Consider the following 144,179-nt stretch of genomic DNA (forward strand, 5'->3'; position numbering starts at 1 on the left):
AATTGAACAAAACAATACTTTCTCTCACCTTCACATCAGAACATGGTGGAGGATGAGCATCTAGCACATGCTCTGTTACAGTCTGTACATGCCAGAGGAAAGGAATACAATTAAAACCAGGAGCTCATATTCCTCATAGACTCCTACCCTTTTCAGTAGATCTAGCTGGTGGCATGGGATTTTCCAACAAAATGATCAATATGACAGCAGCCACATACTCATGGGGTGCGATTCTCCGAGCCGAAATCACGATCGGCGTGGGGGTGGACAATGGGCGTCAAACCCAAGATCGGGTCTGATACTGCTTCCGCGATTCTCCGGTCTCCAATGGCGGGGTTCTCTCATAGTTCCAGCTGTCGGAAACTCGCCGTGCCGGCTGCAGACTCAGTCCACGGCCACCCTGGTAAGGGGAGGGAGCATCATTCACCGGGGGAGCCTCCAGGACGGCCAGGCTACCAATCAGGGGCCACCGATCCGTGGGTGCGCGCGATCTAGGGGGGGCCTACATTTTCGGTGCCGGTCCGCGATGTGGGTCGGCCATGTCACGCGGGGCAGCCAATGCAGGCCACCGCCAGGCGCATGTGCGGACCCTCGACCGGAAGTGCAGGGCCCCATATCAGCAGCCGGAGCTGCGAGGACTACTCCGGGGCCCTGCTAGCCCCCTTCAAATCGGAGAATCAGCCTGGATGTTCTCCAGGTATGTCCAAAGTGATTCGCGCGTGTTTCCGCGGGCGTGGGGACATTGCCCCATTATTGGAGAATCCCGCCCATGGTCTATACACTTAATGGCATACAGGTGAACCAATTTATTCTGCAGTTATACTTCATTGCCGATAACATTATTGGAAACTTTTTCCCATGAATAACCTTCTTTTGTATTGGTCTGAAAATACTTTAGAGGTTCCAATATCAGTTATACTCATTATAAGCTGAGAAGCCAATAGTACCTCCTGTATCTGCCTTCTCAGCACACCCAAACGTCCTGTATCGATGCTATTATACCAGCATCCACATCAGTCTTACCTATGTCATCCACATACACCTGTACCCTCACTCCTGTACCTAATGTGTCTCTCACTTGTTCTTTGTGCTGCTCAAAACACCTGTACTTCCTTTATCTGCCAACCTCATACTTGTATATACTATGTCCCTCATACCTTCACCTCCTGCAGCTGTGCCCCTCAATACATCAGTATCTCCTGTGTGTCCCTCACACCTGTACCACAGTTTATTATTCAGTACTACATCCTCTCCTTTTGATAGTGTGCATGGTTATCCCAGTATCCAAAGAGTGCGTGAAAGAACTCTAAATTCCAGTGTAACTTGTTCCTATGGAACCTGTCTAAAGCTCCTGGTGACATGGCTAAAATTGGAAATTTATGTTTGGGTAATTCTGAGTGTAAAGCTCCATTCCAAAACCATAGATGCAGCATATTCTTCAGAATGAGACTGAAGCAAGGGCTTACGGTTGTGTTTCTAATGAAAAGAATTTTATAATGCCGATCGATCAAGAGTTTCTCCTCCAGGTCAAACCTGTGAAAGATACGCAAAGGTTGAAAATGTGCTCAGGCCCTTGATATTACCGAACGTGTACCTGTGCCCCATAATGTGAAATCCCATCAATTGTTTATCAAGTACAACTGGGGCGCAGGACATGATGTACTGTGTGCTAAGATTGGAATGTCAACACATCAACACCCAGCGAGAGTCTGCTGGCCAGCTCTGATGTACCAGCTATTTTTTTGGAACTTCAAAGAGAAGACTTGGAACTCATGCAGTTATTTGGTCATTGAAATCTAAAAAAAGAACCAACTTGCATCTGTCACGAGCTCAGGAGGTCCAAAAGTGCTCAACAACACTCTGAAGTACTTTTGAAGTGCAGTCACTGTAGGAAATATGGCAGCGTATTTGCACACAGCAAGGGCCCACAAACAGCAATGAAACAAATAACCAGGTAATCAGTTTTAGTGATGTTGATTGTGGACTAAGTATTGGCTGGGCAAGAGAGAAAACTCCCCTGATCTACTTCAGTATAGAATCCATAAAACCCCTAGGTGCAGGGGGCCAGTCGGCCCATTGAGTTTGCACCGGCCCTCTGAAAGAGCACCCTTCCTGGGCCCACTCCCCCAGCCTCCCCCCTAAACCAACCTAACCTGCACATCTTTGGATGCTAAGGGGCAACTTAACATGATCAATCCACCTAACCTGCACATCTTTGGACTGTGGGAGGAAACCGGAGCAAACCCACACAGACACAGGTAGAATGTGCAAACTCCACACAGACAGTAACCAAAGGCTGAAATTGAATCCAGATCGCTCATGCTGTGAGGCAGCAGTGCTAACCACTGTGCCACCATGCCTCCTAGTAGTCAGACTTGAACAATAAACATGTCTTCAAGTTGAGTGCTACCAATTAGTCATGGCTAACACTTTTGAGACAGATTTTAAAAGGGGCCCATATAAAAATGGATAGAATCTCTCTGCTTCAAAATTAAACATTTTGAGGCCAGTGTCTCCTTCAGTACTAGAGTTGTCAACTCTGGTCGGACATATTCCAGGAGGTTTCATCACAAGACCTCCTCCCTCCAAATGTTCAAGCCTATCATTGGCCAGGTAACATGTCCATCCTTGCAAGGCACCAGCTTTTCAAGCCAATTGAGGCAACCAAGAAGGTAGATGAGGGCAGTGCATTCATTTAGCAAGGCCTTTGACAAGGTACCGCATGGTAGGTTGTTGCATAAGGTTAAATCTCACGGGATCCTGGCGGCACCGTGGTGCAGTGGTTAGCACTGCTGCCTACGGCATTGAGAACCCGGGTTCGATCCCGGCCCTGGGTCAATCTGTGTGGAGATTGCACAGGTGGATTGGCCATGCTAAATTGCCCCTTAATTGGAAGAAAAATAATTGGGTACTCTAAATTTATATTAAAAAAACATCTTTTCCCAAAAGTAAGGGAGTCGAAAACTAGAGGTTTAAGGTGAGAGATATAAAAGGGTCCAGAGGGGCACTTTTTTCGCACAGAGGATGGAGTGTCTGGAACGTGCTGCCAGAGGCAGTAGTAGAGGCGGGTACAATTTTGTCTTTCAAAAAGCATTTATACAGTTATATGGATATAGAGGGATATGGGCCAAATGTGGACAATTGGGACTAGCTTAATGGTAAAAACTGGGTGGCATGGACAAGTTGGGCCGAAGGGCCTGTTACCATGCTGCATACCTCTATGACTCGAATTGGAAACAATCATCGAATGCAAAATGTGGAATTCAGCTCAAAATGGTGACGGTTCCTATCTACATATAAAAAAGGGTTCTTGGTTCCCTTCTTGGTCTACTGGTTAAATTTTACTTTTTTGCACAAATAAGATAGTCAGGGGACGGGGGGACGGGGGGGACGGGACAGCATGGGGGCTATGAAGGTCATGTCAGGAAGTTTTCCACAATGTGATCTCCTTCACGTTGAAGATACCAAGCACAGATTGGGTGATCGCTTTGTGAAACACGTCTCTTCAGTCCACCAGCATGACCCTGAGCTTCTGGTCACCTATCAATTTAATTCTCCGCCCCAATCTCACCTTGGCTTCCAATGAAGCTCAATGGAAGGTCGAGGAACTTTACAGCCTTCTGCTTAAGGCCCAGAGAATTCCCGGCTCCGTGAACCTAACCTTTAGAAATGGCTTCCCGGACATTGGATTTTTAGTCCAGGAGGTGGGCTAGAATAGGAGTTGGGGCAGGTGACTTGGGAAGATGTGAGGAGGTTGTCGGTATGGAGCCAGGCTGGGTGAAGGCCTGCCTTGGGGCTATGAGGCTGTGTCCAAAAATAAAACATCCATACAGCCCTCATCTTTATACACTCCCCATACCCATCCACGTCACATGTATCCACCCACCTGGCCTCTCATACCCTCCACGCTACCTCATGCCGCATAACAACCCTTTATGGCCCCAATGCCCCGTACCCACCCCATGGCCCCTCACCATCCAAACCTATGCCCAAGTATCCACTTCCTTGGTCCTTGATAGCTCCCATATCAACTTAATCCAAACTCATGGGAACACATGTTGCTCCACTCACCACCCTTTGCCCTTATACCTACCATGCCAACTCATCTAGTATTCACCATGGGCAAACCTCAAGCCCCATGAAGAGATGAGATGCTTCTGACAGTTTTGACAGGTCTATTGACAATCCCAATAGGCTTGACAGTAATAGATTTCAGTACTTTTTACACACATGCCGAGTTCAACTTTCCAAAAGGCACCTGACCTTCACCAAATGTATCTCCTGACCATATCCAAAGGGATATTCTGGCTATCCAAACAAATCCACCAAGTTCAGATCTGCTCTTACCTGTTCTAATCTGCACATTCCTGGCATACCAAAATCCCACTTTAGGGGAAACAGCTAATTATTTAAATGGCCAGCTACCTCCTTAAACCGCATATGCGTGAAACAATCCCATTCCTGCACCTCAGTGAAAACGGGAAGTGCTGTGCTCAAGGGTGGGACTTCTATGAAGAGCTTCTCCATTGTGGCAGTGCCGGTGGTTCTGGTGATGAAACCGGATTGGACTGTCCGCCTTTGTGGAAATTGCAAATCAACTGTCAATACTGCTTCCCGTTTAGACGGATACCCGCTACCTCGAATTGAAGGTCTCTACGCCACGCTGGCAGGTGATTCCACGTTTACCAAGTTAGATATGAGCAATGCTTATTTACAGCTTAAATTGGACAAGACCTCAAGAAAATATGTAACTATCAATACTCATAAAGAATTCTAAGAGTACACCTGGCTTCTATTGGGCATATTCTCGGCTTGTGCCGTGTTTCAATGCATCATGGAAGGCAAATTACGGGGTCTCCTGCACCGTTTCTCTTGATGGTGTGTTGATCACGGGGGCCACGGAGAGTGAGCACCTGCAAAACATTGAAGTGGTATTACAGAGATTTTCAGAATATGGCGTCCACCTGCGTATGGTGAAATGCATCTTCAATGCTAAGGAGGCGGTGTATCTAGGCTACCGGCTCGATCAAAATGTCCTGAGGCAAAGTACTGCCGATTAAGATGCCGCCGTTCCACGTGCCTCTACGGAGCTTCGCTCTTTCTTAGGGCTGATCAATTATTATGGCCATTTTATTCCAAACCTGGTGTCTGCCCAGGCATCCCCCCCCCCCACCCTTCACTTTCTTCTGCAGAAATGCCAGCCCTGGGTTTGGGGCAATGAATAGGTAGTGACTTTCTGGTTGGTGAAGTTGGTTTCGTCAAGAGTGCTGACCCATTTCGACGTAACTAGGCCCCTGTATGACCTGTGACGCATCGTCATACGACATTGGCACCGTCATCTCCCATTGGAAGGGTGATGGCCGTGACTGTCCGATAGCTTTAACCTCCAGAATGTTGGCAGCCATGGAGCATAAGTATGCGCACATAGAGAAGGAGAGTTTTGCGGTCGTATTCGGAGTCAAATGTTTTCATCAGCATGTTTACGGCCGCCATTTTCTCATAATTACTGAACGAAAGCCACTGCTTGGCCTGTTTCACAAGATAAGACAGTGCTGTCGATCGCATCAGCCCAGATCCAGAGGAGGGCTCTGCTCGTGGTTGTGTATCAATATTCTTTCGAGCATCGCCCGGGAACACTGATAGCGAATGCGGACACATTGAGTTGTCTTCCCTTGCTGGTGTTTTTGGCCAACGGAATTGTGACAGCTGCCTGTATCTGTGAGTGGACGCAGACCGACCCGGTGCTGGCTAAGATGTGACATTTGGTTTTGTACAGTGGACCACGATGACAGCTTCCAGTGGAGTTAAAGGCCTTTTCCACCAAGATGTTGGAGCTGACTGCCGAAAATGGTATCCTCTTGTGGGGCACGAGGGTCATCGTCTCTACAAAAGGGGAAGCTTTGGTTCTGAAAGACCTTCACGCAGCACGTGTCTTCAAGATGAAAATGCTGGCCAGGAGTTAGGTCTGGTGGCTGGGACCCATTGTGGACCTTGAGGCGATGGCCCAGGACTGCCCAGTTTGTCAAGAACATCCAAAACATTCAGCAGCAGCGTCCCTGCACCTGTGGGAGTGGCCAGGATGTCACTAGGCTCGCATTCCCCCCAATTTTGCTGGCCCGTTTTAGGATCCATGTTTCTCATCTTGGTGGATACATACTTGAAGCAGCTGGAGGTCCAAAACATGGTGCCCATCACCACCCACGCTACCATTGAATTGTTACGCAACTCCTTTTCGGCCACGGCATAACAGAGGTACAAGTTACTGACAACGAGGCCTCAGTTACCAGTGAGAAGTTCACTGCATTTACGAAAGCAAATGGCATTTGCCATGTTCATATCGCTCCTTATCACCTGGAGGTAAATGGACTGGCGGAGCACGCGGTGCAGACGGTAATTCTAGGCCTGAAGAAACAAACCACAGATTTGATGGATACCCGGTTGGCACATTTTCCGTTCTCATACAGAACTGCACCGCAAGCTGTGACTGGGGCGGCCCCAGCTGAAATGTTGATTGGCTCCCTACTCCGGACTCAGTTGGGCTTTTGCTCCCCGACATTGCTGAAAAAGTGCGCCATACACAAGATTCATAAGGGCGTTGCCCGACTAGCTGTTGCCTTCTGTGTCTTGTCACACCTGACAAAGCGGTCTATGCTTGTAATTTTGGCGAAGGTCTTCGCTGGTTCCCGGGGGTTGTTGTTCGTGAATCCAGTTATCTATCATACCAGGTCCATGTTCAAGGTCAGCTCATCAAGCGTCATCTATCACCTTGGTGCCTGGAGGTTTGCGGCTCGGGGGAACTCTCCCGCGGCCTGTGCATCTGGCTCCCTCATCTTCTTTTACTTATGATATAAGGTTTATAAGAGATAGGATGTATAATCAAAAGGAACAATTTGATTAGAGATAGTCAACACGGTTTTGTGAAGGGTAGGTCGTGCCTCACAAACCTTGAGTTCTTTGAGAAGGTGACCAAACAGGTGAATGAGGGTAAAGCAGTTGATGTGGTGTATATGGATTTTAGTAAAGCGTTTGATAAGGTTCCCCACGGTAGGCTACTGCAGAAAATACAGAGGCATGGGATTCAGAGTGATTTAGCAGTTTGGATCAGAAATTGGCTAGCTGGAAGAAGTCAAAGGGTGGTAGTTGATGGGAAATGTTCAGACTGGAGTCCAGTTACTAGTGGTGTACCACAAGGATCTGTTTTGGGGCCACTGCTGTTTGTCATTTTTATAAATGACCTGGAGGAGGGCTTAGAAGGATGGGTGAGTAAATTTGCAGATGACACTAAAGTCGGTGGAGTTGTGGACAGTGCGGAAGGATGTTACAAGTTACAGAGAGACATAGATAAGCTGCAGCGTTGGGCTGAGAGGTGGCAAATGGAGTTTAATGCAGAAAAGTGTGAGGTGATTCATTTTGGAAGGAATAACAGGAAGATAGACTACTGGGCTAATGGTAAGATTCTTGGTAGTGTGGATGAGCAGAGAGATCTCGGTGTCCATGTACATAGATCCCTGAAAGTTGCCACCCAGGTTGAGAGGGTTGTTAAGAAGGTGTACGGTGTGTTAGCTTTTATTGGTAGAGGGATTGAGTTTCGGAGCCATGAGGTCATGTTGCAGCTGTACAAAACTTTGGTGCGGCCGCATTTGGAGTATTGCGTGCAATTCTGGTCGCCGCATTATAGGAAGGATGTGGAAGCATTGGAAAGGGTGCAGAGGAGATTTACCAGAATGTTGCTTGGTATGGAGGGAAGATCTTATGAGGAAAGGCTGCGGGACTTGAGGCTGTTTTCGTTAGAGAGAAGGTTAAGAGGTGACTTAATTGAGGCATACAAGATGATCAGAGGATTGGATAGGGTGGACAGTGAGAGCCTTTTTCCTCGGATGGTGATGTCTAGCACGAGGGGACATAGCTTTAAATTGAGGGGAGATAGATACAGGACAGATGTCAGAGGTAGGTTCTTTACTCAGAGAGTAGTAAGGGCGTGGAATGCCCTGCCTGCAACAGTAGTGGACTCGCCAACACTAAGGGCATTCAAATGGTCATTGGATAGACATATGGACGATAAGGGAATAGTGTAGATGGGCTTTAGAGTGGTTTCACAGGTCGGCGCAACATCGAGGGCCGAAGGGCCTGTACTGCGCTGTAATGTTCTATGATATGGTGGTGCCTGATTCTGATCTGGAGACACAGACCTCTGGACTCTGACGTCATCGTTCGGCCTCCTCTGGATCGTTCTTCACCCAGACGGTCCAGCCACAAGCGTTGTTCTCTAGCAAGGTATACAGCAGCCGACCCAGTCCCACCGCCTGACAGTGATGTGCCAAAGTCAAAACATCTGCGTCATCTGCCGCCTGCAAGGTTGTGCCAGTTTCTTCTGTTCCTTCCTCATCGACGATGTTTCTGACTTCTTCTACTCCTCTGCTTCATTGTTCCCCTTGGGGGTCTTCGGACTTTGGAGCGGGAGGAGTATAACCTGTTTGGGACACACAGAGCAGGGTTGCTTATTTTCCCTGTTTGGATTGAAGAGTATGAGTTCCCCCGCTAACTGTGGATTTTATAACCATGATGTACTGGGGCTGTTTAGCACAGGGCTAAATCACTGGCTTTGAAAGCAGACCAACGCAGGCCAGCAGCACGGTTCAATTCCTGTACCAGCCTCCCCGAACAGGCGCTGGAATGTGGCGACTAGGGGCTTTTCACATTTGAAGCCTACTTGTGACAATAAGCGATTTTCATTCATTTCATTTCATAAAGGTTGGCCAGTCAGGAACCGACCGACAGACGACCCGGTGAGGTTTAACCGGTCCTCATGTAAATAGTTGTTCTGTTAAATAAACGTCTTCTTTTGTTTACTTGTCAGACTCCCCTCGCCTTTATTAAAGGCAGCTTCAAACTTCCAGTATGACGCAACAGTAGAAGGAATTTATGCTGAGGGCTGATGAAGAATACATAGTCCAAACATTAACTTGCCTGTACGCTGAATGCTCACTGCCCTTTCTGGGGCCTTCGTTTGACAGCTTACCTTCTCAAAAGTGTAACTGCGCCACCCAGTGACCAAAATAAAAGTGATCCCAACTCATCAAAAATATGGAGATATATTAACCCCACCTGGATGTGGGATTAGGGTAGCAGGTTTGGGATGGGGGAGCAGGGAGTGTTAGAATAAGCAGAAATGATTTCATGTTGCATTCTCGCCATTGTAACTGGTCTCAATTAATCTAATCTTTTTTGTCACAAGTAGGCTTACATTAACACTGGTATGACATTAGTGTGATAATCCCCTAGTCGCCACACTGCGGCGCCTATTCAGGTACAGAGGGAGAATTCAGAATGACCAATTCACCTAACAAACACGTCTTTCAGGGAGGAAACCGGAGCACCCGGAGGAAACCCACGCAGACACGGGGAGAAGGTGCAGATTCCGCACAGATAGTGACTCAAGCGGGAATTGAACATGGGACCCTGGTGTTGTGAAGCAACAGTGCTAACTACTATGCTACCATGCCGCCCAGAGGAAGGCAATCCATCTAAGAGACACAGGCCAAGAGGATGTCCTACGATGAGATTGAGCAGAATGAATCGACATTGTCCAGAATTCACAATCGTGAGAGATAATCTCATTGAAACATACAAGATTCTGAGAGGAGCTGACAGTGTAAACGTTAAGAGGTTTGTTATGTTTTGTATTGTGGTCGCGGTAAAGATGCACATGGAACATCTAGTTCTTTGGCCTGGAGAGATAACTAAAATACTATAATACAAACAGTAACGAATAAGTGAATTCTCTTGGTGCTACTTCTAATCTGACTGTCCTCTAGTATGGCTTACTACCAACTGTCCGATCTCTGGAGTCACATGGTGAATTTCTGTCTTCACCTGCTGGTCGGAGGTCGTATATCTAACTATATACATTACTATGCATATGCATATCACCACATGCCACTTCCTTTGGAAATGTGAATGTTTAATAAATATAACTGTGCCCTGTTAAACATGATATGCACAACTATTTCAAACATGTCACATATACAAATATAACTGCTCTACAAAACATGATATGCGTAACAATTTGAAACGTGTCCCTGTACACAGTACATTACACCGTTCAGTCTTTCAGGTTAACGACATCTTCTTGTTGGTCTCCTGAGCATTGACGGAATACATGATCTTGTTTCATTTTTCAAAAGACTGGTTTTCAGTCTGGTCTTTTGAGTCACCAACTCTTTCAGCTTTTTGAAATGCTGCTTCCTACTCCGTGTGTTTTCTTGTACATTGGCCTTATTGCCGATGCTCATTTCTTCACTGTCGCGGCTGCTACTCGGCCGAGACTGTGTCCTTGACTCTTCTCTTACCCTTCCTTTTTAAAAAAATAATCATCTTTCCTTTTCCTTAGCTTTAGTGGCATCATCCATGAAGTGGGTGCGGTCCACCTGTGCACATAGAGCATCATTCTTGCTACTGGTCAGCCAAGGGATTAGCTGTTTCTGGATCCCTTGCTGTAATAGCTGCTTCTGGATCTTCTGCTGTGAAAGCTGTTCTGGCTCTTCTGCCATAATGGCTGTTTCTGGAGCCTTTGCTGGATTGAGGTGTTTTGGTTGATCCATGGTGCTTGCGCTTGAATGCTGTACTGCATGCCCATCAACTGGTGAGGCATCTAATGTCGGCATACCTTTGGACGCTTTCAAAGTTGCAGGCAAATCTGTGACTTCAGGAATGATCTGCAAACCCTTGCATTCCAGTATCTTAACTAGATCAATGTCCTCAAAATTAGCCATTACTTCTTCACTTTGTGTTTTAGTCTCAATTAGTGGCTCATTCTCATCTATACCTATAGCATGTATCATACGATACAGGCTTTGTCTGTTGTTGGAGAACTGCACCAGATGTATCCATCTGTTCTTGCTGCAAGTTTTTTGATGGACTGGCCTTGAATACTTGGGAATCCACTGCAAGAACTGTTCCGTGGGCTTAGGATAAATCATTGTACTTCTCTGAAGCCAATTTCTCCAAAATGGGGATTATTTCTTCAATTACCAGCTGGCTGTTCGCAGTTGATTTGCTCTTAGCTAATTTGTCTGCTGTTGAAATCTCACTTTAAGTCTCCGCACATTCCACCTTCGAACTTTCACACTCATCGTTGTCCTGCACATGTTGGATGCCACTTGTTATCACCTCATCACTAATCCAAACAAAGTAAATCAATTTTCATAGTCTTCCTCTTCTGGCTCATCATCTGATTCTTCACTTTCTTCATCGTCAATATCATAATCTTAATCATCATCATCGTAACCATCATCATCGTCTGCAATTGCTTCTCCTGTGAAGTATAACACTGCTCGTGGAATTATGCGTTCATGCAAGCAATGACCAATTTCAAAGTCAGCAGCGAGTCTGGCTGCAGAACCTTCATCCTGCTGTCCATGCTCTGGAACTTCACGAGGACTAAAACAATTAAACAGTCATTTGGTACAGTTTTGTAACTGTTCTACCAGTGCCCTGACCCTTATTTTAATATTTGCTTCATTTTAATAGTTTTCCTTTCTTCTAGTCGATCTGGCACCCTGTGCATCCTGTGATTTCTGGTTCATTAAAGAAGAAAAAGGTCTGACTCAGCAGGTTGCGACTCCAGTTGGTATGATTTTGTCACTGCTTCATTTGTGAAATTCTCATTTGGCTGAAACTTAAACTCCAGAGTAAAAATCACTGGCTGTCACCTGTAAATGCTTTAAGATAGGCTCATCATGCTCCTGTATCATCTCACTGAGCAAATCCACATTTTTGAGGACTGTCAATGAGAATTCTGGAATTCCTTTTGGCTCCTCCATCTCTTCATCTGGTTTATCTTCCTCCACCTTGAATTTTGCTTTTATATCATTGGATAACTTCATCACTTCATCTCATTGCCATTTGTAATGTTCCTCTGAAACAGCGCTGTCTGGAATGTCCAGCCGCTCAATTAGGTTCAGTGCCTCACACGCCTCCGCTCCAATCATGGACTCCCGTTCCATGTCCAAAATGGAAAATGTTATGGTGTGACTTCTGTTGTGTACCTATGCTTCAAGCTCACATGCGCCTAACGTCGCAATCTCCGTCCCACTGTAGTCTCTCAGTAGCCTTGTTTGATTGACAACTGTCAGTTTGACTCAGCCTGTTCAAATCTGAAACTGATAAGGTTGGCCTTCGCTCCCGTGTCGAGCTTGCATTCATTGATGCCATTCAGCATTAATGGAATTGTCCATCTGTCTTCCATGGTATCAGCATCGGCATCACTATTGCTGCAACTGGTAAGACTTTTTTACTCTGCATATTCAGACTCATTGTGTTTTCAGTCGAAATCACATTAATGGAAAACAGGTCTTCAAAGCACATCTCATCAACCACATTGACTGATCCTGTTTGGTCCACTGTTGTGACGTGAGAAACATTGCCTTGCAAAGTGATTTGTTCTGCCACACTTGGAACACACCTTCCCAAATGCTGGACATTGTCGTGCCCTATGTTGATTGCCGCATCGCTGGCACAAAATGGCAGATCCGGTTGGCTGCTTAAAATGGCCACCCTCAGTGAGACCACATTTCTTCTTTGACTGCGTCACTATGCTTATGTCAGAGGCGTTTTCTGCCACATTGGCTAATCTGCTGTTCAGCTAGTTCGCAGGCATGACAAATATTGATAGCATTTTGTAGTTGAAGCTTTTCTTCCATCAATAGCCTCTCGCGTACCTTGTCATTTGATATCCCAAACACTATCTGATTGCGGATCATCGACGACTTTAAAGTACTAAAATTACACGACGGCGCCTTCAACCGCAGGTTGGTTAGAAAGCTATCAAAAGATTTGCTTGCCTTCTGAGTACGTGCGCGCAAGATATAATGCGCGAACATTTCATTTTGTTTCGGGAAGCAATGTCAATCAAAAGTATTTTATTACTTCATCAAAGATTTCGCTTTCTGCTTCACTGTCGAACGCAAAGGTATTATACATTCTAACGGTATTATACATTTCAATGGCTTGAGGACCTGCTACCGTGAGCAGCAGTGCAATACGCCTCTCGCAGGCTGTGCCTGCAGGCCAAGGGCTGCAACAGTTTGAATTGCTGCTTAAAAACACGCCAATTCTCATCTATTTTACTGGTGACTTGAAGCTGGTGGGGTGCCTTCAGACCTTCCATCTCTAACCACAGTCTTTCCGTGTGTTGAGTTCCAGTTCCAAGTAGTTTACCAGGTAGGTGGAAGAATTTTCTTTTCTCTTTCTTCGGTCTTTTTCGTCCCGTCTTCTCTGGTTATCTTCAATTGTTCTACACTCTCGGTACCATGTTATGTTCTGTGTGGTGGTCGTGGTAAAGATGCACACAGAACATCTGATTCTTTGACTAGTAAGATAGTGAATTCTCCTGGAGCTACTTCTAATGCCGACTGTCCTCTAATACAACTTACTACCAACTGCCCAATCTCTGGAGTCACATGGTGGATCTCTGTCCCCCACCTGCTGGTCGGAGGTCATAATTCTAATTATATACATTACTATGCATATCACCACAAGGTTGTTTTCTCTGTCTGGAGGGTCTAGAAGAGTCAGTCTCAGACACTGGAGTCAATCATTCAGAACTGAGATGAGGTTTGTGAATGTTTGGAATTTCTACTCGAGGGTTGCAGATGCAGAGATCGATAGATTTGTGACTCCCAGGGAATCAAACGATATGGCTATCAGACAGGGTGGAAAATGAACCCTGATTGTACTGTAATGCAGAGAAGGCTTGAGGGGATTATATGGCTTACTCCTACTTGTTATTAGCTTGTTTCATTGGTAAAGTTGTTCCACAAAGATGTTATTTGAATAACGGACCCAACCACGAGAATAAGTGACAGCCAGCATCCAGCCCACAGGATACAGGTAAGCAGGACCGTTTTTAATGTTTCTCCTGTATACCTTCTGTGCTGGTATTTATGATGAACAAAAGTCTCTTCTCACCATACTTCATCTCGTCCTATCACCATCTCCTTCTATTCTTTCTTCCTTGTACTTACCTACTTTCCTACAACAGCATTGATACTTCAAAAGTATAAAGTTGGAACAATTCTGTTCCTTTTTTCTCCTTTCTAATGCCACATCCTGGTTCCCGTCCCCTGCATTGGTTTAAACCCTCCCAAATCAAACTGTTCAGTGAGGCAGCAGGTCCCACCTCTCCCAAATTACCTCCCTGCGTTCTGCTCCCATGCCCAATGAGTGGAAGAGGCGGTGAGTAGGGAGGGTCAAGGGGCGGAAGTGGTGAGTGGCAGTTTGTTTTAAGATTCAGTAACTGTGCTAAAATGAAAATGGTGGTAGCGCTATTAGGTAATGTATTTAATTTAAATTGTGCTTAAAAAAAAGGCTTTAAGTGGGGAGACCTGTAAAAGCAACACACCATCAGACTATTTGGTATGAAGTTCCTACACCAGTTGACTGTATGGTATTACTGCCACACCAAACTGTATGGTATTACTGGGCGTGATTCAACCAAAAAATATCAAATTGTCATTCTGGGCGAGATGTTTCTTGCCGGCTTTTTGGGTGAGATCCATACTGCTATTTACCCACACGTAGTCATTTTTTGGGGCATTGGGAAATTTCTTCCCGGTCAAGCCAACACTTAGCAATGTTTTTGACACCGGGGAGCTGACGTTGCCGGTGAGGCCAGCTCCTCAGAGATCAGGTTGCCATTCTGAGAAGGTGCCCCAATCTCTAAGTGAGTTTGACGGTCCCCTAGATCCTCCACCCAGGGGCGATGTCACCCCCCACAGGCATTACCACCCCCCCCCCCCCCCCCAAGTAAAGACACCATGCTATGGGGTCGTTGAGGATCTCCCCTTTTGCAGGCCTTCCCATCCCCTCTTTCGGGCCCCCCTCACTTTCAGGGCTCTCACCCTTATTGAGGCCTCTTCATACCCCCCAGTCATCCCCTCTTTCATGAGCATGGGCCCCTTCAGCCCTGACCCGTGGCAATTCCACTCTGGCAGTGTCAAGGTGCCAGGCTGGCAGTGCCAAGGGGAGAGCCAGGGGGAACTGTCCACGACCACCCAACAGTCTCCAATGGCTTGGGAAGCCCCCGAGGTTACATTATGCCTGGTCCACCAAGTTCTGTGTGAACCAGTGCTAAACAGCGCCCGGTCCAGGCCTCGCTGGGGAGGCTGTTAGTTCAGTTCCCAGGTGCCCAGAGAATCTGCCGCATACATACTTAAATGAGCCATATGGCTCATTTAAATGTTCATCTGGATCTCACTCAGCAGGGGCGCGATCCAGATCGCGACATCTTGCGAGGTTTGAATGACTCTCGCGAGATGATTCAGGCCTCTTGCGGGATTCACTGGCCTCGTCGAGTCACCAAGTCTGGCGTGAAGAGGCTGGTAAATCGTGCCCCAGTCAGACACCAGCAAACCGTGTGGTATTACTGCCACACAGTGGAAATATTTTTGATCAGGCATCAGTTTTAAATGATTAAAAAAACTGCATATTACTCATTACACAACTGAAAGTGCGTGTCAGGAAAAGATGTAGTGTATATTTAGTGTGCACAGTATTTGTGCACCTCCACAACATTAATATAAATTCAGAAAGCAGTAAATTCAATTTGGTTACAATAAGAAAATATCCAACAATATTCAAAGTTTTACTCTGTAATCAAAAGAACAAACGGAATGCACTGACTGCCTTCAATTTCAACATTGTTTTAAACAGTGAGCAACTTCCAACATTATTCCAAGGCAAACAATTACCGTAAAAAGAAAAGCAACAAGAAACAATCTGCATTTCCTACATGTTTCTTTTTGAAAACAGGCTGCAAACTTGTCTTGTACAGCGCTGCACAAGGAATGTTTCAAAATGGCTTTTCATACTCCATTAAACCGCATGGTGAAGAAACACATGTGGAGTGTGAAACTGGCCCATTATATATCCCGACCACCTAAGACAAGTTTATACCTCTAGAAAGTTATTTCTATGATTGGGTAACTGCAGAATGTGCAAATTAATTTTGATAACTTGGAAATTTTGAGTCATTTTGCAGGGCAAGACCTTGAAGGTATTTGATTGATGCATTTTTTCAAAAACTGCACAGCACAATTCAGTAAAGGTCTTACACTTTCAAGCACGACTTCATCATGTCTCTTAGAAACACCCGAAAGTACTTCAATCAGAAAGGAACAAACATTTTGCACATAGAAAGATCCTATAGATTCTATGAATCTATAAGCAATAAACGAGCTGGATAATCAGTTAATTAGGTTTGGGGGGATGGGGATGTGGGGGAAGAAGCTGCCTGGTTTTGACTAATTTTTTTAAAGTGTCGCATTGCAGGAAAATCTCTGTTCCACTTTAACAAGTGCTATGAGAGTCCACTCGACAAGCAGATTTACATCTCGGTTTAACATCACAAATCAAGGGAAAATGTTCTAGAGATCTGACAGTCTCTCAGCAATGCACTGAAGTGTCAGCTTTAATTATTAAAGAATTATTATTCATCATTACGTATTTGTTGACAAAGTGAACCCTGTTAATCAGGTGATATTTCCACCAATATGAGTAATCATGTCACCGTCTGCTAGTTTCTGTTTGATCTCAGTTGAAGCTATAACGATAGACTTATTTTAGACAAAGCAATGCTCTGCAACTTGAAATTATCTCCTGGGTTGTGCTGCGAGGTCAAATGAGAAAATAGGGGCAGAAGAACCAGGCACAAATTATTTGTGAGCTGAAAATATTCTTGGGAAGGTACTGTCAAACATGAAGCAAACGGAAACAAGTTTCCATGATGGAATTTGTGGCCTATATGGCACTGGAGATTTGAAGGTTACTGCAAGGCCAAAGACTTGGCAGCGAAACACAGAAAGGAAGAGAGTTGAGAAATTAATCTAACATAAATTGTGAATGCTAAAGGAAATAGTGCTTATAATTTTAGATAAAAAAGGTGTACACTGTTGCCAACTTGGTTCTGCCAGGTTACACTACTCCATCACAACCTAACAGATGTCACTAATACTTTCCTCAGAACTAAATCTCAGCAAGCCCATTTTGAACATGTATTCCAAACATCTTGTACCATCATGGCCCAAGCAGCTTATCAGCTCCAAGAGATTACACTGGAAAACAAGCACTAGCCCAGGCAGGTGAACTGGCACAATTCACAGTGCAAAATTAAATGCTCTTATACCTTTCTCCAATCAGTTCTTCTGCTTTCATTGCTTAAAACTATTTCCCCTTATGCTGGTATAGTCCATGGCATTTGATGTCCACCGGGAATTTGCCGCCATGTCAAATCTACATGTATTAGACCGGGTACTATGGGGATTTGAATTTCTCCAGGTCATGCTCTAGCATGGACTTTTCAATGGAGTAATGTTCAGGGGGACTTATATGGAAATATATCTCCTAAACATTAGTGGACTTTCTTACTCAGACAGCACCACAACACAGTTCAGACAATCCACTCCTCAGCTCCCATCCATGCACCACCTAACAAGAGTCACTGAATAGGGCTTAGCACCAGCAACCTGGGTCGATTCCCGTTCCCTAACTGGAATACGGTGGTGTCCCAGTGGAACTAACTCAGCAAAACTCTAATGAAATCTGTTCATGAAACCTGACAACCATGCTCATTCTTTGCAAACTCTGCATTTCTCACAATAAACACCCGTTTACAAAATGTACATTTAGTAGGAATAGTTATGAAGTCTGGCTCCCCTTTCCTTACCGAATAGACAACAAACTTAACAAAGAGAACGCTGCTTGTACTCTGAAGAAAAAGCAACTTCTGTTGGATAATTGTCTCGCAACGGTCTATGCTTGACACGAAGCTCCAGAAATACAGTCAGAAGTGAGGAAATTAGAACACACAAGTTATTTACATTATTCAATGAAATTCAATGAAAACGACGCAGAAATATAAAAGGTAACACAATGCTAGCTTTCAAGTAGTGCTTTGCATTGTTTTACAAATTCTGACTTAATTTTCTTTGTACAGATGTTTTTCACTGTTAAGCAATTTTGTCCCTTATTTTGATGTGCTGAATTTGCTAACTTGAGAATCAATCATCCCATATCCATTTGTTTGATATAAAAAAATTGCAATAATGTTTTTGAAACTTTTTTCCTACTCTTGATGACCTTTCTTCATAGAATCACCAGCTTAACTGCTTGTAAAAAAACTGAATTAACACGTGGAAAGGACATGGCTCCTTACAGGGCCATGCCTTTCAGGATCATCTCAGGAGTAATCTCTTCTTTGGATTGACTGTTCACTAAAGCTAGCTCCTTGTTGCTCTCAACTCGTATGATCTGGATCGGGTGGTTGGAAATGCTCCCTGCAAATTCTTGTCGCTCCAATTTCAGGTCACCTATAGAGGCAGAAAGGATACATGAGGATTGTTAAAGAGATTGATCAAGACACAGACAAGAAGGATGAGTACATGAGAGAGGGAAAGGGAGTCAGAGAAAGATGCCACCTCAGAGGAGGGAAAAAGTCAGAAGAAGAGAAAACTTTAGACAAGGAGAAGCGCCCAGAGGGGAATTCAGAGAGAAAGTACCAGAAAAAGAACAGTGAAATAGTCATAAAGATGGAGATGCAGCTGCTGCTTTCTAGGCATCTTTCTGAGGCAGCAGGTCTCAGGCACAGGTGAGTGAAAAAGCAGTAATCGTTTCACTGTTTCTGCCTGTACTGCTCTTTAATTCTCAGGCAAGGGTGACTGATGGGTGGGGTAGGGCATTCTTTGCTGTGGGGGGGTTCTCTGATATGGGGGGTACCCTGTTAAATGCAGGGGTCTCTGGTGGGGGTGTCTGATGGGAGTCTCAGGTAGGGAGGTTGCTGGTAGGGGGTCTGTTGGGGGTCGGCAATGGGGGGGTCTTTGGTGGTGGGTCTGGTGGGGGGATTGAGGGGTGGGGTGGACAGAATTTGAAATGTGGGGCCCTCTGATGAACTTGGAGAGCACCTACTTTAAATACTTACCCACTTAGCCCATTGTGAGGTCCACTGCGTCAGGGCCATGCTGGGAAATACTTGTACCAATCTGTGCCCACATGAATCCCGGCTCAGAGGGCTGGAGAATCAACAAAGTGTTAACAGAATGCAAATGGGTCATTCTGACCTATTTGCATCCTCCGGCTGGCACAGGGCGTAAACCTTGATGCTGCCACCAGAGGGGACCAGAGTATCAGAAATGGATCGGCACCGAGTTTTTTCCCCCAACACTGGATTCTCCGTCACATCGGGATCTTTGCTACCGGCGGGAGGCAGAGAACCAAGCCCAAAGTCAAAGGGAAATATTCAGAGGGGAATGAGAAAGTTAGAAAGAGTGGAGAAAGGTCAGAGAAAAAGAGGGAAGTCAGCTTTCTGCTCCCTCAGCTTCACCAGGAGCAGCAGGCGGCCACTGCTGGGATTGCATCCATTCCCCAACAATAATCATTGCTGGAGTTGGGTGCAAAGTTAAGTGGGAGGGGTATCACCTGGACCAGGCCGAAGGAGGGTGGGGTTTGGGAGATTTTGGAGCAGCTCTTGTTGAGTCCAATAGGCGCTAAAGGAGGTAATTCCACCCCCCACCTCCCCATCTCCCTTGCTTGTCACCAGCCCAACTAGTGGAAACTTAGGCTTCACTTAGCACAGACGATGTCCATCACAGGAAAATTTGTAGCAGGGGTGAAAGAGGCCTTCAAGTGGCCATTAATTCAGGCCTCAATTAAGACATTAGAAGGTGAACAGTCCACGCCTCCCACACCACGAGTAAAATTTGGCAGGAACTGGCTGCTAGATGTCAGGAATGCGTTCATGGCATTACACCCAATTTTATCCTCCTCCTCTCTCTGCCAATCTGCCCCTGGGTGGTCTAAAAATTCAGCCCCAGAGACAGGCAAGGGGCAGGTCGGAGTTCAACAAAATATATAGGGCAGGATTCTCCGTTTCAGAGACTAAGGGCGGGATTCTACGATTGCCAACACCAAAATCACATTCGGTGATTGGCCGGAGAATCCCTTTTGACGCCGAAATCAGAGGCAGCGCCCGTTTTCAGATGCTCCGCTCCCTCCAAAACGGTACCATCGGTGGGTATGGCGCACGCCTTTGGGACGGCCTCAGGACGTCACCTGAAGGTTCTCCGCCGATGGTCCGACTTCCCGATGGCGTGCATCACTTGTGGTCTGAGGTTTCATCAACCCCGTGTGGCGGCTGAGAACTGTGCCCAATGCCGCCACAATCGGGGGGAGGGAGCAGTTCTGCTAGCCGGGGGGGGGGGGGGGGGGGGGTGTTCGGTGAGGACTGGTGGGGGGTGGTCAGGGGTGGTGAGGGGGTTAAAGGGGGCACTATCTGGCAGGCCGGGTCCGCGCGTAGCTGGCGCTATGCTGTACTGCACGACTGCTGCAGGTCGCCACCGTGCACACGCACGGCCACGGATCCGGCAATTCTTCATCCGTATCTGCAGGAAAAGCCGGGGGTTTTACATGGCGCCGCCGACTCTTTGGTCGTAATACTAGACAAATGCTCCGGACATAGCCTCAAAATTGGAGAATCGAGCCCAAAGTGCTTATGCCTGGACTGAATCGTGGATGTTCTATGGTCACAACGAGGGCGTCGGTGCCGGCGTAATTCAGGACACACTAATGGGCAACAGAAGCTGCCAAGTGAAACTAGTGCGATTCCAACGCACGCCGGCGCGATTGTCCGGGGGCGGGATTGACACTCGAGAGCCTGACAAGCCGCAGCCGCATATAATCACTCCATTCATCACATACTCTCATTCCAACCACAAAGATGGAACCCCTTGTTCCCTGGGGTGGGAAGGAGGGTGCCACTCGCTGACATCAACCAGGCCTACATTCAGGTGGGAGAGGCTGTGGGCAACACTGCCAGTAACGGGCAGCAGTGCAGGAAGAAGCTGCTCAGCTTCCTCAGAGCGGCCAGGGTGAGTCGCAACCTCCTTGCCCCGGTACCACGTCCTCCCCACACAACGCACAAACCATCAACCCCCCCCCCCCCACCACATCCGGTAGGCAGTGCTGGGTGAGGATGGGCAACCACCCCAGGCGAGCCAGAGTGAGTCACCATCACCATGCCCCTGGCACCAACCTCCGTCCCATACACCTGCAGCCACCCCCACGCTCACTCCCCCTCCCCAGAGGTCATAGAATTTACAATGCAGAAGACAATTCGGCCCATCGAGTCTGCACAGGCCCCTGGAAAGGTCGCTGAAACCCCATCTGCCTGCAGGCCACTTGCACCTCACCCCGCACTACATGCCTGTACCCATACCGCCTGCCATAGCTGGGTTCCCTGCACACTAGCCGCCACTAGCTGCGCACCTGTGCTGGTGCCTCACACTGTGCATTATATGTCCCCCGAGGAGAAAGAGGCCCACAACTGCAGGGAGCGGGTGAAGACTGGGGGGATCGGGACAGACCTGTGGCCCCCTCCCCGTTGCAGAGCAGAGGGCATTTGACCTGGTCGGTGGGGATGGAGAGCGGGCATTCGCCGAGGCGGATATCCAAGTGAGCCACCAGTGTATTGCGATGTCCCTTTGGCATGTGTGTCACCCCATCCCACAATGCCTACCCGCGATCTAACCATGCGTCTTGTCTTTTGTTTTGCAGGATCACCTGGCTGGAGTTGTTGGTGACCAACTCCCCCAGCCGCAACCCCGCAACACACCGAAACACCAGTCCGGGGATGACACTGACTTCTCGTCACTGCTGACACTGACACCCTCCACCATCCCAGAGACACTCACCTCGGCTGGGCACTATAGTGAAGAAGCTCCTGGGAAACTCTCTGGTGTGCATCACAAACATGCAGCAGTACATCAGGTGGAGGTATGAACCTCCGATGGGCAGATGGTAAGAGGGCGGCCCGATCCCAGGGATTAGCTGCCGTCCAGACGGGTCTCGGGTTTCTGGAAAGGACAGTCCCATCAATGTTGGAGATGCAGACGCTGAGCCGGTGACTACATTTGGGGTGTCAGCAACCAACCAGTGCCTGCAGGTGCAGTTGGAGGAGTCCAACAGCCTGCAGAAGCAGGAGGTTGTACCGAACATGCGTGTCACCCAGTTCAACACTGAACGGGAGGTGTCCCCGGTTGAGACTTTGGATGTGAAGGCATCGGCCATGAGTAAAGATGTCCAAACCCTGGGGCACTCTGCAGGTGGTGGCCGATCCACAGGTCAGGGCGGCCATGTCACAGGCAGGACCAGGGCCACATGGACATTGACAATTGAAGGGTGACCTGATAGAGGTCTACAAGATTATGAGGGGCATGGATAGAGTGGATGGGCAGGCGTTCTTTCCCAAGGCGGAGGAATCAGTCACCAGGGGGCATAGGTTTAAGGTCCATGGAGCAAAGTTTAGAGATGTTCGAGGCAGGTTTTTTACGCAGAGGCTGGTGAGTGCCTGGAACGCGTTGCTAGGGGAGGTTGTGGAAGCAGATACATTAACGGTGTTCAAAAGACGGGTGGGTTTAGAGGGATACCATGATGTGGAGATGCCGGCGTTGGGACTGGGGTGAGCACAGTAAGAAGTCTTACAACACCAGGTTTTAGTCCAACAGGTCTGTTTCGAATCATTAGCTTTCGGAGCACTGCTCCTTCCTCAGATTCACCTGAGGAGCAGTGCTCCGAAAGCTAATGATTCGAAACAAACCTGTTGGACTTTAACCTGGTGTTGTAAGACTTCTTACAATAGAGGGATACAGCACTAGGAAGTGCTGAGGAATTTGGCAAAAGTTGTTATCATGACTGGTACAGGCTTGGAGGGCCGAAGGGCCTGTTCTTATGCTGTATTTTTCTTTTATTGTGGTGCTCCAGAGCTTGGCTCAGTCACAATGGGTTATGACTACGGGAGTTGAGGGCATTGGCCTGGTGTTGGCTGGCCTGAGTCGGTCCGAGTGACGTGGCACGGACTGTGGCATTGAGACCATAGTCGAGATGAGAGCGGGCCTCCAGGTCTGGCAGCACCAGGTGGCGGGGGAAGCCCCCGGAGCTCGCTATCCCAAAGAGTAGCCCGGGGACCATTGGTTACCCCGAGGAAGGAGGAGGTCCGGATCCATGACTCCCGCAGGGCAGGTGATGGAACATCTCAGTGCCTCTGAATACACCCCACCTGTCCCTGGCGGATCTGATGGGCAGCGTCAGAACATGGTGACACCATGCCAACTTTGACACCCGGGAGACTGCTGGATCCATGCATTCAGGGATCACCCAGGCGGAAGGTACCAAGGGTAGGAGGCAGACTTTGTCAAATGATGCGGAGCACCAGAGCTCATTGCAGAGCAGTTCGTCAGCGTCCTCAATCCCGTCGACCAGACCCGCTGATACCGCCAACCCAGGGCCAGCACCCTGTATTGAAGCAGGTGAGATGCACGGAGTGGGGAGCAGGTGGTGGTGGGGGGGAGGGGCTGGTGGAGTGCAGGGAGGGGGACAGGGGAGAGGGAAGGGCAGTGTGTGAAGTGAGATGGAACATTCGGCCTGCCAGTGGTCAGGCCACATAATCGGCGAACCTGGAGGCGATCAGATTGTCCGTGCGTGGCGACCCTGGCGCACGTGTTGTGATGCCTGGGCTCCATGCCCTGCCCATCCTGGACCACCTCCTCATTGGACAAGACCTGCCGTTCATACTCCTCCTCCAGCATGTTGCCCCTCTACTGCGCAATGTTGTGGAGGACGCAACACGCCACCACAATGTGGGAGACCCTGCTCGGACTATATTGGAGGGCCCCACCAGAGCGGTTCAGGCAACTGAACCGCATCCTCAAAACCCCGGTGCACCACTCAATGATGCTCCTGGTCACTGCATGGGCGTTGTTTTAGTGGTTCTCTGCGTCGGTCTGAGGCCTCCAGATAGACGTCAGCAGTCACAACTGCAGTGGACAACTCCTGTCGCCCAGGAGCCGACCGCTCACCCGAGGGAGCACGTCAAGTGTGCCAGAGTGAAGGTGTGTGCACGGTGCCTGGAGAGTGGGTGCTGATGGGCATGATTTTCAGCCGGTGGCCGCAAACCAACTGCATGTTCAGTGAGTGGAAGACCTTCCTGCTTGTGAAGGGCACCCCTCCATGCGGCTGTGCACATCGGGGGTCATGACCCATTAATCACCCCTTGGATCTGGGCAACTCAGCGATGGCGGTGAATCCCGCTGCCCGGGCAACCTGGTGGGCCTGATTCATATTCAGTTTGATGCATTATGCCACCTGGGCATATAGGACCTCCATGATGACTAGAATGCACCTGTGCACGGAGGTCTGGAGATCCCAGACAGGTCCCCACTCGGTACCTGAAGGACCCTGTGGCATAAAAGATAAGGGCGACCGTCACCTTGATAGCCACCAGGAGTGGGTGCCCTCCTCCATACCTCCATGGTTCCAGGTGCATCATAATCCGGCAGATATGCCGTACGGTTTCTCTGAATAGCTGGTGTCTTCAGCGACATGCTCGGTCCGGCAGGCCCTCGAATCGACAGGCACTGCCGGTACACATGGGACCTGATGTGGCGCCTCCTTCCCACCTCCTCCTAGGCTAGGCACACGGCTCTCCATCCTTGCAGGCTGGCCCCTGCTGCTCTGAGACAGGCTCCAGTTCTGCAAGGCCCTCTCCTAGCTCCTGCCCGTGCAACCGCAGTGCGTCCGCAAGGGACGCCTTGGCTAGGTAGATGCCAACTATTCCTGGTTTGATACCGAATTCCATTATCTGCAGGGGATGAAGGGCAAACACATTAGAACGGTGAGTATTCCAGTGGCCAACCAGGTCCAACGGGCTGCACAGTGGCCCTGACTTGCACTGCAGCTTCTGCCCCCTCACGTCCGTCCCTCTCCACTCCCTGCCGTTCCCCCTGACATTGGGCCTTCCGCTCCGCACCCCTGGCCCTGTCAGAGTCAGGCAATGGGGGGCCTCTAACCCTGCCACCCGACCCTACCAGCAGGCTGGAGCTACCCATTCCTGCGGTACATTCTGCGGCCCCTGACCTGCGCCCTCCTGTAGAATCCACTGTGGGGGTCATTCGTGGATGGGCTATATGATACCTCACCACCAGGTGGTATCATGCCCCCCCCCCACCGACCCTGGTGCAACTGTCAGCCCACCATTGCGCTTTCAGCAGTTCTCTCCCTCAGCAGTCACGGCGCCTACTTTACGATTTTAAATGCCACAAATGAACTTTGCTGTCGTCATTTGCGCCTGGCAGGGGCAGAGCATTGCGGAAGGCCGTCAACTACTGGGTCAGTCCCATTAATGAGATGTTAATGAATGCTACTGTACATTTTGCATACCCATGCCAGCGTGTGGCGTGGACCATATTCACATGCTATCGAGGCGCTGGAGCATGGCGTTCCTTTGGGTGCCCGGCGCCGACCTCGATTTTTGGCTGATGTCGTATTCTCCGGCCAATCGAGATTAAGGTGTTGGCCAACAGAGAATACTGCCCATAAACTGACTGGAAGCAACTCAGGGAATGGGCCAGCTAAAGGTATCAAACATTTAATTCAGCAATCACCGGCTACCTGATCGCGCTGGGTTTTTCAGTCAATGTTACCTAAATTGTGGCATTTAGATATTTACCTGGAAAGGGAGGTTTGAACAGAGGAGGGAACAGGTTTAGTCTAGTTAGAAGAGCTAAAACTGGAAATGAGCTGTAATTTCTATGACTCGATACTCAGTTTTTATATATAATTTTAAGTTCTCTACCTGGTTTTCTTTTAACCACTTTTTTCCTTTTTGTCGCATTTGTTTTAGTTGGTGATGTGATGTCATTCTTAATGTGAAGACCCTTAGCTGTTTCTATGGATTGTTCAGTCTTTTGCTGAACTGGAAACTCTTCTGTAATAAACAGAAACCCCACATTAGTGCTTATACTGTTTTAAATAGAACAATCATCAAATCCACAGACAGCCCGAAGCCCAGAAAATTCTGTTAATTGTCCTGGACCTTCAACCACCTCAAGGTACATTCAAAATTCAGGTACAACACATAAAAATTTAAATGTTAAGGATTAATACTGGAACTTTCTTTTGTACACAGCTGTAAAATTGAACAGACATGTGGAAAGCTACTAAACCATATGGGGTAAAATGATAATTATAAGTGTCTGCAAAGAGAATGCATTGAAAGATGCAGGGGGCGATTTAATGGCCGCATCGTGCTGAAGCGAGAGCGCGACGAGGCTGTTAGATTGCAGGAGAAGTCAAAATCGAGAACCGTGCCGGCTGCTGATCGGTTTGTGATCTAACTTGCCCACTCCCACTGGCAAAATCAGGAACTCACCGTAGCATGGCGAGAAACCAATAATCACCACTTAAGGCCAATCTCCATCCAATAATGGGAGCAACCCCCTATCTAACAGCCTCCCCTGATCTAACCTCCTGCCCAGCAAGTGGTCATGCAGGCGGCGATTAGGACACATTTTAAAAACGTGAAGCCATCGGAAGGGCTGCTGTGGGGATCCGAGGAGGTGTGTAGCCACCTTTGCTCCCGGACAATGAGCCCGGGGGCACTGGGGTTGTTGCCCCGGTGCTAGGAGGCGAGGGGGGGCCATGGGGCCGGTATCAGTCGGGGTGTCCCGCCATTGGTGGTGGGGGTATGTGGAGCTGCGGTGGTGTGTCCGTCATAACCGGGGGAGGGGTGCAGAATAGGAAATGGGTGTCTGTGCCCGCAGGTCCGCCATGTCATCCCCTGGATCTCGTGTTCCCATTCCGGGGGAAACCCCAGCCCCTGCGTGTCTGCCCCACCGACCACCCATAACTCCCACTGATCGCGGAGACCTCTGGCCGCGCGGCTGAAGGCTATTGCTAATTGGGAATTGGTAATCGTAGTTAAGTGAGCACTTCACAGGTCCCAAGTGGATTCCCACCTCTTCATCTTCTGTGGCCTGCAGTGAGGTTCTGGAAGATGTGGGCTGACCTGCTGCCAGAGCTAGAGGTGGACTTGACTGAGCTCTTTGATGGAGGCATTGGAACGATACCTTCAAAGTTCTGCGAGAAACTGCGTAAGAGGAGAACGAAGCGGATTGATCCGACCGAGCAGTTTGCTGCAGGCATGTTTATTGTTGACTGTACAATTGATTTTCTTTCTATAACTACGTTGTTGGAGCTTTGTGTTTATACAGGTAGCGAATGCCAATTAATGGTTACCATGATACAACTGATTTTTTAAATCCTTTTTTATTCTTTTGTATGATGTTGGCTGTTTAATAAACAAAATATTTCCAAGTGTATTCCCGTGGGGAGGCGCGCCATATAGCATGTGGGAGTTATTGCCCAGAATCCTAATCAGACCGTGATGACTGGACACTGTACCTGAACACTGCAGGAAGCAACACCACAGACACAGCAGCCAACACTCGAACACTCAGGGTTGGGCCCCTGCACTTGGGACATTTTGGTGACCAGAGGGTGGGTGTGTGCACCGGGCAGGAGAATAGCACCCAGTCCAGGTAACATTATGTGTGGGTGTCTGGGGATACAGTATGTGGGGTTCGGTGCGGCTGGGGGTGTGTAGGCAGGGCGTTTCGGATGGCAGGAGGTGGTGGGTGGGGGGAGCAATGGGGGAACCCAGGGTGGACGATACCGCTCATTGTCGTTCTCACACCCTCTCCAATTCCTTACGGATGTTGCACAGGGTGGATGATATATTGAACCTTGTGGAAGCTGCTCTCCTGATGCTGCTGGCAGGCCAGGCGGCCAGAGAAGGCAGCGGTAGCAGCGTCAACAGAGGTGGCGGCCCATGTGCCCCACAACCTGAGGACCCGGTCACCCATCGGGCCAGGGAGGGACCCAGACGGGGAGGCCTGCGACAGCCCAAGGTGTACAGGTGTCGCTGGTCTTTCGAAAGATGACGGGCAGTGTGTGCCACAGGAGGCTCTGCCTCAACAAGGAGGTGTGGCACCTGTGCCATGTCCTCGCAGACACGAATGATGGGACAAGCACGAATAAAGGTTTCAGCAGCAGATGGACGGAGGTAGGGGCAGAGACAAAAAGACATAGCTACAGTAAAAGACTCTCTTACTAAAACATATAGAAGCCATACCTGTGCTGACAAAGGGGTGATTCCTGGGCAGTGCAGCCAGAGTGGGGTATGTATGGTGCAGGGGGTTTGAAAGCTACATGAGCAGTATTACAACAGGAAGAACATTCTGAATAGATCAATCATCAGAACATAGGGAGTACGGCGACGAGGACCCAGGTTCGATCCTGGCCCCGTGTCACTGGCTGTGTGGAGTTTGCACATTTTCCCCGTTTGCGCCGGTCTCACCCCTACAACCCAAACACGTGTAGGGTAGGTGGATTGGCCACGCTAAATTGCCCCTTAATTGGAATTTTTTTTTAAAAACAGGAAGTAGGCCATTTGGCCACTCAGACCTGCTCAGATCATGCCTGATCCGAACAACCTTAACTCCACTTTCCCACCCGATCCCCATATTCCTGGATTCTGCTGGAATACAAAAATTGATCTCAGGACTGAATATACAAAATTCCTATCTACTACAGCCCACTGGAGTACAGAATCCTGAAGAGTTGAAAGCCCTCAGAGTGAAGCAATTTCTTCTCACCTCACTCCAGAATGTCAACCCCTTATTCCGAGACTGTAACCCCTAGTTCTTCACTTCCCAGCAGTCGGGAGAAACAGCTTTGCAACATCTACTTTGTCAAGACCTCTCAGAATATGGGGCTGGATTCTCCGGTCGCCGATGCCGAAATCACGTTCGGCGAACAGCTGGAGAATCCAAATACACCCCCCCCCCCCCCCCCCCGATGCTCCGCCGACCGGCCAATTCCCGATGGCGCGGAACACGTGTGGGCAGCACAAGTGCATAGCACTGTGGCTTCACAGGCCAGGGTCCCAGGTTCGATTCCCACTGGGTCACTGTCTGTGCGGAGTCTGCACGTTCTCCCCGTGTCTGAGGGAGTTTCCTCCAGGTGCTCCGGTTTCCTCCCACAGTCCAAAGACATGCAGGTTAGGTGGATTGGCCATGCTAAATTTCCCTTAATGTCCAAAAAGATTAGGAGGGTGTTATAACCTGCCTACTGACGATTGGCTGGGGACTAATGATTATCCCACAATCCTATGGGAGTATGAACTTCCCCAATGAGGGGGGCGGAGAAACTCCTACTATAAATAAGCTGGCCAGTCCAGGAACCAGGAGGAAGGAGAAGGTAGCAAGGGAAGTTACTGCTATGTATATATTGTTATAGTAAATAAACTTTATTATTTTGTATCCTTAAAACTTGTGCTGGATTCTTTGGGGCCCTTACAAAAGAGGGGTTATTGGGTTACGGGGTTAGGGTGGAAGTGAGGGCTTAAGTGGGTCGGTGCAGACTCGCTGGGCCGAGTGGCCTCCTTCTGCACTGTATGTTCTATGAACTCGGAGTGGCGGCTGCGGACTCAGTCCAGCGCCATGCTTGACGCTGCCTTCCTGCTGGCTCCCAGGAAAACGAGGAATCGGTGGCTGTTTTGTGCCAGTTTTCCTGGCATAATACTCCACCGTTCCCACACCGGCGTGGGAACATAGCCACAGAATTGGAAAATCCAGCCCACGATGCTGAATTCAATCTCCCCTTATTCTGCTCAACTCCAGGAAACGTACCTCCTTTCGCTTCAACCTTCTTTTTAGGCTCCAGTTTCATCGTCTTGTCCTTCCTTTTCTTCATCATAATCTTAATATCTGTTATATTCTCACACTTCTCAGCGTGCTTTTTCATGACATTCTGTTAAAGGAACATCGATTTATTCAAATCACTTAGGTCACTGAATCTTCACTTTCACTGCCATCCACAATCAGGACATTAAATATGGAACAAAACTTTGTTCATACAATGGTGCAGTGAACGAATTGCACAAAAAACCCCGGTGATTCAAGCAACATTGCAAACAAGAAGTGGTGTTGCTTAAATTGCTTACCAGTTGTCTGAAATAAGATCAAGGGGCTAGGAATTCATCTTCAGGAACAGCAATTAACCAACAAGCTCCAAACATGAAACATCCAAGGATTAGATCCCTATTCATGTCACATCAGTGAACAGTAGAAAGAGATAATTTTAACTTAACTTATGGATTCCATTGCTCTTTATCTGCAGAATGCCGTTTTCCTGATTATCTATTGTTTGCCTGCAGCCAAGGATCAGCAAACAAAGATTTAGGCACTCAGAATCACGTTCTCTTCTCCATTTGGGATTTTTAAAATGGAGTCAGCATTCACCAATTACAGAGATTAGCCCAACTTCTCCAAGAGACTGTAATATTTTTTACTGACTTAATCATACTCATAATTGAAATTTGTGCTTGAGATTTGTGGTGCTATTCAACTCAAGGGGAACATCAATAGTTTAAGTGAAATACAGAATTCTGTATGCAGGATGTTAACAGTTGCAGGATGGATGGGTCTCCCGTTACAGTTTGTAGAGGCATTGATCTGTGACACCGAAAGCTGTGGAATGTTTAGCAAGAAACATAAAAAAGTTGTAAATGAATCAAAACCAAACAAAAAACATGTTTTAAAAGATATGTTTTGCTTCAATGTCTAGTCATAACTCTGGAGAAGTTTTATACACTCTCAAACCATCTGGGAACGTGAAGATAAGGGACTGATAAGTTTTTTAAATGCTAATTAAGTTGGTCTTAAGTATTTTGGAAGCTGCGAGGAAGAGACACAAACTGATGAGGTGGATTGCCCTAAGGAGGAAGGAGTGGCATCTGAACACTCCTGTGTCATCAAATTTGGCATCTCAGAGGTTGTCCGGACCTTTGGAATCCTATTTTCAAGTGACCTCTTCTACCTCCTTCTCTGTCATTGAAGAGGGAGCAGCTGGCATATTGGTGAACAGCCAAAGAAAGCTAGGGCCGCCAGACCTCGGCTCTCCAGAGGACAGCCACCAAAGCCATCAAAGGCAACAGGGAAAACTGGTCAGCAGGCTGCTTCCACCAAAGCTACAGATGTCGGGGGAGCTCCTAGAGGGAATAGGAGACCACGGAAAATAAATGCATTATTTTATTTATTTTGTATTAAGGGGCAATTTAGCGTGGCCAATCCATCTACCCTGCACATCTTTAGGTTGTGGGGGTGAGACCCATGCAGACATGGGAGAATGTGCAAACTCCACACAGACAGTGACCTGAGGTCAGGATCTAACCTGGGTCCTCGGCACCGTGAGGCAGCAGTGCTAACCACTGCTCCACCGTGCCACCCTGTAAGAATAAAGACATTTTGATCACAACTGGTTGCACGGGTGAACAAACGATTGCCACAATTCTAATGTCTATAACTATAACCTGTTTCACTGCGATACTTTCAACTGTCTTTTCTTGGGCCTGGTTCTTGTGAGATCCCTCTCCCACACTTTCCATCAGCAACTCACCTGCAAACATCCCAACCTTCTGAGTGAGTCTCCAGGGAGACGGGTATGTGCCAGGCCCATGCAGGCCATGTGCATAAACACACTCCCATAGACACTGAGCCTTCATCCATCAAAGTCTCATGTGTCCCAAGTCCCTAACATTGCCAATACCACCTGCTGGGGCTCTCTTTCAGTTGTCCTGTAGAGATGACTTGCATCTCTACCCACCCACTGACCCAATTCCGATGCAGCAACTCAGGACCTGCAACAGGAAGCTCTGCTTCGTTTCAACCAGGCCAGCATGGTGGCTGTGATAATCTTCCCACGCACTGGCACCATTTCCCCTCCCTCAATCACACCCTCCACCCCCCTTCTGCATTATTTTTAATCTCCTCACTGTTACCCTCCAACCTGAATTCTTTTATTTTCCTTTGATAATGTCCAGGTAATTGTACAGGTTCTCTTCCTCCATGCGAATACCATCCTACCATCCCAATACACAATTAACTACCCAACCTCCCCACTACCCCACCCCCCCCCCCCCCCCCCGACTTGAGTCCATATCTACCTCTGCATCCCAACCAATGTCCCTTGCTGACACTTCACGCAACACCATCACACCTTCATCATCCGAGCCTGCAGACTCCCAATGCCCACTGTAACCCTGACCATTCACTTTACTGCGTCAACCTTGAATTTGGTCCCCATAGTCAACAGTTGACTCCACCGACAATCCTCCCTGTGAGCCCCTTCACACACATGGATATAACCCGCGCCGCCACCCCTCACAGCTGGACATAATCCACTCCCTTCACTCAACTGGACACAGCCCACCCTTCACACATCTGGACATCCCCCCCCGCCTTTCGCTCATCTGGACATAACCCCACCTTCACCACATTACTTCCCAGCCCTTCACACCTGGATATAACCCCATCCTCCAGCCAGCCAATATGGCCTTTCCCTCCATTCCCTCTGTTGCTTTGCTACACCCCTGTAATATCCTTTCCAGCATGCATAACTACCAATGCCCCCTTCTAAGCCACACCACAACCATATTTTCAGTCCTCTCCTAGTCTTCTTTAACGGTCTCCCACCAATGATCCCTCACGGTGCAACAGTGCCTCATGCTGCCTTCCATCCATTCCAGCCTGAGGATCTGATCCCATGGTGACGTCCCTGGAAGACGGTCCAATCCCCTGGAAATTCCCTCGAAGGTCCAAACCCACTGCAAAGGCTGTATGGCAGGGTGCCCGTCAGAAGGTCTAAACCCATTGCAAAATCTACGGAAGAAAGTCCAAGCCCATAGCAAAGTCCCTGGAAGAAAGTCAAAGCTCACTGCGAAGTCCCTGGGAAAAGGTCCAAACCCATAGCAAAGTCCCTGGATTAAGGTCCAAACCCATTGCAAAGTCCCTGGAAGGAGGTCCAAACCGATTGCAAAGCCCTGGCAGAATGACCAAACCCTTTGTAAAGTCCCTGGAAGAAGGATTCATCACATTGAAAGTCCCAGGGAAAAGATCCAAACCCATAGCAAAGGCCCTGGAAGAAGGTCCCATCCCATTGCAAAGTCCTTGGAAGAAGGCCCGATCCCATTGCAAAGTCCCTAGAAGAAGGCCCGATCCCATTGCAAAGTCCCTGGAAGATGGAATAACAGGAAGACAGAGTACTGGGCAAATGGTAAGATTCTTGGTAGTGTGGATGAGCAGAGAGATCTTGGTGTCCATTACATAGATCCCTGAAAGTTGCCACCCAGGTTGAGGGGGTTGTTAAGAAGGCGTACAGTGTGTTAGCTTTTATTGGTAGAGGGATTGAGTTTCGGAGCCATGAGGTAATGTTGCAGCTGTACAAAACTCTGGTGTGGCCGCATTTGGAGTATTGCGTGCAGTTCTGGTCGCTGCATTATAGGAAGGATGTGGAAGCATTGGAAAGGGTGCAGAGGAGATTTACCAGGATGTTGCCAGGTCTGTAGGGAAGATCTTATGAGGGAAGGCTGAGGGACTTGAGGTTATTTTCTTTAGAAAGAAGAAGGTTAAGAGGTGACTTAATTGAGGCATACAAGATGATCAGAGGATTAGATAGGGTGGACAGTGAAAGCCTTTTTCCTTGGATGGTGATGGCTAGCACGAGGGGACGTAGCTTTAAATTGAGGAGTGATAGATATAGGACAGATGTCAGAGGTAAGTTCTTTACTCAGAGAGCAGTAAGGGCGTGGAATGCCCTGCCTGCAACAGTAGTGGACTCGCCAACACTAAGGGCATTCAAATGGTCATTGGATAAACATATGGATGATAATGGAATAGTGTAGATGGGCTTTAGAGTGGTTTCAAAGGTCGGCGCAACATCGAGGGCCGAAGGGCCTGTACTGTGCATTAATGTTCTATGTTCTATGGTCCAATCCCATTGCAAAGTTTCTGGAAGAAGGTCCAATCCCATTGCAAAGTCCCTGGAAGAAGGTCCGATCCCATTGCAAAGGCCCTGGAAGGAGGTAAAAATCGATTGCAACGACTTCCGGTTGCGGCTATGCCTAGGTAGGTCGCACGTTCGGCAGCTCCCGCCGGGAACGGACTTTTGGGCTCTCGAGAGGGGCCCCAACGGCAATTGTTCGACGGCTTCCAGTGTGGGAAGGTGACAGCAGGGTCCCCCCGACATTATATGGATTGGACCAGGAGTGGAGCGGTGAAAATAGTGATCTTGGAGGAGCGGAAAGTGAGAGGGAGAAAAAACAAGATGGCGGCGGGTGGAGACCAAGCAGCATGGGCGCAGTGGTCGCAAGAGCAGCAGGGGTTTCTTAGACGCTGCTTTGAGGAGCTGAAAACCGAAATGCTGGCGCCAATGAAAGTGGCGATTGAGAAGCTAGTGGAGACCCAGAAGGCCCAAGGGGCGGTGATCCGGGAGGTGCGGCAAAAAGCCTCGGAGAACGAGGACGAGATCTTGGGCCTGGCGGTGAAGGTGGAGGCTCACGAGGCGCTGCACAAGAGGTGGGCGGAAAGATTTGAGGACCTGGAGAATAGGTCGAGGAGGAAGAATCTTCAGATTCTGGGTCTCCCCGAAGGAGTGGAGGGGCCCGATGCTGGGGCATATGTGAGCACGATGCTCAATTCGCTGATGGGCGCAGGAGCCTTCCCGAGGCCTCTGGAGCTAGATGGGGCTCACCGGGTCCTAGCAAGGAGACCCAAGGCCAACGAGCCACCAAGGGCTGTAGTGGTGAGGTTTCACCGCTTTATGGACAGAGAATGTGTCCTGAGATGGGCCAAGAAAGAGAGGAGCAGCAGGTGGGAGAACATGGAGATCCGAATCTACCAGGACTGGAGTGAAGAGGTGGCTAAGAAGAGAGCTGGTTTTAATCGAGCTAAGGCGGTGCTCCATCGAAAGGGGGGTGAAGTTCGGTATGCTGCAGCCAGCGCGATTGTGGGTCACGTTCCAGGATCGGCACCACTATTTCGAAACGCCTGATGAGGCATGGAGTTTTATACGGACTGAAAAGTTGGACTCAAATTGAGGGTCTGTTGTGGGGGGATGTTTACTGTGTATATGGTGTTTATTACGTTTAGGGAATGTTGAAGCAACATTGTTGGCAGACCCCCATGAAGGAAGAGGGGGAGTGGAGGCCCGGGGATGGGCAATTGGGGTAAGACCGCAAAAGGAGCTGCGCCAGAGGGGGCGGGGCCGGCTCAGGAAAGCGCGGGCTTTTTCCCGCACTAGGGAAGGACGGGGGTGGGGGCTGGGCGGTGCTGGAGAGGAGCGCACACTGACTGCCATGGAGGGGGAGGGGGGATTCTCACACTGGAGGGGGTCGATGGAATGGCGGGAGAGGCCGGGGTCATCAGGAGTCAGCTGACTTACGGGAGTGTTATGGGGGAGCAAAAGAGCTAGATGGGGATCTAGCTGGGGGAGGGGGGGGGGGAGAGGGGGGTATAGGGTTGCTGCTGCATTGGCCAAAGGGGAGCTGGAAGTAGGAGAGGTGGTTGGGGCGGGGGTCCGCCGACTGGGGGACTGGGGGGTGCAGGAGGCGCGGGCACGTGGCTGGTCTAGAAAAGGAGATGGCTAGTCGGCGGGGGCGGGGGTGAGCAGCCCCCCAATCCGGCTGATAACTTGGAATGTGAGGGGTCTGAACGGGCCGGTCAAGAGGGCCCGGGTGTTCGCACACTTAAAGGGACTGAAGGCAGACATGGTTATGCTCCAGGAGACACATCTGAAGGTGGCAGATCAGGTTAGGCTGAGAAAGGGATGGGTAGGACAGGTATTCCATTCAGGGTTAGATGCAAAGAACAGAGGGGTTGCAATACTGGTGGGGAAGCGGGTGTCGTTTGAGGCAATGAATATTGTAGTAGATAATGGAGGTCGATATGTGATGGTGAGCGGTAGGTTGCAGGGGGTGTGGGTGGTACTGGTAAATGTATATGCCCCGAACTGGGATGATGCCGGATTTATGAAACGCATGCTGGGTCGGATTCCGGACCTGGAGGTAGGAAGCTTGATAATGGTCGGGGGGGGGGGGGCGGATTTCAACACGGTGCTGGACCCAGCACTGGATCGCTCTAGGTCCAGGACGGGTAAGAGGCCGGCTGCGGCCAAGGTGCTGAGGGGGTTTATGGACCAGATGGGGGGAGTGGATCCATGGGAGGCTTGTCAGGCCCCAGGCCAGGGAATTTTCATTCTTTTCCCACGTCCATAGAGCCGATACTCCCGGATAGATTTTTTTATTTTGAGTAGGGCGCTAATCCCGAAAGTGGAGGGAACGGAGTATTCGGCCATAGCCACCTCAGACCACGCCCCGCACTGGGTGGAGCTGGAGTTAGGAGAGGAGAGGGACCAGCGCCCGCTGTGGCATCCAGATGTGGGATTATTGACGGATGGGGAGGTGTGCGGGCGGGTGCGGGGGTAGATATTTGAAAGATATTTGGAGGCCAATGACAACGGGGAGGTGCAGGTGGGGGTAGTCTGGGAGGCGCTGGTCAGGGGAGAGTTAATCTCCATCAGGGCCCACAGGGAGAAGAGAGAGAGCAGGGAGAGGGAGAGGTTGGTGGGGGAGATCTTAAGGGTGGACAGGAGATATGTAGAGGCCCCCGAGGAGGGACTACTCAGGGAGGGGCGGAACCTCCAGACGGAGTTCGACCTGTTGACCACAAGGAAAGCAGAGGCACAGTGGAGGAAAGCGCAGGGGGCGATGTACGAGTATGGGGAGAAGGAGAGTTGGATGCTGGCACACCAGCTTCGTAAGAGGGAGGCAGCGAGAGATAGGTGGAGTTAGGGATAGCAGGGGGAATACGGTGCGGAGTGCGTTGAGAATAAATGAGGTATTTAGGGACTTGTATGGGGATCTGTACAGATCTGAGCCCCCAGCGGGGGAAGAGGGGATGCGACGATTTTTGTATCAGCTGAGGTTCCCGAGGGTGGAGGAGGAGGAGGTGGCTGGTTTAGGGCGCCAATTGGGCTGGAGGAGCTGGTTAAAGGATTGGGGAGCATGCAGGCGGGAAAGGCCCCGGGGCCAGATGGGTTCCCGGTCGAGTTTTACAGGAAATACGTGGACCTGCTAGGCCCGTTGTTAGTGAGGACTTTCAATAAGGCAAGAGAGGCCTTGCCCCCGACAATGTCCGGGGCGCTGATCTCTCTGATCCTGAAGCGGGACAAGGACCCACTGCAGTGTGGGTCGTATAGACCGATCTCGCTCCTCAATGTGGATGCTAAGTTGCTGGCAAAAGTGCTGGCTACGAGAATTGTGGACTGTGTCCCGGGGGTGATTCATGAGGACCAGACGGGACTTGTAAAGGGCAGGCAGCTAAACACTAATGCGCGGAGGCTCCTCAATGTGATTATGATGCCCTCGGTGGAGAGAGAAGCGGAGGTAGTGGCAGTTATGGACGCGGAGAAGGCCTTCGACCGGGTGGAGTGGGAGTATCTTTGGGAAGTGTTGCGGAGGTTTGGGTTCGGGGAGGGGTTCATCAGCTGGGTCAGATTGCTATATAGAGCCCCGGTGGCGAGTGTGGCTACGAATCGGCGGAGGTCGGAGTACTTTCGGCTGTACCGAGGGACGAGGCAGGGGTGCCCCCTGTCCCCCTTGCTGTTTGCATTGGCAATTGAGCCTCTGGCCATGGCACTAAGGGAGTCCAGGAAATGGAGGGGACTGGTCCGAGGGGGAGAGGAACATCGGGTATCGCTGTTTGCGGATGACCTGTTGCTGTATGTGGCAGATCCAGTGGAGGGGATGGCGGAGGTCATGCGGATCTTAAGGGAGTTTGGGGACTTCTCGGGGCATAAGCTTAATGTAGGGAAAAGTGAATTATTTGTGGTGCATCCAGGGGACCAGGGAAGGGGGATAGACGACCTGCCGTTGAAGAGGGCGGAAAGGAGCTTTCGGTACTTAGGGATCCAAGTGGCTGGGAGTTGGGGGGGCCCTGCACAAACTCAATTTGACGCAGTTGGTGGAGCAGATGGAGGAGGTTTCAAAAGGTGGGATGTGCTGCCACTCTCGCTAGCGGGCAGGGTGCAGTCGGTTAAAATGATGGTCCTCCCGAGGTTTCTCTTTGTGTTCCAGTGCCTTCCCATTATGATCCCAAGGCCTTTTTCAAATGGGTAGGTAGGAGTATCATGGGTTTCGTGTGGGCAAATAAGACCCCGAGGGTAAAGAGGGTGTTTCTGGAGCGTAGTAGGGACAGGGAGGGCTGGCTCTGCCAAATTTGTGCGACTATTATTGGGCAGTCAATGTGGCGATGATCTGTAAGTGGGTAATGGAGGGAGAGGAGGTGGCGTGGAAGAGTTTAGAGATGGTGTCCTGTGTGGGCATGAGCCTGAGGGCGCTGGCGAAAGCACCGCTGCCGCTCTCGCCGGCAAGGTACACCACGAGTCCGGTGGTGGCGGCGACGTTGAAGATCTGGGGGCAGTGGAGCCGACACAAGGGCGAGGTGGGAGCCTCGGTTTGGTCCCCGATTCGGGAGAACCATCGGTTCATCCCGGGAAGGATGGATGGGGGATTTCGGAGCTGGCATCGGGCAGGGATTAGGAGAACGGGGGAGCTGTTCATAGATGGGACGTTTGCGAGCCTGGGGGCGCTGGAGGAGAAGTTTGGGTTACCCCTGGGAAATGCTTTCAGGTATATGCAAGTGAGGGCGTTTGTGAGGCGGCAGGTGAGGGAATTCCCGCACAGGGGACTCAGGACGGTGATTTCGGGTGTATGGGTTGGAGAAGGCAGGGTTTCGGCAATTTACCAGGAGCTGAAAGAAGAGGAGGCGGCCTCGGTAGAGGAGTTAAAGGGCAAGTGGGAGGAGGAGCTTGGGGAGGAGATAGATTAGGGTATGTGGGCTGATGCCCTGAGTAGGGTTAATTCTTCCTCCTCTTGCGCCAGGCTCAGCCTAATACAATTCAAGGTTATTCACAGAGCGCATATGACAGGGGCGAGGTTGAGTAGGTTCTTTGGGGTGGAGGATAGATGTGGGAGGTGCTCGGGAAGCCCAACAAATCACGGCCACATGTTCTGGTCATGCCCGGCACTGGATGGGTTTTGGAGGGGTTTCGCGAGGACTATGTCCAAGGTGGTGAAAGTCCAGGTCAAGCCGAGTTGAGGGTTGGCACTATTTGGGGTAACGGACGAGCCGGGAGTGCAGGATGCGAAAGAGGCCGGTATCCTGGCCTTTGCGTCCCTAGTAGCCCGGAGGAGGATCTTGCTATTATGGAAGGACGCGAAGCCCCCCAGTGTGGAAGCCTGGATAAATGATATGGCAGGGTTCATTAAGCTGGAGAGGATAAAGTTTGCCTTACGAGGGTCTGTGCAGGGGTTCTTCAGGCGGTGGCAATCGTTCCTAGACTATCTAGCGGAGCGTTAGGAGGAGGTCAGCAGCAGCAGCAACCCAAGGGTGGGGGGGGGGAGGGAGGAGGGGGGGGGGGGGGTTCTTTCGGGGGGGGAATTCGGGTGGGTGGAGGGGGCTTCCCTACGGGTACCTTTGAATGTCATATGGGGGGGTTACTCTATATGGGGAAACCAATGTAAAAGTTTTGTATAATTTTTGACTGTTGTGTTTGCGTTTCTTTCTTTTTATTATGGGGGGAGGGGGTTTGTTAAAAATTTTGTTGGAAAATTTGAATAAACACATTTTTTTAAAAAAAGAAAAAAAATCGATTGCAACGCCCTGGCAGAATAACCAAGCCCATTGCAATATCCCTGGAAGAAGGCCCAAATCCATTGCAATGTCTCAGGAAGAAGGCCCAAACCGATTGTAAAGTCCCTGATAGAAGGCGCAAACCCATCGTAAAGTCCCTGGAAGAAGGTCCAAACCCATTGCAAAGTATTTGCAAGAAGGTCCAATCCCATGGTGATGTCCCTGAAAGAACAAAGAACAATACAGCACAGGAACAGACCCTTCGGACGTCCAAGCCTGTACCAGTCATGATACCAACCTTGGCCAAAACCCTCAACACTTCCTTGTGCCGTATCCCTCTATATTCCTCCTATCCATGTATTTGTCGGGCAGCACGGGTTAGCCCTGCTTCCTCACGGCGCCGAGGTCCCAGGTTCGATCCCTTCTCTGGGTCACTGTCCGTGTGGAGTTTGCACATTCTCCCCGTGTTTGCATGGGTTTCGCCCCACAACCCAAAGATGTGCAGGGTAGGTGGATTGGCCACACTAAATTGCCCCTTAATTGGAAAAAATGAATTGGGTACCCTAAATTTTTTTTTTAATTTTAAAAATCAAAAAAATCCATGTATTTGTCAAGGTGTCTTTTGAACGCCGTTAATGTATCTGCTTCCACAACCTTCCTTGGCAACGCGTTCCAGGCACTCATCACCCTGTGTAAAAAACGTCCCTCGCACATCTCCTCTAAACTTTGCCTCACGGACCTTGGACGTATGCCCCCTGGTGACTGACCCCTCCACCCGGGGAAAGGTGCCTACCCATCCACTCTATCCATCATGCCCCTCATAATCGTGTAGACCTCTCTCAGGTCACCCCTCAACCTCCAGCTAATGAAAACAGTCTGAGTCTACTCAGCTAACACCCTCCAGTCCTGGTAACATCCTGGTAAACCTCCTCTGCACCCTCTCCAAAGCCTCCATATCCTTCTGGTAGTGAGGCGACTAATATTGTGCGCAATATTCCAAGTGCAGCCGTACAAAGGTTCTATACAACTGCAGCGTGACTTGCCAGTTTTTATAATCGATGCATCATCCTATGAAGGTAAGCATTCCATATGGTCAGATTCCATGGTGATGTCCCTGGAGGAAGGTCCAATCCCATGGTGTTGTCCCTGGAGGAAGGTCCAATCCCATGGTGACGACCCTGGAGGAAGGCCCAATCCCATGGCGATGACCCTGGAGGAAGGTCCAATCCCATGGTGATGACCCTGAAGGGAGGTTCAATCCCATGGTGATGACCCTGGAAGACTGACCGATCATCTGGCAAAGTCCCTGGAAGGATGTCCGAATCTTTGAGCTGGGTTGCTCGGTGGAGAAATCCTATCCTCTGGAAGCTGTTTTGTGGAAGCGACACATGGATGAAGTTCCACCCATCCTGTGCTGCACCTGATGCCCCAGCAATTGGTGGCTTCTATCTTCTCATCGGATGTCCATAAGCTGACAAAAGCTCTGAAGGTAAGTCCCAACTTTTGCACATGTTAGCCCAGATGTGTTCTGAACCAGCATGTCTTCCCACTGACGTCACGGAGAATCAGGTGTAGGGGGGAGATTCTGGTCAGGCCCATATTGCAAATCACGCTGGCCTCTCGTGATCCTGCTGTCATTTCACTGATTTTTGGACCTCACATCGAATTCTGCACCGCACTGCCCACCATTGATCCCGCTGACACAGGCATGGAAGAATTCCGCCCATGAGGTCAAGGTTTGATCCTTTTAGAATGCAGAGTCTCGGAATTTTACAAACAATAGTTTGTAAGAAGTCAGAAAATTAAGTGGTTTGAATTGTCTTATTATCCTATAATTATAAAATGTGTGCGTGACCAGGCAAGAGGACTAATAAAGATTTTGAAAGTATAGACAACGGCCACGGGCTGGAAAATTATTGAAGGGGCTCAAACATATGCTCATTGTCAAAATAGTCTAATATCATGGTTCGAACAAAGAACTGGATGCCTCATTGGATAATTGTAGCTTAAGGTTGATTTCCATAGAACAATATTGACCTTGCCAATGAAGCATTCTGCCCACCTTTGGAAGGGCATAAAAGGTAATTGTAAAGGTAATTTGTTGCTTAGCTAAAATAGCCTGGTCAGCTGCTAGATGACATAACTGCCAAGAGGTTGACCTCTCTGGGTGATCGTTTGTATGACTTCTTATAATGTTCTTGTGACTAGCAGGTGTATTGTTAACGGATGTAGTGTAAAAGTTACTGTATTGTACCAAGCTAGTAAAAACATCAGTGCTTTATTCAAGCTTTGAGTTTTGTCTCATTATTTCTCATGTCCGAATAGTATGGCAACCTGTCAGGGGTATGAAGTTATATCTTACAAGACCCATGGATTCAGTGTTTCTTCTCTTTCAACTATTGTGGAGCATTACAGAATGCTGCACAATAGAATTGATAATGAAGAATCACATGTTCACATGTGGGTTTATGCACTAGGCGAACCCTGACTGCCACTGAGGGTGGTACTCCTTGTTCAGTCATACTCCCATTTGAGGGGTTCGAGTAACACAGATTATTCTTTAATTGTTACTCCCGAGACCTGCGTGCACTGCAAAACGCCTGGTATGACAGGCCCTGCACACTATAACAAAGGCAAAACACAAGCAGGTACCTTGCGAGTGAAGCTCTTACAACACCGGGAGCAAACGTATGCCTCTGGGATGAAACTGGGATTGTGGTGCTTCTTGAAATGAAAATCCAGCAGCTGCTTCTGTCTGAACCGCTTATCGCATTGGGGGCAGCTGAATGGCTTTTCCCCGGTGTGGATACGCTTATGCATTATCATGTGACGTTTCTGTGCATAAAACAGGAACAGTGATTGCTAGCAACAGACTGATACTAAATCAAATTGGTTGTTTTTAACTCTTTGCAGGCATTTCATCAGGCCCAGCGGTGGTTTCATTGAAATTAAGAAGAAACATTTTAGATGCAACTATTTCCATTGGAGTAAAAAGGCTAGGAAAGCGGTTTTTAAAAATTGCTGATTGGTTTTGACAGGGCGAATAGGTTCAGGAGTCAGTGACAATTCATCAATCGCAGAGAGGAGATAAGGGGCTGGATTCTCCAGTCACCCACATCGCATTCGGCGATGGGCCGGAGAATCCAAATTCCCGACAGAATTGGGGGCGGCGCCGCTTCCGCGATGCTCCGTCCCCTCCAAAGCACGCCACGTATCCACGGCCTCAGGCCGTTGCCTGAGGCCCACCCCCCAATGCTCCGCCCCCGACTGGCCGGGTTCCTGACGGCGTGGGTCTCTCATGGTCTCACCTGTCGGGAACTCGGCGTGGTGGCTGCGGACTCAGTCCAGCGCCGCTAGTTGGGGGAGGGCCAATCTGCAGGAAGAGGGGGACTTCATCAGGGGCTGGGGGCACTGTGGTTGAGGTCCGGGGCGCACGAGCCAGTCGAAGGGGGGGTGGAACTATTCCACAGGCCGTGTCCGACATGAAGCACAGCGTGGCCGCTGCAGGCCGCCGCCGTGCGCATGCTCGGCCATGGACCCGGCAATTCTCCAGGCCATATCGACAGCTAGAGCCGGGTGCTCTATACTGCCTCCCTGCTAGCCCCCAGCAAAACGGGAAATCGGCAGCCGTTTTGTGCCAGTTTTCGTGGGGCGATCTCACGCCGGCGTGGGGACATAGTCTCAAAATCGGAGAATCCAGCCCAAGAGCTTTCTTTATGCAAAAGTTGTTGGAGCTCCATAGGGGGTAGCTGAGGCTGAAACCACTACATCATTTAAGAAGACGATGAATCAATGGTGGTCCAATGAAGAGCCGGCATACACATGATGAACTGATACCTCCTGCTTTGTAAACGTTTAAGGTTCTTGAACTGGGAATATTTGACATGGCCTGCAGATGGGGCTCAATGATCATTTTTGGTAATTTAAAAAAATCAAATTAAGGCATAGGCTTAAATTGAGAAGAGGAAGTGTGAAAATAGAGTGTAAAACCACCAGTGTGAACAGAAACAGTAGCATAATCAAATAGGTGTGCACATTACAAATCTTGATCAAGGCTCCAGAAGCAGAAAACCCAGTCTGCGACTCTTGCTTAGTATTTCTGAATTCAAAGGTCAAAAGATCCAATGTAAATTACAAACTTCACCATGATTTTTACCATCCAGTGGACATCTGGCAGAGGTGGCTGTCAACTGAAAATCGAATTGGACTTGGTTGTGAAACCCCTGCAGTCTGACAACACACATGGTAGCCTTCCCCAAAAAAGGTTCCAGTTTATTTTCTGGCTAAACCTGCAGCATTCTGAATTGATAATACTGACCGTCACTCCATGGTATCAGCAGCCGAGTATTCAGAAATCGGTTTGAGATCGTGAAATTATTTTATTCTCTTAAACATTACATATAAATCTGGAGTAAACTGTACCTTCAAACTCTTCTGCAGTATACCTGTTTACATGCATAATCACACTGGTCACACTTGAAGCGTTTCTCATGCCTGTGGGTCTTTTGGTGCTGGATAAGTGCATAACGCTCATGGAATGTAGCCTCACAGTAGCGGCATTTCATGCTCGAGCTTGTGTAGGAATGCTGCTTTCGAAGATGGACGCCTAAAGGTTGCAGATACAAGTGACATTTTTTAAAAGAAGTTTAGAAACAGTCAGTTTTCAGTTGCATGTTTATCGTTCTTGGAAATATTAAAAAGATATTGGAATAGATTGTGAACATAGAAACATAAGAACTGGGAATATTAGTAGCCCACTTGGCCCCTCGAGGCTGCTCCGACATTTGTACTATCATGGTTAATCTGATTGCGATCAAAATCCACTCACCTGCCTGCCTCACATAGTTCTCAACCTGATAGATCAAACACCTGCTTAATTTATTCTTAAATATATTCAATGACGCAGCCACCACTGAACTCAGGAATAGAGAATTAAAAAGATTACAACCATTTGAGAGAGAAGACATTCTTCATCTCTATCCTAAATGGGAGACGTCTTGGGCTGGAGTCTCCTTCGGCAGGATCCTCCGTTTCTCCGGCAACGCACTCACACCCATGTATTTCCCGACGGCGTAGGGGTGCCCCCAATGGGAAACCCCATTAGCCGGCTGCCAGGACGGAGAATCCCACTGCCGGCGGGGACACAGCGCACCAGAAAATGGGTGTGGCGGGATTGAGAATCCCACCCCTTATTTTTAAACTGCTCCCCAATTCTAGATTCCCCCACGAGGGTTAACATCCTCTCAGGATCTACCCTTCAGAATCTTATGTGGTTCAAAAAATCACTCTCATTCTCTTAAACTCTAATGAGAGATGACCTTATTGAAACATGTACTTTTGCTGCGCTCCTGTGAAATGTGTGATAGCCAGTCAGCAGACCATTCTACACCTCTCACCATTTTTATATCCATTGACTTCAATCAGGAGAGATGTAAAGCAGCCTTCCAATTCACTATCACACCAAGTCACTCACAATTATCCTTTCTGTCTTTTCTATATTCTTTAATATCGGTAAAAAAATAATCATTTCATTTTATTTAAGTGAGTCCCGAGGCTCTGTGCCGAGGGCCCACGATAATCGAGAATCTTCAAAAGTCTACTCTGCACCAGCAACAATGCATTATAAGCTTTCATATCTGCATGTAGTTATCCCAGAATCAATTAAACCCATCTTTATTCCAACTCTTATGTGGTTGGAACGTACACAAAGAATTTGTTATCGCCTTCACAGGGCAATTGTAATGATGCTCTTTAAATATCATCATACATATGGTAGTGCAAACTGCAGGATCATTTTTGCTACGTGTTTATCTGCCAAAGTCATTCAAGTGTAGGAACTGGAATTACTCTCCTACCCTAACGCTATTTTCAGGGTAATTGCGCCATTATCAAGTGACAGCAGCAAGTTTAATAAATTGTGCTATACCAAGGTTCTGAACAGTCTGGTTTAACCTCAGACAATTGCCAGGTAGTGACGAAGTCAATGCCTGCAAACGCTGTTCGCCCAGCTCGTCGCCAGTTTTGACCTGGTGGATTCAAGATTGAGTTCTGCAGGCCTTGGAAGTTCAACCAAAATGTAGGGAATGTAATTCCGGTATTTTACGTTTTAATGAGCATTCATGGGCTATAAATTAATGAAAAGGTGATTCCCAACATAGATCAGTGGGGAACCTGACCCACCTTTAATCCGCCATCAGTCAAGAGAACAAAATTCCAAACTAATTTCCCGCTGGTGGGAACCACACCAAATGTAGTGCCTCCACCCATGATTCCTGCCGCTCTTGGGGACAGAAAATACCTCCCATTGTCTTTGATCCCCACCACAAAATATCTGGTCCCCACCTGAAAGGGGGACTCGTCAACCGCGTGCATCGTGGCCTTGGCGATGTCTGCCTTGATGCGGTTGAAGGCCTGGCGGGCCTCAGCCGTCAGGGGAAAAACTGTGGACTTGTCTGCATAATTAGGGACCCACTGGGCATAGTAGGAGAAAAACCCCAGGCATCGTTTCAGGGCCTTGGGGCAGTGGGAGTTCCATGAGGGGGCGCATGCGGTTGGGGTTGGTCCCTAGAACTCCATTTTCCACAACATAGCTGTGATGAATGGGTAGTGTGCCTTTAAGATCATGCATGTAATGTCCCTTTAAGACTGGGTTTGGAACCCTGGGGGACTCCGCCTCCGGATCCACCTCCCAGTGGCCGGATATAAGGTGACGTCCTGTGGGCGGCGCTCACTGAGTACTCATCTCTCAAGCTGGCGAAGATCTCTGTTTATTAAAGCCTTTGTTTTACGAGTACACTCTCTCGTGTCATGGTTGAGGGTATTTCAATTTAATAAATCTGGGGCAGCACGGTAGCCTTGTGGATAGCACAATTGCTTCACAGCTCCAGGGTCCCAGGTTCGATTCCGGCTTGGGTCACTGTCTGTGTGGAGTCTGCACATCCTCCCCGTGTGTGCGTGGGTTTCCTCCGGGTGCTCCGGTTTCCTCCCACAGTCCAAAGATGTGCAGGTTAGGTGGATTGGCCATGATAAATTGCCCTTAGTGTCCAGAATTGCCCTTAGTGTTGGGTGGGGTTACTGGGTTATGGGAATGGGGTGGCAGTGTTGACCTTGGGTAGGGTGCTCATTCTAAGAGCTGGTGCAGACTCGATGGGCCGAATGGCCTCCTTCTGCACTGTAAATTCTATGATAAAGAGATTACGATAGGATGGATAGCAGTCTCAAGCTCGGCCTGGACGCACGTATGCCGGAAGTCAAAGAAATTTTTGAACACTGGCTTTGGTGTTTTGAGGCGTACCTGGACTCCTCGGCAGTCCCCTTGCAAGCTGCGCCTACTCCACGCCCGGGTGAGCCACAGAATCTCCAACCTGATCGAGAAGGCGGCCGACTCCAGCCCGGCGATCGAGATTCTGAGGAAGCGTTTCGTAAAACCCATCAATGATGTACATGCACGGCATCTGCTCTCTACTGGCCGGCGGTGCTCAGGAGAATCGCTAGACGAATACTTGGAAAAGCTCACCATGCTCACTAGAAACTGTAACCATCAAGATGTGACAGCGGAGGTCCACATGAACCAACACATCCGTGACGCCTATGTGTCTGGAATCCGATCGAACAAAATACGCAGCGACTCCTAGAAAACGGGGCGAAAAATCTGCAGGAAACGGTAACGCTCACCACTTCTCTGGAGGTGGCCTACCAGAACCTCGGCACGTATCCTGCGGACCCTGCGAGCCCCTCTCGGCCTTCCCCAGACTCGGCCACGCCACGGGCCTGCGCTGCGCGGCGACCCGCCCAGACCCGGGGCACACCATGCTTTTTCTATGGGCAGGGCCAGCATCCACGACAGCCCTGCCCAGCCCATTCCGAAGTTCTGTTTATTAAAGCCTTCATTTTACGAGTACACTTGTGTCATGATTGAAAATGAAAATTGAATGAAATGAATGAAAATCGCTTATTGTCACAAGTAGGCTTCAATGAAGTTACTGTGAAAAGCCCCTAGTCGCCACAGTCCAGCGATTTAGCCCAGTGTGCTAAACCAGCCCCTCATTGAAGACGTTCATGTCCGCCGCACCACCGCCCGAGCTGAGAAGGTCGACAAGGACGATCAAGCCTCCAAAGAGAATGGGCATGTAATCCCACTTCACCCCCAACGGACACTGTGTTTTTCTTAATGTAATGTCCCTTTAAGACCGGGTTTGGAACCCTGGGGAACTCCGCCTCCGGATGAGGGTATATTAATAGCCAAGGATGGCTTAGCGGTTGGTGCGGAACACGCATTTCTCCTTATTGTAGGTGAGATTAAGGAGTTTGGCGGTCTGGAGGAATTTTTGGAGGTTTGCGTCGTGGTCCTGCTGATCATGGCCGCAGATGGTGACGTTATCTAGGTACAGGAAGGTGGCCCGCAGTCCGTACCGGTCAACCATTCGGTCCATCTCTCGCTGGAAGACTGAGACTCCATTAGTGACGCCAAAGGGAACCATAAGGAAGTGATAAAGGCGGCCATTTGCTTAGAACGCAGTGTATTGGCCGTCCTCCGGGCAGATGGGGAGCTGGTGGTAGACGGACTTCAGGTCCACTGTGGAAAAAACTCGACACTGCGCAATCTGATTGACCATGTCAGGTATGCGTGGAAGGGGGTATGCGTCGAGCTGCGTGTACCGATTGATGGTCTGACTGTAGTCAATGACCATCCTGTGCTTCTCCCCAGTCTTTACTACTACCACTTGAGCTTTCCAGAGGCTGTTGCTGGCCTCAATGACCCCTTCGCGCAGAAACCGTTGGACCACGAAAGGTCTGGTCCTGGGCATTGTACTGTCTGCTCCTGATGGCGACGGGTTTGCAATCCGGGGTGAGGTTCGCAATCAGGGAAAGTGGATCGACCTAAAGGGTCGTGAGGCCGCATACGGTGAGGGGGGGTAGGGGTCTGCCGAATTTTAAGGTTAAGCTTTGGAGGTGGCACTGGAAGTCCAGGCCGAGTAACAGGGCAGCGCAGAGGTGGGGGATGACGTAGAGCCGGAAGTTGCTAAACTCTACGCCTTGGACGGTGAGGGTCGCGATGCAGTACCCCCGGATTTCCACGGAATGGGATCCAGTGGCCAGGGAGATTTTCTGGGTGACTGGGTGTACCGGGAGGGAGCAGCACCTTACCGTAGTGGGGTGGATGAAGCTCTCTGTGCTCCCGGAGTCAAAAAGGCAGGTCGTCTCGTGCCCATCGATTTTCACCGTCGTCGTCGCGGTCACAAGGTTGCGGGGCCGGGACTGGTCTAGGATGATAGAGGCGAGTTGCGTAAGATGCTGGGAGGTCCCGGGCTGGTCAGCGGTGGCGGATGTAGCGGCAGGTGATGAACGGCCAGACGAGCAGGGGTCCTGAGGCACCGTCCAAAATGGCGCCGAAGATGGCGGCGCTCATGGCGGGCAGCATCAAAGATGGCGGCACCCACGGGCCGCACGTGGCTTGAGGAGAGGAAAATGGCGGGGCCCCTGGGTCTCACGTGGGGTGTAGGAACGCCGAGCCTGGAAACAGCGGCGACCGACCGTTCCTGGCAAACAGAAACAAAGTGTCCCTTCTTCCCACAGCCGCTGCAGGTCGCACCCCGCGCTGGGCAGCGCTGCCTGGGGTGTTTGTGCTGCCCGCAAAAATAGCACTTGAGCCCCCCCCCCAGAGTTGGCTGGCTGCCGCGCGGCGCAGGCTTGCGGTGAGCTTGAGTCGGCAGCTGGTGGGACCCACGATGCCCACGAGGGTGCCGCGCGGTCAGGGGCGGAGGGTTGAACGTTACAGGAGGCCACTTCTAACGAGTTAGCGAGCTGCCTAGTACCCGCAAGATCAAGCGTACCCCCTTCCAGTAGCCGCTGGCGGACGTACGCAGACTTCATGCCCATAACGAAAGCATCTCAAATTAAAAGTTCAGTGTGCTGGACTGCCGAAACTGCTTGGCAGTCACAGTTCCCCCCCAGGATGTGCAGGGAATGCCAGAAATCGTCCAGAGACTCACTGGGGAGTTGCTGTCTCGTGGCCAGGAGGTGCCTGGCGTATACCTGACTGACTGGTCGAACGTAATGTCCCTTCAGGAGCTCCATAGCTTCGGAGAGGTGAGCGCATCCCGGATGAGAGGAAAAATGTCAGGGGTCACCCGTGAATAGAGGACTTGGAGCTTCTAGGAGTCCGCGGGTTCCTCTGTGGATGTTTGGAGGTAGCTATCGAAGCAGGCTAGCCAGTGGTCAAAGACGGACGTAGCGTTGGCTGCTTGAGGGCTCAGCTGCAGTCGATCAGGCTTGATGCGGAGATCCATCGTTTTAAAAACTTTGCTCAATAAATTGATGCACTATCAATTACCACAAAGACGAGAGTAGTGGAATAATCAAGGCTTTATTGAGTAAAGATGTGGTCCCTCCTGTAGCTGGAACCAGAATGGCTGCAGCACCGGCGAGCACACACATTCATACGCCACCTACTGGGCGGAGACAGAAGGCAGGGATTTACCCATGTACCTCTACTCTATGGGCCATACCGTAATACATGTAATACTACTAGTGGTGACTACCACACTTGGAAAGACTGGTTGAATACTGAGAATAGATTAGTCTGTGGTTTAAGGAGCAAAGCCACTCAAAAGCCGTTGTTAACCTGACCCTAAAGAAAGCTTTGGATGTTGCTGTATCCATAGAATTAGCAGCTAAAGAAGCAACAACAGTTGAGTTCGAGGACAAAAATTCACAAAATGTCAGCTGAAACTCGAATGCAAACATAGCCTCGCACTTGCCAGAAGTGTGAAAAAAACGGGCACTCAGCAGCAGATAGCTGGTGCAAAGACATCATGTGCAGAAATTGTGGCAGAAAGGGCCACATTGCACACGCTTGTTGGAAAAAGAAACAAGCTTCAGGCAAAAGTTGCAGAAAACAAGAGCTGAATAAATAAAATGGTAAAGTGAATCAAGAAAAAGGTATCCATGTGGTACAAAATGGACGTGAGAAGGAACTTGGTACCTTTATTCAAGAAGGGAGGAAGGGATAAACCAGGAAACAGGCCAGTCAGTCTAACCTGAGTGGTGAGGGAACTATTGGAAGCAATTCTGAGAGTCAGAATTAATCTGCATTTGGAGAGGCAGGGATAATCAAGGACAGTCAGCATGGTTTTGTTAAGGGGAGGTCAGGCTGACCAACTTGATTGAATTTTTTGAAGAGGTGACCAGGTGTGTAGATGAGGGAAATGCATTTGACGTATCCACTTGGACTTCAGCAAGGCTTTTGGTAAGGTCCCACATGGGAGACTAATAGCGAAGGTAAGAGCTCATGGGATCCAAGGAAATTTGGCAAATTGCATCCAGAATTGGCTGAGTGGCAGGAAGCAGAGAGTGATGGTCCAGGGGTGTTTTTCTGACTGGAAGCTTGTCACTGGTGTAGTCCCGTAGGGATCAGTGTTGGGACCCTTGCTGTTTGTGGTTGATATAAATAATTTAGACTTGAATGTGGGAAGGTTAATCAGTCAGTTCACAGATGATACAAAAATTGGTGGGGTGGCAAATAGTGAGGAGGATAGCCTTCAATTACAGGAGGATATACACGGGCTGGTCAGATGAACTGATCAGTGGGCAATGAAATCAATCTGTTAAATGTGAGGTAATGCACTTGGGCAGGACTGTAATGCTATGGAAGCAATGCTTTGGTATATCTGCTGAGTGCTCAGCATGACCTATGAGAGGAAGAAGCTGTCATTGACAGCGTGTGCCGAAACTGACTGGGCCGTGTGTCTCCCGAATGCCAAGGCAATGCAGGACGTAGACTTGGCAGGCTTCCTTCAAATGCAGGGGCAGGAGTGTTTGTAAATAATCGAATGATGGGCCTGCTGAGCCTATCTCTGTGAGGACAGTGTGAACATGTCGAGCTGATTGTAATATCCCTTACGGGACTTACAGGGTGGGAATAATTATCTCACCCGTGGTTCTCGCTGAGTACAAACTCACTCGCTGAGGGGTGGGGGTACCCCATTTAGAATTGTATAAAAGGTCGGCCAGTAAGACACCTGCCAGAAAGAAACCTGGTCGGGGTCACCGGGAAGTGTATGTAACGTATTGTAAATAAATCAAAGTTCTTTATTTTACTCGGTGAGGACTCCCCGTGTTCTTATTAAAATGCTGGAAAAAAACTCAAGACTTACGTCCGGACATGTTGAACTTTTAAATCAGTTATGTGTTTTTAAAAATCGACACACATGCCAAAGATGACTGAGGATGTAAATCCTGAGAATATAATTCAGTCACTGACTGAATTGCTCAGTGTGGGTGGTGCAGAAACTTGAGCTCTGGCAAAAGTTATTGTGGCGCATCCGCGAAGTTGAAAACTACGTGGATATCATGTTAAGAGAGGGGGTCACATCACAACTTAACGGCCTGGAGACAGAAATGTGACCCCCCCCCGCAGGCCAGTCCAAGAGGTCTAGGCAGATAATGCAGGAGTGCCCCGAGGTCCAACTCGCCAAATGATTTTGTGTTTTGGTATCAGGGATTGAAGGTCTGCAAACATTGTACAATTATCTAAAAACGTTGTGAGTGATAGGCGATAAAATTCTAAGCCGGTTTGTCAGACTTCGGTGGTGGGCAAATTATTGGATTTAATTCTGAGAAACAGGATTAAATGTCATTCAGAAAGGCATGGGTTGATTAGGCATCGTCAGCATGGTTTTGTTTGGAAAGGGTTATGTCTTACTAATTTAATCAAAATCTTTGAGGAAATAACTAGGATTGATTTGGGTAGTGCAGTGGATGTTGTCTACATGGATTTTAGAAAGGCATTTGACAAGGTTTCATGTGGCAGACTGGTCAAAAGACAGATCCCATGGGATTCAGGGGAAAATGGCAAGTTGGATCCAAAATTGGCTCAGTGATGGATGCTCAGTGATGGGTGCTTTTGCGAGTGGAAAGCGGTTTCCAGTGATGTTCCACAGGGCTCAGTGTTAGGGCCCTTGTAGTTTATTGTATCTATTAAATGATTGGGACTTAAACGTGGGAGGCATGATTAGGACATGTGCAGATTTCACAAAAATTGGCCGTGCAGTTGATAGTGAAGAGGATAGCTGTCGACTCCAGAATAATATCAATGATTTGGGTGGAAAAGTCGTGAATGGTATTCAAACCGGAAAAGTATGAGGTAATGCTTTTGGAGAGGGCAAACAAAGCACGCAAACAGTACATCCAACAGAATACTCAATAAACAGGAAGATGCTGAGAGGGGTAGAGGAAGTGAGATCTGGAATGCATATCCACAGGTGGCAGGACACGTGGATGAAATGGTAACAAAAGCATATCGAATGCTTTCATTGGATGAGGTACTGAATACAAATGCAGGGTTGTAATGATGGAACTGTGTAAAGTGCTGGTTGGGCCACAGCTGGGATTTTATGCATTGTTCAAGTCACCACATTACAGGAAATACATAAATGCTCTGAAGAGAGTACAGAGAGATTTACAAGAATATCATCATTTCTGGCCTCAGGAGAATGCCTCATCAAGGTTACTGATTATCCTGATTTTACACACTTTTGTTGAAAATTGCAGCTATGAGGAAAGATTGGATGGGCTAGTAATGCTTTCCTTAAAGAAAAATCAGCTGGGTGTCGTCTTTATACATGTGAAAACTGGCACTTTGGGTTGGCATTTTATGGGTGTCAGGGATGAGCTTGCCTCAGTTAGGCTGGCTCTCTTGCAGCCATTTTACACGTTTCTCCATTAATTGGCTAGAGGGCCTTTTCTATCTGAGGAGGAAGTCCCACCTTCGGAGATTGGCTGTCCAATCAAAAGGCCAGCAGTTCTCTAATTCCAGTGACAAGATCACAGTTTGTATATCATTGTGAAGCAAGTGGAGGATAGTGACAAACCTTTGGGGGCAGATGAAATAAGAGGAGGATGATTCATGATCCTATACGATTGTCAAAGTCCTTTGTGAGATCAAAGAAGTCCATGCACAAGGGTTGATGTTATTCCCTGCATTTCTCCTGTAATTGCCACGCAATGAAGTTTATGTCTGTTATGCCCCTTCGTGATGAAATCCACATTGGGACTCTGGGAGGAGCTCTTTAGCCACAGGGAAAAGGGGATTAAGGAGGATTCTGGCGATGACATTCCCTGTGGTCAACAGCAGGGAAATCCCTCTGTGGTTAGTGCAGTCGGACTTGTCACCTTTCTTGAAGATGGTCACGATTATGGCATCTGAGATCTCCTAGCATGTTCTCCTCCTTCCAGATAAGGGAAATGAGGTAATGGGCAAGATTCTCCCTCTCGCCAGACCCGTTCTTTGACGCAGCAGGCCCCTGCCAGCAGCGGGATACTCCGTCCCAGCAGCCGGCCAATGGGGATTCCCATTGTGGCCACCCACACACCATCAGGAAATCTACGGGGGTGAGTGTGCTGCCGGCGAAGCAGAGGATCCCGCCGACAGAGAATCCCACCCAATGTATTCACACCAATCGTGCTTCTCCGCTATGTTTTAGTGCTTTGGCTGGAATTCCGCATGTTCCAGATATCTTGTTGTTCTTTAGCTGTTGAATTGACCTTTTTACCTTGTGGCAGGTTGGGCTTGTGCTGAGATCGTGCGGGTAGCTACAGGATGGAGCTGAGGACATTTGCGTTCAAGACAGAGTCTCTGTTAAGAAGGTCTTAAAAGTGCTCCTTCCAGCAGGTGCTGACTGACTCTCTGTTCTCCAAGAGTACCTCTTCGCTCTGGGCCAGTAGTGGGGTGGACCCTGGGTGCTTTGGCCTTAGGTGGTCTTGACTATGCCGAAGAAACCTGACTGCTGGACTTTCCGGTACGCCCACAATCTCATCAAGGCCAGGGGGGCAGGGGAGTGGGGAAACCTAAGGGGTGTGGGAGGGAGGCCTCTATGAGCACAGTGTAACTGCAAAGTAAGTGCAACCCCTCCCCCTGACCGCCACCATTGGACCAGTGAAACCTGCCAAATAGCTAACTTGGCAAGTGCAAAGCCAAGCAGTGGCAGCAGGTTGCCCTTAAGTGATGAATAATTGGTTACTTAATAGCCTCATTGGCCCAAGGACAGGCTCCTGACCCCTGCCCTGTTATCTCTAAAACTGCAGCAGAGATGAGAGTGGATAGGACAAGTAGCCCCTAGCCAGGCCATACCCCATCCATCAACCCACCCCCAGGGGGTCATAAAATCTAACTCTAGGTTATCAGGTGATGTTGTCGATGAACAGTATGTAGATGAGAAATAGGAGGGGTCAATGATATGTCCCTGGAGGACATCAGAGAAAAAGATGTGGGAGCGAGAAGAGAACCCATTGCAGGTGTGACTCTGGCTAAGGGTAAGATGGGTAAGAATTTAAAAAGATGGCCTTCACACCTAACTGCACAACAGCTGAGAGATTTTGGAGGAGGCTGGTATGGTCAATCATGATAAAGATCGCGTATTAGTCTAAAAAGACGAGGAAGCAAAGTTTCCTACAGTCTTGACACATGGATGCATTTATGGTTTTGATAAGGGCTGCTTATCAGCGCTGTGGCAGGGACAAAGGCCTGACTGGAATGATTCAAACCAAAGGCAGATTTACAATGAAAAACACCATGCCTAGGCACAGGGCACAAATCAATGCCCCCCCCCACGAGTTGGGCCGGTGCACTGGGTAGGCAATTGGAGGTTGATTACTCTGCATTTGTTGATAATAAGAATCTTTATTGTCACAAGTAGGCTTACATTAACACTGCAATGAAGTTACTGTGAAACGCCCCTAGTCGCCACATTCTGGCACCTGTTCGGGTACACAGAGGGAGAATTCAGAATGTCCAAATGGCCTAATAGCATGTCTTTCGGGAAGAAACCGGAGCACCCAGAGGAAACCCATGCAGACACGGGGAGAATGTGCAGACTCCACACAGTGACCCAAGCCGAGAATTGAACCTGGGACCTTGGTGCTGTGAAGCAACAGTGCTAACCACTGTGATACCGTGCCGCCCAAAGGCTCATTTGTATTTGTTGAGCCTGTCAGCAGCAAATGCAGAGCAAAATCATACTCTGATTGGTGAGTCTGAAAGAGCGGGAAAACTGGTAACTAATGAGGCGTGCGCATGCACACCAACTACGACGAGAGGCAAGGGAAAGGTTGTTAAAGTTTGAGAATCAAGCCATGAGGAGCGAAACAAGTTTGTGCCGATGCGCCGGGACTAGTGGATCCAAGACAGCAACAGGTGCACAAGGTGTGATGCCCGGAATAAAGTTATGAGGAGCCAACGAGCAGACTAAGTCCAGCAACAGGGGGTCAACGACTCCCCGAGGCAAGGCGGCCACGACGAATGGGGAAGGCTGCCTGGAAAACCCCAGGCAAGCGAGATGAGTGAGATTGAGAGAATGAGAGTGTAAGGTGTGGGGAGAGGATGGGGGAAGAGTGAGAGGGGAGGAGAGTGTGTGAGGGGTTTGGGTTGCAGACATGCAGGTAGGAAGAATGTGTGAGGGCTGCGTTGCATTATGGAAGGGGGGAAGGTTTGTGATGAGGATGGTGTCTGCGAGGAGGGAGAGTTTGTGAGGGGAATGGGAAGGAGAGTAGAATATTCTTTGAAATCCATGATCAGAATCACAGCTTCATAGTTATGAGTCCAATTTTTTCAGAGCTTTACCTGAGAAAAACGTGGGTTTGACTGCAAAAGAAGCCTGCTCCATCAGACACTTTATTAACTGCCTAAAATCAAGATGTTTCTTCAGCAATATGAAGCGACATTATCAATCTGGCAGTCAAAAACACAGAAAATTGAAGGCGAAGCAAGAGGATGAAGCTAAGCAAAAAGACGGTTCGTCATTTTACTTTAAAAAATTTGAAGTGTTGAACAGTCACAAACTGCACATTCATCCTCACCAAAAGTATGGGTGAATTATCTTAAGACTTAGACGTGCCGATTTCCAAAGAAACCATATCGCCTGAAAACGTTTAACAAGTGGACTCTGAAATGACAATGGAACTAATGATATTGCTGATTCTTTTGTTGAAGTGAGGGAAGAAGCCTACCCTGAAGACATTGCCTCATGGCCAAAAATCTGTTTCACTGCGTATGATAGAGTAATTTGTACTGAATAAGCCAGAGAACATGGGTAATATGGAAGATTTGAGAAAAGGGTTTGAGGTTGGAGGCTGAAAGCTGGTTAGAAATCTTCATAAGTCCCATTTCCTGAGGGTTTATTTTTTTGGAAACCTCTAAAGCAGTCTTCTGTAGTGTTTGCAAATTATCCCATTGAAGGGAAACAATCGTTCGGCGATGGCTACGCTAACTAGAGAAAGGTTGGAAGAGATATTGCTGATCATGAGAACATGCAGACCTCTGCACAGACAGTGACCCAAGCTGGGAATCAAACTCAGATTTTACCTACGATGATGTAATTGATGATTCTGTATAGAAAAAGTGTTGAGAAAAAGTTATCTAAATTGCCAGGCCAACCAGGGATGAAGCAAGAAAATCTTAAAAATCTGCCTGTCTTCCATATTCTCTTGTTTAAATTCTGTTTTTCCAAATGGAACATTGCTGGTCTGGTATATTGACTGCAGCTGGTCACATGCTGATAGTTCTAACCACCATCGCTGTCAAGACTGGCCAGACAAAGTCACCTGACACTGGACTTGGACTCACTGGGCACACAACTCACATGAATTTAAGGCAATAATTTTGTTGATTCTATGAGAGGAAGTAAACTTTTATTTTTGAAACTGAATGAGGCTGTGAAATATACTGAATGGCATTGTATGCATCGTGTTGATTGGAGTATTTGCTCCTTCACTGGACTGACTCATTCTGTCCTGCACTGGCCTGTGCTGCAGTGATGCCATCAACTGATTTTTTTTTCCCCCATCTCGTTGCTCATCAGCAAGTTCTATATTTGCTCACCTCAAGACTCACATCACAATATTGACCATATTTACCGTTATTCTAACAAGAGCTAAGTTTGGATTTCAAGTTAAAACGCAGTGATCAGTTTGTGCATTTTTGTGGCTTCCAACTTTGCGTTCTGTAGGGTTAGGTGGAATTGCGGTGGGTGGGGGGGGGGGGGGGGGTGGGGGGTTGTGGTCAGGGGGGGGGCACAAATGAAGATGAGTGCGGGACCCCACGAACTGTAAAACTGCCTCTGATTCAAACACAGATTTCCAGGAATATCAGGCACAGATTTGGAAGGCAACAGCATGTTCACGGACTTTATATGGAGAAGTAGCTTGCAGGAACAAAGGGACCAAAGTTGGCTTTCTGGAAAGGGGATAACAGCATGGTAGCACAGTGGATAGCACTGTTACTTCACAGTGCCAGGGACCCGGGTATGATTCCCAGCTTGGGTCATTGTCTGTGTGGAGTCTGCATGTTCTCCCCGCGTCCGTTTGAGTTTCCTACGGGTGCTCCGGTTTCCTCCCACAAGTCCCGAAAGACGTGCTTGTTAGGTGAATTGAACATTCTGAATTCTCTCTCAGTGCCAACAGGTGCCGGAGTGTGGCGCCTAGGGGATCTTCACAGTAACTTCATTACAGTGTTAATGTAAGCCTATTAGTGACACTAATAAAGATTACTATTATTATAGCTGATGACAGTGAGCTAAAGAGGAGGGACACAGAATCTGAGGAAAGAGAACCATTAATACCAGTTAACATAGGGGACAGGAAGGGACGCTGGATGATCATCAGTATAATGGGAATTGATCGAGGGATCAGAAAACAGGCCTCATGGACACCGTGAGAGAGTGCACGAGGGGAGATGGAGAAAGACGCGAGGTCAGGACTGGGGTAGGGGGCCACTTCAGGAGATATTTGGCTCAGTGGGCTAGGAGAAAGAAAGTGCAGAGGCAACTGATCGGATAGCCTCCATTTTATTGATAAGTCCATAAACTCCTTGTATTTTTTGGAGGTGAGGTTGGAGGGAAAACAGTTCAAGAAGACAGTAGTGTGAAGTCAGTGGTATCTTTGTATTCCAGGATGATACTGAAATCATGAGCAGTTTTGGCAGGCCAGCAGGATTTGATAATAGGAACAGCAGACCTTGAGCTTGTCCCAACATTCAATGAGAACATGGTTGATCTGTGGCCTAACTCCATATACCTGCCTTTGGCCCATATCCGTTAGTATCTTTGCTTAGCAAAAACCTCAGATTTAAAATTAACAACTGTTCTAGCTTCAACTGCTGTTTGTAGGAGAGAGTTCCAAACCTCTATACTACCCTTTGTGTGTGGAAGTGCTTTCCAACATCTCTCCTGAGTTTATCTTTATCTACTCTGTCTTTTCCTGTTAATATCTTGAAGACTTTGATCAGATCACCCCTTAACCTTCTAAATTCTTGAGAAAACAGGCTTAATTTGTGTAATCTCTCCTTGTAACTTAATCCCTGTAGTCCAGGTATCATTTTTGTAAACCTGTGTTGCACTCCCTCTAAGGCCAAAATACCTTCCCTAAGGTGTGGTGCCCAGAACTGTTCACAGTGACTCCAAGTGGGGCCTAACCAGGGTATTGTATAGCTGCAGCATAACGCCTGTGTCTTTATAATCCAATTCTCTAGATATAACATTTGCCTTTTTGATTATTTTCTGCACTTGCTCATGGCATTTTAAGGATCAATGCACCTGAACCCCCAAATCTCTTTAGACATCTACTGTACTTAACCTCTTTCCATATAAAGTATTCTGCTCAATCCTTTTTTGGTCCAAAATGGATGACCTCATACTTGCTTACATTGAATTCCACCTGCCACAATTTTGCCCATTCACCTATGCTGTCAATATCTCCTTGCAATATTATTCTATCATCTAGACTGTACAATGCCACCTAACTTTGTATCATCAGCAAATTTGGATACATGGCTTTTTATGCCTTAATCGAAGTCATTAATGAGAATAATTGAGGTCCCAACACAAATCCCTGTGGTACACCGCTAGTCAAATCCTACCAATTACGAATGAACAAAACGAAAATAGCTTATTGTTACAAGTAGGTTTCAAATGAAGTTACTGTGCAAAGCCCCTAGTCGCCACATTCCGGCGCCTGTTCGGGAGGCTGGTACGGGAATTGAACCGTGCTGCTGGCCTGCCTTGGTCTGCTTTAAAAGCCAGCAATTTAGCCAAGTGTGCTAAACCAGTGCTTACCCAATATCCCCACTCTCTGTCACCCGCCACTCAACCAATTTCCTAACCATGTCAATAATTTGCCCTCAACTCTGTGGGTTTCCACCTTAGTTAACAGTCTCCTATGTGGGACTTTATCAAATGCCTTCTGGAAGTCCATATAAATAACATCCATAGACATTCCCCTGTCCAATACCTTAGACCTCTTTAAAAAATTAAATAAAATTAGACAAGCATGACCTTCCCTTGACAAACCCATGCTGGCTCTCCCTGATCGGCCAAACCTTTTCGAGGTGTTCAGTTACCCCACCCACTCCTGGTTATATGCTCCAGCAATTTCCCTAACATATATGTGAGGCCAACCGGTCTGTATTTTCCTGGTTTCCCCCTTCTTAAAAAGTGAAGTCACAAGTGCAATTTTTCAATTCCGAGGGACTACTCCTGACTCTCGGGAACTCTGAAAAATTAGTTGGGGCATCTACAATGTGCTCCCTTACTTCCATTAACACGCATTGTGATCCGGACAGATCTGAAAATGAATGGCTAAATCAGTTGTCCGCCATGGACATTTAAGTTTGCATCATTTGGACTAAGGGAGTGGGCAGGAGGACTTTACCTGGAGAAAGGATCAGGGTGAGATGGAGTAATAGTTTTACTGAGGTCAAGGGTATTAAAGGTGAGGGTGTGATTGAACAGATTGGCAGCTTCTGGTGGCAAGGTGAATGGCAGACCACAGGCTAGAGTTGAGAACTTGATTGGTTTATATTTGGGGGAGCGGGCTTGAACATAACAATTTGGGGTTGCCATTTAAAATAAAGTAAGTGCTTGTATGTATTTGTAATATAGTATGTATGGTATGCATGTAAAGTTGTCTTTCCTCCTTTTTAATGAAGTTATCTTTCTTTCCATTGGATCATTAATAGTTGTTTAATAAAGATTGCTGTTTTCACATAGTTTGGTATTGAGTCACTCATTTCTGTTCATCCACAAACGCAAGTGAGACACCCCTACCCTTATCCCTCTCCCCCAGGGCACCTTGCAGAATCCAGCTATCCCTTGGAGGAGTTTCCCCTCTTTAAGCAGTGATTTTAATTTTTTTAAATTAACTCCAGCCTACCTTCTGCAGGCTGCAGGGCTCCTCCTTACCTTGGCCACCATTCCTGACTGGGCCATCAGCTCTCCGGGGCAGTCAGCGATCTTGAACAGGCCAGCCAGCGCAACCGTGGATTATTTATGAGCTGACGCCTGTAAAAATAATGGCCAAGTCTGCCAGCTGGCTGTGAGTTTCGTCAACAGGAATTTCCAGCCGTTGGCGGGACCTTGCCGATTTTGGCAAAATCCAGCCCATTGTGTGGGAAGGTATCAGCATATTCCAAAGTTACTGACGATTGATTATTTTACAATGGCTTACAAAAAAAGATGCTGCCAAATGGCTAGAAATATTGGAAATACATTGTTGGATCTTCTATTTCCATTGTCACTGAGCTTCCAAAACTACTTTTGTCTAGTTGACCTTACCCAAATCACTCTTTCTTGCAATGATGGCACCACAGTGAGGACAGTGGTACTTGGGCACATTGTCTGTGTGCTTCTGCCGGATGTGCATTTTCATCGTCCCACTCTGTGTGAAATTAGCCTGGCATACATGGCATTTGTAAGGCTTCTCACCTACAAAAGATCAGAAATTACAGGCCTTGCTATATAACCCATTAATTATAAACTATGGGAATGAAATGAAATGAAAATCCCTTATTGTCACAAGTAGGCTTCAAACGAAGTTACTGTGAAAAAGCCCTAGTCGCCACATTCCGGCGCCTGTTCGGGGAGGCTGCTACGGGAATTGAACCCGCGCTGCTGGCCTTGTTCTGCTATACAAGCCAGTTATTTAGCCAACTGTGCTAAACCAGCCCCAATAGAAACAAAGAACAAAGAAATGTACAGCACAGGAACAGGCCCTTCGGCCCTCCAAGCCCGTGCCGACCATGCTGCCCGACTAAACTACAATCTTCTACACTTCCTGGGTCCGTATCCCTCTATTCCCATCCTATTCATGTATTTGTCAGGATGCCCTTAAATGTCACTATCGTCCCTGCTTCCACCACCTCCTCCGGTAGCGAGTTCCAGGCACCCACTACCCTCTGCGTAAAAAACTTGCCTCGTACATCTACTCTAAACCTTGCCCCTCTCACCTTAAACCTATGCCCCCTAGTAATTGACCCCTCTACCCTGGGGAAAAGCCTCTGACTATCCACTCTGTCTATGCCCCTCATAATTTTGCATACCTCTATCAGGTCTCCCCTCAACCTCCTTCGTTCCAGTGAGAACAAACCGAGTTTATTCAACCGCTCCTCATAGCTAATGCCCTCCATACCAGGCAACATTCTGGTAAATCTCTTCTGCACCCTCGCTAAAGCCTCCACATCCTTCTGGTAGTGTGGCGACCAGAATTGAACACTATACTCCAAGTGTGGCCTAACTAAGATTCTATACAGCTGCAACATGACTTGCCAATTCTTATACTCAATGCCCCGGCCAATGAAGGCAAGCATGCCGTATGCTTTCTTGACTACCTTCTCCACCTGTGTTGCCCCTTTCAATGACCTGTGGATCTGTACTCCTAGATCTCTTTGACTTTCAATACTCTTGAGGGTTCTACCATTCACTGTATATTCCCTACCTGCATTAGACCTTCCAAAATGCATTAAATCACATTTGTCCGGATTAAACTCCATCTGCCATCTCTCCGCCCAAGTCTCCAAACAATCTAAATCCTGCTGTATCCTCTGACAGTCCTCATCGCTATCTGCAATTCCACCAACCTTTGTGTCGTCTGCAAACTTACTAATCAGACCAGTTACATTTTCCTCCAAATCATTTATATATACTACAAAGAGCAAAGGTCCCAGCACTGATCCCTGTGGAACACCACTGGTCACAGCCCTCCAATTAGAAAAGCATCCTTCCATTGCTACTCTCTGCCTTCTATGACCTAGCCAGTTCTGTATCCACCTTGCCAGCTCACCCCTGATCCCGTGTGACTTCACCTTTTGTACTAGTCTATCATGAGGGACCTTGTCAAAGGCCTTACTGCAGTCCATATAGACAACATCCACTGCCCTACCTGCATCAATCATCTTAGTGACCTCCTCGAAAAACTCTATCAAGTTAGTGAGACACGACCTTCCCTTCACAAAACCGTGCTGCCTCTCACTAATACGTCCATTTGCTTCCAAATGGGAGTAGATCCTGTATCGAAGAATTCTCTCCAGTAATTTCCCTACCACTGAAGTAAGGCTCACCGGCCTGTAGTTCCCGGGATTATCCTTGCTACCCTTCTTAAACAGAGGAACAACATTGGCTATTCTCCAGTCCTCCGGGACATCCCCTGAAGACAGTGAGGATCTAAAGATTTCTGTCAAGGCCTCAGCAATTTCCTCTCCAGCCTCCTTCAGTATTCTGGGGTAGATCCCATCAGGCCCTGGGGACTCATCTACCTTAATATTTTTTAAGACACCCAACACCTCGTCTTTTTGGATCTCAATGTGACCCAGGCTATCGACACACCCTTCTCCAGACTCAACATCTACCAATTTCTTCTCTTTGGTGAATACTGATGCAAAGTATTCATTTAGTACCTCACCCATTTCCTCTGGCTCCACACATAGATTTCCTTGCCTATCCTTCAGTGGGCCAACCCTTTCCCTGGCTACCCTCTTGCTTTTTATGTACGTGTAAAAAGCCTTGGGATTTTCCTTAACCCTATTTGCCAATGACTTTTCGTGACCCCTTCTAGCCCTCCTGACTCCTTGCTTAAGTTCCTTCCTACTTTCCTTATATTCCACGCAGGCTTCGTCTGTTCCCAGCCTTTTAGCCCTGACAAATGCCTCCTTTTACTTTTTGACGAGGCCTACAATATCTCTTATTACATTGGTACCAACGACATAGGTAGGAAAAGGGGTGTGGAGGTAATAAACAAGTTTAGGGAGTTAGGCTGGAAGTTGAAAGCCAGGACAGACAGAGTTGTCATCTCTGGTTTGTTGCCGGTGCCACGTGATAGCGAGGCTAGGAATAGGGAGAGAGTGCAGTTGAACACGTGGCTGCAGGAATGGTGTAGGAGGGAGGGCTTCAGGTATTTGGATAATTGGAGCGCATTCTGGGGAAGGTGGGACCTGTACAAGCAGGACGGGTTGCATCTGAACCAGAGGGGCACCAATATCCTGGGAGGGAGGTTTGCTAGTACTCTTCGGGAGGGTTTAAACTAATTTGGCAGGGGAATGGGAACCGGATTTGTAGTCCAGCAACTAAGGTAGCCGATATTCAGGACGCCAAAGCATGTAATGAGGCAGTGGGGAAGGGAACACTCACAAAGGAGAGTATTTGCAGGCACGGAGATGGGTTGAAGTGTGTATACTTCAACGCAAGAAGCATCAGGAATAAGGTGGGTGAACTTAAGGCATGGATCGGTACTTGGGACTACGATGTGGTGGCCATCACGGAAACTTGGATAGAAGAGGGGCAGAAATGGTTGTTGGAGGTCCCTGGTTATAGATGTTTCAATAAGATTAGGGAGGGTGGTAAAAGAGGTGGGGGGGTGGCATTATTAATTAGAGATAGTATAACAGCTGCAGAAAGGCAGTTCGAGGAGTATCAGCCTATTGAGGTAGTATGGGTTGAAGTCAGAAATAGGAAAGGAGCAGTCACCTTGTTAGGAGTTTTCTATAGGCCCCCCAATAGTAGCAGAGATGTGGAGGAACAGATTGGGAAACAGATTTTGGAAAGGTGCAGAAGTCATAGGGTAGTAGTCATGGGCGACTTTAACTTCCCAAATATTGAGTGGAAACTCTTTAGATCAAATAGTTTGGATGGGGTGGTGTTTGTGCAGTGTGTCCAGGAAGCTTTTCTAACACAGTATGTAGATTGTCCAACCAGAGGAGGGGCAATATTGGATTTAGTACTGGGTAATGAACCAGGGCAAGTGATAGATTTGTTAGTGGGGGAGCATTTTGGAGATAGTGACCACAATTCTGTGACTTTCACTTTAGTAATGGAGAGGGATAGGTACGTGCAACAGGGCAAGGTTTACAATTGGGGGAAGGGTAAATACGATGTTGTCAGACAAGAATTGAAGTGCATAAGTTGGGAACATAGGCTGGCAGGGAAGGACACAAGTGAAATGTGGAACTTGTTCAAGGAACAGGTGCTACGTGTCCTTGATATGTATGTCCCTGTCAGGCAGGGAAGAGATGGTCGAGTGAGGGAACCATGGTTGACAAGAGAGGTTGAATGTCTTGTTAAGAGGAAAAAGGTGACTTATGTAAGGCTGAGGAAACAAGGTTCAGATAGGGCATTGGAGGGATACAAGATAGCCAGGAGGGAACTGAAGAAAGGGATTAGGAGAGCTAAGAGAGGGCATGAACAATCTTTGGCGGGTAGGATCAAGGAAAACCCCAAGGCCTTTTACACATATGTGAGAAATATGAGAATGACTAGAGCGAGGGTAGGTCCGATCAAGGACAGTAGCGGGAGATTGTGTATTGAGTCTGAAGAGATAGGCGAGGTCTTGAATGAGTACTTTTCTTCTGTATTTACAAATGAGAGGGGCGATATTGTTGGAGAGGACAGTGTGAAACAGATTGGTAAGCTCGAGGAAATACTTGTTAGGAAGGAAGATGTGTTGGGCATTTTGAAAAACTTGAGGATAGACAAGTCCCCCGGGCCTGACGGGATATATCCAAGGATTCTATGGGAAGCAAGAGATGAAATTGCAGAGCCGTTGGCAATTATCTTTTCGTCCTCACTGTCAACAGGGGTGGTACCAGGGGATTGGAGAGTGGCGAATGTCGTGCCCCTGTTCAAAAAAGGAACTAGGGATAACCCTGGGAATTACAGGCCAGTTAGTCTTACTTCGGTGGTAGGCAAAGTAATGGAAAGGGTACTGAAGGATAGGATTTCTGAGCATCTGGAAAGACACTGCTTGATTAGGGATAGTCAGCACGGATTTGTGAGGGGTAGGTCTTGCCTTACAAATCTTATTGAATTCTTTGAGGAGGTGACCAAGCATGTGGATGAAGGTAAAGCAGTGGATGTAGTGTACATGGATTTTAGTAAGGCATTTGATAAAGTTCCCCATGGTAGGCTTCTGCACAAAGTAAGGAGGCATGGGATAGTGGGAAATTTGGCCAGTTGGATAACAAACTGGCTAACCGATAGAAGTCAGAGAGTGGTGGTGGATGGCAAATATTCAGCCTGGATCCCAGTTACCAGTGGTGTACCGCAGGGATCAGTTCTGGGTCCTCTGCTGTTTGTGATTTTCATTAATGACTTGGATGAGGGAGTTGAAGGGTGGGTCAGTAAATTTGCAGACGATACGAAGATTGGTGGAGTTGTGGATAGTAAGGAGGGCTGTTGTCGGCTGCAAAGAGACATAGATAGGATGCAGAGCTGGGCTGAGAAGTGGCAGATGGAGTTTAACCCTGAAAAGTGTGAGATTGTCCATTTTGGAAGGACAAATATGAATGCGGAATACAGGGTTAACGGTAGAGTTCTTGGCATTGTGGAGGAGCAGAGAGACCTTGGGGTCTATGTTCATACATCTTTGAAAGTTGCCACTCAAGTGGATAGAGCTGTGAAGAAGGCCTATGGTGTGCTCGCGTTCATTAACAGAGGGATTGAATTTAAGAGCCGTGAGGTGATGATGCAGCTGTACAAAACTTTGGTAAGGCCACATTTGGAGTACTGTGTACAGTTCTGGTCGCCTCATTTTAGGAAGGATGTGGAAGCTCTGGAAAAGGTGCAAAGAAGATTTACCAGGATGTTGCCTGGAATGGAGAGTAGGTCTTACGAGGAAAGGTTGAGGGTGCTAGGCCTTTTCTCATTAGAGCGGAGAAGGATGAGGGGAGACTTGATAGAGGTTTATAAGATGATCAGGGGAATAGATAGAGTAGACAGTCAGAGACTTTTTCCCCAGGTGGAACACACCATTACAAGGGGACATAAATTTAAGGTGAAAGGTGGAAGATATAGGAGGGATATCAGAGGTAGGTTCTTTACCCAGAGAGTAGTGGGGGCATGGAATGCACTGCCTGTGGAAGTAGTTGAGTCGGAAACATTAGTGACCTTCAAGCAGCTGTTGGATAGGTACACGGATTACGGGAAAATGATATAGTGTAGATTTATTTGTTCTTAAGGGCAGCACGGTAGCATTGTGGATAGCACAATTGCTTCACAGATCCATGGTCCCAGGTTCGATTTCGGCCTGGGTCATTGTCTGTGCGGAGTCTGCACGTCCTCCCCGTGTCTGCGTGGGTTTCCTCCGGGTGCTCCGGTTTCCTCCCACAGTCCAAAGATGTGCGGGTTAGGTGAATTGGCCAATGATAAATTGCCCTTAATGTCCAAATTGCCCTTGGTGTTGTGGTGGAGGTGTTGAGTTTGGGTGGGGTGCTCTTTCCGGGGGCTGGTGCAGACTCGGGGGGCCGAATGGCCTCCTTCTGCACTGTAGATTCAATGATAATCTATGATTAATCTAGGACAAAGGTTCGGCACAACATCGTGGGCCGAAGGGCCTGTTCTGTGCTGTATTTTCTATGTTCTATGTTCTCTCGTTATCCAAGGTTCCCGAAAATTGCCGTATTTATCCTTCTTCCTCACAGGAACATGCCGGTCCTGAATTCCTTTCAACTGCCACTTGAAAGCCTCCCACATGTCAGATGTTGATTTGCCCTCAAATATCCGCCCCCAATCTCTGTTCTTCAGTTCCCGCCTAATATTGTTATAATTAGCCTTCCCCCAATTTAGCACATTCATCCTAGGGCCACTCTTATCCTTGTCCACCAGTACTTTAAAACTTACTGAATTGTGGTCACTGTTACCGAAATGCTCCCCTACTGAAACATCTACCACCTGGCCGGGCTCATTCCCCAATATCAGGTCCAGTACCGCCCCTTCCCTAGTTGGACTGTCTACATATTGTTTTAAGAAGCCCTCCTGGATACTCCTTACAAACTCCGCCCCGTCTAAGCCCCTGGCATTAAGTGAGTCCCAGTCAATATTGGGGAAGTTGAAGTCTCCCATCACCACAACCCTGTTGTTTTTACTCTTTTCCAAAATCTGTCTACCTATCTGCTCCTCTATCTCCCGCTGGCTGTTGGGAGGCCTGTAGTAAACCCCCAACATTGTGACTGCACCCTTCTTATTCCTGATCTCTACCCATATAGCCTCACTGCCCTCTGAGGTGTCCTCCCGCAGTAAAGCTGTGATATTCTCCCGAACCAGTAGCGCAACTCCGCCTCCCCTTTTACATCCCCCTCTATCCCGCCTGAAACATCTAAATTCTGGAACGTTTAGCTGCCAATCCTGCCCTTCCCTCAACCAGGTCTCTGTAATGGCAACAACATCATAGTTCCAAGTACTAATCCAAGCTCTAAGTTCATCTGCCTTACCCGTAATACTTCTTGCATTAAAACATATGCACTTCAGGCCACCAGACCCGCTGTGTTCAGCAACTTCTCCCCGTCTGCTCTGCCTCAGAGCCCCGCTGTCCCTATTCCCTAGTTCTCCCTCAATGCTCTCACTTTCTGACCTATTGCTCCCGTGCCCACCCCCCTGCCATACTAGTTTAAACCCTCCCGTGTGACACTAGCAAACCTCGCGGCCAGGATATTTATGCCTCTCCGGTTTAGATGCAACCCGTCCTTCTGATACAGGTCACACCTGCCCCGGAAGAGCTCTCAGTGGTCCAGATAACGGAAACCCTCCCTCCTACACCAGCTGTTTAGCCACGTGTTTAGCTGCTCTATCTTCCTATTTCTAGCCTCACTGGCACGTGGCACAGGGAGTAAACGGCCATGCTGTGCCCGAAAAGCAGCTCGCCGCAGCGCAACGTGGCCAAGAGAAGCCGGGGGACCCTCCCACGCCCAGGATCTACCCAGCTCACAACGTGTGGTGAGATTTAACGCAATCTTGCGATGTAATAACCACCTGTTGTGGGCGTGATCACTTTTTGGCAAATCTGCATATTAGAGCGAGACAGCTAGTCTCACTTTAATATGCCTTTTCCCAAGGCACCCAAGGCATTGGGATCTAATCCGTTCTCCTTGGAGACCTCGGGCAAGTGCCTTCAGTACTAGTCTCTCTGCTCTGGAGGCGGTGATCCACCCTGACCAGACCTGTGCTGTACCAGGCAGGAAGATCTCTTGATAGCCTTGCGCTACTCAGGGATACGATCGCCTATGTGCAGGACAGGAAGGTGGACACCTGCCTCATCAACCTTGACCAGAAGGCCTTTGACAGAATATCGCACACCTACATGATGGATGCGCTCTCCTTTGACCACAAGGCAATGACGCAGTGGTCAGCACGTAATGTCCTCGAGGCCCTCAGGGAAAAGCAGACTGTGCAGGACATTGGATGGTTCCCTGAGCAGACTGTCAGAGTCATCTGGCAGAACGTCTCGTCACCAGAACTTACAAACAAGCACCAAGACCTAGCTTGGCTGGTGGTGAGAAGGGCCCTCCCCGTCAGATTCTTCATGTACACCTGAAGGCTCTGCGCCGTTGCACGCTGCCCTCGGAGTGGCTGTGGGGGAAATGAGACGGTCACCCACCTCCTTGTGGAATGTGCTTTTGCAAAGAAGGTCTGGAGAGAGATGCAATGGTATTTGTCACGGTTCATCCCGAGCACCTCTGTGACAGAGGACTCTGTGCTCTACGGACTGTTTCCAGGGACACACACCGAGAAACATCAACTGCTGCTGGAAGGTCATCAACTCGGTGAAAGACGCTTTTTGGTCTGCCCGAATCTTGCTGATCTTCCAGTGCAAAGAGCTGTCCTCGACCGAGTGTTGCAGACTGGCACATTCCAAGATCCAGGACTACGTGCTGAGGGACGCACTCAAGCTTGGGGCAGCTGCCACCAAGGCGCAATGGGGAAAGACCACTGTGTAAGGTCTTACCAGTAAATGTACACCGAGGGGCGGGTAACAGTGTTAACCCCCCCTCGGTCTGGGTCATTAACACTCCAATGTATAAAAGAAACATGACAATGTAAATGTTTAAGACGGAATTGTAACGTAAAGAGCGATACGTGTGTAATGTTATCAAAATTGAATGGAAGAAAGTCAAGGGAATGTGTAACTCTGATGAAAATGTACAGTCAAGACAATTCAAAATATCGTGTAATGTTTAGTATAGATTTTATGAATAAAGTATATTTTTTTGAAATAAAAACTAGTCTCCTCAGACGGGGACCAGACGGAATGGCACTCATGGGGATCTCCCAGGAGATCGAAAGCCCCCAGGTGCATTCCCTTTGGGCAGGGTGGTACCATGGCACTGCTGGTACCATCCTGGCAGTTCCAGCCTGGCACTGCTGAGGTGGTGCTGCCAGCTGGCAGGGGTACTGCCAGGGTACCAGGTTGCACTGCCAAGGTAGCAAGCTGGCATTTTTCAAAGAGTGGTGATTGGGCTAAGGATTCCCTACACAGGAGTTGGGGGGGGGAGTGCAGGGTCTGGGGACCCCCTCATAGTGAGTTGAGGTTTGGGCAGGTTCAGGGGTCAGATCGGGGGCTCCAGAGATCTGAGGAGTTCCGGTGAGCGGAGCTCCTCAGTGCTGGAAACGGGGCTAATAATATTATTATTGTGCAGCCTCAGACAAGTGTTCCCGGCTGAGGCCCCCTATCTAACCCGAGTGCTATCCGATAGAGTTGTGTTCCTCTGCGTTGCAAGCACATGGAAAAACGTAGCTGAACGCAATCGCGATGGGACTTTGTTCCCATTTAGTTAAATCATGCCCTATAACTAGAATTAAAATACATTTTTTTCCACAATACACAAGTGAGAATGCGCGTAACAGTAGCAGCTTTGCACAGACATTTCGGAGCTCAGCGCGACTGCCCCGTAAAATAAAAATCTATGAGCGGGATTCTCTCAGCCCTGCGCTGGTTCGCAGAATCTCCGTTCCCGACGGTATTTCATGCGACGCCGGTCCGACGCCGTTTCACGATTCTGCGAACAATCGAAAATGGCGAGGTCGTGATCGGCCCCGAGAAACACCTGAGGGGGTCCGTTTAGCGATTCTCATAGGGCCCCGGCGATTCTGCGGCCCGAAGTCCCGACTGCATGACCCCAGGTCACGCCGACGCCGTTCTAACCTGCTTTTAAAAATCGTGAGCCTCTTCCCCTGGTGGCCCCCGGGCCTCTCTATGGGACGGGTGTGCGAGTGGAGACAAGCCCCGAGGCACCACCGACACCTGGTGCTGCCAGTCCTGGAGGCCCGCTGCGGTATTAACCAGGGTCCGAATGGCAGCAGCGATGAAGCTCAGGGGGTGGGCCATCCGACGCCATCCAGCACGTGGGCAATGCCGCCGATGCTCTCAGCGATGGCCTGCTGAGACTGAGCCATCATCTGGGCAATGCCGCCAATGCTCTCAGCGATGGCCTGCTGAGACTGGGCCAGATTGCGGAGGGCGACTGAGATGTCCAGCTGGCTCTGGCACATGGCTGCCTATGAGAGGGCAGCCCTGTCCTGGGCCACGGAAGACGCATGCACATGAAGCCCCATGCCTTGCATGACCTGACCCATGGCCGACACCGTTGTCCCCATTACCTCCACCGCGGACGCCACCCGTGCGGTGTCGGCCTGGGTGGCAGCCATGACTGGCACCACTCCCTGCTTCTGCAGCTGCTGGAAGTCGGCCGTCATCCTGTTGTCTAGTCCCTGGGTGTCTAACTGCACCGGGTCCATGGGTGGGTCTGGTAAGTCCAGGAACACGGGAGCCGTCTGGGCGGCAGCTGGTTGATGGGGCTGGGCTGTCCTCTGACCGTCCGGCCCCTCGGCTGCTCCTACCTCCACCTGCTGTACCGGTACGGCTGTGTGGTGCACACCAGTGAGTGTCCCAGAAGCCTCATCACTAAAGTGCCCAACCGAGGTGAGAGTCTCTGCGGTGGTGGAGGGTGTAGGAGACAGCAGTGCCGAGAAGTCACGGTTGTCGTCGGAGCTAAAGTCCAGGGTCTCCTGCGTCGGCCCTTGGCCCGATGGTCCCTGTGTCACCCCGTCTGCGTGTCACTGTCCATCTGTCGGTCCTCTGTGTGTCAGGGGGTGGAGTCAGGAGGGGGAGTCTCACTTGCTGGTGCGCCTCCGACCTGGCAACCGGCAACCTCCCGGTCCTCGGCTCCGCCTGCGAGGTCCAGTGCCCTCTGCTCATGGACGGTGAGGGGCTGCAGAACTGGTGGACCCCCTCCGGCTCTTTCACGCTCCCTGTGGTTGTGGGCAGACTTATCCTGGGGGACGACGACAAACATCAGTGTTAGGCGGTCCAATGCATACAGCGCAGATGTTGGGTAAATGATGGCATGGCAACACGGGGCACCACGTAGCTGGGTAGTGGTGGAGGGAGACAGTGTAGGATCGGGGGTGGTAGTGATGGTCGCTGGGGAACCTGCAGGTGCCAAATCCCGGAGGGAGACTGTGTCCTGTCACCCGTCCTGGTGTGCCACGTAGGCATATTGTGGATTGACATGGAGGAGCAGGACCTTCTCGACGAGGGGGTCTGATTTATGCTCCTCGCATGCTTCCGGAGGAGGACAGGCCCTGGGACTGCCAGCCAGGACGGGAGCAATACCCCGGAGGTGGACTTCCTGGGGAAGGCAAACATACGCTCGTGAGGAGTCTCGTTGGTGGTAGTACACAGGAGCGACCAGATGGAGTGGAGCGCATTGGAGAGGACCTCCTGCCAGCGGGAGACTGGGAGACTTCTAGACCGTAGGGCCAGGAGGATGGCCTTCCAGACCGGCGCATTCTCCCCCTCCACCTGTCCGTTGACCCGGGGGTTGTAGCTGGTCGTCCTGTTGGATTGGATTGGATTGGATTTGTTTATTGTCACGTGTACCGAGGTACAGTGAAAAGAAGTGCCGGAGGTTTTCGTCATGGTCCTGCTGGTCATGGTCGCAGATGGTGACATTATCTAAGTACGGGAACGTGGCCCGCAACCCGTACTGGTCAACCATTCGGTCCATTTCTCGTTGGAAGACGGCGGTGACGCCGAAGGGAACCCTGAGGAAGTGGTAGAGGCGGCCATCTGCCTCGAAGACAGTGTATCGGCGGTCCTCTGGGCGGATAGGGAGCTGGTGGTACGCGGACTTCAAGTCAACTGTGGAGAAGACTCGATACTGCGCGATCTGATTGATCATGTCAGATATGCGGGGGAGGGGGTACACATTGAGCTGTGTGTACTGGTTGATCGTCTGACTGTAGTCGATGACAATCCGGTGCTTCTCCCCACTCTTGACGACCACCACTTGGGCACTCCAGGGGCTGGTACTAGCCTCAATGATCCCCTCTCGTAGGAGTCGCTGGACCTCCGACCTGATAAAGGCACTGTCCCGGGCACTGTATCGTCTGCTCCTAGTAGCAACGGGCTTACAGTCGGGGGTGAGGTTAGCGAAGAGCGAGGGTGGGGCAACCTTAAGGGTCACGAGGCTACAGACGGTGAGGAGGGGGCAGGGGTCCACCAAACTTTAAAGTAAGGCTTTGGAGGTGGCATTGGAAGTTGAGCCCCAATAGTAGGGCAGCGCAGAGATGGGGAAAGACGTAGAGTTTAAAATTAGTGTACTCTACACCTTGTATGGTAAGGGTCGCGACACAGTACCCCCGGATTGCTACTGAATATAATCCGGAAGCCAGGGAGATTTTCTGGGTCGCGGGTAAAATTGGGAGGGAGCAGCGCCTTACCATATCTGGGTGAATGAAATGAAATGAAGATCACTTATTGACACGATAAGGCTTCAATGAAGTTACTGTGAAAAGCCCCTAGTCGCCACATTCGGGCGCCTGTTCGGGGAGGCTGGTATGGGAATTGAACCGTGCTGCTGGCCTGCCTTGGTCTGCTTTAAAAGCCAGCGATTTAGCCCAGTGAGCTAAACCAGCCCCTAAATGAAACTGTCTGCGCTCCCGGAGTCGAAAAGGCAGGCCGTCTCGTGCCCGAAGATCCGGACGGTCATCGTAGATTTTGTGAGGTGATGAGGCCGGGACTGGTCAAGCGTGATGGAGGCGAGCTTCAGAAGGTGATGGGTAGGCCGGTTGGAGGTAGCGGCGGCCAGCGTACGATCGGGTGAGCAGGGCTCCCGGAAGGCTGCGGAGTCCCAAGATTACAGCTCCCAAGGGTCGCACGTGGCGGGTGGCACCTGAGATGGCGTCAATGATGGCGGCCCCCATGGGTCACGCGTGGCGGGTGGAGTACAAGATAGCGTTAAAGATGGCGGCCCCCATGGGTCGCACGTGGCGGCCGAAATCGAAGATGGGGGTGAAAATGGCGGCGCCCACGGTCCGCACATGGCGGGTGGCGCGGCAGCTGGGGGCGGCCCCGACAGGCAGCATGCAGCACCATTGGGGCAGCGTGATGCCGGACCGATTCGTGCCGTTTTTGGCGCCGGTCGGCGGACATCGCGCCGATTGCGGAGAATCCCGCCCCAGAACTCTGGCTCCAAGGTCTGGAACATTAATTAACAGGAGACTTGTGTCCAGTGGGTGTGTGTGCCCTCTTCTCATTGTATAGGCTGTGGAAGTCCATAAATTCCTCCACTGTGTATGACCAACCACACCATTGTTTATATAAAGATAGTCATGGCCATGGAAGGAGTGTCCATGTTACAGTATGTCAAGTTAAGGAGCCTGTGAATCCTTTCAATACTTCAAACTATTCTTCAAGGAAAGAGTTTAAAGTTGCAAAAACATTCTGGCCTGAATTTTCAGGATGGCAAGCGCTTGGCGCCCATCATCCTGCGAGTCGGCAGAGAATGCATCCCCACCAACTCCATTTTATGCTCAATTGAGTACTGATTGACAGCAAGCAGGCCTTCATCCATACTTGGATGGAAGTCCTACCTTGGAGAGTTGTCGACGAACCTGATTGGCCGACAGCTCTCCAGCTCCCACCAGGCACAGTGCTGCAATGGCCCGAAGAGGTATTGCAGCACCATGCCTGAGACTAAGGTTGAAAACCGCACTTCAGTTAAGTACCAGGGGTCCTGGGGAAGGGAGAGTAGTGGATGTTCTGAGGGGGGTCACAAGAGAGGCATCTTGGTGTCCGGGAGTAGGCAAGGGGGAGGAAAGGAAGGCCTGAGCTCTCTGGTCCCTGAGGGGAGGGTGCCCCCAATTCGAAGAGGACTTCCAATTGTGAGACCCTCCACCCTGCCCAAGATCGAGAGTGAGAACCTTTTTTATGTTTCCTATCCTCAGTCATTGGGGGTCCGCCAGCCTATTAATTGATGATGGGTACGAAATTATCCTTAAGTGGCCATTAAGGGCCTTAATATGGGCAAGGGCTAGATCCCCGTCCGAAGCCATGTCTACCCCACCGTTAAATCGTGTCTGGGTGGGTAAGATCTTAGAGAGAATACCGTTCATGCCATTTTATGCTCCCCTCCACCTCAGTATCCACTTGTGTGTTTTTATGTGTGTGTGTATGGCGGGATTGGTGGGGGGGGGGGGGGGGGGGTTAAGGGGAGAGAGCTAAAGTTCCGGTCTCTTATTGTAATAGTAAATTGAAACTATTACAACTCCAGTTGTGAGACTAACATGTAGGAACTTTTGGTCAATGCACTATGTAAAATCATAATCACTGGAAACAATCGTCAAAATGTCCTTAACATACCTGAGTGAGTTCTCATGTGGCGCTTCAGCTTGTACGTATCTCTGCTAGCATAGCTGCAAAATGTACATGGGAAAGGACGCTCCCCTGTGTGAGAACGGATATGTCGCTTCAGTTTACTCACCTAAAAAGAATAAAACATAAGAAGTACAGTGACGTATGATACCTGTGGTTTACAAAAAAGCTAATAATTAAGGTGTGGAACAGAAACTGTAATATATAACAAAGTTGAACCATTGAATATTTGATGGTCTTAATTGCCTTTTTATAAATTGCATCTGAAATGTTTTAAACCAATGGGAGTCACGAGGAACGCATGGTGCTACTATTTTCAGGCCTTACTAGATTACCAGCACAAATACTGATGGTTGCAAATACATCTGTTCAGTCTGTAGGAAAATCTGAATACATGGCCAAGTCTGGCAATGGACTGGAATGATTTACATTACACATGGATTTTAACACTTTGATTAGCTTGCCATTATCAGTAGATCTCAAAACTTTAGACAAGATTCCTCCCAAATTACTAACTTTCAGATGAGACATTACATTGAAGCCTCGCCTTTCCTCTCGGGTGGATGTAAAGGATTTCATGGCTCAAGCAAAGAGGAGTGTGGTAGTCACCACTGATGTATATATTGTATATATAGGATGTTGATATAGGTGCTTTACAGTAAGGCCCCTGTACCACAGGTACAGGGTAGATCCCTGCCTGCTGTTTCCGCCCAGTAGGCGGAGTATAAATATGTGTGCCTCCAGTACAGCAGCCATTTCGCCAGCTGCTGTAGGAGGCCACACATCTCAGTGTAATAAAGCCTCAATTACATCCTACTCTCGTCTTTCTGTAATTGATCGTGCATCAGGAGTTCTCCTGGTGTCCTATGTCATATTTATCTCACAATCGAAACAGACGACCTGGTCATTTATATCACTGCTGTTGATGGGAGCTTCCAGTGTGCAAACTGTCTGTTCTATCACCTTCCAAACAACAATGAGTACACTTCAAAAGGAGTCCACAGGTTGTAAAGCATTTGGAACATTCAAATGTCACAAAACATAATGTATAATATAGTTCGCAGATTGTAAATTGACCTTGGAGCCTTCAAAAAAATCCTCCCATAAACGGGGTTGACTTATAGAGCATAAAATGTGAACTTGCTAGTGTTGGTGTAGTTGACCATTTTTGAAATGCGAAAAAACACTGGTAATTCAAATCAAATCAATGTGTAATGTTTTATTTAATTAAATGATTCTGCAAGGCTAGTTTGAACCACAAACATAATTTTAAAATCTACTCCAGCCCCAATGTTCCTATTCAAACATCCAACTCAAACAGTTAATCAAATTCATCCGGGGTCACTTTGTCTATGGCATCACCATAAGGATCTCTCTCTGGATCCAATGTGGTGCTTTCGGTTTCAGAATTATCCCTCCACAACAAACCATCTTCCTTGCATCCATGGAATAATCTGCATTTTTTAACAATCTGATGACACTTTGTACCTTAATAGCATTCCAAAATCTGATGACGAAACCACATTACAACATCAAGTGCCCATAAGCATGCCCACTGTTAAAGTTTTTTATCCATCAATCATCCTCCTATTGCATTCAGTGTAAACATGACCTATGCTTGGTCGGTGGAGCCACACATCCAAAGGTTGATCTACGGACATTAGACTCATTGGCATAACTGCAATATGTGTGTCATTTCTTCACAAATGCCTCTTGATCTCATCAGTTATATTGGATCTGAACGTGTCCCACACTAACAAGCTGTGTTCTTTGTGTTGGTTACCGGGATGCCTGTTCCACACTATCAATCTACAATTTCACTCCATGCTCATCCATCTAACCGTTTGTCATGGACATGCGCAAAACCTCCTGTAGGGAACTTGATTTTCAACGTGGCTTGACGTTTCAAAACTACCACCATAAATCTTTCACTGGAACTGTTTTCAAATTTTTCCACTCCACAGTTCGGGTTGCTGGGCACATTGAAATTCATAGGCATTTCAAACATGTTGCCGCTGTGATATAATGGCCACTCTTGCTTTTGACTCTCTGATGATGAATCATTGGAAACTGGTAATTTTGGCAGAGGTTTTCTGCAACACTGGAGACTTTTAGGAACATTGGAGCTGGAGTAGGGCATTCAGCCCACTGAACCTGCTCTGCCATTCAATACAATCAGGACTAATGATATTTGTTTCATAAAGCAGCTAACCAACTAGCTGTTGCTGTGAATTTTTTGTTGGGCTCAGGGTTTGTTTTGGCCTACTTAAGTGCATATGTGCGCATTTTATTTCTGATGACGATGTTACCATTCTGACAATTTTCGAGGACTCATTACATTACATGCTTCTCAAGGTTGGGCCAGTGGCTGGTCTTTGTTCTCAAGGTGCATTTGGTATTGAGCATCTTCTTTTTTCTTTCTTTCTTTTTAAAATAAATTTAGAGTACCCAATTCACTTTTTCCAAAGGGCAATTTAGCGTGGCCAATCCACCTACCCTGCACATCTTTTGGATTGTGGGACGAAACTCCCCGCAAACATGGGGAGAATGTGCAAACTCCACACGGACAGTGACCCAGAGCCAGGACAGAACCTGGGACCGCGGCACCATGAGGCAGCAATGCTAACCACTGCGCCACCGTGCAGCCCCCACAATCCAAAAGATGTGCAGGGTAGGTGGATTGACCACGCTAAATTGCCCCTGGTATTGAGCATCTTCTTGAGGGCAGATTCCTTCTTGTTCCATTCTCACATCAGGTTTTCAATAACACCGATTTCCCTCGCTGCAGCAGTTACTTGATGAATTAGCGCTGAACTTGAAAGCAGCTTTGTACTTCATTCATGGAAGGCCCATTTCCATTCGTCACTCGCCATGCCATGCATGGTCTGCTCCATTGGGGAGTATCTTAAACTCCCGCATATCCTCTTGGCAATACTGCCACCAATGGCTGCTTGATCCCATGCACTAACTTAATATGGCAGTCATAAACCTAAACATGGGGCGCAATTCTCCTAAAAGGGATCAAAAGTCCCCTAGCAAGCGCATTCAGCCGCGTGTTTCCTGGCGCTCACAGAGCCGAGAAACACATGGCTATTCAACGCGTCTCATATTGTATAATGGGCCTGAATGTGGCACGTGTGGCCGAGGCCACACATTTTAAAATGATGGAAATTTTCTTCCAAAAATTAGGTTGAAAATGCATTGCTGATATCTTAGAGATGGAATGTATCTGATTTCTGACTCCAATATTAAGCAGGTGTTGCTCTTTTACCTGAAACACAAGGCGCGAGTACGTTTCTTGTATTGGACAAATGACCACACAACCAGTATGTTAGTTCAATTATAATTTATTATTAAACACAGGCTTGGTGCCACGCGTAATAATCTACACGCGACTACTTATTAAACTACACCTAACAACTAAAATGACCTTTACTTAACTTCCAAGTGACCGGCACTGTGCAGGTTAGACAAGGCCTTTCTTTATCTGGATCCTCACGTGTGTCGGCTGGAAGTCTTCAGGTTCGTCTCAGCTGCGGCCTTCAGGTAGAGATCTCTGGTCCTTGAAATTGGATGGTCGATATGCTGCAGTTGGTTGGAGCAGAGGCCGGTCCCAAAAGAGGCCGAATACTGGTTGCGCAGTTCTTCTTATCCCCCGATCTTTCGTGCCCTTTTGGGCGGTCCCAACTCGGAATCCAATGGATCAATATGGTTTTGATCACCCAAATCGATTCTGGCCATTAGGGGCGAGTACCTCGCTGGCTTGGGTGGGTCCTAGCTGCTATTGTCCAAGGCACGTATGCACTTCCAAATAGGGTAAATAGATGCCCCTGAGTCTGCTACTGTTGCTACATTTCGATCTGTGTCCATTGTCCTGGGGAAATCGGTGATTAACCTTTAGCAGGTGTGAGTTTCTGTTAGGTCTGGTTTCCCTTTGCACAATACACAGGGGCTGTGTACCGTCTGTGTCCCAACCTGACCATAATTCCCATTATCCTTTGCGGGCGGCCATTTTAGATGGCCACACAGGGAAAGGTTCAAACGTTTTGCAATTTGGAGAATTTAGATGGTTTTAAATGCAATTTAGATACATTTTAAGGAGACCTGGATCTTCTTCAGGCACTGCCATGAGGGCTTTGGTCTTTATACTACATGAAATGACAGATCTTGATCTCTGGTTAGTTTCAAGGCAGACCAAGACATACGAACAGCATGATCACAACTTACACTCGGGTATGGCTGAAAGTTTCCCGCCAGCTTAAGGCAAATTAAAGTTTGAAGTCATAACAATTAATATTAAAGCATAGAAGTTTAGTACAGTTTTCAGGATATAATTTTTTGGCAGCAACATGAAAGGGGCGTCCACATGGCTTTCCTGCTCCAAAGTCAATTCTCCCAAATTCCACCACTTTGTAACCTCCCACAGAAAACCCAATCAATACAAAAGATCCTGCTCAGATTTACTAGATTTTATCGTGACGCATTCAAACTTTAAAATTTGTCCCTCCTTCACCTCTTTGGGGAAAACACAACACAATGAAAAATAACCCACCATCCTGTTCAAGAATTATGCCTGCAAGAAATTGCAGTTTTTGATGAAGCATCAAGCTGCAACACTCATCCTGCATACAAATGACTCTTATTAACCTTAGTAGGAAAGTACCACTGACAGATAGAAATGATAAAACTGACAAACTGATTTTGTAAAGGAAGCAAGTAATGGAGACTGTGAACTCACATTTGGTGTTCCTAATTTTTCTTACTGTCTTCAGCCTGTGTTCAGCCAGATGGATGCGCTTGAACTGTGCTACACGTGGATTTCTGGGTTTAGGTCATTAGCATTGCCTCAGTGTAACCTGAAGCAATGGTACCGGTTAGTTGTCCCTTAACTGCACTCACACAAATACAGCATTGCACTCACCTCCACACTAGCATAATCACAGATTGAGCATTTGAAGGGTTTCTCATGGGTATGCTTGTAACGCCTGTGTCGTACTACCTCACCACTCGTAACAAAGGCCATAGCACAGTCAGGACACTTGTGTGGTCTGGTGCCTGTAAAAAAGGTTGTAATCAGATCAGTGTCTTGTTTTAGGCTAAAAGAGGTTAAAGTGCAGACTTTGATCTGCATTAACCAACTATAACATCAAAGTGCATTTTTATGAGATTACTTTGTTTCAAGTCAGCATCTTTAAATTAGGGCATGGTGGAGGAATCAATGGAGACATATAACCTGCTGAATGCGGACTACAAGGCGTAGTTATTAAAGGTTAAAGGGAGGCCCAGGTTCTTTTAGTGGGAAGAAGGTGCAAGATATTCATCACTCTAGTAAACAATGATCAGGGCAGCTGCTCTGACAATTGATAAGACTTACAGATCTGAATTTTACCTCTCACGTTGGACACAGAATTGGGTTAATTCCTGGCTCCGCGCACCCAATATCCGTAAAAGTGGCCCAGCATTTCTGATTTTCAGTGCCAGGTGAGGGGCAATAATAGGAACCTTGGGTGGGTGACCCAGGGAGTTGTGTGGGATCAGAGGCAGCCCTGCATGGGTTCGTCAACACGTGTGGATGTAAAAAGTGGCCGTTTAGAAAGACTAAAATAAATCTAAAAGTAAATTACTACGGATGCTGGAATCTGAAACAAAAACAGAAATTGGGGGGGGGTGATCAATAATAATCATAATAATCTTTATTAGTGTCACAAGTAAGCTAAGATTAACACTGCAATGAAGTTACTGTGAAATTCCCCTAGTCGCCACACTCCGGCACCTGTTCGGGTACACAGAGGGAGAATTCAGAATGTCCAAATTACCTAACAGCACGTCTTTCGGGACTTGTGGGAGGAAACCAGAGCATCCGGAGGAAACCCACACAGACACGGGGAGAAAGTGCAGACTCCGCACAGACAGTGACCAAGCCGGGAATCAAACCCGGTTCCCTGGCGCTGTGAAGCAACAGTGCTAATCACTGTGCTACTGTCCCGCCCTAAAGCTAGGAAGGGTGCTGATAAGTGGCACATAAAGAGATTAGAATGTGTGAATGGCACAACAAAGGTGAACAGTGTGTAAAGGGTGACTACGAACATTTGGCCCAAGTGGAGTGGGAGGGGAACAGATCAATGGAAGAAATTAAAATAAAATAAAATGACAGAAATAAAGATGGGGGAAAGGTGGTGGAGAGAGTTCACAGTCTGAAGTTGTTGAACTCAATGTTTAGTCCGGGAGGCTGTAAAATGCCTAATCGGAAGATGAGATGCTGTTCCTCCAGTTCGCGCTGGGCTTCACTGGAACATTGCAGCAGGCCAGGGATGGACATGTGGACGTGAGAGCAGGATGGGGAGTTGAAATGGCAAGCGAGAGGAAGGTCTGGGTCCTGTTTGTGGATGGACCAAAGGTGTTCTGCAAGGCAGTCATCCAGTCTGCGTTTAGTCTCTCCAATGTAGAGTAGACCATATTCGGTGCACAATAGACCAGATTGAAGGAGGTGCACGTGAAGTGCTGCCTCACTTGAAATGAGTGTTTAGGGCCTGACATGGTGAGCATGAGGTAAAGGGGCTAGTGTTACACCTTCTGAGATTGCTTGGGAAGGTGCCGTGGAAATGGGGTGAGGTGTTGGGGGTGATGGGAGGAGTGGACCAGGGTATCCCGGAGGGAACGGTCCAGCAAAATGCTGACAGGGGGAGTGAGGTGAAGATGTGATTGGTGGTGGCATCATGCTGGAGTTGGTGGAACTAGCAGAATATGATTCTTTTAATGCGGAGGCTGGTGGGGTGAAAAGTGAGGACAAGGGGGACTCTATCCTAGTTCTGGGCGGGAGGAAAGGGGGTGGGGACAGAGGTGTGGGAGATGGGTCAGACACAGTTGAGAGCCCTGTCGGCAAGAATGGGTGGGAAGCCATGATTGAGGAAGAATGACGACACGTCAGCAGCACAGTTTTGTAAAGTGGCATCATCATAACAGTTGTGACGGAGGCGAAGGAACTGGGAGAATGGGATGGAGTCCTTACAGGGTGTGGGGTGTGAAGAACTGTAGTTGAGGTAGCTATGGTAATCAGTGGGTTTGTAATGGATATTAGTGAATAGTCTATCCCCAGCAATTGAAATAGAAAGATCAAGGAAGGGAAGGGAAGTGTCGGAGATGGACCATGTGAAAGTGATAGAGGGGTGGAAATTCGAAGCAAAATTAATAAAAATTTCCAGGTCATGACGGGAACATGGGGCGAAATTCTCCGGTATCGGTGCGATGTCCTCCGACTGCCGCCCAAAAGGGTGCAAATCAGTCGGGCATCGCGTCGCCCCAAAGGTGCGGAATGCTCCGCATCTTTGGGGGCCGAGCCCCAACCTTAAGGGGCTAGGCCGGCGCCGGCCGAATTTCCGCCCCGCCAGCTCGCGGAAAAGGCCTTTGGTGCCCCGCCAGCTGGCGCGGAAATGACATCTCCGGGCAGCGCATGCGCGGGAGCGTTAGCGGCAGCTGACGGCATTCCCGCGCATGTGCAGTGGAGGGAGTCTCTTCCGCCTCCGCCATGGTGGAGACCGTGGCAAAGGCGGAAGGAAAAGAGTGCCCCCACGGCACAGACCCGCCTGCAGATCGGTGGGCCCCGATCGCGGGCCAGGCCATCCCCCCGGGGCCAGATCGCCCCGCGCCCCCCCCAGGACCCCGGAGCCCGCCCGCGCCGCCTTGTCCAGCCGGTAAGGTAGGTGGTTTAATCTACGCCGGCGGGACAGGCATTCTAGCAGCGGGACTTCGGCCTATCCGGGCTGGAGAATCGCGGGGGGGGCGCCTGCCAACCGGCGCGGTGCGATTCCCGCCCCCGCCGAATTTCCGGTGCCGGAGAATTTGGCAACCGGCAGGGGCGGGACTCACGCCAGCTCCCAGCGATTCTCCGACCCGGCGGGGGGTCGGAGAATCTCGCCCATGAAGTAGCACTGAAACAGTCGTCAATGTACCGATAATAGAATTAGTTCTGGGATGGTGCCGGAGTAGGACTGGAACAAGGAATGTTCCACATACCCCATGAAGATTCAGGCAAAACTAGGACCCATGAGGGTACCCATACCCACACCTTTGGTAAAAAATGCCAGAAAGTTGCCTCCCAGAAAGACTCATTTGTGGAGTAGGAAGTCCATTTACAGTCCCCGCGCTTCAGAGGAGATATCATCATCTTGGCACCATTGCCTGGTAATAATATTCTGCAGTAACGTAGTTAGCTGCTATGTAACAGTGAATGTATGATGAATAGTGCCACAGTACTTAGCTTATCCGCTTCCTCACTTGCCACTCATCCATCAGGAATGCCCCACACAGTTGACCCTTGACCGGGCCCCTTACATCTGCATTGTCATGGCATAACAGTGCCATCAAGAAGGGATAAGCCAGTCGGGCTGTTAGTGGTCGGGAGCACTGCATGCTATATGGGAGTGATAGCCACAATGTCCCAGGCACCATTTCCTCCACCACACCTCAACAGTCCTCATTGATGAAATGTTGAAAATTGTTAGTGCATGCACGCAGTCAAATGTGAATGAGAGCATTGTAAGATGCATGGTCCACAACACTTTTCAGTTTACATTTGTATTAATAGAATTTCATAGAGAGAATACACTGGGGAAGGAGTGGGCCCAGCTGCTACCAGGAGTAAGGATGTTTCAGATTTGAGAGGAAGTGGAAAGATTCTTCCTTCTCTGGTCTATCATATAAGGCTGCAGTGACCAAAGAGTGAAGGACTGAGATGCTCCTTGCATCAATCATTGGCCATCCATGATCAACTTGAAAGGAGGCCCAATGATCAGACAACAGATTAAGATCAGAAGTTGCAACGCAAACATGAGTGTGGGTGTAAGGTAGTCAGACGCACGTGAGAATTATTCATCGGACTAGGTGTAGACAACGTCGGTCAACATGTCATGTATGCTTCACAGACAATTGCTTGTCTGCTGTCATAGCATAGAAAATAGGAGCAGGAGTGGACCATTCGGCTTTTCGAACCTGCTCCACCAGTCAATATGACCATGGCTGACCCTCGATCTCAACACCATACTCCTGTACACTCCCCAGATCCCTTGACACCTTAGAGATTAGAGATCTGGGGCGAAATTCTCCGGTATCGGCGCGACGTCCGCCGACTGGCACCCAAAATGGCGCAAATCAGTCAGGCATCGCGCCGCCCCAAAGGTGCGGAATGCCACAACCGGACGAATTTCCGCCCCGCCAGCTGGCGGAAAAGGCCTTTGGTGCCCCGCCAGCTGGCGCGGAAATGACATCTCCGGGCGGCGCATGCGCAGGAGCGTTAGTGGCCGCTGACGGCATTCCCGCGCATGCGCAGTGGAGGGAGTCTCTTCCGCCTCCGCCATGGTGGAGACCGCGGCGAAGGCGGAAGGGAAAGAGTGCCCCCACGGCACAGGCTCGCCCGCGGATCGGTGGGCCCCGATCGCGGGCCAGGCCACCGTGGGGGCACCCCCCGGGGCCAGATCGCCCCGCGCCCCCCCCCCAGGACCCCGGAGCCCACCCGCGCCGCCTTGTCCCGCCGGTAAGGTAGGTGGTTTCATCTACGCCGGCGGGACAGGCATTTTAGCGGCGGGACTTCGGCCCATTCGGGCCGGAGAATCGCGGGGGGGGGTCCCGCCAACCGGCGCGGCGCGATTCCCGCCCCCGCCGAATATCCGGTGGTAGAGAATTCGGCAACCGGCGGGGGCGGGACTCACGTCAGCCCCCGGCGATTCTCCGACCCGGCGGGGGATCGGAGAATCTCGCCCGTTTTCTTATTAACTATATTCAGAGACTTGGCCTCCACGACTTTCAATGGTAAAGACCATCACAGGTTCACCACCGTAATCCCTAATATCTTAATAGTGGGAGATGCAGTGATGGTAATGACATTGAATGTTCAGTGAAGGTGGTTAGATTCTCTTCTTGGAGATGGCGATTGCCTGGTCTGAATGTTACTTGCCTGGGAACCCCACCACCTGGAAGTTCCCCTCTAAATCACTCACCACTGATTTGGAAATATATCGCCGTTCCTTCACTATCGCTTGGGCAACATCCTGGAATTCTCTCCCGAACAGCATTGTGGGTGTACCTACATCTCAAGGACTGCAGCGGTTCAAGAAGGCAACTCACCACCACCTTCTGAAGGGCAACTAGGGCTGGGCAATAAATGCCGGATTAACCAGCGACGCCCAAATGAATAAAAGAAAACATAGCTGCCTAAATCATAATGTTGTCCGGGTGTTGCTTCATTGGGTATGAACTGCTTCAGTATCTGAGAAATCACAAATGGTGCTGAACATGGGGCAAACATCAGCCAACATCCCCCCTTCTGACTGTATGATGGAGGGAAGGCTATTGGTGAAGGAGCTGAATATGGTTGGGACTAGGAAACTACCCTGAGGGATTCCTGTAGCGAACTCCCGGGACTGAGATGATTAGGGCTAGATGAGGGGTAGAGGTTAAACTGGACATGAAACAGAGAGGACGCGATTTAGCGGCCACGATGCACTTGAGCGAGAGCGACAGCGCAACGTGGCTATTAGATCCACGGGAGAGGCCAAAATTGGGAATCGTGCCAGGCGCCAATCAGTTTGTGATCTAACTGGCCCGTACCCGTTGGCGAGAACCGAATCCCGCCGCGGCATGGCAAGAAATGAATAATCACCAATTTAAATCAATATCCATATAATTAACAGGAACGACCCCCTATCTAACAGTCTCCCATGATCTAATCGCCTCACCAGCAAGTGGTCACACTGGTGCCGATTAGCACACATTTTTAAAACCAGCGCCCACGGTTCCTCCATGTCGCCCCTGGATGGTGTGTACCCATAACGGAGGAATCTCAAAGCGTCTACCTGTCTGTCACACCGACCAGCCTTATCTCCCATTGACTGTGGCGGCCTCTGGCTGCACAGCTGAAGGCTATTACTTGTAGGGAATTGGCAATTGTAGTAATGTGAGCATTTCACAGCTTCCAAGTGGATTCTCGTGGGTAGACGTGCCATATCGCAGGCGAGAGTTATTGCCTAGTATCATAATTAGAGCATGAAGCCTGGACACTTTTCCTGAACACTGGAGGCCACAGCACCACAGTCCCAGCAGCCAACATCAAAACACCCAGGGACTCGGCCTCAGCACTGGGAACATTCCCTCAACCAGAGAGTGGTTGTGTGAACCGGTGAGGGAACCAGCCTCCGGTCCAGATAGCATTATGAGTTGGTGTCTGAGGTGCAAAGTCTGGGGTCCGGTTTCCAGGGGTTCCCGCTGTGTGGGTTTTGCTCTGTGGGATTGGTTTAAGTCCTGCTCTCCCTTGTTAGAGGGGATGCTGGTGGGCGCGGTCCCGGCGAATCAGCTGCCAGGACAATCATTGGCGGCGTGAAGCCTGTGGGCCTCGTTAAGTGGCCCAATTAACATTTGATACCAGTGACGACCTCGCTGGGTCGACCATCGGGAAGCTCGTGGCAGTTTCCGCTCGCTATCACACTTAGAAACGTTTCTGTTAAATTGCACCCAGAATCTTTTCACTCAGAAGCGACCTACTGAATTACAATAACTTGTGTGGAACAGTCCAAAATAAAAGGGTAAATTCTATGTTCCCACATTTGCAGTGAAAGCCCAGCTCACAGGAACCACAGGGTAGAGATAAGGTTGCAGCACTAATTCTTTAGCTCAGATACCCTTTGATAAAAATATTTTTTTGCCATAAACAGAGGCGGCATTACCACAACTAGTTTATGAATCAGTCAATAAAGTACAGCTGTAACACAAGTAGGCATAGAAGGTAACCGGCACATTTACCCGTATGAGTGTTGATGTGGTTTTGTAGGAGGGTGATGGTTCGGAAAGCCTTTTCACAAAGATGGCATTTGTGTGGACGCTCATCTGTATGGCTTCTCATGTGACGGTCTAGATTAGACCGTTGTGGAAAGGTGTACGAACACAGTTTGCACTGAAACGTCTTCCTTATGTCTGTCAAAAAAAAGCATTACAAAGAACTTGTATTTATATCACGCCTTTCAAAACAACATCAAAACGCCCCCAGATGTTTTTATCTCCAATGGGTTTTGCACTATTTTACCAGTATTCATGGGTAAACATTGAGCTGAAGAGGATTAATTCTCAGTGAGAAATCGGAGCTGCACAAAAACAATTCCTTAATTATCTAATATGAAGTTATACGGAATAATTATTTCATTTTACTCCAAACACCCAGCGACAGATTTTTTAATGCTTAGACATAAAGCGAAGCATGGATGGAGAATTATCTACGGCTGTCAAAAGGGAGGTTGCATTCTCACGGAGCAACCTGCCTAATTCTCAGGGATTCATTTAAATGAGCCCAATGGAGAATTGTACCCATCGGTAATGGCTTTAAACATGGTAGAATTAGAATGGCCACAAGAATGGGTAGGGTTAGTGTGAGAATGGATGGTACTTTTAACACTATATTTGGAGAATCCTGGGCAGGATTCTCTGACCCCGAGCCAGGTCGGAGAATCGGCGAGGAAGGGGGGCGCGATTCACGCGAAGCCGCTCCGTTGCTGGTCCGCCGATTCTCCGGTCACCAGAGAATCAGCACAGTCGGCGCGGCGCCGGTCGGGGGCCGCGGCGTCGGTCGGGGGCTGCGACAATTCTCCGCACGCGATGGGCCGAGTGGCCACCCAGATAGGCCGAGTCCCGCCGGCGCCGTTCACTTGTGGTCCTACCCGGCTGGATCCCGGCATTTATCCTGCTGGGGGGGGCCTGGTGGGGGGGGGAGGGGCAATCCGACCCCGGGGGCCTACCGATCAGGGCCTACCGATCGGTGGGCGGGCTTATCCTGGTGGGGGCCTATGTTCCACCGCGCCGGGCCCCTGTAGCTCTCCGCCACGTTGCGTCACGGCGCGGAGAAGGCACCCCATGCACATGTGCAAATTCGCACCGGCCGTAGCGCACATGCGCGAACTTGTGCCGGCCGTAGCGCGCATGCGCAGACATGCAGCACCCGTTCTGACGCCGGTATCAGAAGCTGGAACTGCGTGAGTCGCTCGAGTGCCGTGCTGGCCCCCTGTTCTGCGCAGGAACGCTGCTCCTAGGGGCCTGTTGATGCTGTCGTAAAACATGACAGCGTTTACGACGGCGTCAGCACTTAGCCTCAGGATCAGATAATCCAGCCTATTGTGTTGGTTTGTAAAAAAGGCTGTGCGTCTGTGTAAATGATTTAATTAACCTGGGGAATGGTTAATGGGGACCATTTGTCTGGAAGAGTTAAGGGACGAAAGGAGTGAAGACGCTAAATGCATTCATTTGTAATCAAGCTAGAGGCAAATGGTTTTATATTAGAAATTTACATTAGGAAGGGCTAATTTTTTTCAGCTGTCAATTTCAAAGAGGAGAAAAAGGCTTTTATAACTTCCAATGGTTTCATAAATAAACAGGTTAGTAATTATTATTTGATCCCAAAAGTGGGGGAAAAAGGAAAAACTCACGGACCCGAGGACCCAGGTTCGATCCGGGCCCCAGGTCACTATCCATGTGGAGTTGGCACATTCTCCCCATGTTTGCGCGGGTCTCACCCCCACAACCCAAAGATGTGCAGGGTAGGTGGATTGGCCACAATAAATGGCCCCTTAATTGGAAAAAAAAAAGAATTGGGTGCTCTAAATTTATAAAAGAATAGAAAAAGGAAAGACATGAAAGATTGTGGAAAGGTTAAGTTCAAAGAAGTGCTGAGAACAATGGAACCGACGATGAAAATGAAAAATGATACATAAGAGATGTTGAGCTGATTTGGTGTTGGTGGTCTGGGGACGATCTCCTGGAAACAGTTTTGTGCTCAGAGAAGATGTTAATTTTGAATCAGACATCTAGTCAAGCCAGAAAAGTCTTGGGCTGAAAAGAGTAGTCTTGCTTATGAAGGTTTCTTGGATTTCCACAGCAGAGTGAAAGCGAGCTTGAGAGGGTGTGTCATCTACATTTATTAAAGTGACAGCAGTTTTACCTTGGATAATACTACTAGATTTGTTTACAGTTGAAGATTTAGAAATTTATAAAGATTTACAGGGGAGCGTTTCTGGAAGGTTTTTACATGTGGGTTTGACGAAGTAGTCTTTTAAGGTAAATGTTTGGTCACATTATTTTTAACTGTGTAACTGTAATTTGTGTGCTTAAGTTTTATTTTCTTGTGTTAATAAATCTTTTACTTTTAATTTTTTTAATTACTGGACTTCTGCCCAAGATTAGTACATTTTTATCTTGTTTTCAGAATTTAAAAAAAGGGTATGGGCCGGAAGCCAAGTTTCCCTCTGGATTTGGTTTGCTCAGCAATTAATATCTGCTGTGGTCATAATATTAATCAGGTTGGGTATTTAGCTTCCATTTTAAAAATTAATTCATGTGATGTAGGAGTTGCTGGCTCAGCCAACATTATCCATCCCCTAATTGCCTTTGAGAAGATGGTGGTGAGCTGCCTTTTTGAATCGGTGCAACCTATGAGGTGTAGGTAGACCCAGTGTTGTTAAGGAACGAGTTCCAGGATTCTGACCCAGTGACCATGAAGGAACGGCGATATATTTCCAAGTTAGGATAGTGTTTGGCTTGGAAGGAAAACCTCCAGCTGGTGGTGCTCCCTTCCATTTGCTGCCCTTGTCCTTCTAGGTGGCAGTGGTCGTGTGTTTGGAAGGTGCTGTCAAAGGAACTTGGTGAGTTCCTATAGTGCATCTTGTAGATGGTGCACACGGCTAACACTGTCTGTCGGTAGTGGAAGGAGTGGACGTTTGTGGATCCCATAGAATCCCAACAGTGCAGAAGGAGGCTATTCGGTCTAGCAAGTTTCACCGACCCTCGAAAGAGCCCCCCAACGAGGTCTGCACCCTCACCCGATCCCTGTAACTCCATACTATTTTTGGACACTAAGGGGAAATTCTAGTATGGCCAATTCAACTAACCCGCATATCTTTGGACTGTGGGAAGAACCCGGAGCACCCGGAAGAAACCCACGCAGATACGGGGAGAACATGCAAACTGCAGAGTCAACCAACGGAATCGGTGCCAGGCACAAATTGCAATTTTTGAATGACTCGCTATTCTCTGCCCGATCGTAATTCTAGCTGCTGCCATCGATGGCGGAGAATTCAAAGAACAAAGAACAAAGAAATGTACAGCACAGGAACAGGCCCTTCGGCCCTCCAAGCCCGTGCCGACCATGCTGCCCGACTAAACTACAATCTTCTACACTTCCTGGGTCCGTATCCTTCTATTCCCATCCTATTCATATATTTGTCAAGATGCCCCTTAAATGTCCCTATCGTCCCTGCTTCCACTACCTCCTCCGGTAGCGAGTTCCAGGCACCCACTACCCTCTGCGTAAAAAACTTGCCTCGTACATCTACTCTAAACCTTGCCCCTCTCACCTTAAACCTATGCCCCTAGTAATTGACCCCTCTACCCTGGGGAAAAGCTTCTGACTATCCACTCTGTCTATGCCCCTCATAATTTTGTATACCTCTATCAGGTCTCCCCTCAACCTCCTTCGTTCCAGTGAGAACAAACCGAGTTTATTCAATCGCTCCTCATAGCTAATGCCCTCCATACCAGGCAACATTCTGGTAAATCTCTTCTGCACCCTCTCCAAAGCCTCCACATCCTTCTGGTAGTGTGGCGACCAGAATTGAACACTATACTCCAAGTGTGGCCTAACTAAGGTTCTATACAGCTGCAACATGACTTGCCAATTCTTATACTCAATGCCCCGGCCAATGAAGGCAAGCATGCCGTATGCCTTCTTGACTACCTTCTCCACCTGTGTTGCCCCTTTCAATGACCTGTGGACCTGGACTCCTAGATCTCTTTGACTTTCAATACTCTTGAGGGTTCTACCATTCACTGTATATTCCCTACCTGCATTAGACCTTCCAAAATGCATTAAATCACATTTGTCCGGATTAAATTCCATCTGCCATCTCTCCGCCCAAGTCTCCAGACAATCTAAATCCTGCTGTATCCTCCGACAGTCCTCATCGTTATCCGCAATTCCACCAACCTTTGTGTTGTCTGCAAACTTACTAATCAGACCAGTTACATTTTCCTCCAAATCATTTATATATACTACAAAGAGCAAAGGTCCCAGCACTGATCCCTGTGGAACACCACTGGTCACAGCCCTCCAATTAGAAAAGCATCCCTCCATTGCTACTCTCAGCCTTCTATGGCCTAGCCAGTTCTGTATCCACCTTGCCAGCTCACCCCTGATCCCGTGTGACTTCACCTTTTGTACTAGTCTACCATGAGGGACCTTGTCAAAGGCCTTACTGAAGTCCATATAGACAACATCTACTGCCCTACCTGCATCAATCATCTTAGTGACCTCCTCGAAAAACTCTATCAAGTTAGTGAGACACGACCTCCCCTTCACAAAACCGTGCTGCCTCTCACTAATACGTCCATTTGCTTCCAAATGGGAGTAGATCCTGTCTCGAAGAATTCTCTCCAGTAATTTCCCTACCACTGAAGTAAGGCTCACCGGCCTGTAGTTCCCGGGATTATCCTTGCTACCCTTCTTAAACAGAGGAACAACATTGGCTATTCTCCAGTCCTCCGGGACATCCCCTGAAGACAGCGAGGATCCAAAGATTTCTGTCAAGGCCTCAGCAATTTCCTCTCCAGCCTCCTTCAGTATTCTGGGGTAGATTCCATCAGGCCCTGGGGACTTATCTACCTTAATATTTTTTAAGACACCCAAAACCTCGTCTTTTTGGATCACAATGTGACCCAGGCTATCTACACCCCCTTCTCCAGACTCAACATCTACCAATTTCTTCTCTTTGGTGAATACTGATGCAAAGTATTCATTTAGTGCCTCGCCCATTTCCTCTGGCTCCACACATAGATTCCCTTGCCTATCCTTCAGTGGGCCAACCCTTTCCCTGGCTAACCTCTTGCTTTTTATGTACGTGTAAAAAGCCTTGGGATTTTCCTTAACCCTATTTGCCAATGACTTTTTGTGACCCCCTTCTAGCCCTCCTGACTCCTTGCTTAAGTTCCTTCCTACTTTCCTTATATTCCACGCAGGCTTCGTCTGTTCCCAGCCTTTTAGCCCTGACAAATGCCTCCTTTTTCTTTTTGACGAGGCCTACAATATCACTCGTCATCCAAGGTTCCCGAAAATTGCCGTATTTATCTTTCTTCCTCACAGGAACATGCCGGTCCTGTATTCCTTTCAACTGCCACTTGAAAGCCTCCCACATGTCAGATGTTGATTTGCCCTCAAACATCCGCCCCCAATCTATGTTCTTCAGTTCCCGCCTAATATTGTTATAATTAGCCTTCCCCCAATTTAGCACATTCATCCTCGGACCACTCTTATCCTTGTCCACCAGTACTTTAAAACTTACTGAATTGTGGTCACTGTTACCAAAATGCTCCCCTACTGAAACATCTACCACCTGGCCGGGCTCATTCCCCAATACCAGGTCCAGTACCGCCCCTTCCCGAGTTGGACTGTCTACATATTGTTTTAAGAAGCCCTCCTGCATGCTCCTTACAAACTCCGCCCCGTCTAAGCCCCTGGCACTAAGTGAGTCCCAGTCAATATTGGGGAAGTTGAAGTCTCCCATCACCACAACCCTGTTGTTTTTACTCTTTTCCAAAATCTGTCTACCTATCTGCTCCTCTATCTCCCGCTGACTGTTGGGAGGCCTGTAGTATACCCCCATCATTGTGACTGCACCCTTCTTATTCCTGATCTCTACCCATATAGCCTCACTGCCCTCTGAGGTGTCCTCTCGCAGTACAGCTGTGATATTCTCCCGAACAAGTAGCGCAACTCCACCTCCCCTTTTACATCCCCCTCTATCCCGCCTGAAACATCTAAATCCTGGAACGTTTAGCTGCCAATCCTGCCCTTCCCACAACCAGGTCTCTGTAATGGCAACAACATCATAGTTCCAAGTACTAATCCAAGCTCTAAGTTCATCTGCCTTACCCGTAATGCTCCTTGCATTAAAATATATGCACTTCAGGCCACCAGACCCGCTGTGTTCAGCAACTTCTCCCCGTCTGCTCTGCCTCAGAGCCACACTGTCCCTATTCCCTAGTTCTCCCTCAATGCTCTCACTTTCTGACCTATTGCTCCCGTGCCCACCCTCCTGCCATACTAGTTTAAACCCTCCCGTGTGACACTAGCAAACCTCGTGGCCAGGATATTTATGCCTCTCCGGTTTAGATGCAACCCGTCCTTCTTATACAGGTCACACCTGCCCCGGAAGAGCTCCCAGTGGTCCAGATAATGGAAACCCTCCCTCCTACACCAGCTGTTTAGCCACGTATTTATCTGCTCTATCTTCCTATTTCTAGCCTCACTGGCACGTGGCACAGGGAGTAATCCCGAGATTACAACCCTCGAGGTCCTGTCTTTTAACTTTCTGCCTACCTCCTGTTGCAGGACCTCATGCCCCTTCCTGCCTATGTCGTTAGTACCAATATGTACAACGACCTCTGCCTGTTTGCCCTCCCCCTTCAGGATGCCCTCTACCCGTTCGGAGACATCCTGGACCCTGGCACCAGGGAGGCAACATACCATCCTGGAGTCTCTTTCACGTCCACAGAAGCGCCTATCTGTGCCCCTGACTATAGAGTCCTCTATTACTATTACTCTTCTGCGCTTTGACCCTCCCTTCTGAACATCAGAGCCAGCCGTGGTGCCACTGCTCTGGCTGCTGCTGTTTTCCCCTGATAGGCTATCCCCCCCGACAGTATCCAAAGGGGTATATCTGTTCGAGAGGGGGGACAACCACAGGGGATTCCTGCACTGACTGCCTGCCCTTTCTGGTGGTCACCCATTTCTCTGCCTGCACCTTGGGTGTGACCACATTTACATAACTGCGATCTATGACGCCTCTTATCTTTTGCATTAATGTTGACGCTTTGGGGATATTTCCATTCACAACTGGATGTGGCAGGACTGCAGGGCTTAGATCTGATCCATTGGTTTTAGGAGTATTTAGCTCTGTCTGTTGCATGCCTTTTACACTGTTTGGCATTCAAGTAGTCCTGAGTTGTAACTTCACCAGGTTGCATCTCATTTTTAGGCATGCCTGCTGCTGCTCCTGGCATGCCTTCTTGGTCTCTTCATTGAACTAGGTTGATGCCCTGACTGGTGGTAATATTCCTTGGAAATATGCCAGGCCATGAGGTTACAGATTGTGGTTGAGTACAATTCTGCCGCTGCTGATGACTCACAGTGTCTCATGGTTGCTCTATCTTGAATTGCTAGATCTGTTCTAAGTTTATTTCATTTAGCACAATGGTCGTGCCACACAACACAGAGGGTATCCTCACTGTGAAGAGGGGACTTTGTCTCCAGAAGCACAGAGGGTGGTGGGTGCCTGGAGCGGCTGCTGGGGGTGGTTGCGGAAGCAGATACATTAATGGCATTCAAGGGGCGTCTCAACAAGTGCATGGATGGGATGGGTATAGAGGGATAGGGCATTAGGAAGTGCTGAGGGTTTTTGCCAAGGGTGGTATCGTGACCGGTGCAGGCTTGGAGGGCCGGAGCGTCTGTTCCTGTGCTGTATTGTTCTTCGTTCAATGTTAGCATTCATATCCAGAGGGCTAGAATACAAGACCAGGCATGTAGATCTGAGGCTGTATAAGGCTCTGGTCAGACCCTATTTGGAGTATTGTGAGCAGTTTTGGGCCCTGTATCTAAGGAAGGATGTGCTGGCCTTGGAAAGGGTCCAGAGGAGATTCACAAGAATGATCCCTGGAATGAAGAACTTGACGTATGAGGAACAGTTGAAGACTCTGGGTCTGTACTCGTTGGGAGTTTAGAAGGATGAGGGGGAATCTTATTGAAACTTACAAGATACTGCGAGGCCTGGATAGAGTGGGCGTGGAGGGGATGTTTCCACTTGTAGGAAAAACTAGAACCAGAGGACACCACTTCAGACTAAAGGGACGATCCTTTAAAACAGAGATGAGGAGGAATTTCTTCAGCCAGAGGGTGGTGAATCTGCGGAACTCTTTGCCGCAGAAGGCTGTGGCAGCCAAATCACTGGGTGTCTTTAAGACAAAGATAGATAGATTCTTGATGAATAAGGGGATCAGGGGTTATGGGGAAAAGGCAGGAGAATGGGGATGAGAAAATATCAGCCACGATTGAATGGCGGAGCAGACACGGTGGGCCGCGTGGCCTAATTCTGCTCCGATGTCTTGTGGTCTTATGGAATGTGTAGTGGTTGCTCCTACTGATACTGCAGCAGGCAGGTTGCTGAGAGTGAGGTCAAGTATGTTTTTCCCTCTTGTTGGCTCCTTCACATACGAATTAGGAGCAGGAGTGGACCACTCAGCCCCTTGAGTCTGCTCTGCCATTCAATAAGATCATGGCTGATCTGACTAACTTCAACTCCACATTCCTGCCTACCGCTGATAACCTTTCACCCTCTTGTTAAATCAAGAATCTATCCAGCTCTGCCTTAAAATGTTTCTAAGACTCTCCTTCCACTACCTTTTGAGAGTTCCAGTCACTCACAAAGCTGAGAGAAAAAAAAAATTCCTCATCGGTCTTAAATGAGTGACCCCTTATTTTTAACAGTGAACCCTATATCTAGATTCTCTGACAAGAAACATCCTCTCCAGATCCACACTTCAATACCCCTCAGGATTTTCAAGGTTTTGATCAACTCGCCTCTCACTCTTCTAAACTCCAATGGATACAAACCAAACCTCTCCAGCCTTTCCTCAGACATCCGCCCATTCCCGGTATTAGACTAGTAAACCTTCTCTGAACTGTTTCAAATGCCTAAAATAAGGAAACCAATACTGTACACAGTACTCTAGATGTTGCAGCACCAATGCCCTGTACAACGGAAGCATAACCTCCCTATATTTATAATCAATTCTCCTCAAAATAAACAATAAAATTAAGAACTTTCCTAATTACTTGCTGCACCTGTATACTAGCCTTTTGTGATTCATGCACTCGGATGCCCAGATCCCTTTGCACCTCAGAGGTCTGAAATCTCTCACCACCTGCCATAGCAGTTCAGGAGTCCTTTAGGACTCAGCCAGTTCAGTCAGTAGTCCTGCTACCAAGCCACTCTTGGTGATGGACATTGAAGTCCTTAATCCAGATTACATTCTCCGCCCTTGCCACCCACACTGCTTCCTCCAAGTGGTGCTCAACATGGAGGAGCACTGATTCATTAGCTGAGGGAGGAGGGCTGCTATATGGTAATCAGCAGGAGGTGTCATTGCCCATATTTACCTGATGCCACAAGACTTCATGGGGTCCAGAGTCAATGTTGAGGACACCCAGGGCAATTCCCTCCAGACTGTATACCACTGAGCTGCCACCTCTGAGATGGTGATGACAGTACCTGGGACATTATCTGTAAGTACATTATCTGAGTTTGACTATGTCTTGACTAGTCTGTGAGACAGCTCTCCCAATTTTGACCCTTGATGTTATTGAGGAGAACTTTGCAGGGTTGACAGGACGGCGTTTGCCATTGTCGTCCTTCCGGGTCGTTCTTACAGTTTCATTCCTTTTTACTGACTTTGTGGCAGTTTGTTACAATGGAATTACATTTAAGAATCAACCACATTGCTGTGGGCCTGGAGTGACATGTAGGCAAGACCACGTAAGGACAGCAGATTTCCTTCCCTAAAGGATATTAATGAATCTGGGTGGATTTTAATGACCATAAACAATGATTTCATAGACTTTTAATTCCACATTTTTATTGATAATTTATTGGAAGATGGTGGAATTTGAACCTGAGTCTCCAGATCATTACTGTTATAACCTGCCTGCTTACCATCGGCTGGGGACTAATGACAATCCCACAATCCTGTGGGAGTATGAGCTTCCCCAATGAGGGGGGCGGAGAAACCATTAGTAAACTCCAAGTATAAATAAAGCTGGCCAGTTTAGGAACCAGCAGGAAGGAGTGTGTAGCAAGGGAAGTTGCTGCTGCTGTTATATATATGTTATTGTAAATAAATGTTATTACTTTGTATCCTTAAAACTCGTGCTGGATTCTTCGTGGCCCTCACAAAACTGGCGACGAGGGTTGAAGTGAATAGCTGTCTACACTGCTGAAGCCACCTCCCTGGATTTTTGTTGGATACAGGTTGGAAGTTGTTTTCTATTATACCACGCCTCTGTACGGACGTTTGGATGTTTTTGATGCTGCGCTGGAAAGCTGGAACCAGTACACACAACGGATGCGTTACTATTTCCGGGCAAACAATATCACCGAAAACGAGCGCCAGGTGGTCATATTGCTCACCGCCTGCGGCCCGCACACGTTTGGGGTGATTAGGAGCCTTACGTACCCAGCTGCGCCGGACACCAAAACGTTTGATGAACTTGTGAATATAGTGGGGCAACATTTTAACCCAACCCCGTCCACGATAGTCCAGCGTTACCGGTTTAATACCGCTGAGAGGACCCCTGGAGAATCCCTTGCCGATTTTCTATCCAGGCTGTGCAGGATTGCGGAGTACTGTGACTATGGTGAGACCTTGTCAGAAATGTTACGCGACCGTTTGGTTTGCGGTATTAACAATGCAGCCACCCAGAGAAAGTTGTTAGCTGAGCCAACATTGACTTTTCAACTGGCAATTCAAATAGTATTGTCCCGAGAGAGCGCAGAACGAGGAGTGCAGGAGCTACAGGGAATGGAAGTGCATGCCTTGGGGCGCAACCCCTTCCGTCCGAAAACGTCCCCTCGCACTCCTGCGGTACCTTGGGCGAGGCGACGTCCGGACCGACGCCAGTGGCCGTCGGACATTCATCCCCGAAGGGAGCCTTCTCCAGAACCAATGGATGAGGAGCCATGTCCGTGTCAAACATGTAGGCGCCGACCCCGTCGCGGACGCCGGTCCTGGGAGTGCCAGAGGCATCGTCGTTCCGACCGAAACTGGGACCAGCCCAGGGGCAGTAACTGGAACCAGCCCAGGGGCCGTACCTTCCATGTGGATGAACCTGCGGCGACTACTCCTGAGGACGTGGAGACGGAGGACGACTGCCTGCAGCTGCATTGTGTGGCAGCTCCCTGTGTGGCCCCCATTTAGGTGACAGTACGGGTCAATGGTCATCCGCTTGAGATGGAGTTAGACATTGGCGCAGCGGTCTCCGTGATCGCCCAGAGGACATTCGACCGCATCAAGCAGGGTATACAGACCCTTACATTAACCGACTCACAGGCCAGGTTGGCCACCTACACGGGGGAACCACTGGACATTGCAGGAACTACAATGACCCCTGTTGTTTATGGACGCCAGGAGGGGCGCTTCCCACTTAACGTGGTGCGCGGCCATGGGCCCAGCCTGTTGGGTCGGGACTGGTTGTGCCATTTGCGGTTGCAATGGCAGCACATCCTCCAAACAGTTTCTGAAGGGTTGACTGAGGTGATAGGACGATACCCAGATGTATTCCAGCCTGGTTTGGGGAAAATAAAAGGGGCCGTAGCCCATATCCAAGTCGAACCAGGAGCCACGCCGTGCTATTTCCGGGCGCGCCCGGTGCCTTACGCCTTGCTCGAGAAGGTAGAAGGGGAGCTCACTCGTTTGGGTATTATCAGGCCCGTCCGTTTTGCTGGCTGGGCAGAACCAATTGTACCTGTAATGAAGCCAGATGCCACAGTTCGCTTGTGTGGCGACTATAAACTTACAGTGAATACGGCTTCCCGACTCGATCGATAACCAATGCCTCGCATAGAGGATCTCTACGCGAAGCTTGGAGGCGGACTCTCCTTCACAAAATTAGATATGAGTCACACCTACCTACAGTTGGAGCTGGACCTTGCCTCCCGACCATATGTAACGATTAATACACACACCGGGGCCTGTAGGAATATACACGGTTGCCCTTTGGAGTATCCTCTGCCTGCACTATTTTTCAACGTGTTATGGAGGGCATTTTGAGAGGTTTACCACGTGTTGCTGTCTACTTAGATGACGTTTTGATTACAGGGACGTCGGAGCAGGAACATTTGGAAAATCTGGAGGCTGTCCTTAGACGCTTTTAGGAGGCTGGAGTCCGTTTACATCGCACAAAGTGCGTATTTCAGGCAAAGGAAGTAGTCTACCTAGGTTATCGGGTGGACCGCGAAGGTTTGCACCCCGTCGCAGAGGTGCGTGCGATTCAACAGACCCCCGCCCCGACTGACACTTCGCATCTTCGTTCTTTTCTCGGTCTCATAAACTATTACGGGAAGTTCCTCCCCAATCTGGCAACTATGCTGGCCCCGTTGCACCTTCTGCGAAAGAAAAATCACACCTGGGTTTGGGGTCAGCCGCAAGAAACCGCTTTCCGTCGGGTAAAGCAACGACTGTCGTCGTCTGGGTTATTAACCCACTATGATCCTGGAAAGCCTTTGCTCGTCACATGTGATGCATCCCCGTATGTTATTGGGGCCGTCCTGTCCCACAAGATGGAGAACGGGGCCGAGCGACCGATAACTTTCGCCTCCCGCACATTGACTGCAGCGGAGAAAAAGTACGCGCAGATCGAGAAGGAGGGCCTGGCAGTGGTTTATAAGTATCTGCTGGGACTTTTCAGAGAGGATAAGCCATTGCTTCCGCACGGATCCAGCGCTGGGCTTTGTTGCTTGCTGCATACGAGTATTCTCTGGAGCACAAACCAGGAACACAGATAGCAAATGCCGACGCACTGAGCCGATTGCCTTTATCGACCGGCCCCATGTCGACCCCCACGACCGGTGAGGTGGTTGCAACCCTAAATTTTATGGACACCTTGCCTGTCACGGCATCACAGATCCGTGAGTGGACCCAGACGGAGCCAGTCCTGTCAAAGGTTCGGCACATAGTCCTGTATGGTGGGCAGCATAGACAGCTCCCAGGTGAGTTGCGGGCATTTTCCTCCAAGCTGTCAGAATTCAGCGTGGAAGACGGCATCCTCTTGTGGGGGATGCGTGTGATTGTCCTGGAAAAAGGCCAGGAGCGGATACTAAGAGACTTGCACAATGGGCATCCAGGTGTGACCAAAATGAAAATGTTGGCCCGGAGTTATGTCTGGTGGCCAGGCCTCGACACCGACATTGAGAAGGTGGCCCAAAACTGCTCCATTTGCCAGGAGCATCAGAAGCTTCCGCCGGCCGCTCCCCTACATCACTGGGAATGGCCAGGGCGGCCTTGGGCACGCTTGCAAGCAGACCCTTTTCAAGGATCCATGTTCCTTCAATTAATCGACGCCCAGTCTAAATGGCTAGAGGTGCATAAGATGCAGGGGACAACGTCCTGCGCAACAATTGAAAAGATGCGTTTGTCCTTTAGCACGCATGGCCTCCCCGAGGTGCTGGTCACGGATAACGGCACTTCAGTCACAAGTGAGGAGTTTGCGAGGTTCATGAAGATGAACGGCATACGCCATATCCGCACTGCCCCTTACCACCCGGCTTCAAAGAGGACTAAAGAAGCAGACTTCCGGATCAATGGACACGAGACTGGCTCGCTTTTTGTTTACGTATAGGACCACCCCACATGCAGTGACTGGGGTAGCTCTCGCAGGACTCCTAATGGGCCGGAGACTTCGCACTCGCCTTAGTATGGTTTTCCCGGACATTGGCGCAAAAGTACGCCGCACACAAGAACGGCAGGGACAGGGATTTTCTCGGCATCGGCCGATTCGGCAGTTTGCGCCCGGTGACCCAGTGTTCGTTCGGAATTTTGCTGGTGGTGCCCAGTGGGTTCCTGGCTTAATCTTTCGCCAAACGGGCCCTATATCTTACCAGGTGCCCAGGGTCGTCTCCAGCGCAAATATGTAGACCACGTTCGGTCCAGAAGACTATCCCCTCCAAAGATTCCCTGCCCCCGATGCTCATTTCTACAGCCCCAGAGACCAGAGACAAGGGAAGGTAGTCCTCACAATCTTCCACTGGTGCCTCACTCAAAGCCTGCGCAGGTCGTTACAGAACCGAATGGAGATAGAGACGCTGACATGACGGAGGCAGCAGACTCTGACTCCGAGATGGAGACGCAGGACGCATCAGGGGGGGAATCCTCTGGTCCACGGGCCGTGGATGTACAACCGTTACGCCGTTCATCACGGAAGCGCCGTTCTCCGTCTCATTACACGCCGCCTGAGTCAGCGCCGCATGCAAATGGTGACCGGCCTGCGGCAAAACGAGTATGACGCCCTCCTTCGCCAGGGTCTTTGGTGGATTCCTTGGACTTTGGGGGGGGAGGGTTGTTATAACCTGCCTGCTTATCATTGGCTGGGGACTAATGGCAATTCCACAATCCTGTGGGAGTATGAGCTTCCCCAATGAGGGGGGCAGAGAAACCATTAGTAAACTCCAAGTATAAATAAAGCTGTCCAGTTTAGGAACCAGCAGGAAGTAGTTTGCAGCAAGGGAAGTTGCTGCTGCTGTTATATATATATATATGTTATTGTAAATAAATGTTATTACTTTGTATCCTTAAAACTTGTGCTGGATTCTTCGTGGCCCTCACAAAAATTACCCTGGCTCTCTGGATTAAGTCCAGTGACAATACCACTCTGCCTCCTGCTCCCCTATTCTGTGAATGTGGTTGGTCTGGGCTGCTGGTCCTGTTGTACCTGTACAAGTTGTAGTGTGGTTCATCTTTCAACTTGCATCCACCTGCTACTCCTTCTGTAAGGATGTGCTGTGTATGTGTTTCCACAAAGTGGGTTGACAGTTTGAAACAATGGCCCAAGTAGTCAGGGGCAGTACAGAGAGGACTCTGACTTATATACAGCCCACAGGTGTTTAATCTACATGTTTATGGTAGGAAGACTTTGCCCTAGGTTCACACATCTTTTACATGAACAAGACAGCCATGCTAATCTACTCATATCAGACACCCCTCAAGAATCTAGAAGACAACGCATCTGGTAGCAATGTAAATCAAAAGGGATCTCATTGCTGTTAATGATCTTTATTCTTTCAGATCACTGTCCAGAATACTTGGATTTGGGGACAGAATGAGAACATGTGAGGGATGTTCCAATCTGGTTGCATTCTTTCCAGCAGGCAGGAATGAGATACTTTTGGTGCCTGAGTTGGAGTTGGTCCTCCTACATTTAATCATATGAATATTTTTAAATTCATCACGGGACGTGGACCCCGCTGGCTAGGCTGGCATTTTTATTGCCATCCCTAATTGCCTTTGAGAAGGTGCTGGTGAGCCATCGTCTTTAACTGCTGCAGTCCACTTCATGTAGGTACACCTACACTGCGGTATTCTCCGTCAGCGGATTCTCCTCTTCGCCGGCAGCGCAACCACGCCATCAGGTTTCCTGACGCCGTAGGGTGCCCACAGTGGGTAACCCCTTGGCCGGGTGCGGGAACAGAGAATCCTGCTGCCGGCGGAGGCGCACCGCATCAGAAAATGGGGCTGGCGGAACGGAATTTCCCGCCCACTGTGCTGTTTGTGAGAGAGTTCTAGGATTTGACCCAGCGATAGCCAAGGAACGGCGATAGAGTTCCATATTAGGATGGTGTGTGACTTGGAGGGGAAGGTGCAGATGGTGTCTCTGTCTGACAAAGTAGCGTCAACAATCACTTGGTAATCTTACATTCATGATCTCTTATTCTAAAGCCCTGAATCAGTCACTTCCCATCTACTCTGACCCATCACTTCGGAATTTTAAACACCCTTGATCGAATCGCCTTTGTTCTAATGAAATCAACTCGAATTTTCCTTTTTGTTAATATAAATTTAGAGTACCCAATTATTTTTTTCCAATTAAGGGGCAATTTAGTGTGGCCAATCCAGCTACCCTGCATATCTTTTTGGGTTGTAGGGGTGAGACCCACGCAGACAAGGGGGGAAGATGCAAACTCCACACGGACAGTGAACCGGGGCACAACTCCAATTTTCATGTCTTTCTTCACGTTTGCATTTCCTCATATGAAGTAGCAATCTCGTGAATCTGCATTGCACCATCTCAATGACTTCAACATAATGTACTGCCCAAATCAATACATACTACTCAAACTGTGGGTTTGCTAATGTTTTATGAAGATTAGCCCATTACATTTTGAATTTCATATTCTGTACCATTTCGAACAAAACCAGCATTCCTTTAACTTTCTTATGGCTTTATCTATTTGAAGTCATGAGATTCTCTGAACCTCATCCCATAACTCACTCTGATATTCCACAACACACATTCAGAATATAATTATTACTTTGACCAAAATGATGTTCATTGCCTGGTCCGAAACTAAAGTTAGGAGTTCTTTGTTGTGCCATACTCACAGATTTAGTGGGATTTTCCTTAGATAATTGGCTTTAGCACAATTATGGCGGATTTCCCTTTCTATCTTTTGCTGGAGCATGTGAGGGGTAGGCTAAACAGGGGATTCACTGGGACACATCAGGGGCGGGATTCTCCGACCCCCCCGCCGGGTCGGAGAATCGCCGGGGGCTGGCGTGATTCCCGCCCCCGCCGGTTGCCGAATTCTCCGGCACCGGATATTCGGCGGGGGGGGGGGAATCGCGCCGCGCCGGTTGGCGCCCCCCCCCGGCGATTCTCCGGCCCGCGATGGGCCGAAGTCCCGCTGCTGGAATGCCTGTCCCGCCGGCGAGAATCAAACCACCTCTCTTACCGGCGGGACAAGGCAGCGCGGGCGGGCTCCGGGGTCCTGGGGGGCGCGCGGGGCGATCTGGCCCCGGGGGGTGCCCCCACGGTGGCCTGGCCCGCGATCGGGGCCCACCAATCCGCGGGCGGGCCTGTGCTGTGGGGGCACTCTTTTCCTTCCGCCTTCGCCATGGTCTCCACTATGACGGAGGAGGAAGAGACCCCCTCCACTGCACATGCGCGGGGATCCCGTGAGCGGCCGCTGACGCTCCCGCGCATGAGCCACACGGCAAAGTCATTTCCGCGCCAGCTGGCGGGGCACCAAAGGCCTTTCCCGCCAGCTGGCGGGGCGGAAATCAGTCTTGCGCGGGCCTAGCCCCTCAAGGTGAGGGCTCGGCCCCTCAAGTTGCGGAGAATTCCGCACCTTTGGGGCGGCGCGATGCCGGACTGATTCGCGCCGCTTTTGGCGCCGGTTGGCGGACATAGCGCCGATTGCGGAGAATCCCGCCCCAGGTTCCAAACCATAGTCAACAGTATGGCTGCTTTTCAGGGTATAATTCCCTTTAGATGAGCAAGTAATTGCAGTTGGTTTCAACAAACTAGATCCTCACCTTGAGCTTGTGAAGTTATAAATATCTTAGCCTATTTGCAGGTGTTTGCATGGCAAACGGAACTTAACCATGTGGCTTTCGAGGTAACAAAACTATTCGGCTGGAACCTTGATCGTGTAACAGGAACAGAATGGAGTCTGCAAGTTCTTCCCGTGTCTGCGTGGGTTTCCTCTGGGTGCTCTGGTTTCCTCCCACAAGTCCCAAAAGACATGCTTATTAGGTGAATTGGACATTCTGAATTCTCCCTCTGTGTACCCAAACAGGCGCCGGAGCGTGGCGACGAGCGGATTTTCACAGTAACTTCATTGCAGTGTTAATGTAAGCCTACTTGTGACAATAATAAAGATTATTATTGAAGAACATAGAAAAATACAGCACAGAACAGGACCTTCGGCCCACGATGTTGGGCCGAACCTTTGTCCTAGATTAATCATAGATTATCATAGAATTTACAGTGCAGGAGGCCTTTCGGCCCATCGAGTCTGCATCTGCTCTTGGAAAGAGCACCCTACCCAAGGTCAACACCTCCACCCAACACTAAGGGCAATTTTGGATACTAAGAGCAATTTATCATGGCCAATCCACCTAACCTGCACATCCTTGGACTGTGGGAGGAAACCGGAGCACCCGGAGGAAACCCACGCACACACGGGGAGGATGTGCAGACTCCGCACAGACAGTGACCCAAGCCGGAATCGAACCTGGGACAGTTAGGGCAGTACAATCACCTTTATTGTGCTTGCATATCGCAAGAATTCTATCAGCAGACTGCGCTGCTGTTTAGGTCCGCCTATGTGTTTATAATAAATGATCACTAATCACACCTATATAAAGTCCTAACTGTCAGGGTTAACCTCAAGAATTAAAACTCATCCAGGTTCATAAATAGGGGTAAGATTTCAATATATATGCAGAGATGGCCTCTGTAAGACATCTTTGTTTTAGAACAGTCTAGTTTATAACTCAAGCAGTCATTCTTTGGTGTTTTGTAAAATGATCAGTGAGATGATGGAGGTGATCATATAAGAAATATGTCATCAGTTAAGCTGTTTGGCCCTTCCAGCCTGCATTTCACCAGTAGCTAGTGTTTTCTCAATTGCTGTTGCCAGTATTTGTAGGGTCAGGATAAAGAGAGGCTGGATCTAACTGCTCATGCAGTGGAGGGGGAATGTGGAGGTGCTGTGGTCATTGGTGCATGAGGGATGCAAGTGGCAGATTCTGATCCACTTCCAGTTCTCTCAAGCATTGGAAAACGGAAGTCCCATTTATCTCGTCTCTGCATTAACAAAATATTGGAAGTGATGAACCACAGATCATTTCAATCAGTCGTATTGTTTTATAGTCAGACCCCTCAACCAATGCATACCCAGAGCACATTATCTCCTTCCTCAATGCCACAGCTTGCCCCACACTCCAGTACATGCTCCTCTGAATTACAAGGTACACACAGTTCAAAGAACACATAAAGAGGTTTTAAGCACGATGTTAAAAGTGAAGTCAACGGTTTTTCCCCACTGGAAGGATAATTAGGGAAAGTCACTTTGGGGTGTTTTCTTTCACATCTCCGAGTAACTAATCACGCAGCGGTATGAGCAGCAAACTGATGGTCTGCCCACACTCTTGGCTGGCATGGCACGGCATGAAAGGAAGAAAAAAACGCTTCAAATAATAAATGATGTACATATACATGCTCAAACAATATCAAACACTCACCTTTCTTTTTAATTTTGTTAAGTCTGGTTGTTATGGCAGGATCAATACATTTTTCAACAGTCACATCTGCTCTTCGCCCTTCCAGCTGCCTGTCTCTACAGTCACAAATAGTTAAATCTGAATTAGTTCCTGTTTGTATGTTATATTGCAGACTACTTCTCTCCTTTTTGGCAAGGTGACCGTGGTCTTGATCTACCATCGTGCCTATGTGTCCTGCTTCAGCAGTAGCTGCATCCAGTTCCACTCTTTCGATGCTCTGCATTTCTCCATTTGGCCCAACCTAATAACGAAGATGTTATCAATACAAAGATTAAAACAGAAGCACAAATATAAAACACAGCTTTAGTGCATATTATCAGAGAGCAGTACTGATATCTGAAGAAGGTAGACTTCTTCATTGTTATAGCTGGCATCGCACCCAACTAATCAAACAACCTGACGTTAATATTTATACTCAAATCTGCAATGTCCAAACCGTTGCCATAGAAAATTCTTATTCATGTCATAAACACAAACTGGTGCATGTTCCAAAATAGAAATTTCTTGGATGCTGCTATTCAATATTTAAATGTTTGTATTGTTATGCATGGTACATTTGTATTTCATAGAATTTCATTTGTGATTTGTGGGGAGAAGTACTTATTAATCAATCATTCTTAGAATCAAAATAGGTAGGATGACCTTATTTAGACAACAAACAGAAAGTCCTTGGGGTGCATTTTATTGTTATTTTTATTCGTTCTTGGGATGTGGGCGTCACTGACTGAGCCAGCATTTGTTGCCCATCCCTAATTGCCCTTGAGCCGAGTGGTGTGCTGGCCCATTTCAGTGGTGGGCAGTTAAGAATCAACCATATCACTGTGTGGGTCTGGAGTCACACGTAGGACAGACCGGGTTATGGTGACAGATTTCCTTCCCTGAAGGACATTAGTGAACCAGATGTTTTTTTACGGAAATCAGCAATGGTTTCCTGGTCATCATTAGACTTTAATTCCAGATTTTTATTGAATTCAAATTTCACTCTGCCATGGTGGGTTCCAATTTGGCACCCCAGAGAATTACCCTGTCTCTGGATGACTACTCTAGTGACAATACCACTACGCCACCGCCTCCCTTAAGTCAACTTTAATGTTTGCAAGGAAACTATTCTCACTTCACGCTAATGTAGAGTAAATCTGGAATGACTGTTCAGCTGGACTCTGGAGTAGTGTAATTTTTTTTGTTTCATTGAATATTTTTAAAAATTCATTCATGGGATGTGGGCGTCGCTGGCTAAGCCAGCATTTAATTTTCATCCCTAATTGCACTTCCATTTGGTGTATGCACACCCACAGTGCTCGTCAGGAGGGAGTTCCAGGATCAACAGTGAAGGAGTGGCAATATATTTTCAAGTCAGGATGATGAGTGACTTGGACGGGAGCCTCCAGGTTGTGGCATTCCCAGGTATCTGTTGCTGCCTTTGTCCATCCAGGTGGCAGCGGTTGTAGATTTTGAAGATATTGTCAAAGGAACCTTTGGAATGTCAATCAAGTGGGCTGCTTTGTCCTGGAAGGTGTTGAGCTTCTTCACTGTTCCTGGAGCTGCATCATCCAGGCAAGTGGAGAACATACCATCACACTCCTGACGTGTGCCTTGTAGACAGGCTTTGGGGTAACAGATGAGCTACTCTCTGCAGGATTCCCAGCCTCTGACCTGCTCTTGTAGCCACAGTATTTATATGGCTAGTCCAGTTCAATTTCTGGTTAATGGTAAGCCCCAGGATGTTGATAGTGGGAGATTCAGTGATGGTAATGTCACAGGGCAATAGTTGGATTCTCTCTTGTTGGAGATGGTCTTTGCCTGGCACTTGTGTGGCACGAATGCTACCTGCCACTTGTCTGCCCAAGCCTAGATATTGTCCAGGTCTTGCTGTGTTTGCACATGGACTGCTTCAGTATCTGAGGATGCTGAACATTGTGCATCATCAGCAAACAGCCCCACTTCTGGCCTTATGATGGAAGGTCATTAATGAAGCAGCTGAAGATGGTTGGGCCTAGCATACTGCCATGAGGAACTGACATCATTGACTACCAACAACCAAAACCATCTTCCTTTGTGCCAGGTATGACCCCAACCAGATTTCCATTCACTCGTTTTGCTGGGGCACCTTGATGCCACATCTGGTTAAATGTATCGAACATATATTGAAATTGTCACAACATTTGAATGTCTCTAGGTTAACTTAGTGAGAATGTTACACTTAGAGCATTTGTTTGTTCAATGCAACATTTGGTGGGACACTGGTTTTACATCCCATCTACTAACTTCAATGAAGATGGGCCGGGTGTTCAACTAATGTTACACCTGATCCTGTCAAGCTTTCTGATGGACAGGTTCTGCAAAAATAACCCACTCATTCCTTACTTTAAAATGTGAACAACATAGACTACATAACAGTGTATTTATATGCGCTTTCATCCTTCCTATTTGTCAATTTATATTGGGATTTGGGTGGGGTTGGGGGGGGGGGGGAGGGAATTAGTAAATCCTTGATTATGTTTCAAACAAATTTGTATCTCATAGGCATGATTAGAATTATGTGCATTTCGCTAATCGTTTATTTGCTGTAAAGTTTCATAAGGTGGTCATGAAGTAATAATAGTTAATTTTCTGATAGTATTATAAAATACTAAGCTATTGGTTAGATTCAGTCTTGTGTATTCTAGAACACATATAAATATAATGGTTCCAGCATGGATACATTTTATTCAAATGGCTGTTTTGTATGACCTGTCTGTGTGGTGTGTGGTTAAACGTTTTTTGTTATTACACAAGTAAGATAACAAGTGCAAGCGACACGATTATATTTATCTCCCAATGGTAGGGAGCCAGAATCTGAAAATTGTGCATCTTGGGTGGGTTTCCTCCTGGTGCTCCGGTTTCCTCCCACAGTCCAAAGACGTGCAGGTTAGGTGGATTGGTCATGCTAAAATTGCCCTTAGTGTCAAAAATTGCCCTTAGTGTTGGGTGGGGTTACTGGGTTATGGGGATAGGGTGGAGGTGTGAGATCGGGTAGGGTGCTCTTTCAAAAGAGCCGGTGCAGACTCGATGGGCCAAATGGCCTCCTTCTGCACTGTAAATTCTATGATTGCAGTGTCTATGATTGAGTAGACATCGGGTGAAATTTACTGGCTGTTCATGCCGGCGGGATTATCATAGATTATCATAGAATTTACAGTGCAGGAGGCCATTCGGCCCATCGAGTCTGCACCGGCTCTTGGAAAGAGCACCCTACCCAAGGTCCACAACTCCACCCTATCCCCATAACCCAGTAACCCCACCCAACACTAAGGGCAATTTTGGACACTATGGGCAATTTAGCATGGCCAATCCACCTAACCTGCACATCTTTGGACTGTGGGAGGAAACCGGAGCACCCGGAGGAAACCCACGCACACACGGGGAGGATGTACAGACTCCACACAGACAGTGACCCAAGCCGGAATCGAACCTGGGACCCTGGAGCTGTGAAGCATTTGTGCTATCCACAGTGCTACCGTGCTGCCCCGTGCTACCGGGATGTTCCGACGGTGCACGAGTTTCCCATCGATGAGGGGTACAGTCAACAGAAAATCCCACTGGCAGCAGCAGGACCGGAAAATCCCGATGGCGGGTCGTCTGCGCCACCAAACAACATGCGGCGGGGGTTTGGTCAGCAAATCCCACCCATAGTGTTCACATGTATATTATCATTTTTTAAATTGGATTGGATTTGTTTATTGTCACGTGTACTGAGGTACAGCAAAAAATATTTTTCTGCGAGCAGCTCAACAGATCATTAAATACATAGGAAGAAAAGGGAAGAAAAGAAAATACATAATAGGGCAACACAACATATGCAATGTAACTACATAAGCACTGGCATCGGATGAAGCATACAGGGTATAGTGTTAATGAGGTCAGTCCATAAGAGGGTAATTTAGGAGTCTGGTGACAGTGGGGAAGAAGCTGTTTTTGAGTCTGTTCGTGCGTATTCTCAGACTTCTGTATCTCCTGCCCGATGGAAGAAGTTGGAAGAGTGAGTAAGCCGGGTGGGAGGGATCTTTGATTATGCTGCCCGCTTTCCCCAGGCAGCGGGAGGTGTAGATGGAGTCAATGGATGGGAGGCAGGTTTGTGTGATGGACTGGGCGGTGTTCACGACTCTCTGAAGTTTCTAGCAGTCCTGGGTCGAGCAGTTGCCAATCCAGGCTGTGATGCAGCCCGATAGGATGCTTTCTATGGTGCATCTGTAAAAGTTGGTAAGGGTTAATGTGGACATGCCGAATTTCCTTAGTTTCCTGAGGAAGTATAGGCGCTGGTGTGCTTTCTTGGTGGTAGCGTCGACGTGGGTGGACCAGGACAGATTTTTGGAGCTGTGCACCCCCAGGAATTTGAAACTGCTAACCATCTCCACCTCGGCCCCATTGATGCTGACAGGGGTGTACAGTACTTTGCTTCCTGAAGTCAATGACCAGCTCTTTAGTTTTGCTGGCATTGAGGGAGAGATTGTTGTCGCTACACCACTCCACTAGGTTCTCTATCTCCCGCCTGTATTCTGACTCGTCATTATTCGAGATCCGGCCCACTATGGTCGTATCGTCAGCAAACTTGTAGATGGAGTTGGGACCAAGTTTTGCCACCTAGTCGTGTGTGTACAGGGAGTAGAGTAGGGGGCTAAGTACGCAGCCTTGCGGGGCCCCGGTGTTGAGGACTATTGTGGAGGAGGTGTTGTTGTTCATTCTTACTGATTGTGGTCTGTTGGTCAGAAAATAGAGGATCCAGTTACAGAGTGGGGAGCCAAGTCCTAGGTTTTGGAGCTTTGAAATGAGCTTGGCTGGGATTATGGTGTTGAAGGCAGAGCTGTAGTCAATAAATAGGAGTCTGATGTAGGAGTCCTTGTTTTCGAGATGCTCTAGGGATGAGTGTAGAGCCAGGGAAATGGCGTCTGATGTGGACCGGTTGCAGCGGTATGCGAATTGCAGTGGATCAAGGCGTTCTGGGAGTATGGAGGTGATGCGCTTCATGATCAACCTCTCGAAGCACTTCATTTCGATTGAAGTCAGGGCCACTGGACGGTAGACATTGAGGCACGTTGCCTGGTTCTTCTTTGGTACCGGTATGATGGTGGTCTTCTTGGAGCAGGTGGGGACCTCGGAGTGGAGTAGGGACAGGTTAAAGATGTCCGCGCAGGCTCTGAGTGCACGACCAGGGATCCCATCCGGGCCCGTCCGTTGGAATATTTCATTGTGTGAAGTCTTGTTTTTTTCAGTGTAAGCTTCCATCTGCCCTTTCCTGTTGCACAGTCTATACATTGTTTAATGTATGCAGCTTACTGGCTGAGCTTGCAAAAAGCATATTGCCATGTCATTTATTGTTTCTGCAAACTTGCATTTGCTCCTAATTCTTTTGACTGTGAAACTAGAATTTGGATATGTATGATGTTCAACATTTTCACTAGTGTTCATACATTTGTGGTTGGGGAGGGATGGTTTCTTCACAAGGAGGGAAAATATTCATGTAGAGTCCGATTTGTGATTTTAAAATTTGTAAGAATTTCTGGGTGGCACAGTGGTTAGCACTGCTTTGATTCCCGGCTTGGGTCACTGTCTGTGCGGGGTGCACATTCTCCCCGTGTCTGTGTGGGTTTATTCCGGGTGCTCCGGTTTCCTCCCACAGTCCAATTATGTACAGGTTAGGTGGATTGGCCATGCCAAATTGCCCTTAGTGGCCAAAAAAGTTAGGCGGGGTTACTGAGTTGAGGGGATAGGGTGGAGGTGTGGGCTTGAGTAGGGTGCTCTTTCCAAGGGCCGGTGCAGACTTGATAGGCTGAATGGCCTCCTTCTGCACTGTAAATTGTATGCTAAACAGCTGGCTTGTAATGCAGAACAATGCCAGCAGCGAAGGTTCAATTCCTGTACCAGCCTCCCCGAACTGGCGCTGGAATGTGGCGACTAGGGGCTTTTCACAGTAACCTCATTGAAGCCTACTTGTGACCATAAGCAATTATTTATTTATATATATATATATGATTCATTCTCTGTAGGGTAACACAGTGTACCTAACTCCTTGGGAGTTAGACAGGCAAGTCACAGTAATCCTCAAATATACACAGCGATAGTGTTGGAAATAAACAATTCAAAACTCAGCAGTTTAGCAATGTTACACTACCAAGCTTTCTGCTACCTGTCCATGGAGGACTACCCAACTGATTAGAACAGTGGATTACAAATTATTTTGAGCATGGGAAGAATACCAGTTTCCAGTAACTTTCACGTTTCGTTAGAAGCGAGGCTGCTGATTGATCAACCAATCAAATCCTGGAATACCAGAGTTGCTTGGTTCACCTATCAATCTGCCACATTGAACTGGTTTGTTTCTGAATTCCCTTTGTCAGCATGTCAATTCTAGAGCCAAGCCAACCTCACACACATCTTCTCCACACAAGAATAGTCTTTAATAAACACACAGGGGGCGATTCTCCGATATGGAGGCCAAGTGTTCGCGCCGGCGTGAACGTCGTCGCGTTTCACGACGGCGGGAACAGGGCCCGGGCACGACCTATTCTGGCCTCCACAGGGGGCCAGCATGGTTCACGCCGCTCCAGCATCCTTACACGGCGCCAAATGGGTGCCGCGCCATCCTGCGCATGCGCGGGGCCGGCCCCTCACCAACATGGGGCCGGTGTTCTGGGGCCATGCGCGGAAGGAGGCTGGCCCACCGATTGGTGGGCCCCGATCGCGGGTCAGAACCCATCGGAGGCCACCCCGGTGAAGGAGCCCCCCTTCCCTCCCCCACAGGCCGCCCCCCCCCCCCCCCCCCCCCCAGCGTTCCCGCAGAGTTCCCACCGGCAGCGACCAGGGGTGGACGGCACTGGCAGGAACCTGTCGTGTCGTAGCGGCCGCTCGGCCCACCCGGGCCGGAGAATCGCCGCTCGCCAGTTCTCCGAGCGGCCCGGTGCGAATCGTGGGGGGTGAGAGAATCGCGTGCGGGGGTCGGGCGGCGTGGCGCGATTCGCACAGCGCCCCGGCGATTCTCCCACCCGGCATGGGTGGGGAGGCTAGAGAATAGCGCCCATAAACTTCTGGAATAGTTTTGTCAGGCAGCGTCTGTAGGGAGTTGAACACATCAGTCACTTCTCGGCTTTAGTTGGCCATCAGACACCCCAGTGTGTGAGTCCTTGTTCGACCAACAGCAGATACCAAAGGCTTATTAGAGGCACTGTGAGGAGCACAACTCACCACCAAATCTGCGATTGTATTGTTGCCATCCTCCTGAGCACAGCACAGACATACAACACACCTTCTCCAGGGGAAATTCCACCCTAGTCAGGCTAAATTCTGACTACCGACTGGGGTTATCATGGTCCTCCTACAACCACAAACTTTGGTGTAAACTCTTGAGAAAGAGCAGAAAGGGCTATTTTTAGTTGTTTATTCTGCTGAGGTTAATAGGCAAAGTGAGGACTCCTGCAGAAGCTGTAGGCATATGACTTATTACAGCAGAAATGCATCATTAAAATGTTGAAATTTAAAATAAGGGTTTAAGAACACGAATAAATGAGTTTAAAATCCCCTTTTGCAGTAAGTTTCTAACTTCATACCTTAAAAATTTGCACTCCTTCTGGGAGTGGAAGGGTATGCATGATTTCACTCTCGCTGCCCAAGGCCTGCCTTAGCCCAGTTGGAATCATTTCAATCCCTTGTTGATGCATTGTCACCAAATTGACCTCAGTCAGACTGGGCTGGATGTGCTCATCCATATTCACTACCTGCAACGTGATAATGTGCATTTTATCAGAAACTCCCCGCTCCACAGAATATTCCATGATGTCCTCTTCTGACTTTGTTAAAAATACAGTTGTTTCATGGGGCAAAATTTCACTTTCCATCATGGTTTCCAATCTATTGATTTCACCACTTTTCTCAAGTTTCTTGCGTGTTCTGCCAACCTCATTGTATTTTGATATTAGTAAATGTTCCCAACGCCGAGGCTTCAACTGACATGGTTGTCTGTTTGAAAAGAAAAGTGAATTACTCAAAATGTTTGTATGCTTGCTTTAACCCATTCACATAATTACATCCCAAAAGTGCTTTATTGGATGTCTTAAGGTTCTGAAAAGCATTAAATAAATGTAAGTTTTTTACAGTTCATATTTTCTTCACATATTGGGATTTTCACATCGATTTACACTCTTTATTGCAAGACAAAAACAGATTACAATTGCTGAATTCAAAACAGCATTCAACATGGTGCTTTTGCGAGCAAGATGCTTCTATTTTACAAAGATACCCAGAGCCCGGGACATCAAGATGTTCCGAAACAAAATTTTGCAGTTTTAACTAAGGTATTTCCCAGTGTCTTTTAAACATCATGGAGTTGGGCATGGGGGCGATTTTAATTCAGGACTCTGGCAGAACATTTTCCAGGATTTAAAATTTCTGCGTGCCAGCAGCACCAAGAGTCCTTCTGCGATATTATCTGCCAAGCCTCATTAAAATGTCACTGACCAGTTTCTTGCCCAGTGTTAACATACCAATTTGCATTATTTCAACATCTTTGCTTGTTTCAGACAACCAACTCTAAATTTAAACCCCAGACAGCAGGACTGGAGTGAGTTCAAAGCAATTTTAAATGTCCACCCATCAGAGGGATTTCTACTAGACAGGTGGAGTTTAAAATGGAACCGACAGGGATTGATGAATCTGCAGTTATGTACATAACAGGATCTCTTCAGATGCCAGCTCAGCTTTGCAGAGATTTGAAGATTTGATAGAGGTATATAAACTCATGAGGGACCAGGAGAGGGGGGGGGGGGGGGTGGGGGGGGGGGGGCAGAGAGCTCTTTTTTTTGGGGGGGGGGGCAGGGAGCTCTTCCCATTGGTGGAAGGACCAGGGGCGAGCCCAGACTTAAGATGACAGAAAATGCAATTAAGGCACGAGAAAAACGTTTTTTCACTGCCTGATGTGGTGGCACATTCAACGTAACTGTTTATGAAGAAATTGGAAAATTGTATTTGAAAACAAAAATTGTGCAGGGTCATGGCGGGGAGGGGGGTAAGAGCTAGCAGACACAACAGGCCGAATGGTCTCCTTCTGTGCTGTATTGCTGCGATTCTGAGGGCTTGTCGCCCTTAAAATAATTTGTCTTGGCTATGTTGTCCATCACTCCATTCAAACTTCACAACTGTCTGACTCTCCCTGCATCCCCAACTCTTAAAATGCTAACATTGCATTCTGTAAATTCCTGGGTTTGCCATGACCCCTCCGAGGAAGACCCGTACTCCCAGCTGCGAGAATGAAACCAACTCCCACATTGTAATCGGTAGTTATGATTTTAGACAGAGCCGATCAATCCTGGGCAGTGTGATGAGTAAATCCTGGGGGAGATAGGCTGCTCTCCCGCAGATGGTCCCCGGGGGAGGTGGAGGGACGGAAGCCTCGCCCGCCGTGCTCCACCTTTGTCACCGTCGAGCTCCACCGCCTCCCAGCCCAGCTCTGGGCTCGCGCATGCGCCCCTGCCGCCTCCAGAGGGCGGGAAAAGAGCCGCTCAACGCAAAATGGCGGCCGCGGCACTGCGCAGGCGCGGCCCCTCGCCAGGAGAGAGAGAGAAAGGGAGAGAAACCAGCAGAGCTGGAATCCACCAAACTGAGTGACACTAGATAATGGCCTCACCATGTCCCTTTAAAATGCACAGGCAAAGAGGAAACCAGTCAGATTTGGAAATGAAAGGGACGAGCAAAACTTGTTCGAACTGCTCTTGCACACCAGTATTACCGGTGTCATTGCTACTGACTTTTTTGAAACTGGGATTTGAAAATTTTGAACTGTTTTCCCGACAATAGGTGATATGTTCATTTGTGGTCTGTAATCTTACAATTATTGTTTGAAGAGGATAGAACATAGAACATAGAACATTACAGCGCAGTACAGGCCCTTCGGCCCTCGATGTTGCGCCGACCTGTGAAACCACTCTAAAGCCCATCTACACTATTCCCTTATCGTCCATATGTCTATCCAATGACCATTTGAATGCCCTTAGTGTTGGCGAGTCCACTACTGTTGCAGGCAGGGCATTCCACACCCTTACTACTCTCTGAGTAAAGAACCTACCTCTGACATCTGTCATATCTATCTCCCCTCAATTTAAAACTATGTTCCCTCGTGCTAGACATCACCATCCGAGGAAAAGGGCTCTCACTGTCCACCCTATCCAATCCTCTGATCATCTTGTATGCCTCAATTAAGTCACCTCTCTAACGAAACTCTCAGCCTTTCCTCATAAGATCTTCCCTCCATACCAGGCAACATTCTGGTAAATCTCCTCTGCACCCTTTCCAATGCTTCCACATCCTTCCTATAATGCGGCGACCAGAATTGCACGCAATACTCCAAATGCGGCCGCACCAGAGTTTTGTACAGCTGCAATATGACCTCATGGCTCCGAAACTCAATCCCTCTACCAATAAAAGATAACACACCGTACGGCTTCTTAACAACCCTCTCAACCTGTGTGGCAACTTTCAGGGATCGATATACATGGACACCGAGGTCTCTGCTCATCCACTCTACCAAGAATCTTACCATTAGCCCAGTACTCTGTCTTCCAAAATGAATCACCTCCCACTTTTCTGCATTAAACTCCATTTGCCACCTCTCAACCCAGCGCTGCAGTTTATCTATGTCCCTCTGTAACTTGTAACATCCTTCCGCACTGTCCACAACTCCACCGACTTTAGTGTCATCTGCAAATTTACTCACCCATCCTACGCCCTCCTCCAGGTCATTTATAAAAATGACAAATAGCAGTGGCCCCAAAACAGATCCTTGTGGTACACCATTAGTAACTGGACTCCAGTCTGAACATTTCCCATCAACTACCACCCTTTGTCTTCTTCCAGCTAGCCAATTTCTGATCCAAACTGCTAAATCACCCTGAATTCCATGGCTCCATATTTTCTGCAGTAGCCTACCGTGGGGAACCTTATCAAACACTTTACTGAAATCCATATACACCACATCAACTGCTTTACCTTCATCCACCTGTTTGGTCACCTTCTCAAAGAACTCAATAAGGTTTGTGAGGCACGACCTACCATTCACAAAACCGTGTTGACTATCTCTAATCAAATTATTCCTTTCCAGATGATTATACATCCTATCTCTTATAAACCTTTCCAAGATTTTGCCCACAACAGAAGTAAGGCTCACTGGTCTATAGTTACCGGGGTTGTCTCTACTCCCCTTCTTGAACAAGGGGACAACATTTGCTATCCTCCAGTCTTCTGGCACTATTCCTGTAGACAAAGATGACTTAAAGATCAAAGCCAAAGGCTCAGCAATCTCCTCCCTAGCTTCCCAGAGAATCCTAGGATAAATCCCGTCTGGCCCAGGGAACTTATCTATTTTCACACTTTCCAGAATTGCTAATACCTCCTCCTTATGAACCTCAAGCCCTTCTAGCCTGAATCTCAGTATTCTCCTCGACAACATTGTCTTTTTCCTGTGTGAATACTGATAAAAAATATTCATTTAGCACCTCTCCTATCTCCTCGGACTCCAAGCACAACTTCCCACTCCTGTCCTTGACTGGCCCTACTCTTACCCTAGTCATTCATTTATTCCTGACATATCTATGGAAAGCTTTAGGGTTATCCTTGATCCTACCTGCCAAAGACTTCTCATGTCCCCTCCTGACTCTTCTTAGCTCTCTCTTTAGGTCCTTCCTAGCTAACTTGTAACTCTTGAGTGCCCTAACTGAACCTTCATATCTCATCTTTACATAAGCCTCCTTCTTCCTCTTGACAAGTGTTACGACTGCTTTAGTAAACCACGGTTCCCTTGCTCGGCCACTTCCTCCCTGCCTGACAGGTACATACTTATCAAGGACACGCAGTAGCTGTTCCTTGAACAAGCTCCAGATTTCCATTGTGCCCATCCCCTGCAGTTTTCCTCTCCATCCAATGCATCCTAAGTCATGCCTCGTCGCACCATAATTGCCTTTCCCCCAGATATAACTCTTGCCCTGCGGTATATATCTATCCTTTTCCATCACTAAAGTAAACGTAATCGAATTGTGGTCACTATCACCAAAGTGCTCACCTACCTCCAAATCTAACACCTGTCCTGGTTCATTACCCAGTACCAAATCCAATATGGCCTTGCCTCTCGTGGCCTATCTACCTGCTGTGTCAGGAAACCCTCCTGCACACATTGGACAAAAACGGACCCATCTAAAGTACTCAACGGGATGGATCCCATTTCAAATCTTGGAATCCCTACAGTGCAGAAGGAGGCCCATCGCATCCGCACCGACCCTCCGAAAGAGCATCCTTCCTAGGTCCATTCCCCTGCCCTATACCCAAACCCCTCCTAAGCTGCACAGCTTTAGCCAATCCACCTAGCTTGCACAACTTTGGACTGTCGGAGGAAACCGAAACACCCAGACGAAACTCACGCAGACACAGGGAGAACTTGCAAACTCCACACAGATAGTCATTCGAGGCTGGAATTGCCCCCAGGTTCTGGTGCAGCAGTGCTAACCACTGTGCCAGCATGCCACCACAATAGGGTTGCCAACTGTGATTAAATGTATTGCTGGATGTCTGATGCCCCCCTCCCGCCGCTCCAGCCATTACTCGACCAACACATTCAGCGTTGTAAAAAAGCAAATGACTGCGGATGCTGGAATCTGAAACAAAAACAGAAAATGCTGGACAATCTCAGCAGGTCTAACAGCATCTGTGGAGAGAGATGACTCTTTGTCAAAACTTGTATTCGTCCTTGTGACGTGCTGCCTTCCTACACCAACTGGAAAGCAAAAAGACTACTCAATTGGATAATGCTTGACTGTTTTCCTTTTTCCCCCCAATATCAATATTTTTATCTCTGGTAAAGAGAAATGTTCAAAGAAAATGATATATTTTTAACGTCCTGCTGATTTTCCTCCCAGGTTGCTCACAGTAGTATCTTGCAGATAGCTGTTCAATTCCAGCAGAGTCCAGGCCAATCCTGGAGGGTTGGCCAACCCTAATTCGAGAACATGCTGTTATATAATTCAGGGTAAGGAAGCTAAATAAACAGGGAAAAGGGATAGAAGGAGATGCTGATACATTGCGTAAAATGCAGTCAAGTGAGTGAAAGCTGTTCTGGAACATAAACTGCACGGACCGATTCGGTTGTGTTATGCATTGCAACCAATGCTCTTTTGTATAGTATGTCATATCATTATGTGATGACATCATCTAGACTGAGAAAACAGCACCTCTCAAAATAAAGGCTGACTATTCGGTTAAGAAACCCACGGTTGTCATGATATCCACATCAGCATATCATGGTGCAATCACACACACACTGATGGACAGGCAGTTGGACCAACCAGCACACACATAACATTGCAGCCAATCACCAGTGAGAGTACACGCACTATAAAACAGGGAACACCACAGTTCCCGCTCATTCTACCAGGAGATAGCTCAGAGCACAAGAGCTCACAGCTTGTCACTCAGACATAGACCATGTGCTGAGTGCCTCACTAAGATAGTGATAGGGCTGGGTCCACAGGTTAGCTGGTGAAGCACGTACCCAAGCCAGCAGTTAGTTGTCGTTGTTAAGACAATAAAACAGAGTTGTACCATCTACAGCCGTGTTGGATCATTTGTGCATCGGAACACCCAACACGACAACGGTGTGGCAACGTTTCATCTTTTTCTGATAAGAACAGAACTCCTTAGAAAACAACAGGATGAATGGCCTTTTTCTGCTTTAGATTTATGTAGTTCTGTGCCATTGTGATAATCATGCTTTATGGTTTAAAATTTGTGAATATTTCTTTGATTTTGACTGTTGTGTGCGACCTCCCTTTGATTCAGATATGAAAAGATAAATTAGGAACTTTATACATGGGAGCATATTGTATAAATGAAAGTCACATGGCATTTGTTAGGCCATAATTGGTGTTCTGCATTCCGTGTTAGGCACCCATTGAGTGAAGGTTAAAACCAAAGCCAATTTACAAACAATTTTATTGAGGTATTATTTGGCATTGTAAACAGTTACAGATAACAGAAATGTGCAAACATCAATATAAAACCAATACTTCAATCAAACCATACTGCACATGTCCGCTCCTCTCCCCTAGACACTACCCGCTTATTTATCCCTCCTACTCTACTCTAATCTCCCCCCTCCCCCCCCCCGCTTCCTCCTCCGCCCCCCCGCTGACGTTCACTCTCCCGTGAAGAAGTCGATGAATGGTTGCCACCTTCGGGCGAACCCCAGTACAGATCCCCTCAAGGCGAACTTAATTTTTTCCATACCCAGAAAACTTTTTTTAAAGATAATTTTTATTAAAGGTTTTCATAAAATATCAATAACAAAATGAAAAAGAAAAAAGAACCCAACAGGGGTAAGTACCTAATAATAAATTAACATTAACACCCCGACTTAAGACAACAGGTGTATACACCCCCTCAGACCCTTCCAGTGTAAATAACATAAACAAAAATAAAGTAAACCCCCCCCCCCCCACCCCACCCCCCGAGCTGCTGCTGCCATTGACCAATGTCTAGCGTTCTGCCAGAAAGTCTAAGAACGGTTGCCACCGCCTAAAGAACCCTTGTACCCCCTCTCAAGGCGAATTTCACCCTCTCCAATTTAATGAACCCTGCCATATCGCTGATCCAGGATTCCACACTTGGGGGCCTCGTATCTTTCCACTGAAGGAGAATTCTCCGCCGGGCTACCAGAGACACAAAGGCCAGAATTCCAGCCTCTTTCGCCTCCTGCACTCCCGGCTCCTCTGCCACCCCAAATATTGCGAGCCCCCAGCCCGGTTTGACCCTGGAGCCTACCACCCTCGACACCGTCCTCGCTACGCCCTTCCAAAATTCCTCCAGCGCTGGGCATGCCCAGAACATATGGGTGTGATTTGCTGGGCTCCCTGAGCACCTAACACACCTGTCCTCACCCCCAAAGAACCTGCTCATCCTTGTCCCGGTCATGTGTGCCCTGTGCAGCACCTTAAACTGTATGAGGCTGAGCCTCGCACATGAAGAGGAAGAGCTCACCCTCCCTAGGGCATCTGCCCACGTCCCCTCTTCGATCTCCTCTCCCAACTCCTCCTCCCACTTACCTTTCTACTCCACCACCGAGGCCTCCTCCTCCTCCTGCATCACCTGGTAAGTTTCCGAGATCTTCCCCAATCCCACCCACCCACAATCCTCGCTTCCCCGCCCCAGTCCTGCCCCCCACCAGTCTTCGGCGCGGGAAAAAAATCCCGTGCTCTCCACCTACCAGGCCCCGCCACCAACCAAAACAGTGCCCAACCCGCCCCATCCACCCTCCCCAATCCGAAATAAAAAACACAGAGAAAAAGAAACCCAAAACAATGCAAAGGCCCCCCCCCCGAACCAAAAATAGGCATAACATATCCACCGCAGTCCCCAATCGCCCATCCCGACCCTCAGTCTGTGTCCTGCTTCTCGGCCTGAACAAAGGCCCACGCCTCCTCCGGAGACTCAGAATAATGGTGCCGGTCCTTGTAGGTAACCCACAATCGCGCCGGCTGCAACATGCCAAACTTCACCCCCTTCCTGTGCAGCACCGCCTTCGCTCGATTGTACCCGGCCCTCCTCTTCGCCACCTCCGCACTCCAGTCCTGATATATCCAAACCTCCGCGTTCTCCCACCTGCTGCTCCTCTCCTTCTTGGCCCACCTGAGCACACACTCCCGATCGACGAACCGATGGAACCGCACCAGCACCGCCCGCGGAGGCTCGTTAGCCTTGGGCCTCCTCGCCAACAGTCTATGGGCCCCTTCCAGCTCCAGGGGCCCCTGGAAGGATCCCGCTCCCATCAGCAAGTTTAACATGGTGACCACATAGGCCCCCACGTCCGACCCCTCCAGCCCCTCCAGGAGGCCCAGAATCCGCAGATTCTTCCGCCTCGACCGATTCTCCATCTCCTCGAACCGCTCCTGCCATTTCTTGTGGAGCGCCTCATGCGCCTCCACCTTTACCGCCAGGACTAAGATCTCGTCCTCATTGACAGAGATCTTTTGTTGAGCCTCTCGGATCGCCACCCCCTGGCCCGTCTGTGTCTCCAGCAGCTTATCAATAGAAGCCTTCATCGGCTCTAGCAGGTCCTTTTTAATCTCTCTGAGGCAGCGCTGGATACCCTCCTGTTGCACCTCCGCCCACTGCCTCCACGCTGCCTGGTCTCCGCCTGCCGCCATTTTGTCCTTCTTCCCTCCCTTCGTCTGGTCCACCACCACCTTTTTTGTCACCCTGCTCCTAGTTAAAGCCATATACTGACGGGGAACTATTATTAACTCCTTCCCACACCGGGAAACGTCGAAAAAGTGCCCTTGGGGGCCCTGAAAAGAGCCCAAAAGTCTCGAGAGGGAATCCTTTTGGCAGTGTTCACTTCACCAATCTGCCCCAAAATGTCCGTGGAAACTCCTGAAAAAGGTCTAAGTGTCCGTTCCAGACGGGAGCTGCCGAATGCGTGACCTACTCCTCCATGGCCGCCACCGGATGCCTCGTCCCCGCTTCTTCAGTGGCCCTGGTGAGATCTTTTCACAGTTGTTCCCTCTGCTGTTAGAATTCACTTTTGATAAAGGTCCTCAAGTCAGTTTGCAGCTTTAAGCTTGCCCTTCCCCCGCTTGCATGCTGCAAGCTGCTGCAAATGCTGTTTATTCTGTTGCAGCCAAATCTTCCACTGCTTCTGCTGGGCCTGGCAGCCAAAAGACACAACACTCCTGGGGGACACCGTCAAGGGAGTGTTGCAGTCCTCTTGCCACACTGGGAAATGTCAAACAAATGCCGTTTGGGACCTGCAAAAGAGCCCAAAAATCCGTTCCAAGCGGGAGCTACCGAATATGCGACCTAGCTCTGCATAGCCGCACCCGGAAGTCCATACCCAGAAAACTTGACATGTCCGAAAGCCATAGTTCGGTCTTCAGGGGTTTTGAGTCCCTCCATGCCAGCAGTATCCGCCGCTGGGCTATTAGGGAAGCAAAGGCCAGAACATCTGCCTCTTTCTCCCCCTGGACTCCCGGGTCTTCCGAAACCCTGAAAATTGCCACCCCTGGACTCATCACCACCCTTGTTTTCAGCACCCGGGACATGAGCCCCGCAAATCCCTCCCAGTACCCCCTAAGCTTAGGACATGCCCAAAACATGTGAACATGGTTCGCTGGTCCTCCCACGCATCTAGCGCACTTGTCCTCTACCCAAAAGAATTTGCTCATCCGAGCTACCGTCATGTGGGCCCGGTGAACTACCTTAAATTGAATCAGGCTGAGCCTGGCATATGTTGCGGTTGAGTTTACCCTACTCAGAGCTTCCGCCCACAGCCCGTCCTCCATCTCCCCGCCGAGCTCCTCCTCCCATTTGAGTTTCCGTTCCTCCGTCTGGGACTCTTCCCCCTTCATGAGCACCTTGTAGATATCCGAGACGCTACCCTCTCCTCCTTCTCCTCTAGAGACTATTCTGTCCTGGATCCCTATTGGCGGGAGGCCTGGGAAGGCTGGGACCTGTCTGCGTACAAAGTCCCGCATCTGTAAGTACCTAAAGTCATTTCCCCTTACCAGCCCAAATTTCTCCTCCAAGCCCCTCAAACTCGCAAAGCTCCCCTCCAAGAACATAGGAGCGCCCACCCTCCCCACCCTCGCCCGCCGCCATGTTCAAAACCCTCCATCCATGTTCCCGGGGGCGAATCAATGGTTATCACATATTGGAGCCCAGAAAGACGCACCCACCCCCCCACACACACACATGCCCCATATCCGCAAGGCCGCCCCCACTACCGGGCTGGTGGAGTACCTGGCCGGCGACAGCGGTAGGGGAGCCGTGACCAGGGCTGCCAAACTGGTGCCCCTGCACGAAGCTGCCTCCACTCGCTCCCAGATAGACCCCGGACCCATCATCCACTTCCTTATCATGGCTCTGTTAGCCGCCCAGTAATAGTTGATCAGACTCGGCAATGCCAGTCCCCCCCTCGCTGCGGCTCCTTTCAAGCATCGCCTTCTTCATCCGCGGGGATTTTCCCGCCCAGACAAAGCTCATGATGATTTTGCCAGTCCTTTGGAAGAAGGACCGTGGGATAAAGATCGGGAGGCACTGGACGATGAACAGAAATCTAGGGAGGATTGTCATCTTTACAGTCTGCACCCTCCCCACCAGTGACAGCGGGAGTGCATCCCATCTCCGAAACGCCCTCTTCATTTGTTCCACCACTCTAGTCAAATTGAACTTATGTAACCTGCCCCAGTCTCGTGTCACCTGTATCCCCAAGTGCCGGAAACTTTCCTCCACCAGCCTAAATGGCAGCTCCTTCAGTCTATTCTCCTGGCCCCTTGCCTGCACCACAAACATCTCACTCTTGGCCATATTTAATTTGTACCCTGAAAACCGGCCGACCTTCCTCAATGTTTCTAGTATATTTTCCATCCCGGCCCGTGGGTCCGACACGTACAGGAGCAGGTCGTCCGCATAGAGAGAGACCCTATGTTCCACCCCCCCCCCCCCCCCCACTAGTCATTCCCTTCCACCCCTTTGCAGCTCTCAACGCCAACGGCTCTATGGCCAGCGCGAACAACAACGGGGAGAGTGGGCACCCCTGTCTGGTCCCGCGGTGTAGTCTGAAATAATCTGACATTATCCTGTTCGTCCTAACGCTAGCTTTTGGTACAATAGTTTCACCCAATTAACCAGTCCCTCCCCGAACCCAAACCGTCCAAGCACCTCCCACAAATAGCCCCACTTCACCCGGTCGAAGGCCTTCTCAGCGTCCATTGCCACTACTACCTCCACCTCCTTGCCCGTCGGGGGCATCATGATCACATTAAGCAATCTTCTCAAGTAAGCTGTCAGCTGCCTGCCTTTCACAAACCCTGTCTGATCATCCCCAATCACCTCCGGTACGCAGTCCTCAATTCTAATCGCCAGGACCTTGGTCAGGAGCTTGGCATCCACATTGATCAGGGAGATTGGCCTGTCTGACCTGCAGGATTCCGGGTCCTTATCCCGCTTCAGTATCAGCGAGATGGTGGCTTGCGACATCGTCGGTGGCAGGGTCCCTCGGTCCCTTGTCAGGACCGGTCCCACTATCTCCGAGAACTTCTTGTAAAACTCTACGGCGTATCCATCCGGTCCCGGGGCTTTCCCCGACTGCATGGCCTTTAGGCCCCCCAGTACCTCCTCCGCTCTAATCGGGGCCCCCAGCCCGTCCACTAGTCCCCTGCCTACTTTTGGGAAGGTTAGTCCATCCAGGAACCTTTTCATCTCCTCCGGCTCTTCCGGGAGTTCTGAAGTGTACAGCTTCCTATAGAAGTCCCGAAATACCTTATTCAGTCCTGCCGGGTCCTCCACTCTGCTCCCCTCCCCATCAACCACTCTACTTATTTCCCTGGCCGCCTCCCTCTTCCTGAGTTGCTGCGCTAGCAATCTACTGGCTTTCTCCCCATGCTCATACACCACTCCCCTCGCCTTCCTAAGTTGTTCCACGGCCCTATTCGTGGCTAGCACCCCCAGTTCCGCCTGCAATCTCCGTCTCTCCCTGAGTAGGTCCTCCCCCGGGGACCCCGCATGCTCCTCGTCTATCCGGTGAATTTCCATAACCAATCTGTCCATTTCTGCTCTGTCCGCCCTGACCCTGTGAGCCCGAATTGAGATCAGCTTCCCCCTCACTACTGCCTTCAGCGCCTCCCACAGGGTTGCTGCTGAAACCTCCCCCGTATCGTTGACCTGCAAGTAATTTTGCAAATACTTCCAAAGTCTGCCATATCAGGGCGGCTGACCTGTGGCATCCGCAGACAGACGATACCATCCACACTCTCCCTCACCTCCCACCTGCACGCCGCTCCCTCACCCCCCCCCCCTCCCACCGGCACACTCTCCCACACCCCCCTCCCACCTGCACGCTCTCCCCCCCCTCCCATCTGCACACTCTCCCGCACCCCCCCTTTGGCCGCAGCCTTCTCAGGGAAGCCGACCCGGTCTCCGGGCGCTGCGCTACAGTCCACTCACCTCCTCCCTGCTCAGCGTCAGCCAGCACGACTGGCTGACGACTTTAAAAAGCAGGTGTGAACTGGGGTCACGCCGTCGGGACTTCGGCCCATCCGGGCCTGAGAATAGCAGGGGTGCCGGAGAATCGCCGTTTTGGGTGTCTCGGGCGATTCTCCGGCCTGCGGCCCGCGAAACTCGACCGGGCTGTTCCCGCCGCTTGGCAGAATCGCGGGAGGGCGTCGGACCGGCATCGCGGGAAATGGTGGCGGCCCAGGCAATTCTCCCAACCGGCGTGGGAGTGGAGAATCGCGCCCCCTATCTGGCTGCATCACAGCCTGGTACGGCAACTACTCGGCCCAACACTGCAGGAACTTCAGAGTCGTGCACACAGCCCAGTCCATCACAAACCTGCCTCCCATCCATTGGCTCCATCTACACCTCCCGCTGCCTAGGGAAAGCAGGCAGCATAATCAAAGATCCCTCCCACCCAGCTTACTCACTCTTCCAACTTCTTCCATCGGGCAGGAGATACAAAAGTCTGAGAACATGCACGAACAGATTCAAAAATAGCTTCTTCACCGCTATTAGCAAACTCCTAAACGACCCTCTTATGGACTGACCTGATTAATACTACACTCCTGTATGCTTCACCCGATGCCGGTGTCAATGTATTTACATTGTGTATCTTGGGTTGCCCTATTATGTATTTTCTTTTTATTTTATTTTCATGTACTAAATAATCTGTTTGAGCTGCTTGCACGTGACAATAAATAAATCCATCCATCAATGTCACCTCCTCCGTCGAGTCTTTGCTCTTGGTGTGCCTTGGGTGCCTGTTTTTATCCCCCTCCCTTTGCAGCCTTTTGCCATTTCCTCTGGCTTTCTGCCAATGATACATCGAGAGGGGCTCTCAGCACCCAATGATCCAGTCGATGACCATTTGGCAGGACACCTGAGCCCTCCCCAGGTGTCCCATCTATGGCGGCATGGGCTGCACTAACCTGTCCCCATAAAAGGTAACAGCAGAAACTCTGTGTGACAGAAAATCTGGCCCGATCAGGGCTACTGACAATAGATCTGTACATATCAATAGCGTTTGGTGATTTCCTGATGAGTGAATGACGGGGCCAGGTCCAGACATGTTCTGGCAACGTGTCTGTTGGTTGTGTTTTTGAACTTGGCCAGTTTGAATTCCCATGGGGCTGTGTGCTGGAGTGACTGTGGCTTGTTTTAAAGTGCCCAATGCTTGAATTTAAAATAACAATTTTAATCGGCCTAAAAACGAGGCTTTGCTAGGTTAGCACAGTCCTTCCTCTTGATCCAGTGACCACACAACCCCAACCAAACCATCCTAAGCGAGCAAGTACACCAATTTTTAATTGTCCTGCCTCCCCCCTCCCATAGTGTAAATGCCCCATGATACATTCACTCGAGTAATAAACCAAAGTACACCAGAGAGAAATATACAATTGTTAAAATTGAAAGAGAAAAAATAATAATAATACAAGTCCTTAGCAGAGCCTTTCGCGTTGTCGGATCCCAGTTTCTGCGTCCAGTCATTTTATTAATTCTTTCTTCCATTTGATGAATTTGACTGTAAGGATGGTTAGGTACACAGCCATATGTATGATGCCTATTACGGGAGGCAGACCCATGGGTGAATTTGAATGTTTGAGCCCCAATCCCAAAAGTCCTCCCACCAGGTAGTGACCTTAATCTCACCAACCTTCTCTTTTATTTCCCTCGTTTGTCGTACTACTTTGACAAAGTTATTGTGTGCAGTGCTCAATTGTGTCTGAATTTGTTGAAGTTTGTCGGGCAGAAGTGTTATCCTGGAGTAAAATTTTTCAAAATACTCTCCCAAACTTTGTAGTAGATATACTCGTTCTGAATAACCTTACCGGGGCACCTCTCTCCTAATTCTAGTCCTTTCTTCGGGCCATGATCTAGGCAGGCTAGCCTCATACACCCGTGGTTAGCATTTGCTCAGCAATCACTACTGAAGGTTGTCCTGAGGGGACAATAATCAGAGATCCAATTATCCTTCCTGACACCACTCTTTGGCTGTTGCACCCATAGATGACACTTTTATTGGGGTGTACACATAAGACCATAAGACATAGGAGCAGAATTAGACCACTCGGCCCATCGCGTCTGTTCCGCCATTCAATCATGGCTGATATTTTCTCATCCCATTCTCCTACCTTCTCCTCATGACCCCTGATCCCTTTATTAATCAAGAACCTATCTATCTCTGTCTTAAAGACACTCAGTAATTTGGTCTCCACAGCCTTCTGCGGCAAAGAGTTCCACAGATTCACTACCCTCTGGCTTAAGAAATTCCTCCTCATCTCTGTTTTAAAGGATCGTCCCTTTAGTCTGAGATGGTGTCCTCTGGTTCTACTTTTTCCTACAAGTGGAAACATCCTCTCCACATCCACTCTATCCAGACCTCGCAGTATCTTGTAAGTTTCAATAAGATCCCCCTCATCCTTCAAAATTCCAACCAGTACAGACCCAGAGTCCTCAAACGCTCCTCATACGTCAAGTTCTACATTCCAGGGATCATTCTTGTGAATCTGCTCTGGACCCTTTCCAAGGCCAGCACATCCTTCCTTAGATACAGGGCCCAAAACTGCTCACAATACTCCAAATGGGGGTCTGGCCAGAGCCTTATACAGCCTCAGAAGTACATCCCTGGTCTTATATTCTAGCCCTCTTGACATGAATGCTCACATTGCATTTCCCTTCTAAACTGCCGACTGAACCTGCACATTAACCTTAAGAGAATCATGAACAAGGACTCCCAAGTCCCATTGTGCTTCTGATTTCCTAAGCATTTCCCCATTTAGAAAATAGTCTATGCCTAAATTCCTCCTTCCAAAGTGCATAACCTCAGACTTTTCCACATTGTATTTCATTTGCCACTTCATTGCCCACTCTCCTCGCTTGTCCAAGTCCTTCTGCAGCCCCCTTGCTTCCTCAATATTACCTGTCCCTCTACAGATCTTTGTATCATCAGCAAACTTAGCAACAGTGCCTTCAGTTCCTTCTTCCAGATCATTGATGTATATTGTGAAAAGTTGTGGTCCCAGCACAGACCCCTGACCCCATTAGTCATCGGCTGCCATCCTGAAAAAGACCCCTTTATCCCCACTCTCTGCCTTCTGCCAATCAGTCAATCCTCTATCCATGCCAGGATCGTACCCTTAACACCATGGGCTTTTAACTTATTTAACAGTCTCCTATGCGGCACCTTGTCAAAGGCCTTCTGGAAATCGAAATAAATCACGTCCACTGGTTTTCCTTTGTCTAACCTTTGTTACCTCCTCAAAGAACTCTAACAGATTTATCAGACAAGACCTCCCTTTGACAAAGCCGTGCTGACTCAGTCCTATTTTACCATGCACTTCCTAGTACTTTGCAATCTCATCTTTAATAACAGACTCTAAAACCTTACCAATGACCGAAGTCAGGCTAACCGGCCTATAATTTCCCGTCTTCTGCCTCCCTCCCTTCTTAAACAGTGGTGTTACATTAGCCACTTTCCAGTCCTTTGGGACCCTTCCTGCCTCCAGTGATTCCTATAAGATCACCACCAATGCCTCCACAATTTCCTCAACTATCTCTTTTAGAACCCTAAGGTGTAGTCCATCCGGTCCAGGTGACATATCCACCTTCAGACCTTTCAGTTTCCCTAGAACCTTCTCCTTAGTAATGGTCACTGCACTTACCCTCTGGTTCTCCTGGAGCTCTGGCATCCCACTGGTGTCTTCTACTGCGAAGACTGATGCAAAGTAACTGTTCAGTTCATCTGCCATTTCTTTGGTTCCTATTATTACTTCTCCAGCCATATTTTCCAGTTGACCAATGTCATTTTTTGCCTCTCCCTTACCTTTTATACATTGAAACAACTCTTCCTATCTTCCTTTATATTACAAGCTAGCTTGCACTCATATTTTATCTTCCTTCCCCCCCACCCCTTCCCCCCCCCCCCTTTATTGCTTTTTTAGTTGTCTTCTGCTTGCTTTTAAAGGCTTCCCAATCCTCTGGCTTCCCATTAACCCTCACCACTTTGTATGCTTTTTCTTTAGCCTTTATACTGTCCTTGACATCGCTCATCAGCCATGGATGCCTTGTCCTCCCCTCAGCATGTTTCCTCCTTGGGATGAATTTCTGTTGTGCCTCCCGTATAACCCCCCAAAACTCCTGCCATTGCTGTTCCACTGTCTTCCCTGCTAGGCTCCTTTTCCAATCAACTCTGGCCAGCTCCTCCCTCATGTCTTTCTAGTTACCCTTATTTAATTGTAATACCGTTACATCTGATTGCAGCTTCTCCCTCTCAAACTGCAGGGTAAATTGTATCATATTGTGGTCACTGCTCCGTCAGGGTTCTTTCACCTTAAGTTCCCTAATCAAGTCTGCCTCATTACACATCACCAAATCCAGAATTGCCTGTTCCCTAGTAGGCTCTGTCACAAGCTGCTCAAAAAAATAATCTCTTAGACATTCCACAAATTCCTTTTCTTGGGATCCACTACCAACCTGATTTTCCCAGTCCACCTGCATATTGAAGTCCCCCATGATTATTGTAATATTGCCTTTTTTACATGCATTTTCTATCTCCTGATTTATTTTCTGCCCCACATCCTGACTACTGCTAGGGGGCCTGTACATAACTCCCATCAGGGTCTTTTTACCTTTGTGATTCCTCAACTTTACCCACCGAGATTCTATGCCTTTTGATTCTATATCATTCCTTGCTATCGATTTAACTTCATTCCTTACTAACAATGCAACCCCGCCCCGCCCCTTGCCCATCTGCCTGTCCTTTCGACAGGACATATATCCTTGGATATTTAGATCCCACCCTGATCCCCTTGCAGCCACGTCTCTGTGATGGCTACAACATCGTACCGGCCAATTTCAATGTGCGCAACAAGCTCATTTACCTGGTTCCGTATTCTGCGCGTATTTAGGTACAACACCCTCAATCCTGCATTGACCACCTCCCTTCTCACACTCTCCTCAGTCACTGTACCCTGTACTGTGGCCCTTTTTGATTTTTGATTGTGGCTTCTCTGCCTTACACTTTCCCCCTTACTGCTTTTTGTTTCTGGCCCCGTTTTACTTCCCTCCAACTTCCTGCATCGGTTCCCCTCCCCCTGCCACATTATTTTAAACCCTACCCAACAGCACTAACAAACATCCCCCCTAGGACATCGGTTCCAGTCCTGCCCAGGTGCAGACTGTCCCGTTTGTACTGGTCCCACTTCCCCCAGAACTGGTTCCAATGCCCCAGGAATTTGAATCCCTCCCTCTTGCACCATCTCTCAAGCCACGCATTCATACTATCTATCCTGACATTCCTACTCTGACTAGCTCGTGGCACTGGTAGCAATCCTGAGATTACTACCTTTGAGGTCCTACTTTTTAATTTAACTCCTAACTCCCTGAATTCAGTTTGTGGAACCCCACCCCGTTTTTTATCTATATCGTTGGTGCCTATGTGCACCCTCCCCTACCCCCTCCCAGAATGTCCTGCAGCCACTCCGAAACATCCTTGACATCTGCACTAGGGAGGCGACATACCATCCTGGAGTCTCGATTGCATCTGCAGAACCATCTGTCTATTTGCCTTACGATTGAGTCCCCTATCACTAAAGCCCTGCCTTTCTTCTTCTTGCCCTCCTGCGCAGCAGAGCCTGCCACAGTGCCATGAACCATAGGATACCATCCTCACATTCGCCTGCACTTGGCAGGGTGAACCACATATATCCGGGGTGATCTGCTGGTCTTCGTTCATGTGGTGTCTGTGGTTCGGGTTTTCTGTGTCCATTCTGGGATGAGGAGTCCCAGATAACACAGAAATATGAAGTGTATTCTGGGGAGGAAATTAAGGTAGCATCTGTCATTTTCATCGATATCTGATTCTGTTTTTTTTGTCAAAGTGCCTTATGACCACCCCTCCTTTTAAAAAAATAAATGGAACAACCACACCCAAAAGAAAAAGAAAATTTAAGAAAATGAATATTGTCACCTGGAGGATTGTTTTTCGATCTGTGTTGAAAGGGTTGAGTTTTCCTGGGGTGGTGTCAATGCCACAAGCAGGATTGTTTTAGAATCCGTGCTATGGGGGTTGAGAGTGAAGGGGTTCCTGGGGCGGGGGTCAGTGCCACCCACACGAGAAGAGTGTGGGGTAGGGTAAAGAGTTGTTTGCAGCTGGAGTACATGAAGGTGGTTCCCGTTGGCAGTCTCTTCCTTCCTTCTTTCTGTGGTCTGGTCAAGGTCATCCCCCCGTCGCATCTTTGCTCCTGATGTGCCTTGGGTGCCCGTTTTCATCCCCCTCCCTTCGCGCCCTTTTGCCATTTCCTCAGGCTTTCTGCCAATGATGCATCGGGAGGGGCTCTCAATGGTCCGGTTGATGACTGTTTGACTTCTCCGGCGTCTGGCCATCTGGGCTGCCACCAGCACCGCGAAAACATCCTCTGTGGGATCGACACCACCATCCATTTTGATATCTGTAAGGAAGCAGAGAAGGGGGAAATGACTTTAGGTACTTACAGATGCGGGACTTTGTACGCAGACAGGTCCCATCCTTCCCAGGCCTCCCGCCAATAGGGATCCAGGACAGAATAGTCTCTAGAGGAGAAGGAGGAGAGGGCAGAGTCTCGGATATCTACAAGGTGCTCATGAAGGGGGAAGAGTCCCAGATGGAGGAACTGAAACTCAAATGGGAGGAGGAGTTTGGCGGGGAGATGGAGGACGGGCTGTGGGCGGAAGCTCTGAGTAGGGTAAACTCAACCGCAACATGTGCCTGGCTCAGCCTGATTCAATTTAAGGTCGTTCACCGGGCCCACATGACGGTAGCTCGGATGAGCAAATTCTTTGGGGTAGAGGACAAGTGCGCTAGATGTGCGGGAGGACCAGCGAACCACGTTCACATGTTTTGGGCATGTCCTAAGCTTAGGGGGTACTGGGAGGGATTTGCGGGCGTCATGTCATGGGTGCTGAGAACAAGAGTAGTGATGAGTCCAGGGGTGGCAATTTCCGGGGTTTCGGAAGACCCGGGAGTCCAGGGGGAGGAAGTGGCAGATGTTCTGGCCTTTGCTTCCCTAATAGCCTGGCGGCGAATACTCCTGGCATGGAGGGAGTCAAAGCCCCCGAAGACCGAACTATGGCTTTCGGACATGTCAAGTTTTCTGGGTATGGAAAAAATTAACTTCGCCTTGAGGGGATCTGTACTGGGGTTCGCCCGAAGGTGGCAACCATTCATCGACTTCTTCGCGGGAGAGTGAACATCAGCAGGGGCGGGGAGGGGGGGGGGGTGCTGGAAGAGTGGGGGGAGTGGGGAGATTAGAGTAGAGTAGGAGGGATAAATAAGCGGGTAGTGTCTAGGGGAGAGGAGCGGGCATGTGCAGTATGGTTTGATTGAAGTATTGGTTTTATATTGATGTTTGCACATTTCTGTTATCCGTAACTGTTTACAATGCCAAAAAATACCTCAATAAAATTGTTTGTTAAAAAAAAGGAAGCAGAGAAGGAGAGAGACTGCCTTCTCTCAGAGTGCCATCCAACAGGCCAATTGTGCTGGAAAACTTCGCTCTGCACACCCTCCCCCAGCCACATCAGGAGCACCTAAACCCCAGATCCCTGCCGGGAACATTGGAGAGACTCTGCTCGGGTGCCGTCCCCAATCGACACACTCACACTTTGGTCGTGAGGATATTAAGTGTTTGAAGGTTGGCTACTGCCTCTCAGGCACTGATGCTTCTAGAGTTCAGGCAAACTGTTCCGGCTTCAAAGTTTGATTGAAATGCGATGCAATAATCATCGTCTGAGACATGGCACGTGTACCCACGAGAAACCACTGGAGATCTTTTGAAGTCCAACCAATTAAACAAAAGTAAACAAATCAAGGGACAGATCAAAATGGGTCACTCCTGATGGGGCACTGTCCAAACTAAAACAAAGATCAACTGAAATTTAAATAACTCAAACCTACACGTGATGAACAGGGTCTATAAAGTACCCCAGACTCTGCGGTGCCCACTGGGCATATAAGGCAGTAATGGTGTGTAGAAGGCGACTATTTCCTAATACACCTGATAGGTAAAAGATAGCTATTTAGGATAAATATTAAGCCCCAGTTTTACCCATTTTAAATTAACGATTTCAACACTCTCATAACCTCAGGTCATCTCAAAGCATACAGCTTGCAAAACAGCATAACACAGCATAATTCACTTTACTAAGTTCCATTATTCTAGTAAAACAGTACAACATTAAAAACAACAGAAACATAAAAGAACATGTGAAGCACGCGTATAAGTATTAAGATCTGTAAAATGTTTACTGTAATATTCATTTTCAGTTATTTGATTAGCCTTGTAAATGTTGTACCAGAACTGAATAAGAACACATTCCTTTACACATCTAAGATATATGCTAAAAATTTCAACATTTCCAGTTGTTGGGTATGCATTGCAACCCTTTCTAACTATTCCCCTTAATGCTTCAGAAACAGCAGAATGGTACACCTATCAAAGCGTCCTTCGCTCTATAGTGGTCCGTTCTGGAGCATATTCATGTGAAAAAGGAAGATACAAGATTTATTTACAGAAACTTATTAACGTATGGAAATCTGCAGGCTATCCACTAAACACCTTTTCAGGATGGCACCAACTTAAATATAACCCAACAATAATCCTCAATATATTAGCCTCCCAACTAATATTAAACAAAAAGGACCAATATGCCTCATTAGTAATCACTCTAAAGGGATGAAAATGGACAATAGTGTTTGTACTACTTATTTAGATGTAAACACAGCCTATAAATGTACGCAAGATTTATTACAAAGAATTAAACGTCCTCAACAATTTCACAAATAATAAAACATTCTCAGATCATTGGTACTTAGAAGATATTTACTTATACTCTGCTTATAATGGGACTTATCTTATTTATAATAATAGAGCATATTCCTGGATCCCAAAATACCGGTCAGGATCTTGCTATTTAGGATACTTAGTACCTGCTATCCATCATTTTCCTCATCTCCCTTAAGTTTCAGAACCAGCCACTCGAAGAAATAAATGTTCCATGACCTTACGAGATGCAATTTATGCTAGAATTATTCCTTTCTATTGGGAAATAAGGATGGGCAATGAATTGAATAAAATAACGACCATCATACAAAATGTAGCCGATTACACCGCCACTGCCCTAGGTAAAACTTCTGACGAAATGAAAGCAATTCGAACCGTGGCATTACAAAATCGAATGGCACTTGACTATGTGCTAGCCGAAAAAGGTGGCACCTGCGCCATGATTGGTGCAGAGTGTTGCACTTTCATTCCAGATAACGCAAAAGAAGTTAAAGACCTTGCATCACACATCCAAAAAGAAATCAAGAAAGTTGATCCACCCCCAGTTATCACTCTCTGGGATAAACTTTGCGGGTGGTTGGGACACACTGGAATGTCCACAGTAAGAATAATCTTATTCTCCTGTGTAGCTGGATTCATCATTTACATAACATACATATGTGTTAAGTGCATCAAAGAACTACTTGCTAAATGTAGGGGACCAAATGTCAGAATAATTCACATTAACCCAACTGCATTACCATTAGATGAAGTAGAAATGAAGTATTATTGTTGAAATGTTACTGATCAATCAATTATTTGATTGTATTATTAACATATTGTTAATATATATTAATACTGAATCAGTAGAATCAAATTTGATGAATTGATTGTTATTTTATAATAATGATTCTTTAAGAATTATAATAATTTTTGCTGATATGCCTGTAATGCAATGCTTGCCCACTCCATTGTTTAAAACTGCAATGAAAATAGGAATGAATTATTCTTTGCGCTTTTACCTATCCTACCGCATTAATGGTGTTGTTTATCTTATTGTGATATATCTCACTTATTCTTTCGATTTATCAAAAGGGGGGACTGTAGAAATTGACTATTTCCTAATACATCTGATAGGTAAAAGATAGCTATTTAGGATAAATATTAAGCCCCAGTTTTACCCATTTTAAATTAAGGATTTCAACACTCTCATAACCTCAGGTTATAAAGGTGACGGTGAGAGGGGCTGGGAGGTAGCAGTCAGTACAGGGATCCCCTGTGGTCGTTCCCCTTAGTAACAAGTATACCGCTTTGGATACTGTTGAGGGGGGGGGGACTTACCAAGGGTAAGCCATGGGGTACAGGTCTCTGGCACAGAGTCTGTACCTGTTGCTCAGAAGGGAAGGGGGGAGAGGAGTAGAGCATTAGTCATTGGAGACTCCATAGATAGGGGGATAGATAGGAGATTCTGTGGGAACGAGAGAGACACGCGGTTGGTGTGTTGCCTCCCAGGTGCCAGGGTCCGTGATGTCTCGGATTGTGTTTTCGGGATCCTTAAGGGGGAGAGGGAGCAGCCCCAAGTCGTGGTCCACATAGGTACCAATGACATAGGTAGGAAAAGGGATAGGGATGTAAGGCAGAAATTCAGGGAGCTAGGGTGGAAACTTAAATCTAGGACAAACAGAGTTATTATCTCTGGGTTGTTACCCGTGCCACGTGATAGCGAGACGAGGAAAAGGGAGAGAGAGGAGTTGAACACGTGGCTACAGGGATGGTGCGGGAGGGAGGGTTTCAGATTTCTGGATAATTGGGGCTCATTCTGGGGTCGGTGGGACCTCTACAAACAGGATGGTCTCCACCTGGACCAGAGGGGTACCAATATCTTGGGGGGGAAATTTGCTAATGCTGTTTGGGAGGGTTTAAACTAGTTCAGCAGGGGCTTGGGAACCTGAATTGTAGCTCCAGTATACAGGAGGTTGAGAGTAGTGAGGTCATGAGTAAGGTTTCAAAGTTGCAGGAGTGTACCAGCAGGTGGTTTAAAGTGTGTCTTCTTCAATGCCAGGAGAATCCGGAATAAGGTGGGTGAACTTGCAGCATGGGTTGGTACCTGGGAGTTCGATGTTGTGGCCATTTCGGAGACATGGATAGAGCAGGGACAGGAATGGTTGTTGCAGGTGCTGGGGTTTGGATATTTCAGTAAGCTCAGGGAAGTTGGTAAAAGAGGGGGAGGAGTGGCATTGTTAGTCAAGGACAGTATTACGGTGGCAGAAAGGACGTTTGATGAGGACTCGTCTACTGAGGTAGTATGGGCTGAGGTTAGAAACAGGAAAGGAGAGGTCACCCTGTTAGGGGTTTTCTATAGGCCTCCGAAAAGTTCCAGAGATGTAGAGGAAAGGATTGCAAAGATGATTCTGGATAGGAGCGAAAGCAACAGGGTAGTTGTTATGGGGGACTTTAACTTTCCAAATATTGACTGGAAACGCTATAGTTTGAGTACTTTAGATGGGTCTGTTTTTGTCCAATGTGTGCAGGAGGGTTTCCTGACACAGTATGTAGATAGGCCAACGAGAGGCGAGGCCATATTGGATTTGGTACTGGGTAATGAACCAGGACAGGTGTTAGATTTGCAGGTAGGTGAGCGCTTTGGTGATAGTGACCACAATTCGATTAAGTTTACTTTAGTGATGGAAAGGGATAGGTATATACCGCAGGGCAAGAGTTATATCTGGGGGAAAGGCAATTATGATGCGATGAGGCAAGACTTAGGATGCATCGGATGGAGAGGAAAACTGCAGGGGATGGGCACAATGGAAATGTGGAGCTTGTTCAAGGAACAGCTACTGCGTGTCCTTGATAAGTATGTACCTGTCAGGCAGGGAGGAAGTGGTTGAGTAAGGGAACCGTGGTTTACTAAAGCAGTCAAAACACTTGTCAAGAGGAAGAAGGAGGCTTATGTAAAGATGAGACATGAAGGTTCAGTTAGAGCGCTCGAGAGTTACAAGTTAGCTAGGAAGGACCTAAAGAGAGAGCAAGAAAAGCCAGGAGGGGACATGAGAAGTCTTTGGCAGGTAGGATCAAGGATAACCCTAAAGCTTTCTATAGATATGTCAGGAATAAACGAATGACTAGGGTAAGAGTAGGGCCAGTCAAGGACAGTAGTGGGAAGTTGTGCTTGGGGTCCGAGGAGATAGGAGAGGTGCTAAATGAATATTTTTTGTCAGTATTCACACAGGAAAAAGACAATGTTGTCGAGGAGAATACTGAGATTCAGGCTACTAGACTAGAAGGGCTTGAGGTTCATAAGGAGGAGGTATTAGCAATTCTGGAAAGTGTGAAAATAGATAAGTCCCCTGGGCTGGATGGGATTTATCCTAGGATTCTCTGGGAAGCTATGGAGGAGATTGCTGAGCCTTTGGCTTTGATCTTTAAGTCATCTTTGTCTACAGGAATAGTGCCAGAAGACTGGAGGATAGCAAATGTTGTCCCCTTGTTCAAGAAGGGGAGTAGAGACAACCCCAGTAACTATAGACCAGTGAGCCTTACTTCTGTTGTGGGCAAATCCTTGGAAAGGTTTATGAGATAGGATGTATAATCATCTGGAAAGGAATAATTTGATTAGAGATAGTCAACACGGTTTTGTGAAGGTTAGGTCGTGCCTCACAAACCTTACTGAGTTCTTTGAGAAGGTGACCAAACAGGTGGATGAGGGTAAAGCAGTTGATGTGGTGTATATGGATTTCAGTAAAGCGTTTGATAAGGTTCCCCACGGTCGGCTACTGCAGAAAATACGAAGGCATGGGATTCAGAGTGATTTAGCAGTTTGGATCAGAAATTGGCTAGCTGGAAGAAGACATAGGGTGGTGGTTGATGGGAAATGTTCAGACTGGAGTCCAGTTACTAGTGGTGTACCACAAGGATCTGTTTTGGGGCCACTGCTGTTTGTCATTTTTATAAATGACCTGGAGGAGGGCGTAGAAGGATGGGTGAGTAAATTTGCAGATGACACTAAAGTCGGTGGAGTTGTAGACAGTGCGGAAGGATGTTACAAGTTACAGAGGGACATAGATAAGCTGCAGCGCTGGGTTGAGAGGTGGCAAATGGAGTTTAATGCAGAAAAGCATAAAGACATGGACGTGGCGAAGATTTTATAATCCATGCTGCGGAAGGAGATCGGTCGCCAGTTTTTAAGTAGGCGAAAATCCCCCTACTTGGGCTGCGTCACAAAATGGACATCTCCCCTTTGGACACAAAGAAGCAATTTAACATGGCCAATCCACCTAACCCGCACATCTTTGTTCACTAAGGGGCAGCTTAGCATAGCCAATCCACAAAACCATCTTTGCACTGTGGGAGGAAACCAGAGCACCCGGAGAAAACCCATGCAGTCACAGGGAGGACATGCAAAATCCACACAGCCAGTCACCCAAGGTCGGAATCGAACCCTGGTTCCTGGCGCTGTGAGGCAGCAGTGCTCATCATTGTGCCACTCACTTTTGAGTGGTTCCCTGCCATTCATTATCTAATAATTTTCACAAATTTGATAGCCATCGAGGAAGGGATGGAAAAGATCAGAAGGAAAAAAATTCAATAAATCAAATGATTTACTCTCAGGCACTTCCTAGCTCAAAAATGTCATTGGCAGGAGTCCAGAAACAGTTAGCTTATCATTACTCTCAATGTGCGAATGGCTTCTGGACCTGGTGAGATATAAAAAGAGAAAACTATGACAAACAGGAAAATGTATAAATCCAAATAGCAATAGACAAGAGAGGAGAATATTTTTTAAAAATCAAAAAAATCAATGTATAAAAGGCTAATAGGCACTGACTCGAATACAATAAATTCTTCTTTCTCTTTTACTTTTTAATATTACTAATATTTGCTTTCCTGGAGCTGAGGTACTCTTTGGCCAGCTTACTAATGGAGGGAGGGTTTGTCAGTGGTGGGGCAGAGTTTCAGACGGTAAATCCAAACATGTACACCTTGGAGTTTTAACTCCGCAGCATGTATCTTGACATATTTCCAACGTGGAAATCGGCCTGATGGACAGACATGGGCTGGATTGGCGCCGACCCCTCACCGATCCTGCGACCAGTGAGAGCCGCGCCGCGTAAAACTCCCGGCTCCCACGATAAAAACGGCTGGAGAATGGCCGGGTCCGTAGCCACGCATGTGCACGGCGACAGCCTGCAACGGTTGCACCATAAAACATGGCGCCGGCCGTGCGAGGACCCGACTTGCCAGATAGTGCTTCCCTGGCCACCAACTGGCCACCCCCCACCAGTCCCCCCAGCCATTGCAGAAGCCCCCCCCCCCCGGCCAGCAGCACGGCTCCCACCTGACTGTGGCGGCACTGGATGCAGTCCGCAGCCACCACATGCAGTTCCCGACCGCTGAGACCATATGTCAACTGCGCAGTCGGGAACTCGGCCCATCGGAGACGGAGAATTGGGGGAGGGCCTTCAGGTGACACGCTAACGCTGTCCCAACGGCGTGTGGTGCGCGACGTGATAACGCCATTTCGGAGGGGCGGAGGATACAAAACCTGCGTCAAACAGGCGCCGCCCCCAGTTTCGGAGATTCTCCACCCAATCGCCGATTATGAAATTGGCGTTGGGGAACGGTGAATGCCGCCCATGGTGTCTAGACAGGCAGCAGTGACTCCAGCGCAGGCCACAGAAGAAGATAGGCCTAATCCCAGACCAAACACTTAAGTCAACCAGTCACATGAATGTTATTGTGAGAAGAGCAGGTCAAAGGCTGGGTATTCTACAATGAGTGACGGATTTCCTGACCTGCCAAGCCTTTCCTCCATGTGCAAGGTGCAAGTCTGAAGTTTATCACCATTCCTTCATTGTCACTGGGTCAAAATGCGAGTGAATGTTTGCTACATGATTAAAGAACAAAGAGGACAGAGAAAAGTGAGTGAAAGACCATCATGCCAAAGAGGAATTGCAACTGGAAGAGAGAAGAATGCGAAACAACCACAAATTCATCTATGATCGTTATCTCAATGAACAAAGAAGAACAAAGAAAAATTACAGTACAGGAACAAGCCCTTCGGCCCTCCAAGCCTGCGTCGATCCAGATCCTCTATCTAAAACTGTCGCCTATTTTCTAAGGATCTGTATCCCTCTGCTCCCTGCCCATTCATGTATCTGTCTAGATACATCTTAAATGACGCTATCGTTCCCGCCTCTACCACCTCTGCCGGCAATGCATTCCAGGCACCCACCACCCTCTGTGTAAAGAACTTTCCACGTATATCTCCCTTAAACTTTTCCCCTCTCGCCTTGAACTCGTGACCCCATGTAATTGAGTCCCCCACTCTGGGAAAAAGCTTCTTGCTTTCCACCCTGTCTATACCTCTCATGATTTTGTAGACCTCAATGAGGTCCCCCCTCAACCTCCCTCTTTCTAATGACAATAGTCCTAATCTACTCAACTTCTCTTCATAGCTAGCGCCCTCCATACCAGGCAACATCCTGGTGAACCTCCTCTGCACCCTCTCCAAAGCATCCACATACTTTTGGTAATGTGGCGACCAGAACTGGAGGCAGTATTCCAAATGTGGCCAAACCAAAGTCTTATACAACTGTAACATGACCTGCCAACTCTTGTACTCAATACCCCTTCCGAGGAAGGAAAGCATGCTGTATGCCTTCTTGACCACTTTATCGACCTGTGCAGCCACCTTCAGGGTACAATGGACCTGAACACCCAGATCTCTCTGTACATCAATTTTCCCCAGGGCTTTTTCATTTACCGTATCGTTCGCTCTTGAATTGGATCTTCCAAAATGCATCACCTCGCATTTGCCCGGATTGGATTCCATCTGCCATTTCTCCGCCCAACTCCCCAATCTATCTATATTCTGTTGTATTCTCTGACATTCCCTTTCACTATCTGCTACTCCACCAATCTTAGTGTCATCTGCAAACTTGCTAATCAGACCACCTATACCTTCCTCCAGATCATTTATGTATATCACAAACAACAGTGGTCCCAGCACGGATCCCTGAGGAACACCACTGGTCACAGTTCTCCATTTTGAGAAACTCCCTTCCACTACTACTCTCTGTCTCCTGTTGCCCAGACAGATCTTTATCCATCTAGCTAGTACACCCTGGACCCCAAGAGAGTTCACTTTCTCCATCAGCCTACCATGGGGAACCTTATCAAATGCCTTACTGAAGTCCATGTATATGACATCTACAGCCCTTCCCTCATCAATCAACTTTGTCACTTCCTCAAAGAATTCTATTAAGTTGGTAAGACATGACCTTCCCTGCACAAAACCATCTTGTACCCTCTGTTGGAAGGTCTCATGCATAGGAATCAGGAGTGGACAAGAAGCTTGACTTATAGTTACATAGTTAACCAACACTCATTGCTTGGGCTCAGACAGAAAAGATTGCAAAGTTAGGTGAGGTATTACAGCACTGCCGACAGCCATGGAACTGTGCCTCATATGAGTTGTCACATTGTATATGCCATATGTGCAAATTGGATCTTTCAATCTGGAATCACATTTTCATGTTGAGTTGATAACTACCATTCAAAAGCCAGATCATCAACATTCCAATGGTGGATGAGCCTTTTCAGATTGTCTCAAAGCCAAGCTCACAAAAATGAAAACAACAGAACGACTGCTACGTGATGAAGTACGAAATCAGCTGCAACCTTTTACCCAGTTCCAAAAAAACAAGCTGTTTGTGGAATTATTCATTCTGACCTCATTCTGAGTACATGAATAGCGCAACATTACAAACCTGTTTTCAGTCGTCTTGCGATTCTGTTTTGCTAAAATGTAATCATTAACCACTTTCGTTGTTAATGTCTTATTTATTTGGAGCATTTCTATAGCTAGATAATTTATTCCCCAAGAGCATGTTTTCCACCATAGACAGTATTATTGAGTTTTCGCAAGATTAGTTTAATCATAGAATTTACAGTGCAGAAGGAGGCCATTCGGCCCGTCGAGTCTGCACCGGCTCTTGGAAAGAGCACCCTACCCAAGGTCAACACCTCAACCCTATCCCCATAACCCAGTAACCCCACCCAACACTAAGGGCAATTTTGTACACTAAGGGCAATTTATCATGGCCAATCCACCTTACCTGCACATCTTTGGACTGTGGGAGGAAACCGGTGCACCCGGAGGAAACCCACGCAGTCACGGGGAGGATGTGCAGACTCCGCACAGACAGTGACCCAAGCCGGAATCGAACCTGGGACCCTGGAGCTGTGAAGCAATTGTGCTATCCACAATGCTACCGTGCTGCCCAGTTTCATAGATTACATTTTGTTTTATATGTTTTTATTCATGATCAAATTGTATAAACCTATTTACCCAATTTTCGAGAGATCTTTGTTGACTCATGGTGCTCCAATTCTGACCAAAATTGATTTAAACAATGAGTTCTGTATCTGAAATGGCTATATGAGATGCTGGGGTGACTTTATCTGCTCCAGAACACTATGTGTGGCTGTATTCAGCAAATGGCATGCATCTTTCTAAAGGATGACGGGTTCACCCTTTTTGCCAAGGATGGCCACCACCAAGGTTTTGGTGACCTTTCTGGCTATTTCAGAGTCCTGAGTGTTCCACGGTAGACAGCATGGAGGAATGCATTCATGCTCCAGTTTGAGACTTAATAGACAGGATTCTGCGTCATCTGATGCCGGAATTAGGAAAGACAATTGGATGGAGAAAAAGTCGTGAGACCAAAATCGTGGCCGGCGCCAGGCGCCTGACAGAATGCTATGCTCCGGTGTCTTGACAGCGGCATCACTGTGTTCTACTTCACACATACAGTAAACGCTGTTGGCATTTCATTAATGGGACTGACCCAGTATTCTCCAGGGCCTCCGCGAGAATCCACATTCGCCGGGGGGAATTACCGACGATGTGTTTCACTTGTGATGTAAAAAATCGGGAAATAGTAGCCGTGGCTAATGAGGGACAGAGAGGAGGTAGGACATGCAGAGGTACGACGATGGGTGTGGGCCACCGTGGCGGTGGGTGCTGGCTGAACTCGGTCCTCGCCTAAACACCCCCTCACCCCCACCCTCAGCGCCCCCTCTGCAGCCAGCCCAGCCCAGGACGCCCCTCACACCCATCTGACAGAGCACTGAGGCAGGTTGAAACGTTGTGAACAGGTGTTTATCGTGAAATGGTGAACATATATGTAGATATTTGTGCCCTCGCCGCTAAAGCTATACTGTGCCCTGCACCAATGTCAACCTAACTGGTGTC

The 144,179-nt window shown here is 48.5% G+C and overlaps 1 protein-coding gene across 1 annotated transcript; it reads right to left on the reverse strand.

Moving 5' to 3' along the window:
- Nucleotides 1-15,619: 15,619 nt before the first annotated feature.
- Nucleotides 15,620-114,047, reverse strand: LOC140428894 (transcriptional repressor CTCF-like). The gene is made up of 11 exons (XM_072515541.1): nucleotides 113,645-114,047; nucleotides 106,026-106,305; nucleotides 86,946-87,116; nucleotides 80,077-80,210; nucleotides 75,144-75,264; nucleotides 61,016-61,165; nucleotides 43,859-44,019; nucleotides 42,066-42,248; nucleotides 29,574-29,694; nucleotides 25,679-25,810; nucleotides 15,620-18,365 (listed from the first exon to the last, which is right to left on the reverse strand). The coding sequence occupies exons 1-11, from the start codon at nucleotides 113,933-113,935 to the stop codon at nucleotides 18,208-18,210; spliced, it is 1,902 nt and encodes a 633-aa protein (XP_072371642.1). The 5' UTR covers nucleotides 113,936-114,047; the 3' UTR covers nucleotides 15,620-18,207.
- Nucleotides 114,048-144,179: the final 30,132 nt, after the last annotated feature.

The sequence above is a fragment of the Scyliorhinus torazame genome, chromosome 8 (genome assembly GCF_047496885.1).
Source record: "Scyliorhinus torazame isolate Kashiwa2021f chromosome 8, sScyTor2.1, whole genome shotgun sequence".
NCBI lineage: Eukaryota > Metazoa > Chordata > Chondrichthyes > Carcharhiniformes > Scyliorhinidae > Scyliorhinus > Scyliorhinus torazame.

Excerpts from the sequence above, each read along its gene's own strand:
- LOC140428894 (XM_072515541.1), bottom strand. The coding sequence starts at position 113,935 with ATGATGGAAAGTGAAATTTTGCCCCATGAAACAACTGTATTTTTAACA. Across the intron at positions 87,117-106,025 it reads TAACAAAATTAAAAAGAAAG|ACATAAGGAAGACGTTTCAG; the intron begins GTGAGTGTTTGA and ends TTTTTTTGACAG. Across the intron at positions 44,020-61,015 it reads TGCAAGAAAGAGTGATTTGG|GCGTCCATCTTCGAAAGCAG; the intron begins GTAAGGTCAACT and ends TGCAACCTTTAG.